This window comes from Moschus berezovskii, chromosome 5 (assembly GCF_049115385.1).
Source record: "Moschus berezovskii isolate FMDL1 chromosome 5, NW_MosBer_1.0, whole genome shotgun sequence".
Lineage (NCBI taxonomy): Eukaryota > Metazoa > Chordata > Mammalia > Artiodactyla > Moschidae > Moschus > Moschus berezovskii.
Window position 1 is genome coordinate 51,053,942 of NC_142464.1, and position 144,179 is coordinate 51,198,120.

Below are 144,179 nucleotides of genomic sequence, written 5' to 3' on the forward strand. Positions count from 1 at the left end.
AAATGAAATTGAATTCATATATCTGAATGATTAATATATTTCTTTCATTCAAGATCTTAGGGCTGGTATAAAAAAAGAAATCTATTACTTCAGTCTGACTCTTTAACTTGGCATGTTAGAGTGAAATAAAAATGTGTCCTGAATAAAATGAAAATGCATTGTTTTACATAAGATATAGCAATTTTGAGAAATACATTGATTTAATGTACTTAGGCCAGTGAAAAATCTGTTGGTTTAAGCTAACAGCCATTAGTTTCAATTAAAATATATCGATTTGGGTAAATGTTGGTTAGGATAAATGTTGCCTGACTCTGGGAAAAAAAAACAACAACACAACATTTACTTAAGCTTGCCTTGGAGCACAGGCAGAGAGAAAGAAGGAGGTGGCAGAACAGTTGTGGAGGAGCCAGGGAGGGGGTATGGGGGTCGGAAGTCAGATAGAATTCCTCCCTGTGCCTTTCTCCCTGGGGAGAGGGCTGACGGGGTGGCCAGTTAGGGGTCACTGTCCTTTGACTTTGTATCGTTTACAATCCATATGTTAGTAAAGTGGCATTGAAACAAAAATTTACTTAAATTAGAATGTTTCTACAGAAGACCCAATCAGGTCAATTCCATTAATTCATTTAAGAAGTGAAATCATTCAAAAGTGACAAAACATCTGGGTGTAGCTGGGAGACATTTCTCACATTTTGATCAATGGTTTTAATGCTTTCATTAGATTGAACAATATGACAAAGCTATTTTTGTGGTTATAAAAAGTTGAATATTGACAATTTCATATGGTTCAGCCCAGTAGATACTGCCTAAGGGTCATTAGAGAAAGAATATTGATACAGTAGCTTGCACTTTTTTTAAACTTTTTATTTTGTTTTGGGGTATAGCTGATTAACAATGTCACGATGGTTTCAGGTGAACAGCAAAGGGACTTGGCCGTCCATACACATGCATTTATTCTCCCCCGAACTCCCCTCCTATCCAGTTTGCCACATAACATGGAGCAGATTTCCACGTGCTGTACAGTAGGTCCTTGTTGGTTATTCATTTTAAATATAGCAATGTGTACATGTCCATCCCCAAATATGCATGATCTATCTATCTATTATCTATTTATCATATTTGCATTTACCATCCCAAGGATGTAAGGGTCTGGAACAGCAGAGATAATACTCAGTAAATATCTGAGAATGGAGGGCAGAAATGAAGACATGAAGATGTTAGATGACGATAGATCAGATTAGGATAAAGGAACAAAAATAATGAAGAATTTCAATTTATTTAACCATTTAAATGTTTGTCATTGGAAAATGAATGCACTTTTTTTCCTGTGTTTTTGATGACTGGAAGGAACCAGATGTCTTGACAATGAATACTGTGTAAAACATATATAAATTAAGCAAACGCATACAAGGAAGTCTCATTGTCAAGGAGGCAGAGATGTCAATGAGAATTGGAGAAAATGATGAAGACATCTGGGTAATGCAAAAGTAGGAAGTAGGTGGGTCGTAACTGTAAGGATCTATATGTGGAGTATCTGGACAGGCAAAGGTCATTCAGGGAAAGGAGTCATAATGTACTTAAAATATATGAAGTAAATTATTGCAAATAAAAAAGGAGAATATTTCAAAAGATGAATAGGAAAAGAAAAAATTAAAGGCAATATGTTAGTAAAATTAATTTCTTACCTCAATCTTCTGTTTCTGAAATGGGATGCAGTTACTGTTTCAGTTTATTTGTTTTCATCCTGTTTAATTGCAGAGACTATTTTACTTGGAAATCTTTCAAGCCTGCCAAAAAGGTGTTATCTTGACTGGTTGTAAATGTCAAAATGGTTCATCAGGCCCAAAGTTTATCGCCATAGTTACTAAGGAGCAACATCTCTCTCTGAACACTGATGAGACATAAGTTCTACTATTTTAGGTTCTGACTACCTATTCCTTGTTAAAAATAATTGTACAGTGGAATAGAAATTAGGAGATCTCACTTTTTATCACAGATTCTGTTGCTGATTTCTGGGCAACGTTTGATAAATCCCTTAAAGTCTCTAAAGTTTTTGATCTAAAAATTAGAGATAAACATAATTCTTTTGTTTTTTGACTATTATAAAAATAAAATGATGTTCAGTATTTAAGAGTATTAAGTAAATATAAAAATCACCACTGAGATCCCATGTTGAGCAGGTGATATGCAGGACAATTTCACATACCTTGTCTTATTTAATCCTAATGGTAGCCCTGTGATAGACATCACCTTCACGTTTAAAGAAACAAAGCTCACCTGTCAGAAACTGAGCAATTTGTCCAAATGGAAGATAGGCATTTAGCAAATATTTTATGAATCAATTGATGAATTATTCCCTAGTCCTCTTCTTTGACATTCCTCATATTTAATTATTTACATAAAGTAGAACCTTGCCAATATAATATAGTGTGTCTAGGGGGAAATCTATACTAAATAGAAAATGTCCAAATTATGAAACATTTGATGAGGATAAATTCACCAAGACTTCCTTCCAACTTTAGAGTTCTACTTATTTGATAAACTTTATGGGGTACATAGTCATAGGAAGAACATGGTACATACTGATATCAAATCTGGATTTTTATTATTTTAATTATCATCCAAGATTATTTGACATTTATTCATTCATTCAGCCAATCCACAAATGTTTGAGGGGTATTGTGTTAAGAAGTAGGAATTCAGTGGGGAACAAAACTAGGTAGTCCCCGACTTCAGAGGATTTTTAGAATAGTGAAAGAGATGGATATTACTCAAACTGTCATAAAGAAAAAAACAAACAAACTTGTGAACTTGCTATTGTGGTAAATTTAACTCTGCTGAAAGAGGACATAAAGGAAGGTTTAACTCAGTGAAAGAGAGAAGGGAAAACTTGAACTGTAATATGAGAAGTGATAAGAGAAAGGAAAGATGTCCAGCGCGGAAGGAACAGCATGAATAAAGATCTGCAGCAGGAGAGAAAGCTGCAGTGGTGAGAAAAAAGAACTTTACGCTTCCATGTTAGACGTTTAACATCGGTAGCCTGTCTTTTTCTTTCCCACAGAACCAATGAAGAGATGCAGAGGCAGCAGACAGATGGAGATCAGAAAGAGTAAGAGGTGGCACAAAACGATGGAGTGTTACTCACAGAGGAGTGCCCTTCACAAGGAAACAGATGAGCAGGGGATGAATAGTCCTCTGCACCCAAAATTGAAGGAAAGTGTTTTCAGGTAGAGAATGAAGATGGAAGCAGGGCTGGACTGCAAAGTCTTGCAGGTGACTTTAAAGAAAACTACCTTTATCTTAGGAGAAATAAGAAATTAGTGAAGGATTTAAGAGTATATGTTGTAAGTGACATTTTGAAAGTCAATTTCTAGCTATTGCAAGGGAAAAAATGATTGGAAAGAAGTTAGGAAATTATTGTGGAAATAAAGGATAAGAGAGGAGCTGAACTAGGATGACGATGATGGTAGTAGTGATGGAGAAACAGACAGGCATGAGAGCTGTTTAGTATATAAAATAGCCAGGATTTGTTAAAGGGTTTGAAATGGGGAGTAATGGGGATGTTGAAAATGATGTGTCATGGAAAATGATGGATGGTGGTTTGATTTAATAAAACTGAGAAAACTGAAAAAGAACCAAGGGAGGGAAGGGAAGATTATTTGGAGAGGGAAGATTGCAAGAAAATGTTTGAGTTTACCGAGTACTAGATGCCTTTGAAATTGGTCAATGTCATTTGCCTCCTTGTTAATATTTTAAAATTAATTCACACCCTTGATTTATCCCAGCCATATTGTTTATACTAGCTAATTACATGGCAATTTTTTTTCAAATCTATCTACCTGTCAAGTAATCATTATAAACTTCATAATAGTGGAATATAAATCAATGTAACTTTAGTGTGCTTATAACTAAACTGCTGCTCTATTTGGAGATTATTTTAGATTTTGAAAGTAGATTTTTTGCAGTTCTTACTTATATGTTTTGTTTCTGTGATATAATCACCACTCCTTCCCAGTAGCTCTTATGGAAATCTTGTTTGAAATAGCAAGGTGGAATTTGATGGCAGTCTTTCTTGAGTCTAAACAAAGGTAATTTCTTTTACACTATCATGCATGTGAGGATTCACCAGCAATGTGGGGAAGGTTTTACAAAGGCAGGGAATCATGTGCCATCAAGTTTTTTCAAGAAAAGAAGCTTAGAATGATTTGCATAGGATCACTGAGTTTAGAAGGAGCTGTGGTTTCCTTGCCTTCCAGTAAAGCCACAATAAAAACATCCCATTAAAGAAGAATGTGCCCTGTGTTTATGTAAGATTTGTAAGAAATCTCCTTTCTTTCCCTAGATTTTTCCCAAAGTTTATCCACTATTTGTCATCCCGAAAGTTTGTCTTTACTTCATATCTAATATCTAGTTGCTGATGGTGAAATTTAACTCTTTTTCTTTTCCTTCTCCTTCCATTTTTTTCCTGAATGACTAGTTTTATATAAGTAATTTTTTAAGTTCAAACCTATCAACTGTTATAAGGCAAACAGAGCTAAAGAATATTGCACTTTAAGCAGAATCTAGGAAAATTTTTCACTCATGGTAATAGTTTAAAATATTTTCATGGAATTTTGAGGGGAATATTCAAGTGCAAAGAAACATCAATTTTAAAGTAGTTTATGGAACTCAGACATAGGCAGCTCTTAATTATACCAGCTAATGGAGGAAAGTCTGTTTAGAGTTATGAAACCTTCAACCAGTAATTTCAATGTCTTCACTAAAATTTTATGAGGGCAACATCGAACTGATTTTCAAAGCTTTCCTTTTCTTTAGCCTCTGCCCTTCTTGTTAAGGAGTTTCTAAAAATCACATTGGCATAGTTAATATCAAGAAGAATAAAAGAAGGAAAGTGAAAGAAGAGAGAAGACTGTAGAAGGGACACAGCTTGTAAATCGAATTATATACAGAAATCAGTCTTCAGATCATAAAATCATGTCGGACTCTTCTGAAATCCCATGACTGCACCACTCCAGGCTTCCCTGTCCATCACTATCTCCCAGACTTTGCTCAAATTCATGTGCACTGAGTTGGTGATGCTACCTAACCATCTCATCCTCCACCACCTCCTCCTTCTGCCTTTGGTCTTTCAGAGTATCAGGGTCTTTCCCAGAGTCGGCTCTTTGCATCAGGTGGCCAAAGTATTGAAACTTCAGCTTCAGCATCCGTCCTTCTCATGAATATTCAGGGCTGATTTTCTTTAGGATTGGCTGGTTTGATCTCCTTGTAGTCCAAGAGACTCTTAAGATTCTCCTCCAGCACAATTTGTAAGCATCAGTTCTTCAGTGCTCAGCCTTCTTTATAGTCCAGCTCTCATATCCACACATGATTCCTGGAAAAACCATAACTTTGACTATACAGATTTTTGTTGGTAAAGTGACATCTTTGTTTTTTAATACACTGTCTAGGTTTGTAATAGCTTTCCTTCCAAGGAGTAAACACCTTTTAATTTCATGGCTGCAGTCACCATCCACAGTGATTTTGGAGCTCAAGAAAATAAAATCTGTCACTGCTTCCACTTTTTCCCCTTCTATTTGCCATGAAGTGATGGGACTGGATGCCATGATCTTAGTTTTCTGAATATTGAGTTTTAAGCCAGTTTTAATTTTTAAGCCAGTTTTTCACTCTCTTCTTTCACCCTCATCAAGAGGCTCTTTAGTTCCTCTTACTTTCTGCCATTAGAGTGGCATTGTCTGCATATCTGAGGTTGTTGATATTTCTCCGGGCAATCTTGATTCCTGCTTGGGATTCATCCAGCCTGACATTTTGCATGATTTACTTTGCATATATGTTAAACAAGCAGGGTGACAATATACAGCTTTTCCCAATTTTGAACCACTCTGTAGTTCCATGTAAAATTCTAACTGTTGTTTCTTGACCCATGAACAGGTTTCTTAGGAGGCAGGTAAGGTAGTCTGGTATTTCTATCTCTTTAAGAATTTTCCACGGTTTGTTGTGGTCCACACAGTCAAAGACTTTTGTGTAGTCAACGAATTTTTCTAGAAATCCTTGGTTTCTATATGATCCAATGAATGTTGGCAGTTTGATCTCTGGTTCCTCTGCCTTTTCTAAATCCAGCTTGTACATCTGGAAGTTCTCGGTTCACATAATGCTGAAGGCTAGCTTGAAAGATTTTAAGTATAACCTTACTAACATGTGATATGAGCTCAGGTGTGTGGTAGTTTGAATATTTTTGCACTGTCCTTCTTTGTGACTGGAATGAAAAACTGACCATTTTCAGTCCTGTGACCACCGCTAACTTTTTAAAATTTACTGATATATTGAGTACAGCACTTTTTTAAAATTTGTTTTTTAATTGGAAGATAATTGCTGTACAGAATTTTTTTTTTTTCTGTCAAACACCAACAAGAATCAGCCATAGGGGCACCCTCCCTGACAAGTCCCCTCCCTGCCAAGCTTCCTTCCTTTCTCCCTCCCCATCCCACCCTTCTAGAATGTCACAGAGAACCTGCTTGAATTCCCTGAGTCATACAGCAAATTCCCATTGTCTATCTGTTTTACATACAGTATTGTAAGTTTCCAGGTTACTCTCTCCATACATCTCATCCTCTCCCTCCTCCCCTCCTCCTGTGCCCATAAGTCTGTCCTCTATGTCTGTTTCTCCATTGGAGTGCGGCACTTTAACAGCGTCGTCTTTAATATTTTAAATAGCTCTGCTGGAATTCCATCACCTCCAGGTCTATTTATTAGCTCTATTGGCAAAATACTTAAATATACAATTTCATATTAAATACAAAATGTATTACAACATTATTCTCTATCACGTAGAAATTGATGTGAGAAGATACATTATATGGGCCTAATAATTCCCACCCAGTGGCCTGAAACTTGGGGGGAAAAAATAACATCTCAGCTGTGCTGTAAAGATAATTCTACATTGGATTTAAGTAATACTTCCTCTAAAGTCTTCTAGGGCTGGAAAATGTATGGTATTCCCATTGTTCTATTAGGATAAACACATTTTAGAAACACTTCAGCTCTGTTTTTGTTTTGTCAAAACAGCAAGAAAAAACAGTAACAAACAAAAACAGAAAGTGTGACTACAAGATTACTCAGGATGCAATTATTCTGATTGTTATTTCAAGGGCTATGATAAATTGTCTGCCATTATATGGAGACTCTATCGCTACATAGGCCGGGAGATTTGGTCTGTCTTAAAGACACACTTTACATTTGTAGTGAAAATCATTGCCAAGAAAACGATAATGAAACAGTACTATTTTACCCAACTGATACTGACTAATGTGCATCATACATCACATTTGAATCCCATTAAGACCCAAAACCCATGAAATCTAAGATTTCAAGCTTTAATAGCACAGAATCATGATTCTATTAAAAACAGAGTACACTATTTTCCCTTCAGTGTAGCAATTCTTTTTGAAACATCCAGGGGTAAAAACAGCTGAAGCTCCTGTTTGATAGTCCCACTGATGGAAAACTTACTACTTCACCAAGCTAATTGTTTCTCTTTAGTATTGCTATGTGTCAAACACTCTACTTCATATGCAATGCTAGTGTATCCTATCTGTTGGTCCTATTCCAGAATATAACTTTATTTTTATATCTCATTTTCAAATATCAGAAGACAGCTAGTCTAGTTCCTCCAATCATTTCCTAGAGAAATAAACACAGTTCTTTCCAGGATTTTATGTAAGACATGGTTTTCAGCTTCTTGGTCATTCAGATTTTTTCTGATCTAGACATGTGTTATTTGGTCATTGTCATTCGTGGTGGCCAAGATAATACCCTGGAAGTGACTATAATTACAGGCAATATTTTGAAACTGTGATCTCCCTTACATTTTGTTGTTCTGTCACTCAGTTGTATCTGACTCTTTGTGACCCCATGGACTGCAGCATGCCAGGCCTCCCTGTCCTTCACCATCTCCCAGAGCTTGCTCAAACCCATGTTCATTGAGTTGGTGATGTCATCCAACCATTTCATCCTCTGTTGTCCCCTTCTCCTCCTGCCTTCAGTCTTTCCCAGCATGAGTATCTTTTCTAGTGAGTTGGCTCTTTGCATCAGGTGGTGGAAGTATTGGAGCTTCAGTTTCAGTATAGGCCTTCCCAGGAATATTCAGGGTTGATTTCTTTTAGGATTGACTGGTTGGATCTCCTTGCAGTCCAAGGGACTCTAAAGAGTCTTCTTCAACACCTACTCAAAAGCATCAATTGTTTGGGGCTCAGCCTTCTTTATGGTCCAGCTCTCACATCCATACATGACTACTGGAAAAAACACAGCTTTGACTATACAGACCTTTTTCAGCAAAGTGATGTCTTTGATTTTTAATTCACTGTCTAGGTTTGTCATAGCTTTTCTTCCCAGGCACAAGCATTATATTAAAATGTCATTAATCACATAAAGTTGACACGACTGAGCAACTAACAAAATCTTCAGGTGGTTTTAAAATTAACACTATTCAAAACAGGATTATCTTTTATATTTTTATTTTTATAGTTCCTTTTTAAAATGATGTGAAATGTACATGCTTTAAAATATGTAGATACTAACTATGCAATTTTGCCAAGGTTGCACAGCTATTTAACCAATGCCCTCTCACAATATCAATATTTTCATCTATCAGAATGTATCTGGATATCTCTTTTGAAACAATTTCCTCTAGTCCTACTACAGGGACGGTCCCTGTTCTTACATATTTTTCTTTATCTTAGTTTTTCCTGTTCTTGAGCTTCAGATAAAGTAAGTTTGTCAAGTCTTATTTCTTTTGCTCAAAATTAAATCTGTGAGATACATCTATGATGATATTTGTATCAAAAGTTTGTTCCTTTTGATTGCCCAGCAATATTGCATTGTATGACTATATCACAGTTTGCCGGTCTTCCCCCTAGGTGATAGAATTTGGGTTGTTATAGTTTTCCACTATTGTGAATAAAGTTGCTACGAATTTTTGTATACAAGTGTTTGTGTAAACATACAGTTTCTTCTCTTGTAAGCGGCAATGCTCAGTAGTAGGAAAAGTGTTTGTTTAATATACAAGAATGACCAAACTATTCTCCAAAGCATTTGTACAAGTTTGCATTCCGCTATTATTTATGAGATTCCAGTTGATCCACATCCTCAGCAGCATTTGGTAGTGTAAATCTTTTTAAGATTAGCCACTGATTTGTTTGGAACAGTTCAGAGTTATGCTTGATGTCCACGTTTCATTCTCTTTCTCTCTTCAGTGAGAATATTTTTGAATTCTACTCTCTCACCAAATTTTAATTATAAAATATAGTGTTAGCAACAATAATCACCATGTAATCTATTATTAATAGATTCTCAGACTTCATTCATCATATATCTGAAAATTTATATCCTTTTACTAAAATTTCTCTATTCCCCTTTTTATCCCACAACCCCTGGCAACTATTTTTCTACTTTATTGTCTATTTCTGCAAATTTGATTTCTTAATTTTTTATTTATTTTTTATATTCCACTTATAGGTGATACTATGTTGTATTTGTCTTTCTCTCTCTGGCTTATTTCACTTAGCATAAATGAAATAATGACAGGTTTTTGTACTTTGTCACAAATGACAGGGTTTCCTTCTTTTTAAAGACTAAGTAGTAATACATTATATACATTACTTTTTTCTTCCACTGATGGACACAGATTATTTCCATATGTTGGTTATTGTGAAATTATGAATAATGAATGCTTCAATGAACCCAGGAGTACAGATGATGCTTTAAGATACTTATTTTGTTTGGATTCCCTGGTGGCTCAGATGGTGAAGAATCTGTCTGCAATGCAAGAGACCTGGGTTCAATCCCTGTGTCAGGAAGATCCCCTGGAGAAGGGAATGACAAACTATTCCAGTATTCTTGCCTGGAGAATTCCATGGACAGAGGAGACTGGTGAATTGCATGGGATTGCAAACAGTAAGACACAACTGAGTGACTAACACTTTCTCTTTCAGAGGTGGGATTGATAGATCATATGGCCATTCTATTTTTAATTTCTTGAGGAACTTCCATACTGTTTGACATAGTAGTTGTACCAGTTTACATCTCCACCAGCAGTATACAAGTGTTCCCATTTCTCCACATCCTTGTCAACACTTATTATCACATCCTAACAGGTGTGAAGAAGTGAAGTTGCTCAGTCATGTCTTACTCTTTGCGACCCCATGGACTGTAACCTACAAGGCTCCTCTGTCCATGGAATTTTCCAGGCAAGAGTACTGGAGTGGGTTACCATTTCCTTCTCCAGGGGATCTTTCTGACCCAGGGATCAAATCTGGGTCTCCCGCATTGCAGGCAGACACTTTACTGTCTGAGCCACCAGGGAAGCCCAACAGGTGTGAGGCCAGCTTAATTCTTTATAGTGCTCCTTTTGTTCTTAAGAGTGTTCCAGTTTGGACAGTGGATTATATGGTCAATCTGGTTAATCAGGGACTCTGGTATGACCTGTGCCCTCGTGGAGTGGTAAAAGGGTCATGACTGTAAGTGCCAGGAGCTATTTGAGGGCAGAAGAAATGTGGAAGGCCATATAATCCAGATATGCTACTGAGAGAAACAATTTCTGCAAACTTTCTCCAGTGAGAGTCACATGCTTTCCCCAGTGAGAGTTGGAAGCAGCTGAGCAAACTGCTAACCAATTTATGTCATTAAGAGTGATCACTATTAGAAATATAACTAGAATCAACAAATAGCGTCAGGTTGGAGATTCCTTAATAGCTAAAGCTCTTTGTGAGTTTCCAGCATGGCAAACATGTTATTAATGCTCCACAAAAAATTTCCAAAAGCTTAGTGGCTTGAAGTAACACATAATTATTATCTCACTGCTTCTGAGGGCAGGAGTCTAGGCATTATGTAACAGGATTTACTCCTTCAGGGTCTTACTAGGCTGCAAAGTGCCAGTAGACTGCCTTCTCATCTGAAGACTTAACTGGAGAATTCACTTCCACGTTCACTCAGGTTATTGGTAGAAATCATTTCCTTGTAGCTGTAGGACTTGCACTCTTTTATTGCTCCTATTGGCTGGCGGGCACTAGATCTAAGAGACTGCCCACTCTTCTCTGCCAGACCATTCTGTAGTCTTCTCTGTAGGCAGTTTACAACATGGCAGCTTGATTCTTTAAGGCCAGCAGGACAGCAAAAGCTATCAACTGGCAAGCTGAAGTATTATATAACATAATATTGGAGCGCTATCTCAACATCTTTGCCTTATTTTCCTGGTTATAAGTAAGTCACAGGTCCCATCTGCCCTCACACATGAATTACACAAAGACATGAATTTCAGGAGGTGGGAATCATGGGAACACCTTAGAGTTAGTTCTTTTCCATATTCCACAATATTATGTTAACAGGGATTAAAATTACTTTTTGTTGTTGTTGTTGTTATCTACACTTTTCTTAGAAGGAAAAAAGAACAGTTTTCAAGATGGAAAGCTAATTGGGATAGAGCTTTGAGCTTTGTATTATATTTTTAATTTTAACCAGTATCTGTATGACTATCTATCTATTTTAGATTTTTTCCATACTTAGTATCAATCTTATTCTTCCAAATGTCTTCTAATATTTCTTCTAGTAGGCCATGGTCAAATTGCATTAAGCTTTTCTTGATTATCTTAGTTCACAGGAATTTCTCTCTTCTCTTCAAATCAGATACATATGGTTTTGGATTCTGGCTATCACTGTCAATAGATTTTATGACCTAGGGAAGATTATTTAAACTTCCTGGATACAAGCTTTTTTATTGGCAAAGGGGAAATAGTATTATTTGTCTCACCTGCTTCTTGAGAAGTGAAAATGTGTACACTTAGTCGCTCAGTCATGTCCGACTCTTGCGTCCTCATAGATGGTAGCCTGCCAGGCTCCACTGTCCATGGGATTCTCCAGGCAAAAATACAGGAGTGGGTTGCCATTTCCTTCTCCAGGGGATCTTCCCAACCCAGGGATCGTGCCTAGGTGTCCTGCATTGCCGTCAGACTCTTCCAACCAAGCGACGAGGGAAGCCCAGTGGAAATGTAATTATACACAAATAAACTAGTCCACAGAAAATCCTTTTTGAATATGTTTCCTTTAGTCCCTTCCTTTTCTTGCCTTTCTTTACTCTCTATATCATTTTTAACACTAAATATACATTAGTTGGCATAGTTAATTTTGTTGCATGAATGTGTACACATATCTGGGAGATATATGTAATGATGATGCATTGCATTTTGTTGGGTTGATAATTTGAAGCTGATTTGCCAGCTAAAGTGATGGATTTATACAGGTCCATTCACATTCTCTTCCCAATCTCCAGAATAAGTTATAGCAAATCTATGAGATGGCTACTAGGTTACTCTTATCCAATATTTGATCACTTTATTATAGAATTCTTTTATAGTGCTTGTCCTTATTATTCTGGAAGTGAAAGTGTTAGTTGCTCAGTCATGTCTGATTCTTTGAGACCCCATATATTGTAGCCCACCAGACTCCTCTGTTCATGATATTTCCCAGGCAAAAATACTGGAATGGGTGGCCATGTCCTTCTGCAGGGGATCTTTCCAACCCAAGGATCGAATCCATGTCTCCTGTGTCTCTTGCACTGAGGTCAGATTCTTTACCTGCTGAGCCATCAGGGAGCCTATTATATTCCAAATGTAATTATTATTCTGGGTCTTGTTATATTCCAAATTTGGGGCCTCTTTCTCTCCCATGCTTCTTAATGGCGTTTTGAAACTCTCCAGGGAGAAAAATGTTCAGGGTCCTGGTTTATACTTTTAGGTAGCAGAAGGATTTTTTTTAATAATACCTGTCAGAAAAGTTTTAATTATGCAAGTTCCTCATTATATAACTCCAATGGGAAAGCTATATTCTTTAAGGGACACTCTGGTACTTCATTTTTAAGGTCCATTTCCCTAAAATTAATATGAAGTAGCATAACATATTCCCCCTCAAAGAATTACTTTCATGAATTTTCCCTGAGAGTGTTTTAAAAATTACATATCATTACATAAATAAAGGCATAGGTTTAACCTTGTGACTTTGTAATTTCAAATGAAATAAATAAGATATAGAGACCTACATTCTAATTCTGGTTTTACAACTATGCATCTGGTTAGTCAACTACTGAAATTTGTTTTTATAAAATTGTATTCACTCATATTTTATTGTAACTCTAAGTTTTCTTCTTCATTCTCAAGCTTGTATACGTGCTTATTTGAGAATAGGATAAGTCTGTTAAATTCACACCAGGAGTTTATACATATAAATTTGTGCTGGTCAGGAGGTATTGAAAGATGGAGAATTCCAACTAAGAGTAGTTAATTAGGAATCCCTTTTGAACAGAATTACTTCAAAGAGAATAGAGCGTCTCTTTGTTATCAACACCAAGAATACAAACCAGGACACCAAAATCAATTAACAAGAATTTCAGGACTGAGTCTAAAGAAAAAAAATGTAAGTTACTTTCTCAGAAGTAAAAAGAGGTGGGCATGAGGGAAGACCATAGTCTCTTTTGACATTAAGGTGCCAGGGGTTTGCATTTGAAGAGCAAAATTGTCTAGCAAAACCTGAGGACATCCAGTACCTGACTTCTAAATTCTTGAGCTACAGACACTCTTCCTGAATGCCTAGAACATTAGCGGATGGGAGATAGCCAGCATATGTCCGTCACTGTTCTCAGCAGTGAACGTGCACACGTCTGACAAGGCTGCTATCCAATCATTCAAGTGTAGCTAAAGGGGCTCATTTCTGACCTGCAGTCTGTTCCATACTGACTACAAATATAGTTTGTCTTCTGAAGTCAGCAGGGCCACCCATGGAGCCTGTCACTCAGCAATCAGCAGAGACACAATCACTTTGCCTTCAATGTTGCATCACATTTAAAATCAAATTTATGCTCTCTACTTCTGGGAAACTTATGATCCCCCTACTGTTCATTTCTAAATTTCAGAAGGGGATCCCTGTCTTCTTTGCTCTTTTTCTAATTGATAAGGACCAGTAGAATCTTCAAGACCACCAGCACTGGCCCCTAGGCAACCACTTTCTACAGTGTCCTTATTTCAGAACAAATGAAGAAAGATTCATAGCAAGTGACTTGCTCAAAGTCAAACATCAAAAGGTAGAGCTAAATGGTAACTCCAACTTCTAAGCTTCCAGTTTCAAGGGCTTTCTCTGACTCCATGCTACATCAGTGTGATCCATTGGGTGAGGTTCATTCTGATGTTTTTTTGTACGCATCCTACTATGATTGGCCCAATATGACCTTCCTAGCTCATTATTATCATTGACCCTTATTTGATGAACTTGATAAATGAGCAAAAAGTAAGGCAAATAATTATGGTTAGACATGTTGTTCGGAATTTACTCAAAGTAGTAATCTCATATTGTAAGGGTACTTTGTAGAATTAGAAAGCACATATATTGAACCATTTTGATATATACATTTTTTCCATTAAGGCAACTTTGTGAACTCAGAAAAATGATTGGACCTAAAGGCTGATGATGACTGAGGGATCAGATTCACCTTGTCATACAGAAATATCTATTTATACAAGTGTAAGTGTGAAATGTTTAATAGAACATCCTAGTTAACAGAGTGATGACTTAGATATACTATCTAAACTTGCTTGCTTGTTTTTGCTTTAAACTTTTAAAATGCACATATTTTTAAATATTATTCAAAGCCATTTCAAGTATAGGATTTCATTCAAATTCCCATTCCACTCTACAATCCAGTTATCAAAGGTTTAGGGTAATGCTGAAGTAACAACATTTTACATTGAACTGAAGTGTTGGACATTTAATTTAGTATACAGTTTACTTATTTCATGAAGAATTTTAATCTACTTATGACAGAAGTAAACTATAAGTAGAAAATCAAGCACACGCAAAAATTTAAAAGCACAGATCTATCAAGGCCAGGTTAGATGTTAATTGAATTTCGCATTTACCTCTCAGCTTCCAAGAAGCAAAAGCCAAAAAATTTAAAAAAGGGAGAGAGAAATCATGTGTGCATTATACAATATTTCCAAAATATCACTATCAAAAAGAATCAGGCAATATCAAAATGTTTTAGACTTCTGAAGACAAGGATACATAGAAAGACTCAACAAAAATGTATTGGAAATGGTTTACTCTTTCTTTAAGTAATTGAAAGGGTCTTTGGAGTATGCAACCTTAGCATGTTGTATTAAATATCTCCTGGATATCTGCAATATGGAAGCCACAGAATCCTTATGCCTACTTAACCAAAATATTGGCATTTTTGGAAGACTAGAATAGATAATTTCTAATGTCTTTTTTAGTTCTAATCATTGACTCTGATTCATATGGAAGATATGAGTGAGTAACATTTGTGAATCTCAGATTTAGATCTCTTTGTTCCAGGCCTCCAAACACGGGCAGACCTACCCTAGCAGGGATTCAGCCAATGAGGCATTGGTGGGTTTAGTGACCTCCCTGGATGGCTCTTGCCTTCTGATGTTGCACTCAGTAAAATCAGGGTCCTCCTACTTGGAGTTTCTTCATTTCTGGCAATTCCCAAAGCCCTTCCTCCCTAGGATGCTCTCCTTCATTGCTCCAGAAGGCAAGCTACTGGATAAGTGCTTCCCAGAGGGAGGGAAAAGTTATTTGGAAGAGGCTGGATTCTGTCAGATAAGTAAAAACTTTTATAAACACCTGGCTTGGAACTGAGAGAGAAGAATGTTTTCAAATCAAAGTGCTAAATTAAGAAGCTTAATTTTGGTACTTCAGCTGACTGAGTTGTTTATGGGAGGGTTTATACTAACAATTCCACAGAATCCACAGGGGATCAAGAGTGGAAACTGATAAGATAGCTTCAGCGGAAGGAAAGGACTGTCTCACTCCAGTAGCTCTGTCTTCAGAGAGCCTGTGAGGAGTGCTGAGTCCAGGTCTGTTTCGGTCCCATGCTGGTACACAGACAGCTACAGCATACTGCCTTTCTCCATACTGTGCTCTCCTTGGAGGGGCAGAGCCTATACCTGTGTCTCTTGACTTCTCCAATTTATCATTATAAATGCAATAGTGAAGAGAGAAATCTTTGTTGGGGGAAAGACATTGGTTTTGAACATAAAGGCATTAAACTGGGATTTATTCTGTGAATCTAATTTCAGATTCTAACAACTTGCGGAGGAAATTATTTGCTTACTCTGGAGCAGTTTTTCCCATCTGAAGATGGGAGTTAGAATTTTTCTGTGGTCTCCATCAAACTCTGTACTTCCAGAAGTTCCTTATTATATCATCTTAATGTTAAATATGTTTCAAGAATAGACCAGTATATGCATGTTCCGTTCCGTTCTGTTCCGTCGCTCAGTCGTGTCCGACTCTATGCAACCCCGTGGACTGTGGCTTCTGAAGTCCTAAAAATCAAATTTTGCACTAGACTTAATAATTTTATTTTGGAAATTTACACAAAATAAAAAGATATTTGCATAAGTATTTGTATGTCAGAATGTTTCTTTCAACGTTATTTAAGTGGTAAAAGTTGGGAACAAACTAACCTCACAATAAAGTGATTGAATGTATAAATTATTGTTTACCCATATGAAGGCCTAAGGAAAATCTATTTAAACTCAGATTGCTGAAAAAAATTTAATGACATAGAACATGTTCACAGTGAACTCCAAATAATAAAATCAGATTACAATCAGTAAGAAGGTATCTTAATTGTTTTTAAAGATAAAAATGAGTGTTAAAGATTTATGTATGATAAAGATTTAAGTGTGTGAGATGGAATAGAAAAAACCCAAAGAACTCTATTTCAAAATTTCAACTGTGTCATAATTTTCAATGTTTTTACAGTGACGGTTGATTCCTTTGGCAATTAGCAGTAAACATGAATTAATTTAATTTAAATGTTTCAGAAAAAAAAGAATGTGTACACCCTCCCTTTCTTCACTTTCCTACTTCCTAACAGGCTCAGAAACTTGAAAAAAAACTTCAAGTATTATGACAAATAATATGCTACCTCATAAGTTTCAAAACCTTGAGATCAACTCCATTTATTTTTTAAGTGAACCATAGACGTCAGGGTTAAAGATACTTCAGAAGCCTTCTGGTTTTCTCAATTCATGTTATTTGGTCTCAGGACAACTAACGGCTTGTCAACTGTTATAAAACAATGATCCAAGTAGTTACAAATATGTAGAACCTAAATTTTACAGACCTGAATCACAACAAGTATATAGCATAAACTCATCTGAAAGGAATGTAATAATGTAAATGAAGTGAAACCAATAAATGATCTAATATTCAGTTCAGTTCAGTCCAGTCTCTCAGTAGTGTCCGACTCTTTGCGACCCCATGAATCACAGCACGCCAGGCCTCCCTGTTCATCACCAACTCCCGGAGTTCACTCAAACTCATGTCTATCGAGTCGGTGATGCCATCCAGCCATCTCATTCTCTGTCATCCCCTTCTCCTCCTGTCCCCAATCCCTCCCAGCATCAGAGTCTTTTCCAGTGAGTCAACTCTTTGCATGAGGTGGCCAAAGTATTGGAGTTTCAGCTTTAGCATCAGTTCTTTCAATGAACACCCAGGACTGATCTCCTCTAGAATGGACTGGTTGGCTTAAAAGTCTGGGACTATTCTTATCAATGTCAAACAAAAATCCTCACGTGACTTTCTAATTACTAAGAGTACAAATAGAGTTCTTTGGCTTCACAACCCGTGGTGAATATGCAATGGTCCATTCCTCTAATTTTCTGCAGAAGCTTATCTGGATATCATGGTACCTAAAAAGCTTTCCTTTAAATCATTTAGCAATCTAACTAGAAACGTAGCTTTTCATTATTGAGTTTGAACAATTATATGCATTTAGCTCTATCTATAAACTCATGATACATTTACTGATCATGAGGTATTGTAGCTCAATGACCATGCCTTGACCATTTGTGACTCGTGTTTGTCCCTGGGACACAGTTCACATGGGGCACAATGTGGCTAACATCCAGAAGGATCACAAGAACCACCCAACTGCTTTGGCACCCCTTTAAGATCTGCTTAGAAGGAGTTCATGATTGCTGACCCTGACCCAATTGGAAACCCTGGCAATAATTTGTTTAATATTATAGTTAATATGATACCTGTTAGTAAGAAGAATTTTGTGGGATTGTAATCACCATGGTAGTCCATGTTAGGTAGACTCCTAATATCTTTGTTTTCATTTGCTCATTAGTTTCTAGGAAATTAATTCTGGGCTATCATCTTTCATAGTCAATGTTTTCTTATTAGAAATTAAAATTCAACATAACCTTAATTTATAATCTTAAATGTTAGGAGACAAGATGAGTTAAAAGGATAACATAGAATTAACAAATTTTAATGTATCTAAAGATTTCAGAAATGATAGGAGCCATTAGTCCTGATATTTTTCAACATGATTCCAAATGTAAAAGTTTTCAAGGGACTTGATGGAGGTGAGTTTGAGTGAACTCCGGGAGTTGGTGATGGACAGGTAGGCCTGACGTGCTGTGATTCATGAGGTCGCAAAGAGTCAAACATGACTGAGCGACTGAACTGAACTGAAATGAAATACTTCAAAATATATTTACTTATTATTGTGAATAGAAATATGTGTACTTTAATTAAATGTTATCTAGGCCAGCATCTTATACCAAAGATTGAGAACCTGAAACTTAGGAAGATGAAGGAACATTCCTAAGGTCGCAGTGGTACAATGGGACCCAATGTCTCATTTATAGACCTCAGTTCTATGTGTTTTCTTTTAGGTCAATCATACTTGCTCAAACTTGAAAGGTTTTGGCTCCTGGGGACTGGGGAAATGCAAAAACCTTTTTTGTTATTGTTGTTGCAATTTTTAGCACTCTTCACTGTATATATTTTTATACAATGTAAAGGCTACACTCTATTTACAGTTATTACAAAATATTGACTATAATCTCCATGTAGTAAAATATGTCCTTGTAGTCTATCTTAAGCCTGCGTGGAAAATCCCATGGATGGAGGAGCCTGGTAGGCTACAGTCCATGGGGTCGCGAAGAGTCGGACACGACTGAGTGACTTCACTTTCACTTTTCACTTTCATGCATTGGAGAAGGAAATGGTAGCCCACTCCAGTGTTCTTGCCTGGAGAATCCCAGAGACAGAGAAGCCGGATGGGCTGCCGTCTATGGGGTCGCACAGAGTCAGACACGACTGAAGCGACAGCAGCAGCAGCAGCCGTCTATCTAAAACCTGATAGTGTGTACCTCCCACTCTCCACCCCTATATTGCCCTCCCCTCCAACTGGTAATCACTAGTTTTTTCTGTCTATGTGTGAGTCTGCTTTTATTTTTGCAATGTTCACTTGCTTGTTGTATTTTCGGATTCCACATATAAGTGATATTATACAGTGTTTGTCGCTTCTCTGACTTATTTCACTTTGTATAATGCCCTTCAAATTCATCCACTTGGCTGCAAAGAATGAAAATTTCATTCTTTTTTATTAATGACTAGTGTTCCATTGTGTGGAATATATGTGTGTGTATGTATATATATAAACATCTTCTTTACCCATTCATTTGTTGATGTATACTTAGGTTGCTTCTGTGTCTTCCTAATTGTACATAAGGCTATTTGGAACATTGGGTGTTCATTATGTTTTTGAATAAGTGTTTTGGTTTTTCTCCCCTCAGATATATACACAGGATTGGAATTGTTAGGTCATATGGTAGTTCTGTTTTTAGGTTATTTTTTACCTCCATATTGTTTTTGACAGGGCTGCACCTATTTACATTTTCACCAACAGTATTATGAGGGTTCCCTTTTCTCCACAGTTAATATTTGCAAATCAATCAGTGTGATACATCACTTTAACAAACTGAGGAATAAAAACCATATAATCATCTCAATAGATGCAGAAAAGTTTTTTAAATAAAATTCAATATCCATTTATGATAGAAACTCTCCAGAAAGTGGGAATAAAGGAAATGTACCACAACTTAATAAAGGCCACATATGAAAAAACTTCAGCTAATATCATTCTCAACTGTGAAAAGCTGAAAGCATTTCCTCTTAAATCAGGAATAGGATAAGGATGCTCACACTCTGCTTTTATTCAACGTAGTTTTGGAAGTCCTAGTCACAGCAATTAGACAAGAAAAGGAAATAAAAAGAATCTAAGTTGGAAAGGAAGAAGTAAAACTGTCAGTATCTGCAGATAACATGATACTATATATAGAAAAATCCTAGATAGCACTAGAAAGTGACTAGAGCTCATTAATGAATTTGGTAAATTTTCAGGATACAAAATTAATGTACATACATTTGTTGCATTTCAGAAATAACAATGAACTTCAGAAAGAGAAATTAAGGAAACAGTCCCATTTCCATTTCCATTCCAAAAGGATAAAATACCTAGAAATAAGACGCTTACTCCTTGGAAGGAAAGTTATGACCAACCTAGATAGCATATTAAAAAGCAGAGACATTACTTTGCCAACAAAGGTCCGTCTAGTCAAGACAATGGTTTTTCCCGTGGTCATGTATGGATGTGAGAGTTGGACTGTGAAGAAAGCTGATCGCCGAAGGATTGTTGCTTTTGAACTGTGGTGCTGGAGAAGACTCTTGAGAGTCCCTTGGACCAACCAATCCATTCTAAAGGAGATCAATCCTGTGTGTTCATTGGAAGGACTGATGCTAAAGCTGAAACTCCAATATTTTGGTCACCTCATGTGACAAGTTGACTCACTGGAAAAGAGTCTGATGCTAGGAGGGATTGGGGGTGGGAGGAGACGGGGACGACAGAGAATGAGATGGCTGGATGGCATCACCGACTCGATGGACATGAGTTTGAGTGAACTCCGGGAGTTGGTGATGGACAGGGAGGCCTGGAGTGCTGTGATTCATGGGGTCGCAAAGAGTTGGACACGACTGAGCGACTGAACTGAACTGAAAGGAGGTAAAAGACTGTACTCCAAAAACGGTAAGATACTGATGAAAGAAATTGAAGGCAATATAATCAGATGGAAAAATATACAGGGTTCTTGAACTGGAAGAATTCTTATTGTTAAAATGACCATATTGCCCAAGGCAATCCACAGATTCAATGCAATATTTATTAAAATTCCAATAGAATTTTCACAGAACAAGAATAAATAGTTTTAAAATTTGTATAGAAACACAAAAGACTCTTAATAGCCAAAATAATCTTGAGAAAGAAGAACAGAGCTGGAGGAGTCATGATCTCTGACATCAGAATATGCTACGAAGTCTACGGCAATCAAAACATTATGGAATTGGCATAAAAACAAACACATAGATCAAAGGAACAGGATATGGAGCCCACAAATAAACCCACACACTTATGGGCAATTATTAATAATATATAAGAAAAGAATCAACATTTACAATGGAGAAAAAAGAGTCACCAAGTTCCTGATTTAGCTTTCCCTTTTAAATTATTTCAAAAGCAGAATAGAAGTGCTGGTGATGGAAATAATCTATCTGCATACTCTCTTTTGTTCTTCTGAATTCTCTCAACATACGTAAGAGTATCATGACTAGGCCTTGACAGAGGAAATATCTTTGGATATGGAGAGAGAGGCAGGTATGGAAAATAGATGTGGTCTGCTTTCCATCGTTCTGAAATGTCATTTTCAAGTTGCTCTGCCAAAGCGGGTAACTTTAGCAAAATCTCTCAAGAAATCTGAACAAGGTAAAGAAAATTTCCTGTGGAAGAGAATGGAGGAAGCACAAAATAAAATGAAAGAAGAAAGAATGTTAGGTAGGAATGGTCTCTCAATGATTGCAGAGAATAAAATAAGAGATTGTTCTTTTGATATAGTGGTCACATTTTTACAGTTTTGTTATAAGATTGTTTTCCCTTAAAGAAGTTGATTGATATAGGCACTCCCTTTCCCACTGAACTGAATCTACTTCTCCTTGATGGCTTAGGTCTTAGTCAAGCATATTTTATCAATATAAAGCCATGGAAAAAACACTAATTCACACTTCTCTAGATGTTAATTTTAAAATAATCATGGACTTTCTGATCATTTCTTCTAGATTTGAGACACAAAACAAGAGAGGAAAATGACATGAGCAACTGGAATGTGTCATTCTTGAGAGAGGAGCCATAAAAGGTGGTAGAGACACAGATGTGAATAATGAAACTTTTGTTGTATAGTTCAAAGAAAAAAGTTACCCATACAGTTAGTTTTCATTGACTTCTGAGCATTGTGGTAAACAATTTCTATGCATTATTTTACTTGATCATCAGAAAAATATTATGTGGTTGATACTGTTTTCACTCTTTTGGGGGGTGAAGGAACTAAGAGTAACAAAAGTTTTAAAGAACGTTCAGAGATATATGGCTTATGGCAGACATCAAGTTCAAATCTTTCTGATTCCACACTTCATGTCCTTAATAATTCTGCAATGCAGGAGTTTGTCGACAGTGGAAGAATGCAAAATGTACTGGCTGGTTTTTAAGAATTAATAAAGCTGTTGAACTTATCTCAAGTCTAAACAAGGTGATGCATAGTAGTAAATTAAAGTAGAAGAGAAGGAAACAAACAGTGATATCAAAACTGAGCTTTGAAGAATGAGAAGATCATCAGGCATTGAAAACAGGGTCAAAGGCATTTGCAAAGTTCTAAAATGACATGGTGTACTTGAAGAATGGTCAGTTGTGAATATGACATAATAAGGTGCATGCTGAGATCATGGTGAATGTGAGCTATGAATTTTTATTGCATTGTGACTTTGGATAAGTCAATAACCACTGGAAAAGTGAATCCTTTACTGGCTGAATTTCATGGTATTAATCCCACAAGGTCCTTTTGGAATATATTTATACATCGTTTTCTTTTTCCTATTCTGAAGAAGAAGACAATATCATATGCAATCCTCTCAGTTATCCTGGCTCTTATTATTCCATTTACGGATTGCTTTGTTTCTCTACTTTTTCACTATCTCTCTTCTCCAGTCAGGTAACCATTTTATTGCTCATTTGCACCTCCACTAGAGGGAAAAGATGTGATAGCCAAATCAGTCAACATTTTATTTGCTTGCAATTCTTGTAAAAAAGTTTAGTAAGGGAAAAACATTAAAAAGGTAATGAATACAAACAGATCTGAGGATGTTTTGTACGTTTCATTTCTCTGTACTTGGTTTCCTCCCGTTAACCTTGTACAATCACGAGTTCAATTTAATCATTTTACCTTAGACATTATATTATATTGTTTTCCCTCCCTTCTCAATTTCATTTTTCAGATAATGTTAACTGAAATGAATTAAATGTTATGTGGATTAAATACATATCACATCAAGTTATTGGCAAAACTTGTTAGAATCCAAATCTTCTAAATTCTTGATCAGTTCAGTTCAGTCACTCAGTTGTGTCCAGCTCTTTGTGACCCCATGGACTGCAGCATGCCAGGCTTCCCTGCCCATCACCAACTCCCAGAGCTTGCTCAAATTCATGTCCATTGAGTCATTGATGCCATCCAGTCATCCCATCCTCTGTCATCTTCTCATGCTTTCAATCTTTCCCGGCATCAGGGCCTTTTCCAATGAGTCAGTTCTTTGCATCAGGTGGCCAAAGTATTAGAGTTTGAGCTTTAGCAATGGTCTTTGCAATGAATATTCAGGACTGATTTCCTTTAGGATGGACTGGTTGGATCTCCTTGCAGTTCAAGTGATTCTCAAGAGTCTTCTCCAACACCACAGTTCAAAAACATCAATTCTTCGGTGCTCAGCTTTCTTTATGGTCCAATTGTCACAAGGCTTTGACTAGATAGACCTTTTTTGGCAAAGTAATGTCTCTGCTTTTTAATAAGCTGTCTGCTACTGCTAAGTCACTTCAGTCGTGTCCGACTCTGTGCAACCCCAGAGATGGCAGCCCACCAGGCTCCCCTGTCCCTGGGATCCTCCAGGCAAGAATACTGGAGTGGGTTGCCATTTCCTTCTCCAATGCATGAAAGTGAAAAGTGAAAGTGAAGTCACTCTGTCGTGTCTGACTCCTAGCAAACCAATGGACTGTAGCCCACCAGGCTCCCCTGTCCGTGGGACTTGCCAGGCAAGAGTACTGGAATGGGTTGCCACTGCCTTCTCTGAATAAGCTGTCTATGTTGGTCATAGTTTTTCTTCCAAGGAGTTCAGTTCAGTTCATTCACTCAGTTGTGTCCGACTCTCCACGACCCCATGAATCACAGCACGCCAGGCCTCCCTGTCCAACACCAACTCCCAGAGTTCACTCAAACTCATGTCCATCGAGTCGGTGATGGCATCCAGCCATCTCATTCTCGGTCATCCCCTTCTCCTCCCGCCCCCAACCTTTCCCAGCATCAGAGTCTTTTCTAGTGAGTCAACTTGTCGCATGAGGTGGCCAAAGTATTGCAGTTTCAGCTTCAGCATCAGTCCCTCCAATGAACACCCAGGATCGATCTCCTTTAGAATGGACTGGTTGGATCTCCTTGCGGTACAAGGGACTCTCAAGAGTCTTCTCCAACACCACAGTTCAAAAGCATCAATTCTTCAGCGATCAGCTTTCTTCACAGTCCAACTCTCACATCCATACATGACCACGGGAAAAACCATAGCCTTGACTAGATGGACCTTTGTTGGCAAAGTAATGTCTCTGCTTTTTAATATACTATCAAGGTTGGTCATAACTTTCCTTCCAAGGAGTAAGCGTCTTTTAATTTCATGGCTGCAGTCACCATCTACAGTGATTCTGGAGCCCCAAAAAATAAAGTCTGTCACTGTTTCCATTGTTTCCTCATCTATTTATTTGCCACAAAGTGATGGGATTGGATGCCATGAATTAGTTTTCTGAATGTTGAATTTTTTCTTGTTTTTTTTTTAAATTTATTTATTTTAATTGGAGGCTAATTATTTTACAGTATTGTGGTGGTTTTTGCAACACATTGACAAGAATCAGCCACTGGGGTACATGTGTCCCCCCCATCCCAAGCCCCCTCCCATCTCCTTTCCCATCCCATCCCTCTGGGTTGTCCCAGTGCACCGGCTTTGAGTGTCCTATTTCATGCATCGAACTTTGACTCGTCATCTATTTCACATGTGGTAATACACATGTTTCAATGCTATTCTCCCAAATCATCCCACCCTCACCTTCTCCCTGAGTCAAAAGTCTGTTCTTTATATCTGTGCCTCTTTTGCTGTCTTGATTATGGGGTCAGTGTTACCATCTTTCTAAATTCAATATTTATGCAATAATATACTGTATTGGTGTTTTTCTTTCTGACTTACTTCACTCTGTATAAGACTCCAGTTTCATCCAACTCATTAAAACTGACTCAAGTGCACTCTTTTTTATAGCTGAGTAATATTCCATTGTGTATCTGTACTACAACTTTCTTATTCATTCATCTGCTGATGGACATTTAGGTTGCTTCCATGTCCTAGCTATTGTAAACAGTGCTGAAATGAACATTGGGGTAAAATTCAGGGGTACAATTCTTTCAATTCTGGTTTTCTTGGTGTGCATGCGTAGCAGTGGGATTGCTGGGTTGTATGGAAGTTCTACGGAGAAGGCAATGGCAAGCCACTCCAGTACTCTTGCCTAGAAAATCCCATGGACGGAGGAGCCTGGTAGGCTGCAGTCCATGGGGTTGCTACGAGTCAGACATGACCGAGTGACTTCACTTTCACACATTGGAAAAGGAAATGGCAACCCACTCCAGTGTTCTTGCCTGGAGAATCCCAGGGACGGGGGAGCCTGGTGGGCTGCCGTCTATGGGGTCACACAGAGTCGGACACGACTGAAGTGACTTAGCAGCAGCAGCAGCAGCATGAAAGTTCTATTTCCAGTTTTTTAAGGAATCTCCACACTGTTCTCCATAGGGTCTGTACTAGTTTACATTCCCACCAACAGTGTAAGAGGGTTCCCTCTTCTCCACACCCTCTCCAGCATTTACTGTTTGTAGACTTTTTCATGGCAGCCATTCTGACCAGTGTGAGATGGTACCTCACTGTGGTTTTGACTTGCATTTCCCTGATAATGAGTGACATTGAACATATTTTCGTGTGTTTGATAGCAATCTGTATGTTTTCTTTGGAGAAATGTCTGTTTAGTTCTTTGGCCAATTTTTTGATTGGGTCATTTATTTTCTGGTATTGAGCTGCATGAGCTGCTTGTATATTTTGGAGATTAATTCTTTTTCAGTTGTTTCAGTTGTTATTATTTTCTCTCATTCTGAAGGCTGCCTTTTTTACCTTGCTTATAGTTTCCTTTATTGTGCAAAAGTTTTTAAGTTTAATTAGGTCCCATTTGTTTATTTTTGCCTTTATTTCCATTATTCTGGGAGGTGGATCATTAGAGGATCTTGCTGTTATTTATCATCAAGACAGTATGGTATTGGCACAAAAACAGAAATATAGATCAGTGTAACAAAATAAAAAGCCCAGAGATGAATCCATGCACCTATGGACACCTTGCCTATGACAAAGGAGGCAAAAATGTATAATGGAGAAAAGACAAACTCTTTAACAAGTGATGCTGGGAAAACTGGTCAACCACATGTAAAAGAATGAAACTAGAACACTTTCTAACACCATATACCAAAATAAACTCAAAATGTATTAAAGATCTAAGTGTAAGACCAGAAACTATAAAACTCCTGGAGGAAAACATAGGGAAAATACTCTCTGACATAAATAACAGCAAAGTTTTGAATGTTGAGTTTTAAGCCAACTTTTTCACTCTCTTCTTTCACTTTCATCAAGAGGCTCCTTAGTTTTTCTTCATTTTCTGCCATAAGGATGGTGTCAGTATCTGAGGTTATTGATATTTCTCCCAGGAATCTTGATTCTAGCTTGTGCTTCATCCAGCCTGGCATTTCACATGATGTATTCTACATATAAGTTGAATAAGCAGGGTGACAATATACAGCCTTAACATACTCCTTTCCCAATTTGGAATCAATCTGTTGTTCCATGTCCAGTTCTAATGTTGCTTTTTGACTTGCATACAGATTATTCAGGAGGCAGGTCAGGTGGTCTGGTATTCCCATCTCTTGAAGAATTTTCGACAGTTTGTTGTGATCCACACAGTCAAAGGTTTTGGCATAGTAAAAAAGCAGAAGTAAATATTTTTCTGGAACTGTATTGCTTTATCTATGATCCAACAGATGTTGGCAATTTGATCTCTTGCTCCTTTGCCTTTTATAAATCCAGCTTGAATATCTGGAAGTTCACGGCTCATGTACTGTTGAAACCTTGCTTGGAGACTTTTGGAGATTACTCTGCTAACGTGTGAGATGAGTGCAATTGTGCAGTAGTTTGAGCATTCCTTGGCATTGCCTTTCTTTGGGATTGTGATGAAAACTGAACTTTTCCAGTCCTGTGGCCACTGCTGAGTTTTCCAAATTTGCTGGCATATTGAGTGGGATACTTTAATAGCATCATCTTTTAGGATTTGAAATAGCTCAGCTGGAATTCCATCACCTCCACTACCTTTGTTCACAGTGCTGCTTCCTAAGGCCCATTTGACTTCACATCCCAGGATGTCTGGCTCTAGGTGAGTCATCACACTATCATGGTTTTCTGGGTCACGAAGATCTTTTTTGTATAATTCTTTTGTGTATTCTTGCCACTTCTTCTTCATATCTTCCGCTTCTGTTAGGTCCATACTCTTTCTGTCTTTTACTGTGCCCATCTTTGCATGAAATGTGCCCTTGGTATCTCCAATTTTCTTGAAGAGATCTCTAGTCTTTCCCATTCTATTGTTTCCCTCTATTTCTTTGCATTGATCACTGAGGAAGGTCTCCTTGCTATTCTTTGGAACTCTGCGTTCAGATAGGTATATCTTTCCTTTTCTCATTTGTGTTTAGCTTCTCTTCTTTTCTCAGCCATTTGTAAGGCCACCTCAGACAACCATTTTGCTTTTGCATTTCTTTTTCTTGGGGATGGTCTTGATCATTGCCTCCTGTACAATCTCACCAACCTCTGTCCATAGTTCTTCAGACACTCTGTTTATTAGATTTAATCCTATGGATCTATTTCTCACTTCCACTGTATAATCGTAAGGGATATGATTTATATCATACCTGAATGGTCTAGTGGTTTTCCCTACTTTCTTCAACTGAAGTCTGAATTTGGCAATAAGGAGTTCATGATTTGAGCCACAGTCACCTCCCAGTCTTCCACTGCAAAGAATATAATCAATCTGATTTTGGAGTTGATCATCTGGTATCCATGCTTCGAGTTGTCTCTTGTGTTGTTGGAAGAGGGTGCTTGCTATGACCAGTGCATTCTTTTGGCAAAACTCTGTTAGCCTTTGTCCTGCTATATTTTGCACTCCAAGGCCAAATTTGCCTGTTATTCCAGGTGTCTCCTGACTTCTTACTTTTGCATTCCAGTCCCCTATAATGAAAGGACTTATTTTTTGGGTATTAGTTCTAGAAGTTCTTATAGGTCTTCATAGAACCATTCAACCATTATTGGTTGAGGCATAGACTTGGATTACTGTGATATTCAATTGTTTGCCTTGGAAATGAACAGAGATCATTCTGTCATTTTTTAGATTGCACCCAAGTACAGCATTTTGAACTCTTTTGTTGACTATGAGGACTACTCCTTTTCTTCTAAGGGATTCTTGCCCACAATAGTAGATATAATGGTCATCTGAATTAAATTCTCCCGTTCCAGTCCAATTCCTTGATATTGAAGTTCTAAATTTGATCTACTATATTCTCTAAATCTGGTGGCTCAGATAGTAAAGAATCTATCTGTAATGCAGGAGACCTGGGTCCAGTCCTTGGGTCAGAAAGATTCTCTTGAGAAGGTAATGGCAACCCACTTTGTAAGATTTGTATTATCTTTCCTGGAGAATTCCATGGATAGAGGAGCCTGGCAGGTTACAGTCCATGGAGTCACAAAGAGTCGGACACAACTCAGTGACTAATACTCTCTTTTCACTTTCTATACTCTTTAAATGTTCTCCTAGATTAGGCACATAAATCTAATAAGAAATGACTATAGCTTCAAGATAATCACCTAATTCATCACCCAAACAATAGCCCTTTTGGCAGGGAAAAGAGGTACAAATAAAAATGAATCCAGGACAATAGTCATAAACCAGATTTAGTCCAGGCAATCTGGAGTGTATGGGTAATCTGTACTTCAATGAAATCAAAGGATACCCAAATATGTTGCCCAAATATGTAGATTAGACAGTCTCCAGAGCATAATACATGCTCACTTGATCCAGTTGGTATCACTCTATTCTGGTTAAAATTTTTTCAAAAATGGTAGGTGATATGTAAATTCATTTACTAAGCGAGTCCATGGATCATTGGCATTCTATTAGTGTTTTTAAAGGCTGGGGTAGTTGGTCTCTCATTCCCTGATACATAACCAAAACCTTCTACAAGTTCATCAGTGAATCAGGTACAGGTCCTGTCTTAGAGTCATTCACAAACTAACGAAGAAGGTAGATTAGTAAACAAATATTTACTGTGAAGAGGAATAAATGCCATCAGAGTAATAAACTATGGTTTGTGGAACACAAAGAATAGGTTGCTGCTGCTAAGCCACTTCAGCCGTGGCCGACTCTGTGCGACCCCAAAGACGGCAGCCTGCCAGGCTCCCCTGTCCCTGGGATTCTCCAGGCAAGAACACTGGAGTGGGTTGCCATTTCCTTCTCCAAAGCATGAAAGTGAAATGTGAAAGTGAAGTCACTCAGTCGTGTCTGACTCATAGCGACCCCACGGACTGCAGCCTACCAGGCTCCTCCATCCATGGGATTTTCCAGGCGAGAGTACCGGAGTGGGTTGCCAGTGCCTTCTCCAAAAGAATAGGTTAAAACCTTACTATTCCCTGGAAACTGTCCAAGACTACAATAATGAATCCTCTAGATGGAGGGGAGAAAAGTAAAACAAAAAGATAGCTATATTAAACAACCCTCTTAGGTACTTTAAGTGCAGGTTGCTTATCATATCCATTAGGTTGTGGCCAGGTTCTTTGAAGGATTGCGAATTCTGGACTTTATCCTACTGATAATAAGGAACCATCAGTGCTCTTGTTTTTTCTTTAAAGCAGCTAAGTGATACAAACACAAATATGTTTAAAAATTTAATTCTACTGATATTAATAAGGGCAGGTGCATCTATACAATGTCCTTCCCATGTTTACATGGATCTTTGGAAACGTGTAATAATGTGTTAAGTATTTAAGCATCTCAACTACACAAAAGCTTGGTTTTCATTTCTTTTAAAATACACCTCTAGCCTCTTTCCTTTCACTTTGGCTCCTCCTATCTTTCATGCTAAACAGATTGTTTTTTCAGAATCCCATGTCACAGTGCTTCCTTTTTAGGTTATCAGCATTCCTTCTCTCCTGTTTTTCCAGAAATTACATTTCGGATTTCTTTTCCTTTGGTTTCTTTTATTGACAAGATAAAGCCAAATATATTTTTCCTCCTCTTTTCTTTTGCTTGATTTCCATACATTCTGGTAGTCTTTGATCAGGAAGAGCAAGCTGTCTGCATTATTATTAAATTTGCTGAGTCATTTGTAATTTTCTTTGAATGCTAAGGGTTTCAGTACCATTAGAGATGAGGTCCAGTCTGGTTGGTTTTTGAATATAATTGAGCCAAATTACATATTCTAATTGTACATCCTAATTTTTAATGAAGCTGAAATGAGAAGGGGTCGTAAGGGTACATGTAGTTACAAAATCTTTCATGAGGTAATAGGGAAATAGTGATTAATATCTTTCAATATTGTATTTTCAAGGAGAAAAGCTATTTTAAAAAGAAACCAGAAGAAAAACATTAATTGAGAGAAATATGGGAAAATCCTAGCTTTAAAATGAACTAAATAACTAAAAGTCTTTTTTTCCCATAAATTATAGAATCATTGTTTGCTTTACAGAAATAGAATATATACATACATGTGACATTGTTGCATACAGTAACCTTCCTTATGCCTCGTTGAACTGACTTTACATTTTTAATGGGTGTGGCAGATTTAAGAAGCAGCTACAACATTTTTCAGCTCTTGCAATTAGGGATATATTTGTCCGTGTCTTGAATCTTGGCTTGGACACATAACTTGCTTTGACCAAAAGATATTTAAGAAACATGATAGAAGCCAAGCTTTCAATTCTCCTTCCTTCTTCTGAAACCCAGTTACTTTGTGAAGAAGCTGATGCAGCTTTCTAGGTTCTGCAAAAATATGACTTAGTTGCCCCTTTTGCACCCCTAACCCCAATCACCAGAAACCTGAGTTGGCCGTCTACAACCAAGATGTGGTGAACTCAACAGTTCATTTCAATTGTATGAGTAAATCCAGCAGAGGATTGGAAGAACTGCCCAACTTGATTTAGTCTAAATGCCAACCCACAGAACCCTAAGCTAATAATCAACTATTTCTGTCTTAAGCCACTAAGTTGGAGGGTGGCTTATAAACATCAAAAACTAATAGAATGGGTTAATGTGCCTCCAACTGTGATAGGCAGAATTCTTATTTCCCAAGATTCCAGCCCTATGCAGGCCCATTTGGAAATGGAAAGGGATATAACTCTTGTGATTAGACAAATATGAAGGGATATTGCAGATGCAACAAAGTTCTCTGATCATTCGTCTTTGAGTTAATCAATGGAAATTCTATCCTGGATGACCTAATAAACTGCATCCTTAAAAGTGGTCAACAGAACCTGAAGCAGAAGCAGATATACTTCTTTTGTCTTTGGGGAAAAAAAAATCTGCAATCTTGTAGGATGACTCCATGACAAGGAATAGTGGCCAGCTTTCAGAGATAAGAATAGACCCAGGTGACAGCAAGCAAGGAAATGGGAATCTGAGTTCTCCAGTTGAAAATTTCAGTAACCAAAAGTTTGAAAGAGGACCTTGAGCCACAGATGAGATCAAGGCCACAGTCTGTCCCTGAAATTTAATTGATGAGACCAAACAAAACTCCCAGATTCCTGGACTTCCGACTCATGGAAACTGTGAGATAATAATTTAAGTTAAATTTATGGTAATTTGCAATGCAGCAGGAAAAAACAAATATACCAATGTAGTCTTTGGACTTTTAAATATAATCAGAATTGTGACTTGCAGAGATGGTCTGCTTATAGGTTTCTTTGCCAGGTTGTAAATCTTAGTGAAAGAGTGAAGTGAGGTCCTTTGACTTGAAGAAAGCTATTTTCTCTTCCTCTAGGCTCACAGAAAATGCAGCCCCTTTCAATGTCATGTGAATATAAAGCAAAGAGGAAGATTTTATCTATAAGTGATGATCTCTTCAAAAGCTAATGTTCAGTTGGAGTCAGAGGATTAGATTATATGACCTCTTGAGGGAATTTCTTGCCCCCATAATGTTGTGGCTCAGAATAATGTCATCTTTTCTTGCGCTTAAAAGTGCTGAAAGGCACTCAAAATTATAAGTTAAAGTGCATGACTGATGGGCTTGTTAATGTTGAAAAGGAAATGGCTTGTTCTCTATTATAACACAAACAAAAGGAGCACAACTTCCACCAAGGAAAACAAAGACTAGAGGAAAACTGTCTACTGATAAAATAAATGGCATAACGAAGCCAGTGTAAGTCCCAGCTGGTTACAAACACAGATACAGACTAGCCAGATTTCCATGTGGCAGAATGGATGCAGAGCTCTCTCTGACAGAACAATGACAAGAGATTTCAGTGAATATGCATTGATTTAGCAGGGCTTCGGACAAATCCATCTTTACTGAGTGGCATATACAAGTTCCCTGTCATTAAGTACAAATCAAAGCATTTAAAATGCATGCGAGAAAAAATTTTCAATCCTGCAAGGCTTAGCACCATGCAGAGAGCACCATAGGGCATCAAATTTTTATAGTGTTATTCCTGTACCACTTGCCTGGATCCATCTGACTCTCCACACCCTAATTTGCACTTGATTCTTCTAACTTCTGACCTTTTGATATGTTCACCGTGGCACTTTTGTCGTTATAGCCTTTGCTTCCTTTCTTGAATATGATTTACATTTTCCCCTGAATATGGCGTTTTTGTCCCATAATGTATAATGCTGAGATTTTCAACTTTTTTAGGTGGCCATATTCTTCATTAAGAATGCTTCCATTGAGTTCACACTAGCTCCTCAAACAAGACTGAGACAAAACTCAGGCACTATCATATTGCATGCAAATGCCATTCTCTTTCTCACATAATCATTCTAATGCTTTGAAAACTTTTTAAGTTGTCTATATGGAGAATGTGGAGAAGGCAATGGCAAGCCACTCCAGTACTATTGCCTAGAAAATCCCATGGATGGAGGAGCCTGGTAGGCTGTAGTCCATGGGGTCGCTAGGGGTCGGACACGACTGAGCGACTTCACTTTCCCTTTTCACTTTCACACATTGGAGAAGGAAATGGCAACCCACTCCAGTGTTCTTGCCTGGAGAATCCCAGGGACGGGGGAGCCTGGTGGGCTTACGTCTATGGGGTCACACAGAGTCGGACACGACTGAAGTGACTTAGCAGCAGCAGCAGCAGCAGCAGCATATGGAGAATGAGGACTTTGAACTAGGACTAGTGGGAGGAGTAACTCATTCATTCAACAAATTTTACTTAAGCACCTACTGCATTTTTGGCATAATTTTAGGGTGTTTTAATATGTCAGTGAACAAAACAAAGATCACTTACATCTTAAATTATTAAGATGCAATATTTATAGGCATAATGATACTATAAAACTGGTATCAATAAAAATGGAAGATTGGAATCCATGAAAGAATTTAAGAGCAGAATTGAGGTTCTTATTAAGTATAATTGATTGGACTAGGAAACTTGTCTATGTTATCTGTCTCTTTGAATCCTTTCAGAAACCACTTGAAGTAGATATTATTATCCTCAAAGTCATACACACATTAAGTGATGAAATTTGAATGTGAACCCATGAATAAAGTGTTCATTATAGGGGATTTCCCTGAAACCATGAGTAAACAGTGTGATAGAAGTTAGAAAGCATAAAATTTCCAGGCAAGACCTAAAGTTAAAATTTTTCTCTGCTAGTTACTGGGAGTGTGACTGTTGTGGCCTTTTAGATAATGTCATCTGTTAACCATAATCTTCTGTGCCCTTAACAACATAGATTTGAGACAGTTATGCTTGTCTCTCCCAATAATTGGATTTCTAGTTAGTATAAACTTGAAAGAGCCTATTCACATAGCAGTCATAGAAACTTAAAGAGCTTCGGATGATTCATCTCAACTCTGAAATAAGGGGTTTATCCCCATTTTCTCACTCTCTGTCATTCCAATCTGTACCTTCTTTTTCAATGATTCCCAAATTTGTAGTGTGAGAATCACCTGAAATCCTTATTAAAACACAGAAGACTAGACACCACTCTTTGAGTTTCTGATTCAGTCTGTCTGGGGTGGGATCTTAGATTTACGTTTTTAACAAGTTCCCAGATAACGCCAATGCTTCTGATCTGCTGATAACTTTGTAAATGAATGTCCTATGCATTTATTTTCTCTTCTCACCTCATTCCATTCTATGTATCTTCTAACCCTTAGTTGGATATATGCAAGCAATCTTCTGTTTGATGGTTCCAATATGCATGAACTTCAGTTACCACGATTTAGTTAAAAAATAACATTCTCCAACAACATGGCTTAAAATTTTAATTATTATGTTATATAATTGTGAATAATTGCATAAAGTACTGACTTCAATGACTAGTTTTTCAGTCCACAAATCACCATATGAATAAAAGATGTGCATAATGACCAATCATGTCAATTCTTTGAAAGTCTGTTGGTTGTTCCCATGAGCATTGCTGGTTTACCTGCAGACAGCAAATCACGGAGTTGTTTTAACTTTTTGTCCTCTAGTAATAGAACAATGTGGCATTTTACAAAAATGAATAATCAAAAGAGAATTGGCAAACAAAGTTAAAAGTACAGCAAAGAAATGAAGTGATAACAGTGGAAGTGAAATTGCAATCAAACTTAAATGGAGTATAGAAGAAATTGCTGACTGTGGAATATAGACACTGTCACTATTTGAAAGACTCCAGATAAGAAGTCAGGGGAAATTAGTGAAGATGAAATTATCAACATACATGATGAAGATGATTATAATGAGAAAGAGGACCATATCCCATAAAAGTAGTGCCAGAGAAAACTTCACATTAAAGAACATCTCAAAGATATTTCATGACATTGAAAGCACAAAAGGTAAAATTTTGGAAGGTGATCCAAAATTAGAAAGGTATATGGCAGTTTGCCAAGGCATAGAAAAGATGTTCACTTCATATCTTAAATTATAGGACAAGAAGGAAAGCACTGTTCAAGCTATTCTTAATACAAAGAAATAAAACACTTTAATTCTCAGTCTTTCCAATGTTTAAAATTACAATGTACTAAATAAGAACTAGTTTATTATACCTTTTTTTTCCCATTCCTCTGTACATCTACAATAGACAGTAAGAATTTAAAATTTTTTGACAAAAATATTTTAAAGATTACAAAACAGCTATAATTTTCCATCGATTATTGTTTGCCTTGCAGGGTTTCAGTTTGCATTGCCCTTTTATGGTTCTGCTCTGTCGCAAATAGCAAATATCGAGAATCGTCTGTACTTGTTTCTCTCTTCCTTAGTACATAGAGATCTCTTTTTGGTTGTAGTGGATTAACTGGTAGTTATATTCACAACTTTACCAGAGTTCTGTCTTCACCTCTTAATCATATTCCTCAGGAATAGTTCCATATGGTTGGAATTTATTGCTGTAGTCTAACCAATGACCTGATATTGGTAACCTGCAATAATGAATTTCTTACTCATCTTTATACTTTTGCACTCATCCTACATGAAGTACACAATCTGGAGAGCACATTCCCCATTAAACCATTACTATATATTCATCTGACTTCCCTGATGGCTCGGATGGTACAGAATCTGTCTGCCAATGCAGTAGACACAAGAGACACGGGTTTGATTCCTGGGTTTGGAAGATAACCTAGCGAAGGAAATGGCAACCTGCTCCAGTATTCTTGCCTGGAAAGTTCCATGGACAGAGGAGCCTGGCGGGCTACAGTCCATGGGGTTGCAAAGAGTCAGACTCAACTGAGCACACATGTCCACACACACATATACACTCCTTACTTGTTGTATTAGTTAGCTAGAGCTTTTTGGAGGGAGGTGGGAGGGGGGTTAAAGATGGGGAACACATGTACACCTGGGGCAGATTCATGTCAATGCATGGCAAAACCAATACAATAACGTAAAGTAACTAGCCTCCAATTAAAATAAATAAATTTAAAAAAGAAATAAAAAATAAAAACAAACAAAAAACAAAGTACCACAGACTGAGTGGCTTAAATTTATTATCTCACATTTCTTTTAGCTTATGAGTACAAAAATCAAAATTTTGGCAGGACCGTACTCCATCTGAAAACTGTAGGGGAATCTTTTCTCATTTCTCTCTAGCATCTGGCGATTTGCTGGTAATATTTGACATTTCTTGGCTTGCAGTAGTATAACTCTAATCTCTGGCTTTGTTATCACATGGCGATCTCTCTGTTTGTCCCTGTATTCTCATGGTTGACTTCTTATAACAACACAAGTCATATTGGATTAGGGCCTCATATTATTCCAGCACGAATTTATCAACTAGTTATCTAAACTAATAATCTGCATTGACCCTATTTCCAAAAAAGGTCCCTTAACATTTATTTTTACTGTCAATGTGTCTTATGAACCAGCCATAGTTTAAATACTTAGTCCATGAGACCTATCCTCTCTTAGCGTCCATTGCCTCAATAGTATACTTGGGATAGTAATGCACAGTCACCAAGTAGTTACAAGGATTAATAAACATATTTGTAATGCATATGTCAAAAGTTCATGGCTCCTTAAACATCAATTCCTTCTGAATACATCCCCACCCAGCATTTATAAATTAACACTCACTGAGCACTTGACATTGAGTGTCTTATATTACTGATAAATGCCACTGACTATATTGGGTCACCTAATAAGATTGCCAAAACACCAAAATAATTATGGGTAATCTTATGATTTTGCATCTCCAAAAATCCTAGGAGATATGGTTGCACATGACAGGACCATTTAAAATAGTTTTATTGGTTCTTCCACCACTGAATAAAGTTAATTACATATGAATATACATTATGATCCTGGTTCCTGACTAGAGTAATGCAAAATCAAATTTCATAAGTGAAATTTAAAAAAGAAATAAAAACCAGTAGAACTACTGAATATACAACTCTTTTTCCTTTTTATTACAGGATAAGATGGGAATATGACTATTTCACTTTTTTCTGCAAAAAACTTTCTGTTCAGGTAAAAATATACATATTATTACAGTTTTGAAGGATGACAGGTACCTTATAAGTGAATGATTTTGGTGGAAGAGAGAATCTGATTTCAGATCTTTCTGATCATAAGTGTTTCAACACCATAGATTGTCTCAGTGGAGTTGTAGGATTATTTACTAAGAAGCCTTAAAAGTCTAGTGATAGAATAACTAGAAAAATATATAGAAGATATTAGTAAGACTGGATAAATTAATTCAAAATAGCTTTGAGTGTATATGAGCAATCAATATATGAAAAAAGTATCACTGAAACTTCAGAAGTGCTGTAGTTTCATGTGGACTGCTTTGAGATTTAAATATTCCAAGAGGGTTCAGGGATGCCCCTACACGTCCATGAATTCTGCATCCAGGAACCCTACCAGATTTGCAGAGTGATGGTCAGGGAAAAATTTCTTTGTATTCTGATACTGCAAGGAAATAGCAATCATTTTCATATATACCCAGAAAATTTTTATCCTTCTCAGTAAGATCTTTATTCAAAGGAAAACAGCCTCACTGAGGTTAGGCTGGGATTTCACCAGAGCCTAACTTACCTGAGGGAAGGGAAATACCCAGTAAGAGCCCCCTCTAAACTTGCTGTCTCACTCAAGAGTGGGAATGGAAAGCTCTTTTAAAGGTCACAGCCCAGGAACACAGGTTGACTAAGAGACTGAGAACTACTCATAGGGCTTTAGGGTACTTCACCTACCTCATCTTACCACCATATCAGTAGGGCTCCTGTGTAAGGGATTAAATGGCTAGAATTATACATTGAAAAGAGTTTCCCAGGTGGCACAGTGGTAAAGAATCTGCTTGCAGTGAAGGAGACCTGAGTTTGATCCCTGGGTTGGGAAGATACCCTGGGAATGGCAATCCACTTTGTAAAATGTGTATTATTCTTGCCTGAAGACTTCCATGGACAAAGGAGGCTGGTGGGAAAAAATCCGTGGGGTTGCAAAGTCCATAGGGTCAGACATGACTAAGCGACTAACACACACATATACATTGAAAGGCTTATTTAAGAAGACATCTCTAAGATAATACAGATATGAAAGAGAAAACAAAAATAAAAATGCTAGAGGAAATTATAGCATCTGATAACTACACATAAAGCCAACAGTAAATGCAGCCTAAATTTTAGTCACCAAAAAAAAAAAAAAAAATCCACCCTCAGTTCAGTTCAGTTCGGTGGCTCATTTGTGCCTGACTCTTTGTGACCCCATGGACTGCAGCATGCCAGGCTTCCCTGTCAATCACCAAGCCCTGGAGCTTGCTCAAACTCATGTCCATCAGGTCAGTGATGCCATCCAACCATCTCATCCTCTGTCATCCCCTTCTCTTCATGACTTCAATCTTTCCCAGCATGAGGGTCTTTTCCAGTGAGTCAGTTCTTTGCATCAGGTGGCCAAAGGATTGAAGTTTGAGCTTCAGCATCAGTCCTTCCAATGAATATTCAGGAATGATTTCCTTTAGGATGTACAGGTTGGATCTCCTTGCAGTCCAAGGGACTCTCAAGAGTCTTCTCCAATACCACAGTTCAAAAGCATCAGTTCTTCTGTGCTCAGCTTTCTTTATGGTCCAATTCTCATATCCATACATGACCACTGGAAAAACCATAGCTTTGACCTAGATGAACCTTTGCTGGCAAAGTAATGTCTCTGCTTTTTAATATTCTGTATAGGTTGCTCATAGCTTTTTTTCCAAGAAGCAAGCGGCTTTTAACTTCATGACTGCAATCACCATCTGCAGTGATGTTGGAGCCCAAGAAAATAAAGTCTCTCACAATATCCATTGTTTTCCAGTCTATTTGCATTGAGGTGATGGGACCAGATGCCATGATCTTCGTTTGTGGAATGTTGAGTTTTAAGCCAACTTTTTCACTCTCTTCTTTAACCTTCATCAAGAGGCTCTTTAGTTTTTTTTTTTTTTTTCACTTTCTGCCATAAGGATGGCGTCAGTATCTGAGGTTACTGTTATTTCTCCCATCAATCTTGATTCCAGCTTGTGCTTCATCTAGTCCAACATTTCTCGTGATGTACTCTGCATATAAGTTAAATAAGCAGGGTGACAATATACAACCTTGACGTACTCCTTTTCCTATTTGGAACCAGTCTGTTGTTCCATGTCCAGTTCTGGCTGTTGCTTCCTGACCTGCATACAGGTTTCTCAGGAGGCAGGTCAGGTGGTCTGGTATTCCCATCTCTCTCAAAATTTTTCACAGTTGTGATCCACACAGCGAAAGCTTTTGGCATAGTCAAAAAAGCAGAAGTAGATATTTTTCTGGACCTGTGTTGCTTTATCTAAGATCCAACAGATGTTGGCAATTTGATCTCTGGTCCCTTTGCCTTTTATAAATCCAGCTTGAACATCTGGAAGTTCATGTTTCATGTACTGTTGAATCCTTGCTTGGAGAATTTTGAACATTACTCTGTTAACATGTTAGATGAGTGCAGTTGTGTGGCAGTTTGAACATTTTTGGCATGGCCTTTCTTTGGGATCGAAATGAAAACTGAACTTTTCCAGTCCTGTGGCCACTGCTGAATTTTCCAAATTTGCTGGCATATTCAGTGGGATACTTTAATAGCATCATCTCTTAGGACTTGAAATAGCTTAACTGGAATTCCATCACCTCCACTACCTTTGTTCGTAATGATGCTTCCTAAGGCCCACTTGACTTCGCATTCCAGGATATCTGGCTCTAGGTGAATGACCACACCATCGTGGTTATCTGGGTCATGAAGATCTTTTTCGTATAGTTTTTTGTGTATTCTTGCCACCTCTTAATATCTTCTGCTTCTGTTAAGTCCATACTATTTCTGTCTTTTATTGTGCCCATCTTTGCATGAAATGTGCCCTTGGTATCTAATTTTCTTGAAGAGATCTCTAGTCTTTCTCATTTTATTGTTTTCTTCTCTTTCTTTGCATTGATCACTGAGGAAGGCTTTTTTAGCTCTCCTTGCTATTCTTTGGAACTCTGTGTTCAGATGGGTATATTTTTACTTTTCTCTGCCTTTAGCTTCTCTTCTTTTCTCAGCTATTTGTAAGCCCTCCTTAGACAGCCATTTTGCCTTTTTGCATTTCTTTTTCTTGGGGATGGTCTTGATCACTGCCTCCTGTACAATGGCATGAACCACTGTCCATAGTTCTTCAGGCACTCTGTCTATCAGATCTAATCCCTTGGATCAGTTTCTCTCTTCCACTGTATAATCGTAAGGGATTTGATTTAAATAATACCTGAATGGTCTAGTGGTTTTCCCTACTTTCTTCAATTTAAGTCTGAATTTGGCAATCAGGGGTTCATGATCTGAGCCAAAGCAATTTGATTTTGGAGTTGACCATCTGGTAATGTCCATGTGTAGCGTCATTGCTTGTGTTGTTGGAAGTGGGTGTTTGCTATGACCAGTGTATTCTCTTGGCAAAACTCTGTTAGCCTTTGCTCTGATTCATTTTGTCCTCCAAGACCAAACTTGCCTGTTACTCCAGGTGTTTCTTGACTTCCTACTTTTGCATTCCAGTTCCCTATGATGAAAAGGACATATTTTTTTAGAGTTAGTTCCAAAATTCCTTGTAGGTCATCATAAAACTTTTCAACTTCAGCTGCTTTGGCATTAGTGGTTGGGATATAGTCTTGGATTGCTGTGATATTGAATTGTTTGCTTTGGAACTGAACAGAGATCATTCTGTCATTTTTGAGGTTGCACCCAAGTACTGCATTTTGGACTCTTTTGTTGACTACGAGAGCTACTCCATTTCTTTTAAGGGATTTTTGCCCATAGTAGTAGATATAATGGTCTTCTGAATTAAACTGGCCCATTCCAGTCCATTTTAGTTCACTGATTCCAGAAAAGTCTATGTTCACTCTTGCCATCTCCTATTTGACCACTTCCTATATACCCTGATTCATGGACCTAACATTCCAGGTTCCTATGCAATATTGTTCTTTACAGCATAGGACTTTACTTCCCTCACCAGTCACACCCACAACTGGGTGTTATTTACACTTTGGCTCCATCTCTTCTTTGTTTTCTGGAGTTATTTCTCCACTCTTCTCCAGTAGTAAATTGGGCACCTACAGACTTGTGGAGTTTATCTTTCAGAGTCCTATCTTTTTGCCTTTTCATACTGTTCTTGGGATGCTCAAGGCAAGAATACTGAAGTGGTTTGCCATTCCCTTCTCCAGTGGACCACGTTTTGTCAGAACTCTCCACCGTGACCTGTACGTCTTGGGTGGCCCTACATGGCATGGCCCATAGTTTCACTGAGTTAGATAAGGCTGTGGTTCATGTGATCAGTTTGGTTAGTTTTCTGTGATTGTGGTTTTCATTCTGTCTGCCCCTGATGAATAAGGATAAGAGGCTTATGGAAGCTTTCTGATGGGAAAGACTAGTTGTGGGGAAATGGTCTTGTTCTGATGGGTGGGGCATGCAATATATGCTATGCAATGGTATAGCGGTAAAACAGAAATATGGAACCCTGGAAAAAACCTGAACGTTAGACAATAGACTTAGCAGCAGCAACAGACAATAGATAGCCAAATCACTTGTGATAAACCTATACTATAAAATACTCTGCAATTAGTAATGGCAACCCACTCCAGTGTTCTTGCCTGGAGAATCCCAGGGATGGGGGAGCCTGGTGGGCTTCCGTCTATGGGGTCACAAAGAGTCGGACACGACTGAAGTGACTTAGCAGCAGCAGCAGCAGCACCATTCCATATTTTTTTTTGACCTGGGTAGACATCAATAAGAGTTTTAAGTGAGAAAAGAAAGTTCCAATGTTATATATATGATCCTCGGGTTTGTAACTATAAACATTGACAACAATCATCCCTGTACATAAATGTGTGTAGATATTTCTGTATGAATATAGTGAAAGGAGTGGAGAACATACCACAGACTAATAACAATGCCCATTTCAGGGGAAAAAGAACCATGACCTACGTGTGAGTAGCGGTGGGTGGGTGACTGTCACATTTGTTAACATAGGTCTTCAGATGCTGAGTCCATTGCATGTCTTTCTGCCTCTCCCACCAGGACAAACCAAGCAAAAAGTACATTCTTACCTCAATCAATAATTTAAATTACCTATACCAATTGTTATCTAAGAGTCGAACCAAAAACTAACTACATTTTTTCTGATATGTGGTAAGAGACAGTACTTTATCTTTCTTCTGTTGATTGAGATGATTCTCAGAGAGTTTAGATATTGAAAATAACTTCATATTTGAAATATTTTATATTGAATAATATAAATATAAAACGTTTATTTTTCACTTAGGTAAACTTTTCTCTTTTACTTTTTCACTGTGTCTGTAGTAAGATGATTTTCAATTAAAAACAATGACCACACTGAAAACTCCCAAAAAGAACTAGAAGTAGTCAGAATACCTTGAATCTAGAGAACAAAGAGAAGAATGAAGACGGGTGAAGCCAAAGAGAAGGGTCCAGTGTGGACACTCCATCAGGTCTCTTAAAGACCTGGAACTTGAATGGCTATTTCCAAACTTGTTAATGGGGCTTCCCAGGTGGCGAATTAGTAAAGAATCCACCTGCATGCAGGAGATCCAAGACTTAGGTTTAATTCCTGAGTTGAAAAGATCCCCTGGAGAAGGGAATGGCAACCTACTCCAATATTCTTGCCTCGAAAATCACATGAACAGAGGAGCTGGTGGGCTACAGTCCAGGCAGAGTCAGACACGACTGAGTGATTGAGCAAACTTGTTAATGGACTAATCAAATATGCCTATATGAAGGATGTTTCTTGGCTGTCTTCTTTGAAGTCTAATAGGTTTGCTAACCAACAGACTTAGCTTTGACTTTTGCATCTTGTAGATGCTTGATATACTTTCACTGAATGGAGGATTTCATGCATAATCTCCTTTGTTTTATATTTAGAGCCTGCCACCTTCCAAAAGATTTCGACACAGTGCAGATAATAAAGTTATGGTAGTGTTTTTATTCTCTCAAAAACTCATAGATTTCTAAAATCAGAAGACTTGCAATGAATGAATTCCTTACTTTCCCCTAAATAATGCTTATGGATTTCTACTCATTGTGAGTTCTCTGAGCCTGGGGATGATGCTTAGTATTAATAGATCTTATTTAGTAACAAAGGAATAAATGAATGAATGTTTCACTGAAGGTGTAAAGTATAGAAGACTTGCATGTAATGGCAAGTATTAGATCAAGCACTGAGCAGCCTTGTAGTTGGGTACATGACATAATCTATTTCCAAAGGCCCTAGAAAAACAAATAGGAGAGATCGGATGTCCCACAGACACATAAAAAGACTCACTCTATCACATATTTACCATAAACTTAGGGCTGAGCATGATAAGCCCTGTATAAGAGGAATAATGTATACAGTGCCTAATGCAAGACATAATTTATTTTATTTTTCCTCAAATCAACCCAATTTGCAAAAGTTCAGATGCTTTTCCAAACCAAATCCAAACTCTAAAGCTTTGGGGGTTTCTTAGTCATTGCTTATATTACAGTTTTGAAAAATCACTGCAGGATGACTTAATTAATTGTCCTGTCTTTCAGTTTTCCATTGAAAGTAGATGAATGCCTATGGATCTCACAAATCAATGAGCCCTGGAACTTCCTACAGATAGATTAGCACATCTGTAGTTTAAAGCCAGTTTGCATTAGGAGGGAAAAGTATATTCCCATGAGGAATGTTTAAGGGATCTATTCATAAGCCAAGAAAACATGCTATTCTCAGCAAGGAAACGATGTATTTTGCTTCTGTTGCTATGATTAATTACACACCACAACTCTGAGAATGTTTTTAAAGGGCCATAGTCAATCTTTTAAGACCCACAAGTTGACCTGCATTAAACGCTGAGGAGGAACTGCACTCTAATTCTAAGCAGCTTTGGCTAACAAGCCTGTTGTGTGGGAAATTATGGATAATAATAAAAACACACAGCCTTTGTATAACACTTAGAGTCAGCAAAGTTGCCCCACCTTTTGTGACTGACGCCACTAATGAATCACAGTTAAAACAGTCCAACCTCTTTCCAGAGAGCCACACCAATTACCCTGCAGTGAAAATGAGAATGAAATGGGCTTCAGTAAAATTTCAGAGAGGCTCATATTCTTCCAGATTCCTCCTTCTAACCAATACATGCACAAATGTATTTTTTCTAAGAAAAAATACTCATTTTATGTCTCATATTGTCTTTTTTATCCTGATGTGATGTGTAAGGCCTTGTTTAATCAGTTATACTTTGCATCAATGACCAAAAAGAAAAAGGAAAAAAGCATAGTCTTTCAAAGCCAGGACCTACGTTCAATTTCTCTCTTTTCTCCTCTTACTATCTGACCCTTCTATCTTTCATTTTCCCTCCTCTGCTGAACTTTCCACTCCCAGGTAATGAATCAGAGCTTCCTCCAAGTGCCATGCCTTGTCCTGAAGCAACCTGACAATCTGTTGCACCAACTCTGCAGTCTTCACATTTTGCAAAATGAAGGTTCCTGGCCACATCTTCTCAGTGGAGTTTTCTCACTGTGACCTCCTACCTACTCTGTGTCACCTTATTTCATTTGTTCTTTATTATGCTGTACTTGCAAGAGTAGGAAGTGGGCCCTAAGTGCTGATTTTTCACTCCTCACCTCTGAACAACTTTCCCCTACCACACAAAGCTATGTTCTCCTACCTACGACTATATAAATAATAGTCAATTTGGTTTCGATTTCAGGCTGATGAACCCTGCCTTTACACGGTGACCCCTGGCAATCATAAGAAATGAAGCATGTGCTCTGCCCACCCATTTGTGGAGAAAGGTTGGAGATACCTATTCTGTCAGTTTTTTTCCCCATCTTTCAAGCTCTGTTGGCACTGGTGCCTTCCTAGCAATGACCTGGAATAGGACCTTGAAAAAATATAGAATCAATTCCCACTTGTCTGCTTCACAGACATCTGGATAAAGGGAAATTATTTGAAAACCCTGAAGTTTTAAGACCTACAACCTTACTACCTTAAAGGCTTAAGGATTCATTTCTGCTGCTTCAAATATACCATACTGGGGCAGTGTGGAGGCTGATAGAGAAGAAGGATTAGTAGCCTGAAGAAGTATCCTGTGCTGTGGAATGTCGAAGTATTTTACATTTCTATTACCTGATATCTTAGTACAAGATCCTCAACAGCTTTTGGTGCTCTATAGATTTCTGCTGTATAATTTAAGGTATGGGTATGGTCCTTGAATTTTTAGAATTTAGGATCAAAGACAAAAGCACAGATGCATACAAATGCATGAGATACTCAAATTATCTGGTCTAATCTTAACATGAGTCTGAGAGATTTAAAGAGTGCTAAATTGTGAAGAGAAAAATAGACACTGGCAAGGTTTCTATTAATAATTTCATTTCTTCTTGCCTCACTGACCTTGCAAGTCTATCTAGCATGTTCTTCCTTTTTCCTCTACTTATCCTTCAGGAATTATCTTTGCTCTTTCTTTGTCTTAGGATTCTTTCTGTTCATGTATTTGATTGACAAGTCCCCTTTTTCCGAAGGGGCACTTCTCAGTTGATACATTCATCCCTCAGTATTCCCTGGGAGTCGGTTCCAGAATATCCCCATGGATATCAAGATCCATTAAGTCTGTTATATAAAATGACTCAGTCAGTTGTCTATCTGTAGCCACAAGTCACACATCCATGTTTTCAACTTTCATCTGCATTTGCTTGGATTTTCTGGCTTGGGATGTGAGTGGGTATGTGCTAAGTCATTTCTGACTCTTTATAACCCCATAGACTGTAGACTGTCAGGCCCCTTTGTCCACGGAATTTTCCAGGCAAGAATACTGGAGTGGGTTGCCATTTTCTAATACTGAGGGTCAACTGTATTATGAGTGCCAACGTCTATGTTGATTTCAAGCTATAGACCTGAGAACCTTGAGGAAAGAAATTTTGTCTCATTCTTTCTTTTTCTTCTCTTTTATCCAGCATCACTGACTCTGTGGACATGAGTTTGGGTGTACTCCGGGAGTTGGTGATGGACAGGGGGGCCTGGCGTGCTGTGATTCATGGGGTCGCAGAGAGTCGGACACGACTGAGCGACTGAACTGAACTGAACTGAACTGAATCTTCCCATATGTTACATTAATGAGTATTAGTTGAAAGTGCATCATGAAGACATGTAATTAGAACACGATATAGTAAATATTTAAGACAAGCTCTATTAAGGGTTAGAAGTGGGAACTAGTGGAAATTAAATGGAAATGGAGATGGAAGAATGCCATTTTGTCAGTGTTGAAACAGAGGTGACATCCTTCACAGGATTGTCATTTTACTATTTACCATGTTAAAGAGTATAATTCCTTAGTACAAAGATGAAAGTAAGAAATTTTGTCAAACTTGCTTTCTAATTATAATAACTCAGAAAACTGAAACAAATAAAAGTTGTAAAATGAAGGGAAGCCAAGGAAAATGGGGGAAAAAAATCTGAAATTATTCTTCCATGGAAAGTGCGGAGAAAAAGTCCATTTGTTATACATTACTTTGTCAGTATTTTTTAATAAGTATTGGGAATGTAATTAGGCTGATGGGTTAAACACTCACCTTGGTAACAGGAGCACGGACAGGGCATAATATGCAGAAATTATACAACATATTTACCAAATGTAATGGGCTGATTCTATCACCATATTTGTAGACCATAACAAAATGTGTGCTTGACTAACAGGTATTTTACCTTAAAGTGCTTTTCTTAGTGTATTATAAACTTATTTTCTGACACTGGTTATTACTTATTTCTACAGCCTTTATTATAGGAGCAGTTAAAGAGTAACTTCCACTCTTAAAAAGGTTGATTTGTTTTGCTCCAGGAAGGAGTCTGGTGTAAAATGTTGAGACAAACTCTAGTTAAGGGCAGTTGCCAGGGAACGATAGGAATCATTCATTTCCTTTGCATGCTACCCATCCTTTTATTTGCTCATCTTACTTACACTGTAAGTAATTGGTTACAAAGTCAATATTCTCACTTGCCTTTCAGTACTCTTTAATTATTAATTTTAATCCCCTCAATTCAAGAGCTAGCCAATGGTAGGCACAATCATGGATATCTACAGAGAGTAAAACAGGACACAGTCTAGTGATTTCACCCATCCTTTTAGATTGGATAATTTCCTCTCATGCACTGAGAAGTTGGGCTAACTTATTTAATTGTTTGGTCATTGCTAAAACATTTACCTTATATGGATATTCATTATGTGCTTAGAGAAATTCTAGAGTTAATAGATGAAAAGACTTTTATTCTGCATGCTTTAATATATTTTAAAATATTTTGGTTATTGAGGTTTCTTGTACTTAATCCAGTCTTTTACTTTTTCTTTCATGGGAGAAAAAAAGGGCAGGTCTAAATGCAAATTAACATTACTGTTTAAATATCACAGACCATTTTCTCTGAGCCCAGTTACAATAACTAGTAATTATAAAAATTGCTTGCCTTCGGCTTCTGGCTAAGCCAGTGCTAAACTTGTCCTTTTATTAGATCTGTCAGACTGAGTTAATTATCTTTATGATAATAGATGTGCCTTACCTCCAACAAAACAAATACACTTATAATTAGCTTTTTAGTCAGAATTTTAATTTATTTATAAAGAATGTTTGTTTTCCTTCTTTTTTGCTTCTTCGAAGAAAGACAGGATAGAGAGTGGGGGTCTTTCTGTTTATCAGGTTACGAGTCTGCTTACTAGTTTTTAAAGGAAGAGAAAAAAAAGGACTCACTGTGTTTAATCACCAAATTCAGTATTCTGCAGCACATCACGCCCCTTCCATGTTACATCAATTCAACTCCAAGGCATTTTATTTTATGTCACATACACAAAAAGGGACTCTTTTTATCTGCCTTCTTAACAAAGTAGTTTTATGGAAGCTATTATATGGAAATACTAACAAGTATGAATTGAAAAGCTTCCTGTATCACAGCATAGCTGCCTTAAAAATCAAATCATCTTATACTGTCCCCATATTTTTATGGCTCTTGCTCCTCTTTCATCTATGCCCAGCATGTTTCAGAATATTACACAAATGCCTGCAATGAATTCTTAGAGGATATCTTTGCCAAAACAGAGTATAAAGGGAAAATATTCTTTGGTGTCACATCAAACAAAGCTGGGTTTTGTCCTTGGTTCTGCAACTCACAAACTGTGTGACTTGTACGAGTTGCTTAACCTCTCTGAGCCTTGGTTTCCTCATCAGTATAATGAAAATAATGCCTAATTTAGTAGAGGATGTTGGAGGAATTAACGAGAATGTATGTAGCAATCTCAGCAGGGTGCCTGGCAGAGTTTACAAGCTCAGTAAGGAGTGGTTGCATTATTGGTATTAGAGTCACAGAGGAGTGATGTCTAAAGAATGTGAAATTAATATTACAAACTAAATATCATTTCCTAAGTTTTCTTTTATATGGAGATATGTTTTCTGCTGGATTGTAAAAACAGACATCCTGGATTATCTAGAAATTCACACTAACGCAAATTAAATAATGAAAACATACTGCAAAGAAACAATTTCCTACACTTGCCATGAAATCAGCCTATTCTATGCTGGAAATGGACCACCTTCTCTCTCAGCCTTATTACAGCAGAACACAACTCATTTCTTTTTCTTTCTGTAAACTTACCAACTCACTCATTTCACTTTGAAATTTTCCATTGGTGGAAAGTTTCCCTCCAGCTACTTTTGATCTGCCAAATACAGAGATCTTTGTTAGGATAGCAAAGATCTTTATTCACTCAATGTGGGTCCCAAAGATTCCACGTCATATTTATCCAGGGTAATACTCATTCTATTTGCAAGCCATTAGTAGTGAGTGATCATTACCCTGATTGCTGGCCAGAAGAGTGATCCCAGGTGATAAGCCAGCGCTTTGACCTTGTTGCCAGGTACTTGCACATTGACAAGAAAGTATGGGTGGGATGTAAGAGAAACAGGCAGAGGGCAGTAGAGAGGCTCCTAAATTTTCTTAAACCAAGCACCGGTGTCTCCGTGCCAATTGTGGACAGTAGCCTGCCAGGCCCCTCTGTCCATGGAATTCTCCAGACAAGAATATAGGTCCTACTCCAGGAATCTTCCAGACCCAGGGCTCAAACCCACCTCTCTTACTTCTCCTGCTTTGGCAGGTGGATTCTGTACCACTAGCACCACCTGGGAAGCCCCTGAGCCCAGCATGCTGGTACCTAATCCTGGACTGATTTGTTTCTACAGCTGCTTTAGGAGTTTGGGTAGCAAGGAGCCAGATGTGCTAATTCAGAGACCAGAAAAGGTCTATGATATCAGATATCCAAGATTTTTGCACCCATGTCCTTCCACCATCTATATCATATTCTCATGAAACTAGTTGACAGTTTTTCTTGTAACTCAGAACCATAGAAACCATTCTCAAATTATTCAGTTTCATTCCATCATGAAATTGGGCTTCCTCAATGGCTCAGTGGATAAAGAATATGCCTGCAATGCAGGAGACGCAAGAGTCATGGGTTTGATCCTTGGGTTGGGAGAATCCCCTGGAGGAGAAAATGGCAATCCACTCCAGTATTCTTGCTGGAAATTCCCATGGACAGAGAGGCCTGGTGGATTACAGTCCAGTTTGTCTCAAAGGCAAAGAGTCAGACATGACTGAGCATACACTGGACTGGATCATGAAATTATATGGATTTTTTTCTTAAAATCAAAGGTCTCTTTTATTTCTTATTTTCCCTAAATAGGAGCATAGGTCTTTATTCCCAGGTCCTTTACTTGGTGTTGACATTGTGACATTTGGGGGAACATTTCTATAATCCGTACTTTAGCCCTAAGCGCCTAGAACTGTTCATTCATTTATTCAACAGACTTTTTTTTTGGTCAAATCAGTGTGCTGGTTACAGGGTGTATAGCAGTAAAAGGTTACACACTTTCTGTGTTCTCTCTCTGTATCCCTAACCTTGCCTGTTTTTGAAAAGGATGAACTGTGACATAAAGACCATTCAGTAGCAACAACAACAGCGTGGTGGATGCACACTTGACAATAATCCTGAAAAAGAATATTTGGGTTTTAGATAATGACATTAGAAGAAAATTTTATCAGACAGGTGCTGATTGGATTGGATGATTGGATTTTGGGCTCTTTTCAGTAACTTCAGCATTTTTTAATTTATATTGTTTTAACTTATAAAACAATATAAATATTTTAGCAGCAAAGAAAACAAAGATAGGTGCTTAGTAAAGATGCCTACATTTTATATTATCATGAAAATGTATACATATATCATCTACTCAATTCAAAGCATACCAATTAGGATGCGACTATATATCAGGCACTTTTAGTCACTGGGTATTATCAGTGAACAAGGAATTAGTGAACAAAGCTGCTGTATTATCTCATAGCCATTTATTATATCTGTATATAAGATGGTATAATACAAAAAAAGTGAAAGTGAAAAGTGAAAGTGAAAGTTGCTCAGTTGTGTCAGACTATTTGCGACTCCATGGACCATACAGTCCCTGGAATTCTCCAGGCCAGAATACTGGAGTGGGTAGCCTTTCCCTTCTCCAGGGGATCTTCCCAACCCAGGGATTGAACCCAGATCTTGTTCATTGCAGGTGGATTCTTTATCAGCTGAGCCACAAGGGAAGTCTGAGAATACTGGAGTATACAGATAAAGCCCTCTCAAACTGGACCAACTTGTTAGATTAATCAGCCTCTCCATTCCTCTTTTAAAACATACATACCACTGCCCTCAATACACTGAGTGCTTACAATTGGCTGATAAAAAACCAATTGTGTGTATTTCTAAAATTTTTTGTGTGTGCTTCTTGTGCTTTTTAGTATAATTATGTGAGTTAATTAAATTAGTAAACCAATTACACATGAGTGTAAAAAAGAACTGCAGATTCTATAAAGCTAATTGAAATGCTTTAAAGACTTGAGGAGGATGAGTCACTAAAATACACTTGGCGTTGAAATCACCATGTGTACAATAAATGCTTATGTACCATCACGTGTATCTGGTGATGGGGGTGCCCTCTGGATACCTATGATGGCTAGGTCTATGGACTACTGAGGTCTGGAAGATAGAGTGTAGATCTTAGGGAGCTTGAAATATGGAAGGCTTCTTCAAGTAATTTTGATGAATATTCTAAAAAATGAAAAGTAATAATTCACATTCTCAGTTTCACAAGAAATTAAAAATGTCTTCATTTATCCCTCATGAATTAATTCATGAATTAAATATTTTGGTGAAAAGAATTTTTTAATAGCTGCTAGTAAGACTAAGTAGAGGAAATGCAGTTGAATGTAAAAAGGCCAATCTTGCCTTTCTTTTCTTTCTTTTGTGTAAATCATTTGGGGCTTTTCTTTGCTACTGCTGTGCTCCAAAGAGCCAATCTGATCTCCAAGTCATTATTACCTTTTTTGCCTGCATGGCAGGGCTACATACAAATAGAACTTGTAGTGTAATTCTACACTTGTATTAACACTCATTCCTCTCCACTTTATTTAAAAGTAATGGTGCAGAGAGGTCCAAAAATAATATTAGACTCTAGTAGCTTGCTGGCAAGACCATTCATTTCTTTGTGTCCTGCATTTCCTTAGCTGTCAGTCCCATGGCCTTAAACAGAGACTCAAGCTCTGGCAGCTAGTTCCACTACTGAAGCATTTTAGAGATTTATTAGATAGAGGTGGGGGATGGCCTTCCACATACTTTTAACAAGTCCCATCTCCTGATGTCTACAGTTTCTTTCTCAAAGCTCGGTCTGGCGTCCTCTCTTTGTCTCCTTTACATTTTCTGGCTACTGCTTTTTCCTGTTATGTCATTTCCTGAAGGGCACTGTTGAGGTACTTTACAAATTTGTGGGACAACTTGCTCATCTTCTGGAGACCTCATTAACAGAAGCTGTGTTCCAGACAGTGGTAGGGAGAAAACTGTCTTTCCCTTTTAATTCCAGGTATACTTTGTTATGTTGGTATCCATTCAGAGCTCTTTGTGCCCCTAGGAAAATTCAAAATTGATACCAACCCTTTTGGTTTACAGTTTTAGTACCTGCCTCTCCACAAATTTCTGAGAGGAGTGTGATAAGATGAACATGAGACACATTTAAGTAAAATCCATGCACCACATATTACTTCCTTGTAGAAAATGCCTCCTATCTGAGTAATGATTATCTACTTCACTCTTTTTCCATGGGCTAATCATAACATGGACCTACAAAGTCTAACACAGTAGAGAAATGCTTGAGCTAGGCTGGGAGGAGGCACTAGCAAAGAAAAAAATCCCTCTCTCTATTTAAAGGGAGTATCCTTCGATTTGAGCCAATTGTCATGCTAGGATGTGAGCCAAATATAATCAGATCTAAATTTTTTGGTAAAGCTCAAATCCAGACTTTTATGTGTACTTGCTTGATTTTTGAATCTTGGCAACCAATTCAAAAACTATTAAAAGTCCTGGCCAAGCACAATGCATCTCCATTTGGTTCCTAAGTACCTAGTAAATGATGTTTGACTTAGATAATTATTTCTTAAGTATTTCCACCCCAAATCCCTTAGTTAGAGAATCATGAAAGTTTTCTCCTGGGAGTCTATGAAGTGATCTCTAATTTTTCTATTTGGGTACAGTTGATTTACAATTTTGCTTTAATTTCTGCTGTACAACAACACAAATCAAACATACGTATACATATATCCCCTCTCTCTTGAGCCTCCTTTCCACTCCTTCATCCCACTTGTCTAGGTCACCACAGAACACCTGACTGAGCTCCCTGTGCTATACAGTGTGTTCCCACCAGCTATCTATTTTATACATGGAAGTGTATATATGTCAATCCATTCTCCTGATTCATCCCACCTCCTTTTCCCCAACCATGTACATATGTCTGTTCTCTACATCTGTGGCTCCACTCCTGCTCTGCAGTAGGTTCATCTGTACCATTTTTCTAGCTTCCACATGTATGCACTAGTAAAACGATACCTCAGGACTCTATAGTTTATCTCATGACCTCACACATACACCCTATAAGGGTCTTTACTCAGTTTTCTTTTAGGAGGCTCTTTACTCCTCTATAAACTAGATTTTTTCAACTAGTCAACATAACCACTCAGAAAAACATGTCCATGCCCAAGGTCTTACATTAGTAAGATTAGCTTAGGGTCAAGCTAGAAGTTAATACATTCAATAAATACGTCTAAAACAACTTTTTGGGCAAATAACAAAATTTAGTTTACAAATCTATTCCTTAAGGATTCTTTGACCTGGTAGAATATGTAACGGCTTCCCTGGTGGCTCCGTGGTAAAGTATCTGTCTACCAATGCAGGGGACATGGGTTTGATCCCTGGTCAGGAAGATTCCCCAGAAGAGAAAATGGCAACCCATTACAGTATCCTTGCCTGGGAAATCTCATGGACATAGGAGCCTGGCAAGGTACAGTCCATAGGGTTCCAAAAAAAGTAGGACACAGCTAAGTGACTAAACAACAATAGCAAGATTATTTAAGGAGGGTATGGCTAAAAAAGAGGGAAATTAAACTATCACATGCCTATTATGCAACCGGTACTTTGTCATTTCATTTAATTCTAGAAACTGTCTTATAAAATAGGTAAGATGAAGCCCATTTGAAAGATGAGAAAGCTAAGTGCTAAGAATATTCAACTAGTATCAGACAATATAATTGGAAGCCCAAACTTCCAGGGTTCAAAATCTGCCACTTAAATGTTAAGTACACATGTATCTGGGCTTCCCTGGTGACTCAGATGGTGAAGAATCCGCCTGCAATCCTGGAGACCTGGGTTCGATCCCTGGGTTGGGAAGATCCCCTGGAGAAGGGAAAGGCTACCCACTCCAGTATTCTTGCCTGGACAATTCCATGGACAGAGGAGATTGGAGAGCTACTGTCCATGGGGTCACAAAGAATTAAACACAACTGAGTGACTGAGGCTAATCCTTGACTGTGACTCCTTGACCCCAGAGCTGAAGTTTGTGTGCCTTAGAAACAACATACGTATCTAATCCGATGTCCTTAGGTATTTCTATATATCTATCGATACATAGATATAGATTAATACGGATATAGATAGTAAAGATATATATGCATAAATATAGATAAACATGTGTCTTAAATATGCCTATTATAAGTATTGTTATTATATAATAATACACACACACCTATAGAATATATATCTGTATAGCTGTCTATCTGTATATCTATCATGTATCAATTTGCTTTGATATGATGCAAAAAGGAATAATTACAACTTGAATAAATCACAAGAGAACACTTTCTTTTCCTTCTTTGTCTCCCTTCCTTCCTTTATTCCTATTTGGGGTTGGGGATTTTTGAGAAAGTACATTCACTAAATATATGTAGCTTGATGATCAGGGGTAGCAATATTTACTTCAAATAAAACTTTTGAATTTGTTGCAGTAAACTGTGACTTTACAAAATTCAGGTTTTAAAGCATTTTTATCAAATTCCAATTCCATGCTCTGCAGGACTACTTCAGCACTCACATTAACTTCCCATTATCAGCTTGCGAGTCCTTAAAATGAAAGTATCCATATTTTTGGTCAACTTAGAGAATGTCTTCATATCTGGGTTTGTTTCCACATAGTGATAAATGTGTAGTCAAAGTGTTATTGCAAGTATCAGGTTTTCTAAAAGCAATGATAATACTTGATGCGTTCTGAGTTCAATGAATTAGGTTTAGAGATTTTGATTTATGTTATTGTGGCTTTTTTTCTATTTCCAGTGAGAAAGACATTTCCAACAGATGTTTTGCTAACTTTCTATGTGCCTCTCATGTACAAATAGCTCCTATAAACTAACCAGGTAACAAAGTAGATGCTGAAAGTATATTCAGTTCAGTTCAGTTGTTCAGTCGTGTCCGACTCTTTGTGACCCCATGAATCACAGCACGCCAGGCCTCCCTGTCCATCACCCACTCCCGGAGTTCACTCAAACTCATGTCCATCGAGTCGGTGATGCCATCCAGCCATCTCATTCTCTGTCATCCCCTTCTCCTCCCGCCCCCAATCCTTCCCAGATCAGAGTCTTTTCCAGTGAGTCAACTCACCGCATAAGGTGGCCAAAGTATTGGAGTTTCAGCTTTAGCATCAGTCCCTCCAATGAACACCCAGGACTGATCTCTTTTAGAATGGACTGGTTGGATCTCCTTGCAGTCCAAGGGACTCTCAAGAGTCTTCTCCAGCACAACAGTTCAAAAGCAGAAATTCCCCAACAAATATTACAGTTATCCTTTTGGTTCCCATGTCTTTCTCTAAGTCTCAGTGTAGTTTAGATTTTAGGAAATCTTTGGTCATCCTGGGCTCTTGCATAAAGTTTCCAGCCCACTTTTGTTTACTAGGAGAATATCATTCATTTGTGTCTTTGCATCTGTTGCAGAGAGTCGGACAAGACTGAGCGACTGAACTGAACTGAACTGAAGAGAAGATATGCTCAGACTACCGCACAATTGCACTCATCTCACAAGCTAGTAAAGTCATGCTCAAAATTCTCCAAGCCAGGCTTCAGCAATATGTGAACCGTGAACTTCCAGATGTTCAAGCAGGTTTTAGAAAAGGCAGAGGAACCATAGATCAAACTGCCAACATCCGCTTGATCATGGAGAAAGCAAGAGAGTTCCAGAAAAACATCTATTTCTGCTTCATTGACTATGCCAAAGCCTTCGACTGTGTGGATCACAATAAACTGTGGAACATTCTGAAAGAGATAGGAATACCAGACCACCTGACCTGCCTCTTGAGAAACCTGTATGCATGTGAGGAAGCAACAGTGAGAACTGGACATGGAACAACAGACTGGTTCCAAATAGGAAAAGGAGTACGTCAAGGTTGTATATTGTCACCCTGCTTATTTAACTTCTATGCAGAGTACATCATGAGGAACGCTGGGCTGGAAGAAGCACAAGCTGGAATCAAGATTGCCGGGAGAATTATCAATAACCTCAGATATGCAGATGACACCACCGTTATGGCAGAAAGTGAAGAGGAACTCAAAAGCCTCTTGAGGAAAGTGAAAGAGGAGAGTGAAAAGGTTGGCTTGAAGGTCAACATTCAGAAAACAAAGATCATGGCATCTGGTCCCATCACTTCAAGGGAAATAGACGGGGAAACAGTGGAAACAGTGTCAGACTTTATTTTTTGGGGCTCCAAAATCACTGTGGATGCTGATTGCAGCCAGGAAATTAAAAGACGCTTACTCCTTGGAAGGAAAGTTATGACCAACCTAGATAGCATATTAAAAAGCAGAGACATTACTTTGCCAACAAAGGTCCGTCTAGTCAAGGTTATGGTTTTTCCCGTGGTCATGTATGGATGTGAGAGTTGGACTGTGAAGAAAGCTGATCGCCGAAGAATTGATGCTTTTGAACTGTGGTGCTGGAGAAGACCCTTGAGAGTCCCTTATACTGCAAGGAGATCCAACCAGTCCATTCTAAAGGAGATCAATCCTGGGTGTTCATTGGAAGGACTGATGCTAAAGCTGAAACTGCAATACTATGGCCACCTCATGCGTCGAGTTGACTCACTGGAAGAGAGTCTGATGCTAGGAAGAATTGGGGGTGGAAGGAGATGGGGACGACAGAGACTGAGATGGCTGGATGGCATCACCGACTCTATGGACATGAGTTTGAGTGAACTCCGGGAGTTGGTGATGGACAGGGAGGCCTGGCGTGCTGTTATTCATGGGGTTGCAAAGAGTCAGACACGACTGAACGACTGAACTGAACTAACTAAGAGAATATAGAACATGACCTAGGAAGAATCCTTTAAAATCTGATTTCAGAGATTACAGGGTTTAAGACTCATCATTTGTCCCTCCCTCCATATCACAAAAATAGAGACTAGACACAAGGATCACTAGCAAAATGTGACAAGATATTATGAAGAGAGTTCCAGAAAAACATCTATTTCTGCTTCATCGACTATGCCAAAGCCTTTGACTGTTTGGATCACAATAAACTGTGGAACATTCTGAAAGAGATGGGAATACCAGACCACCTGACCTGCCTCTTGAGAAACCTGTATGCAGGTCAGGAAGCAACAGTGAGAACTGGACATGGAACAACAGACTGGTTCCAAATAGGAAAAGGAGTACGTCAAGGTTGTATACTGTCACCCTGCTTATTTAACTTCTATGCAGAGTACATCATGAGGAACACTGGGCTGGAAGAAGCACAAGCTGGAATCAAGATTACTGGGAGAAACATCAATAACCTCAGATATGCAGATGACACCCCCCTTATGGCAGAAAATGAAGAGGAACTCAAAAGCCTCTTGAGGAAAGTGAAAGAGGAGAGTGAAAAGTTTGGCTTGAAGGTCAACATTCAGAAAACAAAGATCATGGCATCTGGTCCCATCACTTCATGGGAAATAGATGGGAAAACAGTGGAAACAGTGTCAGACTTTGTTTTTTTGGGCTCCAAAATCACTGCAGATGCTGATTGCAGCCATGAAATTAAAAGACGCTTACTCCTTGGAAGGAAAGTTATGACCAACCTTGATAGTATATTAAAAAGCAGAGACATTACTTTGCCAACCAAGGTCCGTCTAGTCAAGGCTATGGTTTTTCCCGTGGTCATGTATGGATGTGAGAGTTGGACTGTGAAGAAAGCTGATCGCCGAAGAATTGATGCTTTTGAGCTGTGGTGCTGGAGAAGACTCTTGAGAGTCCCTTGGACTGCAAGGAGATCCAACCAGTCCATTCTAAAGGAGATCAATCCTGGGTGTTCATTGGAAGGACTGATGCTGAAGCTGAAACTCCAATACTTTGGCCACCTCATGCAAAGAGTTGACTCACTGGAAAAGAGTCTGATGCTGGGAGGGATTGGGGGTGGGAAGAGACAGGGACGACAGAGAATGAGGTGGCTGGATGGCATCACTGACTCGATGGACATGAGTTTGAGTGAACTCTGGGGGTTGGTGATGGACAGGGAGGCCTGGCGGCTGTGATTCATGGGGTCGCAAAGAGTTGGACACGACTGAGTGACTGAACTGAACTGAATGGCTAATCAGGTGCCCAACTGTCTTCCAACTATAGGGCTTCTGACAAAGTGTTTTGGAGAATGTAGCTTAAAGCTAAAACCTAATGAAAACTTTTCATTTTCATTTCAAAATAAGGCCTGTGAGGAGAGCTGGGTCAGCAAAACAACTCTGATGATACAAAACCAGCCTTCTGAAGGAGCTTAGTCTTGCCACACACATGACTACCCGAGAATGAGAAAGAAAGGAGGAAGGCAGGTCTCCCTTAGAGCACTTATCTCAGGGAAACAGAGAGGAGAGAGGGAAAGATCATGGCCCAGAAGTGTAAGCAGTGCAAAGAGAGCAAAAGCCCCTGCCCAGCATGAGCGGTGATCTGTGCCCTCACAGTGACCTTGCTCATGAGGAAAAGTGTAGTCTTACCAACGTTGGGTTCACATTAATCTAAGTTAGCCATTGCCCTCTGTGGGGGAAGTGAGAATAAGAGTGATGTGACTGACGTGTGATGTGAAGAGTTATAGGATGACATGCACACTGCCACACATGTGTTTGTGTATTGCTGTAGGATCCTTTCTTAGAAAGCCTTAGAACCCTTTGTTTTCATCAAGGATGAGGAAAATTAGGAGGAAAAAGGTGATGGAAGAGAATGAGGTCACTCAGTTCCTGTGACTTTTAAAGGTTTATTCTATGTGCAGGATACTGGGGCTGGGACAGATGGATTGATAAATATTCCTCAAGGTTCCATTGACTCAGTTCAGTTCAGTTCAGTCGCTCAGTCGTGTCCGACTCTTTGCGACCCCATGAACCACAGCATGCCAGGCCTCCCTGTCCATCACCAACTCCCGGAGTTCACTCAAACTCATTGGGGGTGGGAGGAGACGGGGACGACAGAGAATGAGATGGCTGGATGGCATTACCGACTCGATGGACATGAGTTTGAGTGAACTCCATTGACTAAATGTACCTAAATCCAGGGTTTCACAAGGCTTTACCTTCATGGATTAGTTCCTGATGCCTTTATCCCCACCTGCTGTTCAGTCTCCCTTGTCCTTCTCCAGCTCTACTTTGGCCCCTGCTGTCTCAAGGCTGTGAAACATAGAACTTGAAATTGAGGACTCCCTATTGTCAGTGACTGATGAGTTGGGAAGGATTTGGGGAAAGGGAAAGTCCCAAATTCTGCCACAGGGAGAGCCATTCTCTGAGGAGAACTTAATCATTTGCTTATTCAACCAACATTTATCAAGTAGAGTGTAGTGATACTCAGGGGTCTGCAGATGCCAGTTTGTGAAATGCTGCAATAAAAGTTAAGGGCTGTCATTTTAGTTGTTCCCCTGATATCAATGTTGTTGAAAACAGACTCAAATATGAGTCTTTGAAACATTGTACCAGTACCTAGTTATAAGGCGATCATCAAGGATACGTTCTTATTTATATTTAATATCATCATTGACACAAAAAATTTACAGAGATCACGTGGACCTAGAAAAATTTGTCTCACGAATCTCAAAGACTTTACTCTGCAGTTTAGAAATGCTAGCATAGAGGGAAAATAAATCGTTTTGAGATTAAAATAGACCAGAATTTTAATCCTGGCTCTGGAATTTATGTTTTATTTTAGTCAGATTAGATGACTTGACATATTTATATATAAAAATGAGGATAACATTGCCTATATAATGGAGTTTTTAGGAGGAAGACAGAGTATGATGTATATATGTCACACAGTATTTTACACATAGTGACTCCTTATCACTATAGATTCTTTTTCTTCCATTATCCCCCTTCATTCCCATTTTGTGTAAGGAGGCATCTGAGGAGATGCAGTGATGAATTAACTAGTATACACAAGAAGATCTCAGACTGGTGAGACAATAGACATTTAAATGTGCTTATAATACATTGTGATATATATCATACTAGAATATATTTCAAAAATAGATGAGATATAGAGGATGATTTTTTCCTGATGCACCTAAAAGAAACTGAAAATTGTTTCCCAAGGAGCATATTCCTGGTGAATATTCAGTTAATGATAATAGTGATGATGATGATGTTGATGATGATGATAAAAATGAAGTTTATGATTATGTTGACAATAATGATGGAGATAGTTTACATTTATTGCATATTTGCTGCGTTGTAGGAACTCAATTTGCATATATTACTTGATCCTCACAACACTCTCATGAGGGAGAAATATAATTTCTGTATTGTAGAAAATCACAAGGTGACACAGGTAGCATGGGGAAAAGCTGGGACTTGACCCAGTTCTGTCTGATTAAAAAACTCAAATCCTTAACCACTATAACGCATGCTCTTTCCATGAATTAATTACTGAATGGTAATTAGGTTCTATTTGAACTGTAGTTCATTTGAATTTAAATAGGCTTCTGTGGGTATATTGAGCACCTTTCCCAACTCTATCCCTCTTACCAATTCCTTGGATTTAGCACCCGGAATGGGAATGGGATTTGCGGAAATAACACTCCAAAACTCAGTACATGTCCTTCAAGAGGTGAACACTTAACCAGAGATCCTAAATATGGAACACATGGCACACCCAGAGTGAGGGAGAGTATTACCTGCTCTGGGCACAGTGAGTGGTTCATGGATGGACAAGCATATGACTCAACTCAAGAAGCAAACCCCATTAGAACCAATCCCAGTGGTTTCCTCTGAGATAATAAACAGGAGTCATTCCTGTTATCTTAGAATGGAACCTGAGAGATTACAAAATTGGAGATACTGCAGCTGTATTACTACCACAAAGAGACTAAAAATGAAGCCAGTAGATTGGAGAAAGCAAGAACCAGCAAAGAGATCAAATCTCCAGAACATCATCTCCAGCTTGAAATTTCAGTTTATCTGAACCAATGTATTTTATGCTTATTTCTCTCACAGCTGGAGGACTCCTGAATGGTGAAGTAGGCTTGCCTTGATGTCTAGTAAAAATATTTTTAATTATTTTTATGTTATATATAAGATATATATTTTTTATATTGTATGTGGCTATATGTGCATGCATAATATTATGACAACCATTTTGTAATATAGGCTGAAGTGGTTGCACATTATCAAGGCCATTATAACATCATCTCCATCTCCATTTTTACATCCCAGAGATAATCACGTACTTAAATTTTATGTTTAAACTAGACCGTTTTTTAATAATAATAAAATGCTACAATACTTTTAGAAATGTACCTTTTATTATGGATTATATGATAGTCTACATAATTTATTTTCACAGTTCTATAGTATTCCATTGTATGAATAGATCACAATTTATTTACCATTCCATTGTTAGTGACCTGGAATGCGTCTAGGTATGGGCTATTTACAATGGGCTTTATCAATGTTCTTGAACATGGCCTCTGGTGCAAATGAGTAAGAATTTTCCCATATATACCTAGAGGAAGCATTTTAGGACTATAAAATACACACATCTTCAACATTACTAAAAATATCAAGTTTTTTTTTTCCAGAAAATACTGACTGTGGTAGTATTGCTTCCACCAAGAGTATGTGAGATTACCCATTACTTTATATCTTGCATACCTGGTGAATTGTCAAAATTTAAAAATTTTTGTACAGTCTGTACATTGGAGAAGGAAATGGCAACCCACTCCAATATTCTTGCCTGGAGAATCCTGTGGACAGAGGAACCTGGAGGGCTACAGTAGATGGGGTTGCAAAGAGTCCGACACAGCTGAAGCAACTTATGATGCTCAGTCTGTAAAATGATACCTATTGAATTTTTATTATTTCTCTAATTATGTATCTTCTAATATATTTATTTACCCTGCCTATTTCATTTTTTTGTTGTTGTCTTTGTTCATACATCTTATCCATTTTTCTATTGGACTGTCTTTTAATTATCAATTTATAGGTTTTTTATTACACTCTAGTCCTTTGTACTTGCATGCATGCATAATCAGTCACTTCAGTCATGTCCAGCTCTTTGGGACCCTATGACTGTAGCCTGACAGGCTCCTCTGTCCATGGGGATTCTCTAAGCAAGAATACTGAAGTGGGTTGCCATGCCCTCCTCCAGGGGATCTTTCTGATTCAGGGATGGAACCAGCTGGCTCATGAATCTTCAGCCAATTTATGATTTATCTTTGACCTCTTAATGTTGTTGTTGCACAGTCAATAAATTGTGTCTGACTCTCTGTGACCCCATGAACTGCAGCACACCAGGCTCCTCTGTTCTTCACTATCTCAAGGAATTTGCTCAAATTCATGTCCGTTGAGTCAGTGATGCTATCTAACCATCGCATCCTCTGCCACTCCTTTTTCCATTGCCGTCAATCTTTCCCATCATTACAGTCTTTTCTTGTGAGTCAGTTCTTCACATCAGATTGTCAAAACATCAGAGCTTCAGCTTCACCATCAGTCTTAACAATGAATATTCAGGGTTGATTTCCTTTAGGACCAAATGGTTTGGTCTCCTTACAGTCCAAGGGGCTGTCAAGAGTCTGCTCCAGCACCATAATTCGAAAGCTTTAATTCTTTGGTGCTCAGCCTTCTTTATGTTTCAACTCTCACATCTGCACATGACTATTAGAAAAACCATAGCTTTGACTATATGAACTTTTATGGGCAAAGTGATGTCTCTACTTTTTAATACACTGTGTGGGTTTGTCGTAGCTTTTCTTCCACAGAACAAACATCTTTTAATTTAATGGCTGCATTCACCATCTGCAGTGCTGCCGCTGCTGCTGCTGCTAAGTCTCTTCAGTCGTGTCCGACTCTGTGCGACCCCATAGATGTTAGCCAAACAGGCTCCCCCATCCCTGGGATTTTCCAGGCAAGAACACAGGAGTGGGTTGCCATTTCCTTCTCCAATGCATGAAAGTGAAAAGTGAAAGTGAAGTCGCTCAGTCGTGTCCGACTCTTAGCAACCCCATGGACTGCAGCCCACCAGGCTCCTCCGTCCATGGGATTTTCCAGGCAAGAGTACTGGAGTGGTTTGCCATTGCCTTCTCCAATATATATATATATATATAAGTCCCCTCAATTGATTCTTCTTCAAAATATCCTCTAATGTTGGACCTTTTTTATCCACAACAATTTTATAATCAGCATATTTAGTTCATGTAAAAAATTCTTGAAAATTTTACTAAAGTTAGATAACATTTATACATTAATTTGGAAAGAGTTAACATTTTAAAAATGTTGGGATGTATATTCATGAATATGGTATACCTCTCCATTATTTAAGTCTTTGTATCTAATAGTAAATTCTGAAATTTTCCCACATAAGGGTCATTTTATCATTTACTAATTTTATTCCATTGGGCTTCCCTGGTGGCTCAGAGGTTAAAACGTCTGCCTCCAATGCAGGAGACCCGGGTTCAATCCCTGGGTCGGGAAGATCCCCTGGAGAAGGAAACGGTAACCCACTCCAGTATTCTTGCCTGGAGAATCCCATGGACGGAGAAGCCTGGTAGGCTACAGTCCACGGGGTCGCATAGAGTCGGACACGACTGAGTGACGGAACGGAGCATCTATTTTTATCATGGTAAAATTACATTTTTATCTCTTGTGTCATAGAAATGAAGTGTAGATTTTCATACTTAGCCTTGTATCTAGCAACTATGATAAAATATCTTCAATTTTAAGAAATTGCTAGTGTTTTCACGTTTGTTTTCTGTGTAATCTTATTAACTGTGAATTATAATATTATTGTCTATTATCTTTAAACCCCTAAACTACTTTTTTTTCAATGTCTTATGACTATGAGCTCAGCAAATGATGAAAAGGAGAGTAAATAATGTAAAGAACAATTACCTCCTCATTCTCACCTGTTTCTGAGTTTGAAGGGAATAAATTTACTCATATCATTATATATGATTGCACTGTAGTTTTCGGTTAGACAATCATCATCTTTTAAGATGTGGCTTGTTAAAACTTTTTATCATGGATGTGGATTAACTTCTACCTACTATAATTTATGGCTCTATTTCCATGTTAATATAGCTTTTTCTCATCTTTGATATACTAATAGGATGAATTATATTAAGAACTTTCCTAAAATTAAATGATCCTAGCATTCCTGTTGGAGAAGGAAATGAATACTGATGGATTATTTTGTCAATGTACATTTTTGAGATTTTTGTAGGTGTAACCATGTTTAATATCAGCCTATAATATTCCTCTACAGTGCTACCTCTTGTCTGTCTTGTTTTAATATAAAGGTAATGCTGGCTTCATAAAATTTAATGAATTATTTCCTTGCCTCTTCTGTTTTTATTAAAAAAAAAAACTCGAATGATTCTGGAATCAACTATTTTTGGAATGTTTAACTGAACTTGCTTATAAAATTTTGGAGATTTTGTTTATTCTCTAACAGAGAATTTTAATTACTGATGCATTTTTAAAATGGTAGTAGAATAATTATTTCTTCTACCCTCCACAGAGTTTGGTGAGTTCTACTTTGCTAGGAAATTGTAAATTTAATTCAAATTTGTTGTCATGACTTTTAATTGTACATTCTTTTTGTCTCTTAAATCTTGAGTGTGTTATTTAAGCTATATTCCCTTTTAACATTCCAGCAATGGTTTATTCAGTTTTTTCTCTCCTTTTCTGATCAATTGTTAAGCAAGTTTGCCTACTTTATCAGCCTTTTCAAATAATGTAAATTAGCTTTATAAATTCTCATTATTTTATTGCTTATATTTATTAGATTCATTTATTTTAATATTTGCTGAGTTTATTGTAGTGCTCCTCATCCAATTTCTAATAAACATTTAGCTCTTTCCAGTATAAACATTTGAGTTAATATCTTTAAATGTAGCCTTCAATTATTGATGTGTAGCATTTTAATTATCAATCAATTCTTAGAATTTTTGCATTTCCATTTTTATATTTTTTCTGACCCATGAGTTATTTGGGAATGTGTAGCTTTCAATTTCCAATTTTATTATCACTTTAAAGTTAAATTTTGTTATTAATTTCTCACCTAATTGCACTGTGGTCTTAGAATATGCTCTGAATGATAATGACTCTGAGGTTTGCTGAGACATACATAATTCATGGCCCAGTAACTAGACAAACACCCTTACTGGGTGTTGGGAGCTGAGTTGTTTATATATTTAGCTGATCAAATTGTACAAATTCTTTGTAATTTTTTCCCTAAATTTATTGAGATATACTTAGTATAAAAAATTACACATATTTAATGTATACATATTGATTTTGGACATATGCATACTCTCACAATACCATCACCAAAATCAAGGTATTAAGCATATTCATCACCTCAAAAAGATTTATTGTGTCTCCTTCCTTTTTGTTTTAAAACTATTTTTAATGGCAGTTTTAGGATCACAACAAAATTGAGAGGAAGATATAGAGATATGCTGTATCCCATATGCTCCGCGACATCACATATCCATAGCCTTTTCCATTATCAACATCCCCACCAGAGTGATACATTTATTACAATTGATAAAGTTATGGTTACATATCATAGTCACTCAAAATTTATAATTTACATCATGTTTTATTCTATGGGTTTGGAATAATGTGTAATGACATATATCCATCATAAGGTGTCATAGAGTATTTTCGCTGCTCTTAAAATCCTGCCAGAGCTTCCCTGTTGGCTCAGCTGGTAAAGAATCCACCTGCAATGCAGGAGACCTGGGTTTGATCCCTGGGTTGGGAAGATCTCCTGAAGAAGGGAATGGCTACCCACTCCAGGATTCTGGCCTGGAGAGTTCCATGGACTGTATAGTCCATGTGGTCACAAAGAGTTGGACATGACTAAGTGGCTTCCACTTTCACTTTAAATTCCTCTGCACTCCACCTATTTATCCCTCACTCCTGGAAACCACTGATATTTTTACTTTTCCATAGTTTTGCCTTTTTTAGAATGTCAAATATTTGGAATTACAAAAGCATAAAGTCTTTTCAAATTAGCTTTTCTCATTTAGTAATATGTATTTATGGTTCCATTTAAGCATGTCTTTTCATGGCTTGATAGCTCATATCTTTTCAGCACTGAATAATATTCCATTGTCTGGATATACTACAGATTATTTATTCATTTTCCTACTGAAAAATGGGCTTCCCCAGTGGCTCAGCAGTAAAGAACCCACCTGCAATGCAGGAGACATAGGAGATGCAAGTTCATCCCTGGGTCAAGAAGATCCCCTGGAGGAGGGCATGGCAACCCACTGCAGTATTCTTGCCTGAAGAATACCATGGACAGAGGAACCTGGTGGGCTACAGTCCATGGAGTTGCAAAGAGTTGGACTCGGCTGAAGTGACACTGAAGGACATCGTGGTTATTTTAAAAATTCTGGCAGTTTTGAATAAAGCTGTTATAAAATGGGCTTGCCTGGTGACTCAGACAGTAAAGAATCTGACTGCAGTCTTGGTTGCTTTCAAAATTTTGATAGTTTTGAATAAAGCTGCTATAAACTCCCAAGCACAAGCACAAGTTTTTGTGTTCATGCAAGTTAAAATTAAAAGACGCTTACTCCTTGGAAGGAAAGTTATGACCAACCTTGATAGTATATTAAAAAGCAGAGACATTACTTTGCCAACAAAGGTCCGTCTAGTCAAGGCTATGGTTTTTCCCGTGGTCATGTATGGATGTGAGAGTTGGACTGTGAAGAAAGCTGATCGCCGAAGAATTGATGCTTTTGAACTGTGGTGTTGGATAAGACCCTTGAGAGTCCCTTGGACTGCAAGGAGATCCGGAGATCAATCCTGGGTGTTCATTGGAAGGACTGATGCTAAAGCTGAAACTGCAATACTTTGGCAACCTCATGCTAAGAGTTGACTCACTGGAAAAGACTCTGATGCTGGGAAGGATTGGGGGCTGGAGGAGAAGGGGACGACCGAGAATGAGATGGCTGGATGGCATCACCGACTCTGTGGACATGAGTTTGAGTGAATTCCAGGAGTTGGTGATGGACAGGGAGGCCTGGCGTGCTGTGATTCATGGGGTTGTGGAGAGTCGAGCACGACTGAGTGACTGATCTGACCTGAACTGAAGTTTTTAACTCCTTTAGGTAAGTATCAAAACGTTAATTGCTGAATTTTATGGTAAGAGCATGTCTAGTTTTATAAGAAACTGTCAATCTGTCTTACTCAGGGGCTGTACCAGTTTGCATTATCACCAGTGACAAATGAGAGTTCCTGTCCCACATCCACACCAGCATTTAGTCTTGCCAGTGTTCTGGATTTTGGCCATTCTAATACTTGTGTAGTAATATCTCATTGTGGTTTTAATTTGCATTTTCCTGATGGCATAAGATGTAGAGCATCTTTTCATAGGCTTATTTGCCATCTATATATCTTTTTTGGTGAAGTGTTTGTTAAGGGGTTTGCCCCATTTTTTTAAAAAATGTTATTTGTTCTCTTATTGTTGCATTCTATTTCCTTTGTGTGTGTGTATGTGAATGTTAAGAATTCATAACATGAGACTGAGAAAGTCAATTTCTAGGTAGGTTGATAAAAAGTCCAGGGTCCCTGAGGAGGAGTGAGGGGTCTGGAATTCTCAAGGAGGATTTATCAAAAAAGGATAGATGCTTTTCTTCTACATTTCTTCAGTTCAGTTCAGTCGCTCAGTCATGTCCGACTCTTTGCGACCCCATGAATCACAGCACGCCAGGCCTCCCTGTCCATCACCAACTCCCAGAGTTCACACAAACTCATGTCCATCGAGTCAGTGATGCCATCCAGCCGTCTCATTCTCTGTCATTGCCTTCTCCTCCTGCCCCCAATCCCTCCCAGCATCAGAGTCTTTTCCAGTGAGTCAAGTCTTTCATGAGGTGGCCAAAGTATTGGAGTTTCAGCTTTAGCATCAGTCCTTCCAATGAACACCCAGGACTGATCTCCTTTAGCATGGACTGGTTGGATCTCCTTGCAGTCCAAGGGACTCTCAAGAATCTTCTCCAAGACGACAGTTCAAAAGCATCAATTCTTCGGCGATCAGCTTTCTTCACAGTCCAACTCTCACATCCATACATGACCACTGGAAAAACCATAGCTACATTCCTTAGTCTTTAGTCATATAAAATGTTGGGTTTTTTTTTCTTCTTTTTCTTTAAGCCCAGAGTTGATGATTACACAACAAAACAGCTCAGCTTACATTCTGTACTAAGGATTCTGTAGCAACAATGTGTCCTGCTTGAAGGCACCTTCCCCCTTCTTGAGAAACTTCAGACTAATCCTGTTATCTTAAAATGTATATTATGGGAGTAAGTCTGGTAAGATCTTTACAACCTTGAAGCATTCTTTTGATTTATTTTAATAACCAATTTTAAAAGTATATAGCTCCCTTGCTAAGACTAGTGAGGGGGCACTCTCCCTCCCCTTTGTGATGTCTGCGTCAGGAGCTTTCTCCGGCCCATTTTCACTGTAATAAAACTCTGCTACACAAAAGCTCTTGAGTGATCTATCCTGGCCCCTGGTCCAGAAACTAAATCTCCGGAGATCACGAATCTGACACCGTTTACCCTAAGCTATCAAGATCTAGCCTCTTAAAATTTTTAAATGCACAATACCATATTGCTATATACAGGAACGATGTGGCACAGCAGATCTCTAGAACATATTCATTTTGCATAACCTTAACTTTACAGCCACTGAACTTCACTGATTTGTCCACTCGGTTTAACAATGGCTGAATAAATGAATATTAAACTCTCTTGCTATGATGATACTTTCTTAATTTGCCCTTTCCTTTTTAAAACTCTATTTATTTGTGTATTATGAAACTATAGCATAAGGTTTTTATGTCTCGAGTTGTCATATAGTTTTTTAATTAAAACATTTTATTCTTATGGAGAGATACTCTCAGTTCAGTTCAATTGCTCAGTCGTGTCCGACTCTTTGTGACCCCATGGACTGTAGCACGCCAGGCCTCCCTGTCCATCAGCAACTCTTGGGGTTTACTCAGCCTCATGTCCATTGAGTCAGTGATGCCATCCAACCATCTCATCCTCTGTCATCCCCTTCTCCTCCCGCCTTCAATCTTTCCCAGCATCAGGGTATTTTCAAATGAGCATAAGGTTTTTATGTCTCAAATTGTCATATAGTTTTTTAAGCTAAAGCAATTTATTCTTATGGAGAGATACTCTATTTCTGCCAAAACCTTCTGTAATGTCTACTTTTCTGTATATCAATATAGTTACACTTTCTATATTAGGTTAGTAAATGCCTGGAAACTTTTAGATAATGTTTCACTTAACATTTCTGTTTTATTTTGATTTGAGTGTATCCTCTATAAGCAGTATATAACTGAATACTTTTTTATTTTTATTTCTGTTGTTCAGTCGCTCAGTCGTGTCTGACTCTCTGCGATCCCGTGGACTGTGTCTCAGGCTTCCCTGTCTTTTACCATTTCCCTGAGTTTGCACAGACTCATGTCCATTGAGTCAGTGATGCCATCCAATCATTCTCATCCTCTGTAGGCTTCTTCTCCTCCTTCCCTCAGTCTTGAGTGATTATTTTAGTGGTGGTCTAGTGGTAGTTCATGGGGTCACAAGGAGTCAGACAGGATTTAGTGACTGAACAACAAGTGATAGTAAACTCTATTTTTAATGTTGTTATTTTGCTTGTAATGAAGTTCGGTTTAAGTTGGCAATTCTTTACTCTCAGCATTTTAAAGTTATTATTGCAAATTTATTGTATTATATCCTAGATGCTATTTCTACTCTGAGAAAATATAATTATCACGTCTTTGAGGCAGTCATTTTTCTGTATATGTTTAATATTTTAACCTATATTCCAAATAAAGGACAAAAATGGTAGGGACCTAACAGAACCAGAAGATATTAAGAAGAGGTGGCAAGAATACACAGAAGAACTATACAAAAACGATCTTCAAAAACCATTAATCATGATGGTGTGATCACTCACCTAGAGCCAGACATCCTGGAATGTGAAGTCAAATGGGCCTTAGGAAACATAACTACGAACAAAGCTAGTAGAGGTGAAGGAATTCCAATTGAACTATTTCAAATCCTAAAAGATGATTATGTGAAAGTGCTGCACTCAATATGCCAGCAAATTTGGAAAACTCAGCAGTGGCCACACAACTGGAAAAAGTCAGTGTTCATTCCAATCCCAAAGAAAGGCAACGCCAAAGAATGATCAAACTATTGCACAATTACACTCATCTCACACGCAAGTAAATTGATGCTTAAAATTTTCCAAGTGAGGCTTCAGCAATATGTGAACCGTGAATTTCCAGATGTTCAAGCAGGTTTTAGAAAAGGCAGAGGAACCAGAGATCAAACTGCCAACATCCGCTGGATCATGGAGAAAGCAAGAGAGTTCCAGAAAAACATCTATTTCTGCTTTATTGACTATGCCAAAGCCTTTGACTCTGTGGATCACAATAAACTGTGGAAAATTCTGAAAGAGATGGGAATACCAGACCACCTGACCTGCCTCTTGAGAAACCTGTATGCAGGTCAGGAAGCTACAGTTAGAACTGGACATGGAACAACAGACTGGTTCCAAACAGGAAAAGGAGTACGTCAAGGCTGTATATTTTCACCTTGCTTATTTAACTTATATGCAGAGTACATCATGAGGAATGCTGGGCTGGAAGAAGCACAAGCTGGAATCAAGATTGCCAGGAGAAATATCAATAACCTTAGATAGGCAGATGACACCACCCTTATGGCAGAAAGTGAAGAAGAACTAAAGAGCCTCTTGATAAAAGAGAAAGAGGAGAGTGAAAAAGTTGCCTTAAAGCTCAACATTCAGAAAACTAAGATCATGGCCTCTGGTCCCACCACTTCATGGCAAATAGATGGGGAAACAGTGGAAACAGTGACTGACTTTATTTTTTGAGCTCCAAAATCACTGCAGATGGTGATTGGAGCCATGAAATTAAAAGACGTTTACTCCTTGGAAGGAAAGTTATGACCAACCTAGACAGCATATTAAAAAGCAGAGACATTACTTTGTTAACAAAGGTCTGTCTAGTCAAGGCTATGGTTTTTCCAGTAGTCTTGTATGGATGTGAGAGTTGGACTGTGAAGAAAGCTGAGTGCCGAAGAACTGATGCTTTTGAACTGTGGTGTTGGAGAAGACTCCTGAGAGTCCCTTGGACTGCAAGGAGATCCAACCAGTCCATCCAAAAGAGATCAGCCCTGGGTGTTCATTGAAAGGACTGATGTTGAAGCTGAAACTCCAATACTTTGGCCACCTGATGCGAAGAGCTGACTCATTTAAAGACCCTGATGCTGGGAAAGATTGAGGGCAGGAGCAGAAGAGGATGACAGAGGATGAGATTGTTGGATGGCGTCACCGATTCAGTGGACATGGGTTTGGGTGATGGACAGCGAGGCCTGGTGTGCTGCGGTTCATGGGGTCTCAAAGAGTCGGTTACGACTGAGCTACTGAACTGAACTGAACATGTCAAAAATTCATGGAGAGTAATTGAGGGTGAAATTTTAAAAATTCATCCTGATTTGAATTCACTATATTTCCTAAGATCTTGTTTGATGTCATCTTTTCAGAGAAGTTTGAAGGTATTATGACTTTAACTACTGCAACTCTATCGCCTGTATTATGTCCATCTGGAAATTTGTTTAGATTTGTAATAGACACTATCATTCTGGTCTCTGTATCACTTAATCTCCCTTGTGATGTTAACTTGTACTGAGAAGAAGTTTTAAAGCATAATTTTATGAGCATATTTAGGTTTTAGTAGCTGTAGAATTTGAGGATACCTGGAATTTCTTAATGCTGATCAAGGAAGCTGACACCAGGTTTCAATTTTTTCTTTGGCTGTGACATTTTAGCATTAAGTATAAATAATTAAGGGGCTTCCCTGGTGTCTCAGCAGTAAAGAATCTGCCTGCAAAGCAAGAGTTGTTCAGTTGCTATCATGTCCAACTCTTTGCGACACCATGAACTACAGATCTCCAGGCTTCCCTGTCCTTCACTACCTCCCTGAGTTTTCTCAAACTCATGTCCCTTGAGTCAGTGATGCCATCCAACCATCTCATCTTCTGTTCCCCCTTATCCTCTTGCCCTTAATCTTTCCCAGGAGGGCATGGCAACCTACTCCAGTATCCTTATCTGCAGAATCTCATTGACTGAGGAGCCTGGCGGGCAACAGTCCATAGAGTGACAAGAGTCAGACATGACTGAAGTGACTAAGCATGCATGCATATCTGCATAAACAATTAAATAATATACAAAGTATTCTAGTTATTACGGGATTAAGAAGTCTGTCTCCACTTGCTCACCACTGCCATCTCACATGTAGTTGGAGGAAGTTAACAGAGATTGCTAAAGTAGAACAATAGATCTATGAGTAATGTTCCTAAGTTGCTAAAATTTATATTACAAAGGCACACGTGAAAAATACCCCATTTATCTGTTGGACTACCTATCTTGGTTTGTGAATATCATGGACATGGACCTCCAGCGTATCTTATTGTTGACTTGAATATTTCAGTAGTGTTAGCCTAATGGACGTTAGCAAATGTAGTCTGCAAGTTTAAAGGGGAAAACCAATTCCATTTTGAGAAGAGATACATTACAGAGTATCTGGAAAATGAAACAGAAAAAGTATTTTTCAGAGGATTGAGCTACTTTAAAAAGCATATGGATATCCGCTTCCTGCAATGTCAATAGCTTTCCATCTCAATGAAACAACAACATGGATATCAAGATTTACCTGCATTTTATACCCATCAAATCAATATAAAAAGATGAGGGCAGAATTTCTGCTGCTTCTGTGGAATGAGAATGAACCATGTTTTACAGTAATGCCGATAAGATGAGCAAAAGAGCAAATGCTGAGAGTTTTTATTTAGGAGCTCTATCCTAAATGGGGTATGCATAAGATATCAAGTATTGAGACGTGCTGCAGTTGTAGGAAAATCTTGTTTATATAAAACATAAAAAGAGTCTTTTACTCCCAAGGATACTGGCTATTCCATACATCCCACACAGTCAAGAGTAGTCCCAACCGATTAGCATAGATTTTAAATAGCAAAAATAAAGGCAATATCATTTAGGAAACTACTTAAATATCTGAATTTATTTTAAAACTCACTTAGTGAGCATCAAGATATAAGAGATGAATGATCAAAATGTAAGAAATATGGTGGCCTTCTTCAAGATAAGATTGGCTTTACAACCCCAGGGAAAATGTTCAAGAGAGTACTTGGTCTTTACTACCTCTCGTCTTTTAGAGCCCTCATCTTCGTTTTTCTTTTTTTTTTTGGATTCTTGGATTTTAACACTGCCTAATGTTGCTCTTTGATTGCTGAAATTGATTCTGCTCCCCAGCATGGCTCATGTTCCCTCATCTCACTTGTTTTTTATAATGTATGTTTCTCAATTTGAGAAATAACTTGGTGATTTGGCTAAAGCAATAGGTCATTCAGAAACTTGCAATCAAGATGAATTCTCTCAAGAGAAATTAAATAATGTAGGAAATGTATTATGAGAATTTTAAAAATCATATCATTTTTTCTGATGAACCACAATAATAGGAAGAATAAGAAAACAAGTTATAGAAAAATTAAATACAATATGTATCATATGTATTTGTATAAAACATGCACACATGCATACATGCTAAGTTGGATCAGTCATGTCTGATTCTGTGCGATCCTGTAGACTATAACCCACCAGGGTCCTTTCTCCATGGGATTCTCCACAAGAATACTAGAGTGGATTGCCATGCCCTCCAAGGGATCTTCTCAACCCAGGGAGCAAATCTACATCTCTTCTGTCTAATGCATTGGCAGGCAGGTTCTTTACCACTAGCGCCACCTGGGAAGCCCTGAATAAAATATATAAATCAATAAATCAGCATAAATATATATATATACATATGCATATATATGTGTGTGTGTATATTTGCTGATTAAATGGTCTTAGATGACTGAGTTATGAATGGCCTTAACTAATAGATGCTAGGTCTGTTTGTCTTCATCTTTACTGTTTCTGGAATTCAAGTCTAAAAGTTCTTTGTCATGCATTGCATTCATTCTTTCTTTTTCAAGTTGAAGTATAATTGATTTACAGTGCTAGGTCAGGCGCACAGCAAAGTGATTCAGCTTTATATAAATATTTATATATATATATATACCTTTTTAGATTCTTTTCTATTGTAACTGTTACAAGATACTGAATATAAACCCCTGTGTTACACAGCAGGTCTTTGTTGTTTATCTATTTTATATATAGTAGTGTGTACCTGTTCATGACAAACTCCTAAAATAACCTTTCTTTTAATCTTTATGTCATTTTCACCTAACTGTTCCTCATCCTCCTGAGAATTTTGAGTCACTGGCCATATACATTGCTGTTAGCATCTCTATTTTGAGTCAGTGAGGCCCCTCCTTGCCTCTTCTTTAAGACCTCTTCCTTGATATTTCGTGGCAAGTGTCTATCCTGGATTGACTTGAAGTAAAATAGAAAACCAAACTGACAAATGAAACATCAACTGGAAAACATAGACATTCACAGAGTATCATCAAATCCTATCAGCAAAGCATAGCTTCACACTGTCCCTCTCACAGTGTTAGTTTGTTTGGATGTTTAGCATTATCTCAACCATCATCTTTCATTTTCATTTTCTTGCTTGTTTACATCTGTGAAATCCTCCTAGAATGGAAGCTCCATGAGAGCTGGACCTTTTTTATTTTTCTCCTTCTGAAATACACATGTCAATTATAGGGCCCATCAGAGGCCACATGACTAAAGATCTGTGTTGAATGCATGAATGTCTGGGGGAAGATGTATATGGGCCAGGAATGCATTTTCAATAATTCCATGAAATACGGAAGACTTGGCAGTAATACTGAACTGTGCTGCCAACAGAAGATCTTAAGGACTCTTCTGATCAGTTTAAGCAATTTTATTTTGAAATTAGTGAATGTACATTTTAAAAGGTGCTGATATTTCTGTCACCTTTCTCCAAAAATGTGTGTATAATTGAGCAGAAAAGGAAAAGTATCTAGCTATATTTCTTCTAGTGATTTCAAGTTCTGTGTATAGATATGCTTTAAGGAAATCATAAACATAATAGAATAATTTCTCTGCTCTTTTAAATCATGTTTGAACAATTGGCACTCAGGTTGAGTTTTTAAGTAAAGAGAGAGTAAAGTAGGAAAAAATAAGTAAAAAGCAGAAAGTAGGTACATGACCATAGACACACACGTGATCTTCCCATAATCTGCATTTTCCACCAGGTTTTCTTGCAATATTTAATTTTGGAACTGTACATGCCATGCTGCTTTAAATGATGATGATAACACTAGTAATAATCATAATAGCATCAGAGTATAAACATTACATTTTATATATGCAAATTTATATTAGGCATTTCACATCCATTTAATAGGAAAAGTAATAGATTTGAGGAAGTTTACCACCATCACATCTTATAATCTCAACTTTAGGGCTCCACCTGCCATAGGATTTCTATTTTCAAACCTTCTTTTTTTCTTCCTGTGCAACACAGCTTGCAGAATCAGTTCCCCAACCAGGGTTCAAACCTGGTTTTCTCACAATGGAAGAGAGGAATCCAAACCACTGGACCACCAGAAAATTCTCTATTTTAAAACTGACTCAATGGAGGTGAGTTTGAGTGAACTCCGGGAGTTGGTGATGGACAGGGAAGCCTGGCGTACTGTGATTCATGGGGTCGCAAAGAGTCGGACACGACTGAGACTGAACTGAAGTGAACAGAAAAAAATACCCAACACATTATCTTTTTTTATATCACCTATTTGTTACATGTTATTTTACATAATGGGAATTTCCAATATGTATTAAACAGTAAAAACATCTTTGTTTTGAAATTATGGGGGGGGGGGAGGCTATGTATCTTTAGAGTGTATCTTTGACTACCTCCTCTCTGCTCTCTTTAAATAATCTCATTTGCTCTCATTATCCCACTACGCTTTACTGGTTGATGACTTCCCAATCTTTATCTTCAATTTGGACCTTCCTCTCAATCTCAGGTCAATACAGCAAATCCAGCTAAACTACTGCAGATGTCTTAAAGTCATTAACCTCCCCCAGAAATTCACCTCTATTCTGATTCTAGATGTTCAATCAAAAAATTTTAACTCTCTTTTAATACAAATCTCATTAGTTTCATTGGCAAACTATAAAAATAAATTCATAGTTAACCTCGGAAAGTTAAGAGAGGTGTCATTAGCACAATAGAATGGTAAGCATTTCTGGAGTTTGACACTGAAACCCAAGCAGATATAAAGCCTCTGTAACTTCATCAGGTATCAGGGAGTATTTATAAAGCAAAGGATTTATCTGGAAGAATGCAAGGATAATGAGAAGAGATCTAAAAGGGACAGAATCAGAAAGAAGGGTCTGGATATTTCACCTGGGAATTATTTCAAAGACAAATTTTGCATCAGTTCCCCAATCATACAGCATCTGACTCCAAAATTTCTCAGAAAAAGAAATCCCAAAGTAATTGTACAGACCTAAAAAGTAAGCAAGTGATAAAGGCAGACAGAAATGATAAGAAACTTCCCTACTAAGAGAAGGAATCACTCACCTGTCAGGAAATTCAACCTATCTTATTTGAGGAAATGAAAATTTTGTTTTCAGAGCTAATAAGGTACTTCTGGCTGAATAAACTCACCAAGTGCTAGGGGAAAGAAAAAGAGGAAATTCTAAAACTAACTAAATAAATAAAGATGAACACAGATTATCTAAATGGGCAATGAGAATCCAGTGGCAACATCAACAAAGAGAGCTTGAAGCAAGAAGCATTGTCCCAGCATTCTAGGGAAAGAGTGCTTGGAATCTTGTTTCCTGTCCTCAGCCAGAACAGCAGTTAAGTGTTAGGACCAGATAAAGACATTATCGTTATGTAAGAAAGGAACAGGTTCCACTCACACAGTTTTTCTTAATGAATTATTTGAGTATGTATTCTTACAAAACCAAAAATAAATCCAAGAGAAAAGATGTGGACTTTATAAATATTATGGAATGAAACATCTATAAATTATATGATTCAGTTCAGTTCAGTTCAGTTCAGTTCAGTTCAGTCGCTCAGTCGTGTCCGACTCTCCGCGACCCCATGAATCACAGCACGCCAGGCCTCCCTGTCCATCACCAACTCCCGGAGTACACTCAAACTCATGTCCACAGAGTCGGTGATGCCATCCAGCCATCTCATTCTCCGTTGTCCCCTTCTCCTCCCGCCCCCAACCTTTCCCAGCATCAGAGTCTTTTCCAGTGAGTCAACTCGTCGCAGGAGGTGGCCAAAGTATTGCAGTTTCAGCTTTAGCATCAGTCCCTCCAATGAACATCCAGGATTGATCTCCTTTAGAATGGACTGGTTGGATCTCCTTGCAGTATAAGGGACTCTCAAGAGTCTTCTCCAACACCACAGTTCAAAAGCATCGATTCTTCGGCAATCAGCTTTCTTCACAGTCCAACTCTCACATCCATACATGACCACGGGAAAAACCATTGCCTTGACTAGACGGACCTTGGTTGGCAAAGTAATGTCTCTGCTTATGATTAAGTAATTATTAATACACTAATTGTGAATTGTAATATAGCAATTAAAGGATGGTTTGTAAAAATATGGAGACAACACAAAATTATAACAAAATGAAATAAAAACCTAGATGACTTTAACAACATGAAATGGCCTTGGGCATAGGAAAGAGATAAAAGCTAGCTAAGAATTTTGTCTTGGTTTGTGGGAGAAATTGAGATATTTTAAGCACCATGAATGTGTATATTAGTTTCCTAGTGCTGCTATAATAAGTGAAGTGAAAGTCGCTCATTTGTGTCTGACTCTTTGTGACCCTTTGGACTATACAGTCCATGGAATTCTCTAGACCAGAATACTGAAGTGGGTAGCCTTTGCCTTCTCCAGGGGATCATCTCAATCCAGGGATCGAATCTAGGTCTCCCACATTGCGGATGGTTTCTTTACCAGCTGAGCCACAAGGGAAGCCCAAGAATACTGGAGTGGGTAGACTATCCCTTCTCCAAAGGATCTTCCTGACCCAGGAATTGAACCTCTGCTATAATAATTTATCACAAACTGGATGACATAAAACAACAGACATTCATTCTCTCACAGTTCTCCAAAACCAAGGTGTTAGAAGTGTTGGTTCCTTTTGGAGGCTCTGAGGAAGAAATACAGTCCATGCCTCTCTACTAGCTTTTTTTGTGAAAGCCAGCAATTCTAGGTGTTCCTGGCTTGTAGATGTGTCATTTCCATCTCTACCTTCATTCTTCGTCTCTGTGTGTATTTCATGGTCTCTTATAAAAACACCCATAACTGGCTTTAGAGAACATCCTAACCCAGAATGATATCACCTTTAGATTATTGTGCAAATTATATATACCAAGACCCCTTTTCCAAATAAAGTTATATTCACATGTAGACATGTCTTTTGGGAGGTCACATTTCAATTTCTACAATGTGTCAACATTTACTGAAAAAAAAAATTTAAATTGCTTAAAATATATCAAGCACTATGAGCTTGATATGTATAAACTGATGTAACCTTTCCAATAAACCTGTGAATAACATGCTATTATATCTACTGATAAGGGAACTAAGGCACAGAGAGTTAATTTGCCACAAATCACAGAGGTAGTTAAATGCTAGAGCAAGGATTAGAATCTTTCAATTTGACTCTAGAATTTATACTCCTAATTACTATTTTCATTAAATTTAAATCCCACAAATTTCATACTGTAAGAGAAGTGGAATGTATAGTATACAAGGAACTAGAAGAAATTAAACTGCAAATAATAGAACTTCATTGATTATATAAAAGGTGGGAATATCAGAAGGAGATCTCTTTAAAAAAAAAGAGCATGAAGAAGTCAAAATAAGCTTGTTGATATCAATTCAAGTAAAATAGACAAATGTTAAGAAGAACAAAAAATATTAAATTCCTACAACATGCTGTTCAAGAGATTGTTAAGTCAAATGATATAAATGTGGGATGTAAAGTGATGCAAAGGTCCATACAGTCAAACCTATGGTTTTTCCAGTAGTTATGTATGGATGTGAAAGTTGGAACATAAAGAAGGCTGAGTGCCAAAGAGTTGATGCTTTCAAACTGTGGTGCTGGAGAAGACTCTTGAGAGTCCCTTGGACAGCAAGGAGATCAACCAGTCAATCCTATTGGAAATCAACCCTTAATATTCATGGGAAGGACTGATGCTGAAGATGAAGCTCCAATACTTTGGCCACATGATGCAAAGAGCTGAGCATTGGAAAAGACCCTGATGCTAGGAAAGGCTGAGGGAAGGAGAAGGGGGCGACGGAGAATGAGATGGTTGGATGACATCATTGACTTAATGGACAGGAGTTTGAGCAAACTCAGGGAGATGGTGATGGACAGGGAAGCCTGGCATGCTGCAGTCCATGGGGTCACAAACGGTCAGACACAATGGAGCAACTGCACAATAACAACAAACAGTTGTAATGTTCTTTAAAGATTTGCCAGAGAACATTTTTGAAATATACATCAGACTGTGTCATGCCCATGTTCAGAGCTTTACAATAACTTCTTGCTATCTTTTGAATAAAATATTAACTCCCTCAATGGCATAAAATGTCACAAATCATCTGGTTGGTCCCTGACTAACTTTACATCTCATATCCTCCTCTTTTAATTCTACTCACACTCTGTATTCTGAGTCTACTGAGTTTTTTTGTTTTGTTTTGTTTTTTTAACCCAAACTTGTCTGTACACTCTCCTTCTCTCTGCCTAAGATACTCTTCCTATGTTACAACCTTGAAGTGATTTCTTTTCATCACTCAAATCTAAGGTCACAGCATTTTTTCAGCGATATCTTCCCCATAGAACCTAAAGTAAACCATCATTATGCTCTAGCACTTTGCCTTAACTATTTCTACTCCAATTATTTCAACTACTTGATCTTACTTGTTTGTTAAAGTCATTTACAATCACAAATTCATCCACTTTATAGCTGCTGCTGCTAAATCACTTCAGTCGTGTCCGACTCTGTGCGACCCCATAGACGGCAGCCCACCGGACTCCCTTGTCCCTGGGATTCTCCAGGCATCAACACTGGAGTGGGTTGCTATTTCCTTCTCCAATTCGTGAAAGTGAAAAGTGAAAATGAAGTCGCTCAGTCGTGTCTGACTCTTCGCGACCCCATGGACTGCAGCCCACCAGGCTCCTCCGCCCATGAGATTTTCCGGGCAAGAGTACTGGAGTGGGTTGCCATTGCCTTCTCCGACTTTACAGCATAATTCCCTATTAAATGAATCCTCCTTTAGTGACACTGTAATAATATGTGCTTCCAAGGATCCAAGAAGTCTTATACACTATGAAACCTAAGGCCAGTCTTAGAAGGTGAAGGAGCGTCAGCTTCAAGTTAGGTGAATAGTGGTAATTTGTGGTTATGTGTGTGTCTGCTCTGTCACTCGGTCAGGTCTGACTCTTTGTGATCCCATGGACTGTAGCCTGCAGGGTTCCTCTCTCCACGGAATTTTCCGGGCAAGAATACTGTAGCAGGTTGTCATTTCCTACTCCAGGGAATCTTCCAGACCCAGGGATTGAAACCACATCTTTCGTGTGTCTTGCCTTGGCAGGCAGATTCTTTACCACCCTGCCACCTGGGAAGCCCAATTTGTGGTTTTATATTTAAGCAATTTAAATATACATATTATGACTATGTAGAGCAGTGATTGAGGGGTTGTTCAGTCTCTTTCAGTTATATCATTAAAAAAACACCAGTGTTATTATTCTGTATGTCATCTATTGACTCATTAGGTCTACTCTACATCTTTCTCCCTTTTGCTTGATGCCTGGGGACAAACCAGTTCTTATTCTCTGGTTTCCATTGGGAAGGCGGAGAAATGTCAAAAGTACGTATTTTACTCTTCCCCTGCAATTATTGCTTGTCTGCCATGTACCAAGACTTAGAAGCCACAAAAACACTGCAGTGAACCAGTAGATAAAAACCATTGGCCTTGTAAAGCTTACATCTTAGTTGGGAATGACAGTGAATAAAATAAATCTGCAAAATTAATGAAATATAGCAATAATAATTATAAACAGTAAAGCAGGAAGGATAGCAATGTTGGAGAACTTTGAAATTTAAAGTGGAATGGCCATAGGTTCTGTAGGACCTGAAGGGCCACTGTAAAGACTGTGGCTTTGGCTTCTACTTTCCCGGTGGCTCAGATGGTAAAAGTGTCTGCCTACAATGCAGGAGACCTAGGTTCGATCCCTGGGTTGGGAAGATCCCCTGGAGAAGGAAATGGCAACCCACTCTAGTATTTTTGCCTGAAAAATCCCATGGATGGAGGAGCCTGGCAGGCTACAGCCCACAGCGTTGCAAAGAGTCAGACATGACTGAAGTGACTGAGCATGCACACATTCAAACTGCAGAACTGAGAATAGGCCCTAAAGTCAAGATTTGAAACAGGTAGAGCTGCTGTGAGGATGAGTGTGTGAGAAAGAAAACAAGATATGAAAAAACTGGGAGGAAAGTCAGTTATAGGGAGGATGGCAGGAAGATTAGGATTTATCATAGGCTTTATTAAGATTGAAATGATTCATAGAGATTTACTCTTCACTTTTTTTCCATGTGAAGGGACTTCTCTATCAACACACAGCAGTAAGTTATTTAACAGATGACTTTGGTAAAAGCAAGTGGACATGCTCGACTTAGTCATCACTTTCATTCTCCTATTTTGGGAACCACTTTACTTGTAGGAAAAAAAGGTGCCTTCTCTAATTCTCTGTAATCTAAGTTTGAAAAAGTCAAGCCCCCAATGAAAGTGTCTATGTCTGTTCAACAGCTACATTTGATTAAATGAGCAAACTTTAATCTTTGGTGAAGCATTAGTAAGTCTTATTTGCTGCAGTTTGATAGGTACTTTCTCTAAATCCCTTTACATAGAATGAAATTGATGTTTTGAACTCCATATGATTGTCCCCATGGCAATCTGTCAACCCGTTCGAAACTTGGGGGTGTGAGAAAAATGGCATTATTCTTTTTCTTCAACCAAAAGATTTTTAAAAATGAATATGGAGTGAATTTTATACTAAAGATTATTATTAACAGGCAACCTTCACATCCAAGTCTTCTCAATTTTGAAGATAAAATTGAATTTGACCTTTAACTAAAGATCAATTCCAGTGGGTAACCAATTTGGACTGATTCCACTGGAGATCACCTAAGAGTATTCTGGCATTGCAAATGGCCATTAAAAGCCATCAGTGCTATAATTCTTTTGGAAACAGATAGTTATGTGAGAGTCATATGATAGTTATTGCTTTATGATTTAGATATTATTTAATGAATAGTTGGAAATATCTATCAAATCTAACTTGACAAAAGAGGACAGAGAGGATCTCCATCTTAGCCAAGACTACTTGGTAAAAATGCTGTAATTTCCAAAATCATACCCTTCAAACTGACAATAGTGGCATATTATACATTTTTTAAACATCTTTCACTTAAAATTATCAAAACACTGCAGTACCTGACTTCAGTCTTATGTGTTAACTAGAGTCACAGCTATAAATCATTAAGACTACTCAATACCATCATCAGAGGTCATTCTAGGTGAGGGGTTTTAACCTGTTCGTGGCATGGACATTTTAGCAGTCTTTTAAAACTGTCTAAGAATAATAGTTTTACATGTATAGGAGCCCAAGATAAGAACCTTCATTTATATGGCACTTTTTCAAGTGTACCTAATTTCTCATGCTTAAATGATATACCTCTTTGCAGGTGTGTAAACATTTTTCAACAGGAATAGCATTATTTTATTAGTTACTAACCAACCATCGTCTTACCACATTTTTACTTTGTCTATGTTGCTCACAAACTAGTACAAAAATTACATTGGTTGAAAATATCTCATGGCTGATGTAAATAAACAACTTGTTGATTAATTGGATTATTTTTTGTTTTAGGGATCCAAGTCCCTATAAAGTAATATTACTGGTAATTTACAATTCAGGGAACACATAATTGCTTTTATGTTTTTTATTAAATCTGTGTACATTTACATTTATTATTTGTTTAATTCATGCTTCTTGAGTACATGATCATACTCATGAGCACAGATACTCTTCAAGATGCTAGGGATTCAATTCTGAATAAGACAAAGTTAAAGAAAGTGACTCAGAAGTTAAAGCATCTGCCTCCAATGCGGGAGACCCGGGTTCGATCCCTGGGTTGGGAAGATCCCCTGGAGAAGGAAACGGTAACCCACTCCAGTATTCTTGCCTGGAGAATCCCATGGATGGAGAAGCCTGGTAGGCTATAGTCCACGGGGTTGCAAAGAGTCGGACACGACTGAGGGACAGAACGGAACGGAAAGAAAGTACAGGGAAGAAAGCAAAACAATGGAAGAAGCATCAAAGAAAGGAAGCAAAGAGGAAGGGAAGAGAAATAAATAAAATGTTAAATAAGGCATAATGAGAAAATAGAACATAACAGGAGCTGAAAGTGAGGTAGGAGGTGAGAAAAGGACCCTGAGGAAATTGCATTTGAACAAAGAAGTTAATACAGCAACCTCATATATGGATTAATGATTTAAAAACTATGTTTGAACAAAGCATGATCATGTTTATAGGCAAGATCAAGCATTCTTCTTTAGACCACCCCCCCCACCCCCGCAAAAAAAGAAGCTCACTGTGTGAAGCAACATTGAAGACACTTATTGCTGAGTCAGTCTGGCAAATTGAACCAGTGACTGCCCCTCTTTCAGTCTACATTTAAAGAAGAGGCAGTGGGGGGAAAAATAGGCAGACTCCCCAGAAGCATTTGACTTGAATGTCTGTCCATGGTTTCAGCCACGATCAAAGGACCTATAGTGCCTTTATTTTGTTTTCTGTTCCTCCTAGCTACATTTGCTCCAAAAAGTCAGCTTCTGCATCAGGTGGTAAGGACCATACTCCCTCTGGAATCTATAGAGAAGACTCCTTCCTGGTCTGTTCTAACGTCTGGTGATTATAAGCAGTCCTTGGCATTCCTTGGCATGCAGCTAACAGCACTTCTACTTTTGCTCAGTTCACACATGGCATTCTGCCTGCATGTGTCTGTGTCTTCACATTTTCTTTTTTACAAGGACAAGAGCCATGTTGAATTAAAGGTCCATTCTATAACAATATGACCTTATCTTAACTAATGACATCTATAATGATCCTATTTTAAATAAGATCACATTCTTTTTTTTTTTCACTGTTGTCCAGTTTTATTATTTTTTAATCTTTCCAACACATGAACTATAATTCATTTTGAGATTTTTTTCAGTGCATTTCACAGCAGAAATGGACAAGGAAATCATTAAAATGGTTGTACATAAACCAATTATTTTCTTACAATTTACAATTTGTTGAAAAAATTATTTTGCTGTTTTCATCCTATTAACCCCCTTCAATAAAACACAATTTATCAGCGCACAAAGCTTAAACGTCTTATGTTGATGCAACAGATACAGCCACCTACAATGGCTGATGAATAATAGGTATATGTTACACACACTGATTGGAAGACCACATCAGGAAAAACAGAGTAAGGCACCACTCTTGAAAAATTAAGGTAGCTTGCAGTAAAACAAGTGCTGAGTACCATAAGTAGGTGCTCAATAAATACTTGAATGAATGACGAAAGCCATAATTAGCACTATTCTTGTGTCAGTAATTCTTTAACCTCAGTAAAATACTTTGAAAGAAAAAGATTTGTACCTGAATACAACTTCCTGATACCTTTTTTCCTGGTATCTTTTTTATTTCATACTTTCTTCAGCATTTGAGTTTCCTTGAAAACAAAACCATACCATACATGCACTTAGTCACATATTCAAATTCTGAATTACTGACAAATAGGAATAGTTGTTTTAAATTTTGAGTGAATGGAGGTAAAATAAAGCATACTTATCCAGAGGGATAGCATATAATACTGGATATTAAGCTACAAATGAAAAAAAGGTAAGGAAAACACATTCTAAGGTACTAGAGGTTAGGACTTCAACATTCACTTTGGGGAGAACACAATTCAAATGTCAACTGTCATTTCTGGAGTTCACACAAAAATTTGAATTACTAGAAGTACAACAGAGTACAAAGAATATAGGCTAGGGATTTAGATAGCTAATTACTTACCTTTGGACTTACCATTTGTTATGTTAATTTTAGGAAAGTTGCTAAAATGTCTAGACTCTGTTTTCTGATCAATAGAATGGTGATATCATCTACTTTGCAGAACTGTTGTAAAGACAGAGATAATGTAAATAAAATTAGAATAACTAGAAACTCAAATTCCCATTTAGTTGATTCTTATGAATATTTTTGATACTTGAAAATTAATATAAGACTAAACAGAAAGGTATTACAATTTGTCATACTTAGGAAAAATAGCAGTCCTGAATCAAAATTGTATGTAGGTTAAAGTGAAAAATAAATGTATTTTTCTGTTTCAAGTTCAGAACTCCAAATTAAGATGTAACCTTGATACATTTCTAGAGCAAATTGAATTGAATAAAACCCATTAATGACATGAACAGTTCAGGAACCACTAGGAAAAAGTGTCCTAGTGGTTGACCTGAAAGATAATAGCCACTATAGTTGCTGAAGAGAGATCACTATTTCCCAAGGAATTACTTATCTTGAAGTAAAGCCGTGGCCTGTAATTAATACTCTACAACAGGCTGACCACCCAATATAAATTATGTCTATCTTGGAAGTCTAACATAGCAGCTTGGTCTTTCCTTTATAGCATCTATCTCAATTTATAATTATATATGTAAGTCTGTGTTTACCTGTCCTTTTGTTTTCCACATTAGATCTCAAATGTCTAGAGAATAAAGACTATGTCTTTAGCCCCTATCACAGTGACTGTCACACATAAAGGGCTCGATAAATATCAGTTTAATGATTAAATGAATTTGCGAGTATACAGATGAAAAAACATTATTACTCTCTCCAGACATTTTGACATATTTGTCTTCAGCAAAGACAATACAATAAATTGTACATTTGTTTACATATCCATAATATAGTGGTAGTGGGGAAAAAAAAATCCATGAAGTATTCCTGGCAAAGTACTTTAAAATTTCCAGTGACAACATATTGTGTATATCAGTGGTATCTGTTACTTTTTATCATTCTTCCTTTTGTATCCAAAGAAAGGTAGACATAAGACCTTTGGAGATGGAATATTGAAAAGCAGAAAAGCAAAGCAAACTAACAACAAAAGTAGGAAATAGGAGAAGAAAATGAAAATGAGCAATAAAAAGTCAAATAAGATACAGGTAAAAGTGAGAGGCAAATTGGACCAAAATCTGCAAAAAAAGAAAAATCTGATAATTATTAAGAATTTATAAAAGGGACAACATTAGTATATAAATAAGCTAGCTTAAAAAATTTAACATTCCACATTTCCACAATTTGGCACAAAGTAACTAAGATCATGGAATTTGGTCCCATCACTTCATGGGAAATAGATGGGGAAACAGGGTCAGACTTTATTTGGGGGGGCTCCAAAATCACTGTGGATGCTGATTGCAGCCATGAAATTAAAAGATGCTTACTCCTTGGAAGGAAAGTTATGACCAACCTAGATAGCATATTAAAAAGCAGAGACATTACTTTGCCAACAAAGGTCCGTCTAGTCAAGGCTATGGTTTTTCCTGTGGTCATGTATGGATGTGAGAGTTGTACTGTGAAGAAAGCTGATCGCTGAAGAATTGATGCTTTTGAACTGTGGTGCTGGATAAGACTCTTGCAAGTCCCTTGGACTGCAAGGAGATCCAACCAGTCCATTCTAAAGATCAGTCCTGGGTGTTCATTGGAAGGACTGATGCTAAAGCTGAAACTCCAATACTCTGGCCACCTCATGCGAAGAGTTGACTCATTGAAAAAGACCCTGATGCTGGGAGGGAATGGGGGCAGGAGGAGAAGGGGATGGCAGAGGATGAGATAGCTGGATGGCATCACCGACTCGATGGACATGAGTTTGAGTGAACTCCGGGAATTGGTGATGGACAGGGAGGCCTGGCATGCTGTGATTCATGGGGTCACAAAGAGTCGGACACGACTGAGTGACTGAACTGAATTGAACTGAATATGTTCTAACATTATGCTCTATTGTTTAGCTTGTTGGTTAATACCTACAGTGAATTTCTGTCTTGTAGTACTTGATTCTGCACTCCTCTGTGTCTAGAACCCCTTCAGCTGCCTGTCACTACGCTTCTCATTGTATTCATCTTTCAAGATCCCAATGAGACACCAATTAATCCATTACAACATATCCATTTTATGTGTTAGAGAAGTTGAGACTCAGGGGTAAAGAGATAATAGAAGTTTACACATTTCGTGATAGGACTAGAACACAAAGAGAGTGTTCTTTCCACAGTATTACAAGCCCGAGGATTTGTAGCATCCTTCGCTCCAAGGTTTGAAATAGTATACATTATTCATCAACTGAGCCATATCATGTCTACCTGGGTCAACATAAGGAACAGGAAATCTTAGTAAGAATAAACACTGTGATGTCGTCTGCTGTATCTTCCCAAATATGCAGATTGAAGTGAATGGAAGAAAATTTCAAAGCCATAGAGTGGCTCAACATAAAAATGCCCCCAAATTGTATAATATGTGGTAATATCATATCAAAGGATACATTTGCAGGGTATGCAAGCATATTGGATGAGCAAATTCCTATTCAACCATGAAATGATTTGCAACACAGTAAGAAAAGCATAACATTAAGGAGATGATTTCCTTTTTCCCTTTAATACTGAACATAACTTTCATTAATTTTAATATGTGACTTTCAAGGGCAAATATTCCTGAGGGCATCTGAGAGAGACTCAACAGTGTTTTTAATCTAGAAAAGTAGTATAGTTACACAATATACAATCGACTTATTGGTTATTAAAACATTTCATTCAAGTTTGACATTTATAGGATTTGGTTGGTGTTTTTCTTCATTTACTTCATTTGAAGATCTTAATGACTATAAACCATAGGAACTTATTTAGGAAGTATCTCTCAGGCCTACAAGGGCAAAACGCTCATCATTTTATGATGTTGCCTAAGACACATCCATCTACTCACTTATTCACTAGTTTGTTTCATAAGCATTTATTGACATCCATTATTGGGTACTTTAGAAAATAAGTTATAATGGCTGTCTTCAAGGAGAGCAAAGCAACTGTGGAAAAACATGTAAAACTATTAATGTGATAATAAAATTTCCATGAGAAAATTGTGAATGAAGTGCAGAGAATGAAGTTAAGGGTAGAAAAGACAAAATTAAATCTTCAAGGAAAGGTCACTCTATGGAGGAGTCTCAGGAGAGAACACTGAAGAGGCTATAGGGCAAAGGCTTGGAGATTTGGCACTGGATGGATCCTGGCAGTGTGGTAAAACCTGGCCTATGATGTGAATTAAAAGAAAAACAGCACTTAAAGATAAGTGAAACTCAGTGATTAAAAACATAAGATAAGTAAATATATGTTCAGGTAAGTGTAAATGTCAGGTAAGCAGGGATCAGAATATTAATAAGACAAAAATAGTCATTTTAAGGAAATAAAGTCACAATAATATAAATATCTCCTGGCAAATAAACATGGCTTAAAATGTATACAAGTTGAAATGTTATATTGTGTGTTAGCCCTTCAGTCGTGTTTGACTCTTCTCGACCCCATGGGAATGTAGTGCACCAGACTCCTCTGTCCATGGGATTTCCCAGGCAAAAATACTAGAGTGAGTTGCCATTCCCTTTTGCAGGGGATCTTCCTGATCCAGGGATCAAAACCGGGTCCCATGCATTGCAGGCAAATTCTTTACCATCTGAACCATCAGGGAAGCCCAAATGTTATATTAGTGGAAATGAATAGCACAATTATGTATGTTTGACAAACCTAGTTAATCAGGATATGAGAGTCATGAATTTATAATATGTATTATATACTACATACTATTTTGTTTTCTGCTGATTAGTTATGCTCAAGAATTTAATATCTATTAAAATATATCATTTCATTATATTATATCAAATAATATAATTGTTATTTTCTTATATATAATGTATATATATATCCCAAATATTCTATGTGTGTGTGTGCTCAGTCACCTAGTCATGTCTAGCTCTTTTCAACCCTACAGGCTCATCTGTTCATTAGATTTTCTCAGCAAGAATACTGGAGCAGGTTGTCATTTCCTCCTCCAAGGGATCTTCCTGACTCAGAGATTGAACCTCCGTCTCCTGCATCTTCTGTATTTCAGGTAGATTTTTCACTGCTGAGCCACTGGGTAAGCCCAAGCTTTCTATACTACAAAGAAAAATACCTTTCTGGGCATCACAGATATTTTACAAAAACTGTGAATATAATAGGTATGTGTGTGCTTAGTTGCTCATTTGTGTCCAACTCTTTGCGACCCCATAGACTATAGCTTGCCAGGTCCCTCTGTCCTTGAGGAGTCTACAGGCAAGAATATTGGAGTGGGTAGCTGTTGCCTTCTCCAGGGGATCTTCCTGATCCAGGGATCGAACCTGGGTCTCCTTCATTGCAGGCAGATTCTTTACCATCTGAGCCACCAGGGAAGCATATAATAGGCCACTCCCCCAAAAAATCCCTCAAGAAATTTAAAAAGAGATTTGTTTATGGGATATATTATCTTGGTTATAATGCAATGGAGTTAAATATTAATAAGAAAAGTATATGTTTAAAAATACTTAGAAGATAAAAATATCATAAATAACTCAGAGTTCAAAGCAGAAATTAAATTTGCCATAACCACTGTATAGGGTACAATGCAAATGAGAGTGTGGTCTATTACACTAATGGAATGCAGACAAATTACTACCTGGATGAAAATTTATAAACTTAAATGAACATATATTATGCAAGAAATAATGGAAATGAAAGAACTGAACGATTACTCAAGAATTCATGGCAAAGTAAAACAAAAAAATCGGTAAAGCAGAAAGGAATTAATAAATAAGAAATACTAACAGAAGGAAATGAGGTAGAAAATCAAAAAGTATCAGAATCAAAAAGAAATATAAAGATGAAAAATAATAGCCAAACCTGGCAAATTTAACTGAAAGAAAGAAGATGAAAGGGAAGTAAGTCGTAAATATGAAGCATTAAGAATAAAAGAATTATATTAAAATCACAGACAATATTAATTTTGATGTAAAAATTACTATAAATTAAAAATTTGAAAATATGTTATATAATGTAAAAATATATATTGATTGTCAAAGGTAACTTAAGACATAAAAATCGAAAGAGACAAATAGCAAATATGAAACTATTAAAAAAAATGTCTGTTAAAAATGGTGCCAGGGAAAGGCAATTCAAATGATTTCATGGGAAAATTCTGTACAGATCATTTAGAATGAAATCATTTGAATTGCCTTTCCCTGGCACCATTTTTAACAGAAAATTCTCCAAGCCAGGCTTCAGCAGTATGTAAACCGTGAACTCCCAGATGTTGAAGCAGGTTTTAGAAAAGGCAGAGGCACCAGAGATCAAATTGCCAACATCCGCTGGATCATGGAGAAAGCAAGAGAGTTCCAGAAAAACATCTATTTCTGCTTCATTGACTATGCCAAAGCCTTTGACTGTGTAGATCACAAGAAACTGTGGAACATTCTGAAAGAGATGGGAATCCCAGACCACCTGACCTGCCTCTTGAGAAACCTGTATGCAGGTCAGGAAGCAACAATCAGAACTGTACATGGAACAACAGACTGGTTCCAAATAGGAAAAGGTGTATGTCAAGGTTGTATATTGTCACCTTGCTTATTTAACTTATATGCAGAGTACATCATGAGGAACGCTGGGGTGGAAGAAGCACAAGCTGGAATCAAGATTGCCGGGAGAAATATCAATAACCTCAGATATTCAGATGACACTACCCTTATGGCAGAAAGTGAAGAGGAACTCAAAAGCCTCTTGATGAAAGTGAAAGAAGAGAGTGAAAAGGTTGGCTTGAAGCTCAACATTCAGAAAACGAAGATCATGGCATCTGGTCCCATCACTTCATGGGAAATAGATGGAAAAACAGTGGAAACCGTGTCAGACTTTAGTTTTTTGGGCTCCAAAGTCACTGCAGATGCTGATTGCAGCCATGAAATTAAAAGACGCTTGCTCCTTGGAAGGAAAGTTATGACCAACCTTGATAGTATATTAAAAAGCAGAGACATTACTTTGCCAACCAAGGACCGTCTAGTCAAGGCAATGGTTTTTCCCGTGGTCATGTATGGATGTGAGAGTTGGACTGTGAAGAAAGCTGATCGCCGAAGAATCGATGCTTTTGAACTGTGGTGTTGGAGAAGACTTTTGAGAGTCCCTTATACTGCAAGGAGATCCAAACAGTCCATTCTAAAGGAGATCATTGATCTATATTTCTGTCTTTATGCCAGTACCATACTGTCTTGATGACTGTGGCTTTGTAGTAGAGCCTGAAGTCCGGCAGGTTAATTCCTCCAGTTCCATTTTTCTTCAAGATTGCTTTGGCTATTCGAGGTTTTTTGTATTTCCATATAAATTGTGAGATTGTTTGTTCTAGTTCTGTGAAAAATATCTTTGGTAGCTTGATAGGGATTGCATTTAATGTATAAATTATTTTGGGTAGTATACTCATTTTTACAATATTTATTCTTCCAATCCATGAACATGGTATATTTCTCCATCTATTAGTGTCCTCTTTGATTGCTTTCAGTAGTGTTTTATAGTTTTCTATGTACAAGTCTTTTGTTTCCTTAGGTAGATATATTCCTAAGTATTTAATTCTTTTCGTTGCCACAGTGAATGGAATAGTTTCCTTAATTTCTCTTTCTATTTTCTCATTATTAGTGTATAGGAATGCAAGGGATTTCTGTGTGTTGGTTTTATATCCTGCAACGTTACTGTAATCATTGATTAGCTCTAGTAGTTTTCTGGTAGAGTCTCTAGGGTTTTCTGTGTAGAGGATCATGTCATCAGCAAACAGTGAAAGTTTTACTTCTTCTTTTCCAATTTGGATTCCTTTTATGTCTTTTTCTGCTCTGATTGCTGTAGCCAAAACTTCCAGAACTATGTTGAATAGTAGTGGTGAGAGTGGGCACCCTTGTCTTGTTCCTGACTTTAGGGGAAATGCTTTCAGTTTTTCACCATTGAGGATAATGTTTGCTGTGGGTTTGTCATATATAGCTTTTATTATGTTGAGGTATGTCCCTTCTATTCCCATTTCACACCAGTCAGAATGGCTGCTATCCAAAAGTCTACATGCGATAAATGCTGGAGAGGATGTGGAGAGAAAGGAACCCTCTTACACTGCTGGTGGGAATGCAAACTAGTACAGCCACTATGGAGAACAGTGTGGAGATTCCTCAAAAAACTGGAAATAGAACTGCCATATGATCCAGCAATCGCACTCCTGGGCATACACACCGAGGAAACCAGAATTGAAAGAGACACGTGTACTCCAATGTTCATTGCAGCACTGTTTATAATAGCCAGGACATGGAAGCAACCTAGATGTCCATCTGCAGACGAATGGATAAGAAAGCTTTGGTACATATACACAATGGAGTATTATTCAGCCATTAAAAAGAATACATTTGAAACAGTTCTAATGAGGTGGATGAAACTGGAGCCTATTATACAGATTGAAGTAAGCCAGAAAGAAAAACACCAATACAGTATCAGTTCAGTTCAGTTCAGTCGCTCAGTCGTGTCCGACTCTCCGCGACCCCATGAATCACAGCACGCCAGGCCTCCCTGTCCATCACCAACTCCCGGAGTTCACTCAAACTCATGTCCACAGAGTCGGTGATGCCATCCAGCCATCTCATTCTCCGTCGTCCCCTTCTCCTCCCGCCCCCAACCTTTCCCAGCATCAGAGTCTTTTCCAGTGAGTCAACTCGTCGCATGAGGTGGCCAAAGTATTGCAGTTTCAGCTTTAGCATCAGTCCCTCCAATGAACATCCAGGATTGATCTCCTTTAGAATGGACTGGTTGGATCTCCTTGCAGTATAAGGGACTCTCAAGAGTCTTCTCCAACACCACAGTTCAAAAGCATCGATTCTTCGGCGATCAGCCTTCTTCACAGTCCAACTCTCACATCCATACATGACCACGGGAAAAACCATTGCCTTGACTAGACGGACCTTGGTTGGCAAAGTAATGTCTCTGCTTTTTAATATACTATCAAGGTTGGTCATAACTTTCCTTCCAAGGAGCAAGCGTCTTTTAATTTCATGGCTGCAATCAGCATCTGCAGTGATTTTGGAGCCCAAAAATACAAAGTCTGACACTGTTTCCACTGTTTTTCCATCTATTTCCCATGAAGTGATGGGACCAGATGCCATGATCTTTGTTTTCTGAATGTTGAGCTTCAAGCCAACCTTTTCACTCTCCTCTTTCACTTTCATCAAGAGGCTTTTGAGTTCCTCTTCACTTTCTGCCATAAGGGTAGTGTCATCTGCATATCTGAGGTTATTGATATTTCTCCCAGCAATCTTGACTCCAGCTTGTGCTTCTTCCAGCCCAGCGTTCCTCATGATGTACTCTGCATATAAGTTAAATAAGCAAGGTGACAATATACAACCTTGACGTACACCTTTTCCTATTTGGAACCAGTCTGTTGTTCCATGTCCAGTTCTAACTGTTGCTTCCTGACCTGCATACAGGTTTCTCAAGAGGCAGGTCAGGTGGTCTGGGATTCCCATCTCTTTCAGAATGTTCCACAGTTTATTGTGATCCACACAGTCAAAGGCTTTGGCATAGTCAATGAAGCAGAAATAGATGTTTTTCTGAAACTCTCTTGCTTTCTCCATGATCCAGCGGATGTTGGCAATTTGATCTCTGGTGCCTCTGCCTTTTCTAAAACCTGCTTGAACATCTGGGAGTTCACGGTTTACATATTGTTGAAGCCTGGCTTGGAGAATTTTGAGCATGACTTTGCTAGCGTGTGAGGTGAGGGCAATTGTCCGGTAGTTTGAGCATTCTTTGGCATTGCCTTTCTTTGGGATTGGAATGAAGACTGACCTCTTCCAGTCCTGTGGCCACTGCTGAGTTTTCCAAATCTGCTGACATATTGAGTGCAGCACTTTCACAGCATCATCTTTCAAGACTTGTAATAGCTCAACTGGAATTCCATCACCTCCACTAGCTTTGTTAGTAGTGATGCTTTCTAAGGCCCACTTGACTTCACATTCCAAGATGTCTGGCTCTAGGTCAGTGATCACGTTATCGTGACTATCTTGGTCGTGAAGATCTTTTTTGTACAGTTCTTCTGTGTATTCTTGCCACCTCTTCTTAATATCTTCTGCTTCTGTTAGGTCCATACCATTTCTGTCCTTTATCGAGCCCATCTTTGCATGAAATGTCCCCTTGGAATCTCTAATTTTCTTGAAGAGGTCTCTTGTTTTTCCTATTCTGTTGTTTTCCTCTATTTCTTTGCATTGATCACTGAGGAAGTCTTTCTTATCTCTCCTTGCTATTCTTTGGAACTCTGCATTCAAATGCTTATATCTTTCCTTTTCTCCTTTGCTTTTCGCTTCTCTTCTTTTCACAGCTATTTGTAAGGCCTCCTCAGACAGCCATTTCGCTCTTTTGCATTTCTTTTCCATGGGGATGGTCTTGGTCCCTGTCTCCTGTACAATGTCACGAACCTCCGTCCAGAGTTCATCAGGCACTCCAATACAGTATACTAACACATATATATGGAATTTAGAAAGATGCAAATGATAACCCTGTATACGAGACAGCAAAAGAGACACAGATGTATAGAACAGTCTTTGGGACTCTATGGGAGAGGGTGAGAGTGGGATGATTCGGGAGAATGGCATTGAAACACGTATGTTGTCATATGTGAAACGAATCACTAGTTCAGGGTCAATGCATGTTATAGGATGCTCGGGGCTGGCGAGAGAAAAAAAAAAAATAAATAAAGGAGATCAATCCTGGATGTTCATTGGAGGGACTGATGCTAAAGCTGAAACTCCAATACTTTGGCCACCTCATGCGACGAGTTGACTCACTGGAAAAGACTCTGATGCTGGGAAAGGTTGGGGGTGGGAGGAGAAGGGGACAACGGAGAATGAGATGGCTGGATGGCATCACCGACTCTGTGGACATGAGTTTGAGTGTACTCCGGGAGTTGGTGATGGACAGGGAGGCCTGGCGTGCTGTGATTCATGGGGTCGCGGAGAGTCGGACACGACTGAGCGACTGAACTGAACTGAATGTTATTTAGACTGTTTTAAAACATAGAAAATAATTTATGAAGTGAACAGAAGGACATAAAGAAACTTCAATTTGCATACAAAAGTGTACTCTATTGCCACAGTTTTAGAATTGTAGATTTGAAGACCTTTAAGAAAACACTATCATTTGTGCCTAGTATCATACTAAAACAGCAATGCTAGATATGGGTCCAAAAATTTCAAGAGCAATTGCTTATCATTTATTAAATATATACATATATCATCAGTTGTTCATGTGAATATTTTGATAGTTGCCCAAAATATATTTCACAAAATTAACTGTTTGTTTCTCATAAACATTTGAGAAACCACTTCCTTATACATTAAAGAAAATCTGTATCAACGATATTTTATTTAATAGCAAGACAACATAAAGAAAATGGAGGCATGAATATTGATGAATATAAAACAACATAATTGTTATGTATAGACGATATAGGGGCTTCTCAAGGGGCACTAGTAGTAAAGAACCTGCCTGATCAATGCAGGAGACTTGAGAGATGTAAATTACATCCCTGGGTTGGGAAGATCCCCTGGAGGAGGGCATGGCAACCCAGTATCACGCCTGGAGAATCCTCAGAGGAGCCTGGCAGGTTACAGTCCATAGGGTCGGAAAGAGTCGGACAGAACTGAAGTGACTAAGCACACACTCACGCAGATGATATAACTAAGCAATAGAATCAAATGAAAAATAACTACAATAAATTGAATTCCTTTTAGAATTGTTAAAATGTTAATACTTCAGTGGTAAGGTACATATGTGTCTTATTTGTGGTTTCAATGTGAATGCTCACACAGCATTTAAATCTGTCCAATTATCTACCTCTCCAAGATATTCTCATCTCTTCAATTTCTTGCCTTTCATCTTAATAACTAGTCTTTATTTACTTCTTTTTCCTATTAATCCTTCATCTTTATTTAAAATAGCTATTCCACAACCTCAGCCTTTTTTCCTGATCTTATTCTTTGTACCTGATTTAACAACAACTTGGCCCTTCTGAGAGGATTCCACTGTTTGAAGTGGATTTAAAACAACTGCTGTTTTTACACTGTTGCAGAACACCTCAAGTATAGATTCAGAGTCCAGCTACCTCCAACATGCTTCTGATGCTTGTGGCTTCATCTCCGTAAGTAAAAAGCAGCAACACTGAAAAACAAGAATAAACTCCCCTGTTCTGACATGCATGCTATTCGGCTAAATCATTCTAAGCTCCTCTTCCTTGCTATCATCCATAAATATATGGGTTAACCCTCTTAATCAACTAAAGACTACGGCTCTTAGTTCACACTTTTCCTTTCCAAGGAAATCCTACCATGATCCAGGGTGACTTCTAGGCCAGAAAAAGGACACAGCCAATACTAGCCAAAAGCCACAATGCGGGTGCCATTTGGACTTTGTCCCCATCCGGGCAAGCCTTATCTCTGAAATAATGATGCCAGTGACTTCACTCTCTCCCTATCTTCCCATTCCTCCGGTTCCAGATCTCTGCTCTCCCTACATCACTTCTCCCCCACTAGATGGTAGAGGCACATTCACATCAACCTGGGAACTTGAAGAAAATGTCCTATAGGTTTTTGTCTTATCAAAGATCAACTATTTCCTAACTGCTGGGCTTTGGATTTATGCTCTGATATTTTACAAAAGCAACTGAAGTGCTGTGCAGGCAGATGAGGAACCACTGCCCTGGGTTACTTACGCCTCTGCTTACATTTGTATCTTGACAGCGTTTCTTATCCAGCTTGGATTCCAAGTGTAATCACGTCAAATTGGTCTTTGGTCAGTAACATCAATCCATTCTTCTGTGATCCTTTCTACTGTTTGCAAAGTTAAGTCCTTAACTACTGCTCTGATCTTCTAAGTACTGCTAGAGGAAAAACATAGTCTTGCACACTGGAATTGTCACTAATTTGGAGTCATTGATATAAAATGGCTCATAGCTGTCCTGCAGTCCTACTGCGTCCATAATAAGCTCATTTTTTCTTTTCTCTAGGTAACAAGTCAAACCATTTGCTTCAGATCTCTAACCCTATCACCTCACCCATTTTTCACAGGTGTCCTTAAATGACAACTTCACAGTAAGAACAGAATTCTCTTCATGGAAACTCCCTGAACTTTCAGCTCCACAGCCTTAAACCTTCATGCTTCTGTTCAAGATTACCTGTTTCCTTCTATTGCAATGTAAGCAATGCTCCTCGCACTAAGATTCACCTTTCAGCTTATTGGTTGAATTCCTTTAGCTCCTTCTGAAAGGCTTTACTTTGTTACTCATCCATAGATAATTGGCCTAATGGACCAGTCAAAGCCTGGATTTGAACTATGACTTCTCCTTAATTGACTGAGTAACCATGAGCATTTGACCTCACCTCTTCATGCTCACAATTTCACTGTAAAATGAAAAATAGAAATATTCCTCTTGCATAGAGTAGTGGTGAGAATTGCAAATGTTAATAAACATCTTTGAAGAGCAAGTACAATGGAAGTGGGTGACAAATTATCCCCTTGCTCCTGTATGTTTAATTTCTACCGCTATATTTAATTCCTCTAATCAGCATTTACCACACTCTTTGGGGAAAAAAAATAATTCATCTCCGTGTTCTCCTTCAGTAACCAATGTATTTTTCTCTTCCCATTCACAACGAAGCATATCAGAAAAGTCTGCATTCTATCTCCACTTCTGCTTCTCCTTTCACTCCACGACCTTCTGAAATCTGGATTCAACGGCCCCCACTGTGCTGAACCTGCTCTTGTCAATGTCAGCAATGATGGCCTTGTAGTTAAATCCAATAAATAATTTCCAGGCCTTATCTACCTGAACACTTGGCAGAGTTTGACACTATTGACTGCTCTTTCTTTCTTGAAATGCCCTCTCCCTATGACTTATCTGTTGCCGAGCTCTCCTTGTCTGCCTTATACTTCCTTGACCGTTTCATTTTCCTCTTTTGTGAGTTTCCTTTCTCCTTGGCCTACCCTTTAATTATTGGCAATCTTCAGACTTCTGCCCTAAACCGTATTACCTTCCTATTTTAAATAATCCCTATGGCTAATATTTTCTTCTTCTAGGGCATCAATTTCCATCTATAATATGATGGATCCCAATCTATAAATCTCCATCTCAGATGAAAAATGTGAGGAAATGTGTTTAAGAACACAAATTCTAGAGACAGTAGACCTATGTTCAAGGTTTGCATTCTTATTCTGCCAGTTACTAGATATGTGGTGGGAAATTACTTGTCTGTGTCTCAGTAAGTTATTTGTAAAATAAAGATGAGAATAATGTGTTTTATGCATGAATGAAGAAAACATGTATATATTGCTTAAGAGAATCAGTGAGATATAGAAAATACTTAAAAACATTTTACCTATTACTGATTGCCTCTTCCTATAAACCTTCCTATAAGCCTGTAAAACAACTGGCTATCTGACACTATTATTTGATTGCCTCCAAAAGCTTCTACTGCAATGTCTGATTATATTTTCCCAAGCCTCCTTCACTTCATGTGTTTTCTAAATTACTGAGTGGCATAGTTACCCAATAAGAACTTTTTTTCCCAACACCATCCACTTATTTAATATCTTTAAAGGTTCAGTGTACGTATGTCACTATTTCATTTCTAATATTGTCTATTTTTTCTCTCTTTTGGTATGATCAGTCCTCCCAGAGATTTATATACGTGTTCAGTTCAGTTCAGTTCAGTCGCTCAGTCATGTCCTACTCTTTGCGACCCCATGAATCACAGCACGCCAGGCCTCCCTGTCCATCACCAACTCCCAGAGTTCACTCAAACTACCTTCAAATAACCAACTTTTGTATATTTCTAAAATAATTTTATAATTATTTTGCATTTCTAATTCTGTTCTTTGGTTTATTATGTCCTTTCTTTTAAACTAACGATTTTGTTCTATCATTTTTGTTTGATCTATTAATATCTGGCTTTTCTTTTTTAGTGAATAAGCACTCCATAAATTTCTTTCTAAAGGTTTGAATATACAGTTTTTGTTATTATTTAGAAAAAAATTTTTTTAATAATACACAAGCTATTCAGAAGTGGGTATGCTGCTAATGTCTGTGAGCTCTTAATAGATTTGTGGTCAGAGCATATGGTCTTTTTATCTTGCTATCTTTTGAAATGTGTTGAAAACTACATTAGATCTAGGATATAATTTTTGTAATTGTCTAAGATGTTTGAGAAAAATTCATAAATTCTCTTATTTTTGGATCCAGTTTCCATCTGCATTTTATACAGATAAATCCATTAACCAGATTTATAATTTAGTTCAACTTTTCTGCATTTTTACTGATTATCTTTTCCAATTTAATCTGTCAAGACTTGAGACTAGTGTGTCAAATTTGCCACAGTGTGAAGAATTTGTTAACTTTTCTCATTAGCTTTATCAACATTTTATTTACTTATTTTGAGATAGTTTTATAGAATCATACAATATATAATTATTAGAGAATCCTGGTATATTTACCCTTGTATCATCAATTTATCATTAAATTAGGGACAGTATGTTTAACAATGTTTTTGATCTTAAGATATATTTTTTAAACTAAAATAGTTATGTCAGCTTTATTGTTTAGTATTTTTGTATATATTTTCTCTCATTTTACTTTTTAGTCTTTCTGTATCTTTAATTCTTAGCCATGTCTCTATAAATAGCATATAATTGCACATTAAAATTCATTTTTATAATTCCTGTCTCTTGATGGGTATAATACATATATTTATTTCTGTGATTAAGCTATACTGAGCCTTTTTCTTTCATTTCACTTCTTAATTCATATTTTTCTTTTTATTGTGCTTATTACCTTAAAATTTGAGTTAATATTTTTCCTTATTCCATATTTTCTTTTTCTACAGATCCTTAAAATGTTATCATTCCCATTTAATTTTAGTAAGCCCAAAGTTAATCAATATCTAATTCTCTTTGATAACAATTTAAGAACCAAGAGTTCTTTAAATATGATCATTTTCCTCCTGACTTACATAATGTGCATGTGCTATGTTTCCTTATGGCTTTTCTTCTTCCCTAAATGCATTCTATAGAGTTTTCTGTAGTTATTTACTTATTTTTTGTGGAAACATCTCAGTTTTATTCACCTTTACACTGTTTTATTTCATGCTTTTGTTCAAAGGTTTATTTTGCTGCTTATACTACTCTAAGTCAGCAATTATTTTCCTCAGCACTTTGAAGAGATCTTGCAACTAATCTCTGACACCCAACAATGCTCTAATTATTCATGTCAGTCATCTGCTGTTTCTCTTTGGGTGCTTTTTAACTATTTAAATTATTTTAAGTTTTAGGATTATAGAAAGATGATACCTACTTCTTAAGTTGAAGATATTCTAATGCAGGCCTCCCTATAATAAGGAATAAAAGATGTGCCACTTTTCAACTTTTATTTATTTTATACAGGAGACAATGTTCAGAGGAACATGGGTCTGGAGTCAGAAGTCAGGGATTTTTCCCTCAAGATGATAAAGAATCTGCATGCAATACGGAAGACCCAGGTTTGATCCCTAGGTCAGGAAAAGCCCCTGGAGAAGGGAATGGCTACCCACTCCAGTATTCTTGCCTGGAGAATTCCATGGACAGAGGAGCCTGGTGGGCTACAAGTCCAAGGAGTCATAAAGAGTCAGAAATGACTCAGCGACTAACACTGTGTCACTTCTAGCTACACAACCTTGAACAAATCACAAAACCTCCTCAAGAGGGTTGAATGAAGCAGCAAGTAGAAAATGAGCTCAGTGCTTAGTTCAGAGAAGTGCCCAAAAGATTATGCCAAGTCAAGAAAAGTATATGTCTGTGAGCTGTAACTTGCATTGCTATTTGTTGCCTGTGCATGAGCTCAAGGTTCAGAGAAGCAGTTCATAAAGTTAAATAAATTAATCATCAAAATAGCAACATTATTAAACAATGACCATGTCTCTTAGACTGTTAAAGGTTTCTCTCTGTCTTTATTCTTCTGCAGTTTCATTGCAATCTTTTTAACTTTCGATTTCTTTGTATTTGTCATTTATATTCATCATTTCCTGGACTTGGGGATCTATGTTTTTGTCAAAATTTTAAAAATTTATTTTTGCTTTAAATATTGTTCCTCTTCTTTCCATCTTATATTGAGTTATATGTATATTGATATTTCTCATATTACCCTTTATATCTTGCAGACATACATTCATATTTTCCATGTTTTTGTTCTCTGTTTCCTATTAACTACCTTTGGACATATATTCTACTTCATTAATTCTCTCTTCAGCTGTAACTCTTCTGCTATTAATATAGTCAATTGAAATTTTTACTCCGAACACTACATGTTTAGGTTTAAAACTGTCTTTTGGACTCTGTGGGAGAGGGCGAGGGTGGGATGATTTGGGAGAATGGCATTGAAACATGTATATTATCGTATGTGAAATGAATCACCAGTCCAAGTTCGATGCATGATACAGGATGCTCAGGGCTGGTGTACTGGGATGAACCAGAGGGATGGGATGGGGAGGGAGGTGGGAGGGGGGTTCAAGATGGAGAACATATGTACACCCATGGCTGATTCATGTCAATGTATGGCAAAACCAATACAATAATGTAAAGTAACTGGCCTCCAATTAAAATAAATAAATTAAAAAAAATGTTATTTGTTGACTTCTAATAAACTTTAAATTGAAGACCTTTAAGACTCCAGTTTTTATCTCATTATATCTCAAGCAAATGTACTTCTCTATTCCGTGTCTAAAATTTCCATTAACTGGAGGAATATTTGGTTTAATTCCTTGTTCTTTTTCCTTCTTGTTGATGCTCAGACCTGAGGGATTGCTGTCTTCTGTTGAATTATGTTTGTTGTTTGAATTTAATGAGTTACAGCTCTATGAACATAGGTTTGGGAAGTTTTTGTGTTCATAGTCAATGGACTCTAGAAACCTGGAAGCATTTCAGTCCTTCCAGAGTACTTTGGCTCAACACTGGACACTCAAACTCTCTGTTAGCCTCTTACAGTTTTTTGATGGTTTTAGTGCTACTGCTGATTGCCCATGAGCTCACAGTCACTGACCTTACAGCAGTTCTGGTTTCTCCCTGGCTTTTCAGCCTTACCTCAGTACTAAGTTGGGCTTAGGAGACCCCAGTTCAATTCCTGGGTTGGGAAGATCCTCTGGAGAAGGGATAGGCTACCCACTCCAGTATTCTTGGGCTTCCCTTGTGGCTCAGCTGGTAAAGAAACCATCTGCAATGTGGGAGATCTGGGTTTGATCCCTGGATTGAGTCGATCCCCTGGAGAAGGGAAAGGCTACCCACTCCAGTATTCTGGCCTGGAGAATTCCATGGACTAAATATATAGTCCGTGGGGTCGCAAAGAGTCGGACATGACAGAGTGACTTTCACTTCACTGTACTAAGTTAGTCCAAGGTTTATATATATGTAGTTTTTATATATATAGTTTATATATATATATCGTTCTTTGGTTGTAGCTTTCTTCCTTCTTTTGTTCTTTCCTCCACCTTCTCTTTCTTCCTTTTTTTTCAATAAAAGGAAATGGAGAATTTAGGAATTGTATCTACCTCTTTTAAAACTGGTGATGCTTCAAATAATATGCTTATTATGGGCTTTATTGTTTTGCTGCCCATTTTGACTCTTTCAATTGACTACATAATCATATCAACTCATCTTCCAAACAAACAAACAAAAGATCAAAAGCCAAAATCCTTTAAATCTACCACATCTCCCTACACCCACAGCCAATATTCTTGTTAAGATTACCACCATCTCATTCCCAGAGTGCTGGAACAGTCCCCTAACTTTCTTCCTCTCCCCAATCAGTTTTACATCCAAATCATTTTCTCCTATGTACTCAGAACACTTACAAAAGTGCAAGTCTAAATTTATGTTTGCTACTTAAAACCATCCAACAGCCCCTGTTTCTTTCAGATGAAATGTCAAAGTCCTTCATCATGGTTTTCTCCAAAGGCTCCTCCATTAAATGACCATTGTTTACACTCCGATCATCTCTCATTGCCACCCCGACTCCACATGTCACGTTCTACAGACAGTATATCTTGTTTACTTGTGTCATACAATTTCTTCCCTCTTGACACCTGAGCAAACCACTTCCTCCTCCTGACACCCTCCCTCCTCACAGATCCCTATTTGTATTTCAACCTTTCATTGCTAAATAGTTCTACTGAGTAGATTATTCACTCTCTATGGCTCAGTTTAAATAAAACTTCTTTTAGTGAATCTCCAAACTCCCATCTAGATTAGGCATCCCTTCTGGGTGCTTCCATGGAGTTCCATATTTATTATAGCACTTAGCAAACTTCGTTGTAATTTCTCTATACTCGTTTGCATTCTCAATTAGACTATACACCCCATGAGAACAAGTACTGTCTATTTTGTTTATTCTTGTGTCCCAGATTCCAAGACAAATGTCTTGCCTTTGAATGTTCAATAAATATTTATTGAATGAATGAAAACAAGTAAGGACAGTCTTATAAATAGTAAGAGAAGAGTTCTGGAAGGGAGTAAAAATGAAAATTTCAGCCCTAGGACAAAGTCTGTAATTCTTTTTCAGTTTATCAACTATAAACCTCAATAGAGATTTCTTAAGTAAATGCCTCTCATATAATAATGGCTCAATATTTTTATTAAATAGATAAATAAAATAGTCACTAGTTACAATTTATGATAGTCTTGAAATAAATGTTACAATACAAATGAAATGATAAAAGCCCTTGCTTATTTGATATATTGACCTAATTTTTTCCTTACCATTTAAATACAACATAATCATCATTATTTTATCTTAGGTCCATTTTCACACAAATTATCCTAATTGGTATTTGAATCCTCATATTTTCAGTTTGTCACAGAGTCCAGCTTAACCACAGTTTCCCACATTCTACTCCACCTGCTATCTTTATCCATTTTGTCCTGTCAGAGGCACATCAAGCAGGCTCAGAATGTAATCACATCAAAATCGATTTTCATGGCTGAGAGAAAAATAATGGAAATTTCTCTAATGTAGTAAATGTATGTGTTCCTTTTGGTTAACCAAAATAGACTATACATCAGACCTGTCAAAATTAAGTTTTCTTGATTCAGTGCTCTTCCACCAACTTGTATACAAATTATAGAAGCATGCTGTGGAGCACCATGATGCAATCTTCCTGCTCTCTGGTCTGCTCCTCTTGCATTTCTCTCTCAAATAAACAATCTCACCAATTTATCAAGTTACCAGCCAGTCTGAATACTCAGGCAACCTGCTGTATGTTAGAATACCATAAACCTACCATTGTTTAGATGAATGAACACTCCCATTAGGAGATGTTCCCAAACAGTAGCAATGGTAATATTTGGATGGGTGCACAACCAAAGTCAAATACTATCTTTATGAACTTTTTCCAGATCATAATTGGTTTTTTTTCCTTTCTATAATCATTTGACCCAAGGAATCACATGATTTAATATTAGTGTTTAACTCCCTGAAGCTATTCAAATGATAAACTATATTCAAATTATAAGCTCCCAATGAAGTGTTCATACTACACATATTTTATTATGTTCTTGTAAAGCAGATGTATTTTGAAAACACGTAGAATTCCTCTTTTTTGGTTTCTGGATAAATGTGATCACAGTTGCATGATGATATTAGGAAGGAATTTTAACCTGAATGATCCAGATTAACTACATTTCTTGATATACACCAGCCCCAACTAAATTTTAACTACTAGAATAAGTACTAAAAGATATCTTATAATCATTGGCAATGCTTTCACTATGAGGAATGAAAAAGAGGATCAGTATATTCAAAAACTGCCCATGATATATTTATGAAAGTTGCTGACCAGTAAGTCAATATTTTATTAGCACCCAGAAGCCATTCATAACCAGCAAGAAGTCAACCAAAAACTAATTCAAGTTCAGTATCCCTAATGTATTACAGTAAAATTCTGGTATTTTCTTTCTTTTGCCTAAGAGTTGTAAGAATGAATGTACATGGAAATGTATACCTTATTGAAAATACCTAAATGTATTCCAAAAAACTTTAGGCAGTATGGATATTCCCATAAAAAAATAAAGTTTTCCTACTATCCATCCTCTTAAAATCAAGGTTATTTCTTAATTCAGTTTTCTTTAATCAAAATTTATTCTTTTTAGACTCAGATGTAAACAAAATCAGTTCTAAGTATTTGGTAGTGATGAATAGTAATGAGAAATTGTCTGGTAACAGAAACATGCTTAAAGTCAGATTGTTGTTTTAAACTCCTGGGATATTTTTAACAAGGTATCATGGAGATATACAAGAGTAGCCAGCGGTAGTGTTCTTTTTTTAACATTGGAATTAAAGTGAAAGTCAGTCGTGTCCAGCTCTTTGCGACCCCATGGACTATACAATCTATGACTGCAGTGGGTAGCCTTTCCCTTCTCCAGGGGATCTTCCCAACCCAGGGATCAAACCCAGGTCTCCCGCAATGCAGGTGGATTTTTTACCAGCTGAACCACAAGGGAAGCCCAAGAATACTGGAGTGGGTAGTCTATCCCTTCTCCAGCAAATCTTCCCAACGCAGGAATCGAACTGGGGTCTCCAGCATTGCAGGTGGAATTTTTACCAACAGAGTTATGAGGAAAGATCCCCTTTCTTAAAATACAATTTTAGTAATTTTTAATAATTTGATTTTGTAATACATTGCATTCACTAGGACTTGTCTTTTTTTAATAGAAGGTAATATGGCATAGCTGAGAAGGCAATGGCAAGCCACTCCAGTACTCTTGCCTAGAAAATCCCATGGACAGAGGAACCTGGTGGGCTACAGTCCATGGGGTCGCTACTAGTGGGACATGACTGAGCGACTTCACTTTCACGCATTGGAGAAGGAAATGGCAACCCACTCCAGTGTTCTTGCCTGGAGAATCCCAGGGACGGCGGAGCCTAGTGGGCTGCCATCTATGGGGTCGCACAGAGTGGACACGACTGAAGTGACTTAGCAGCAGCAGCAGCAATATGGCATAGAAGAAAAAACATGGGACTTGGAATTAAGAATTCTGTTTATCAGATTACACTTCCCAAATCCTGGTCATTAAACAACTCTTAGCAGTGAACAAACCCCTTCAGTTCTTCCATTTAAATCTTTACAAAAGCCAAATTTCTGAAGCTTTAATTCTACCTATAGCTAACACAATATTCCTTACAGATGTTTACACGTTTAAAAACTTTCAATTTGTTGTTGCCATTCCTTAAAATCTCTTTGAGGCATTCAGGATTTTAAACTTCTAAGGGCAGAACTTTTTTGAATATATAGTAATTAACTGTTGACTGAAGTGTAATCTAAACTGGGTTTGGTCACGTTCTCCTTCAAAAAAATGGATGAAAATGCTGTACAAAGGACAATCTAACCAGGGTGATGAGAAATCCATTCATACCCCTTAATAGACTTTCAATTCTAGACAGTCCCGCTTCTGGGTGGCAAGTCTTGATGTGATGCACATTAGCATAATCGATAGGGAAATTGATCCAGTACAAAGATGAGAAGGAAGAACTGACAGTGGAGGATTTCTTTCTTGACACACGGATTTGAAAACCATAATTCCTGGCTAGTATTTAACTGTAGGAATTTCTTTACCTGCCTGAGCTTTCATAATGAAAAATATCCCTCACAATCTGCAAATTTTTTCTAACTCAGCAGGAGTATAAATTAATACTTAACTGCTGCTATAATTTAATTTATTAGATTGTAGATACTTTCATGGTTGTAAGGCTATATATTTCAACCCAAGTGTTCCAAGTCCTACAGGAAAACTCTGGTAGTGCCTGGTTGACTACTGTGTGAGTTCAATACATGAGCATTATAAAATAGATCATTGCTGTGTTTAATGCACTTAAGTTGTTCAATGAATGTTCACTCATTCATTTTTATTTATTGAATATTCACTTTGTCAAACAGGGTTTATGTGATCTTATCTAAATTTCATATTAATTTTGCAATGATAAGAGTTGATAAGAGTTCTGATATTTTGCTACCTGGGTTTACTACATTAATTTGGACAAATTGCTCAGTGTTTCCCTTCCTTCTTCACTTTTCCCATATGTAAGATGGAAATAATAAGAGCGTGAAAATTCACAGGAGTTTTGTGATGATTAAATGAAATAATATATTCAAATATTTAGCATAGCAAAGTGTTCCACATGGTAACTGCTCTTATTGTCTTCATTTTACTGAGGCCATAGAAGACAAACACCTTGCTTGTGGGCAAACAGGTAATAAGCAGAGAAGTGGAAATTTAGACTGTATTTCTCTAAATTCCAGGTATTTACTTTTACCTTTTTAAAATTAATTTTATCAGTGTGATACCTATGCATTATTTTTAAAAGATAGGTAATACTATAAGACAAGACAAATGCTAAAACCATCAACCTTTTCCTTTTCCTCTTCACTCCTAATTCTAATAACATACAAATACTTTTGTTTCTTAATTTACTAAGTTAAGGCACTATTATCTTCCTGTTATGAAACATGGAGACTTATCACCCAAATGTCCCAGCTATCTACTTTACATTTTTTCATTCAAATTATATCAAATTTGTTCAGATAAAGCAATTTTTAATATCTACATTATGCTTACTAAGTAGTTATTTTTCACCCTGAGCCAAGTCAAGCACTATATTTTAAATATCTTTCCTATTCCATCTTTTGTTTTTTTTTCAGACTTTAATAATTTTCTTGAATTGATTTTCCCTGTCTATGTCCCTAACATTATCTTCACAAAAGTCTTCAAAAATATCAAACCACTTTCAAATTCTCTGTTTTACATAGACAAACACATTAGATTTTGTTTCTCTATTTCCCTGGAGACACTGTTACTAAAGGTTCCCATGTTCTGCTCCCATTCCATTCTCACCTCTTGTCTGAGACTAGCCTCTTGCTCTTAGCCTGGGACTGCCTTTCTTATCTCTTGATAATGAATCTACTCTTTCCTGAATTTTGGGTCTTCTTTCTTGCTTACCTCTTTGTTTGGATGAAAGATACTCTGAGATGCTAGAAAAGTGGCCTTTAAAATGACCTGTATAAATACATTGGCATACCCATCCAAAATGTTTTTCTCTCCCCTCATCTGCGATTAACATTTGGCTGAGTATAGGATTCTTTGTAGAAGTGTTGAATTAAAAAATTCAAGATTTTAAAAATATTATTCCATTGTTATTTAGTTGCTGCTGCTGCTGCTGCTGCTGCTAAGTCACTTCAGTCATGTCTGACTCTGTGCGACCCAACAGACGGAAGCCCACCAGGTTCCCCCATCCCTGGGATTCTCCAGGCAAGAACAGTGGAGTGGGTTGCCATTTCCTTCTCCAATGCATGAAAGGGAAAAGTGAAAGTGAAGTCACTCAGTCGTGTCCGACTCTTAATGACCTCATAGATTGCAGCCTACCAGGCTCCTCCATCAGTTACGTAGGTCTAAAAGGAAGGTTCTGTGTGGTATGGGCTCCCTGCACTGATCTCACTTCCAACTCGTACCTTCACTATGAAGTTCTCTATTTCTAAACTTTCAGGCCGACCCTGGGCTGGGACAAAACACTGGGCTGCTTTCCCTTGCTGCTCCCACAGCAGGCAAGTACATGGGTCAGCCCATTCCACTGCCGGGCAGCAGACTCCCAAAGCCATGGGGCCTATGCCCATTCTGAGGAGTGGGGGCCACAAGTTTAGAAAGAAGCACTTTGTCCTGCCTGTGGATGCAGACAGCGAGCTCACTCACCTCAACCTGCCCGGCCCCGTGCCCAGCCACCCCGCTGCTCTGGAGGATGAAAACAACAGGACCTCATGGTCAGACAGGCGTTCTCTAGACTGCTGCACAAGATAAGTACACAACACTAAGCTGACAGGCACGGGGTGGCCTGAGAGGATGCTCCCAGAGGTGGGTCCAGAGTCAGGCTCTGAAGCTTGCACCACGGGAGGTGGGGAGGCCAAGACTGCAGCCAAACTTCAGATCTGGAGGTTCTGAAGAGATGCAGGGAACAAACAGGAGTGACCTTGGAGTCTCAATTTCTCTGGACACAATATCCTCTTATGCTCCCTTTTCAGTCACATTTCACCAAGACTCTAACTTGCCAGCTGAAGTGCCAAGTGCTGCTGGGCCCTGGGCAGAGTCCTTCCTGTTCCACCCTCACAGGCCCTGGATCCACATTCGACCAGCTGCCTCCTGCTCAGGCCTGACCTCTAGTTTTGCTTAAATTGTTAATTTTGCCATTCTGATTCTCTATGCTTTACATATGATCTTCTTTTTTTTCCCTCAGTGGGAGTGTTTGGATCTTAATTTATTTTAGTTTCATTAATTTTATGATGATATGTCTTAGTGTGGGCATTTTTAAAATTTATTTTTCTTTATCATCATTGTTCTGTGCACCAGTGGGTCTTTAATTCTGAATAGTTTTCTTAAATTATTTCTTGGACAGTTTCGTCTTTTAAATATTTCTTCTTTTTTTTTCCCTAGAATTTATATTAGCCATATGATGAAACTTCTGGATAATCATTTATTATAATTTTTCTTATCTACTTTTAAAAAATGTTGGCCTTTTGATTCTACTTTCTTAAAGATTTCTGTTGAGGTCAAAGGGTATGTGAAAAGATGCTCAATGACACTGATAATCAGGAAAATGCAAATCAAAATCACAATAAAATATCACCTTACACCTGTGAGCATGTTTCTTTTTCTTTTTTTTTTTAAGACTGTATTGGTGAAATTGGAAGAGTACAAAATGATATAGCCACTATGGAAAACAATATCATAATATTAAAAACAGAACTACAATATGATCTGGAAATTCCACTTGGGTATTTATCCAAAATAACTGAAGTTATGATCTCAAAGAGGTATTAGCACTGCCAGGTTTATTGCAGTGTCATTCATAGTAATCATGTGTAGAAACAGCCCACATTCTCAGTTACTCAGGCATGTCTGACTATTTGCGACCCCATGGGCTGTAGCCCACTTGCAACACTGTCCATGGATTTTCTGGGCAAGAATACTAGAGTGGTTTGCCATTTCCTACTCCAGGTAAAGGGTGAATGGCTAAGGAAAGTGTGTTATATACACACACTGCACTACTACTCAGTCTTACAAGAGAAGAAAATCCTGTGATATGTGACATGGATACCCTTGAGGACATTGTGACATGTAAAGTAAGCGAATCTCAGGGCAAACAGTTCATGAGTCCACTGACATGAGCAATCGCTATCTAAAACAGTCAAACTCAGAGTTAAATAATGCATTGCAGTTTGCAGGAGCTGAGGGAGAGAGAAATTGGGAGTTGCTAATTAACATGTAAAAAATTCAGTTATAAAAGATTAATAAGTTTTAGGGACCTGCTGTACAACATTATACCTATAGATAACAATACAGTATTTTACATTTAAAAATCAATTAACAGAGTAAGATCTTAAGTTAACTGTCTTTATTATAATTTTTTGTTTAAAAAGAGATTTCTTTCAAATTTTTAGTGTAAGTTATTCTTTCAAGTCATTTATTGTTCTCTAATTATTTTCTTTTTATGTTATTGTGTTCTTATTTCAGAAATGAAATATCTTCTCTTACCTCTCCAAGATTAAAAGTGAAAACTGAAAGTGAAAGTCCCTCAGTCGCATCCAACTCTTTGTGACCCCAGGGACTATACAGTCCATGGAATTCTCTAGACCAGAAAACCCAAGTGGGTAGCCTTTCCCTTCTCCAGGGGATCTTCCCGACCCAGGAATCAAACCGGGGTCTCCTGCATTGCAGGTGGATTATTTGCCAACTGAGCTCTGAGGGAAGCCCTCCAAGATTAAAGACACGGGGTAAGTTGATTGCTTATTTTAAGATCTATTTTGTTCACTGTTTGCCTCTGTTTATGAAAACTTCTCTCTACTATTTGCTTCTATCTCATTTCATGTTGAGGTTTTATTTTTTTTTCATATATATCTAATAATTCCTGGCTACCCACTTGCATTTAAAATTAAAGCACTGAAGAGATGACTGAACTGCATGACAAGGCTTCACTGTGGAGTGACTGCTTTGGGATGATAACACTCTTTGCTGCACATTCTCTAGGCCTAACCATCTTTGTGGTCATCCTCATGGCCCCAGAGAAAAGTCTTCCAATTCATTGCCTATACAAGATAGTGGAAGGGAAAGGATGAAGAACAAGCCTCCATTCCAAAGTTCTTGGAGCTGACAAGGAGGAGGATGAGGATTTTATTGTTCAGTATGTAGACTTTTCTTAATATCTTTGTTTTCAGTATTGTGCTTCTCATCTGCAAGATCTTGAAAATCTTGGCTTAATTTCTTCAATTTGGAAAGTTTTCTCCTATCAGAAGTGAAAGAGACATTTACCTAGCTATACAGGATGAGGAAATTATCCAGTGAATTTAACTGCTTCTTCTTCAAATGTTCAACCTACTATAAATCTTAAGAAGACCTTCCAAGAAGGCCCATGCCTCAAATACCTGAAACTTGCAAGGATCTGAAACATGAACTAGTTTGCTTCTCATTTAATATCTCCTCAACTGTATATCACTATCATGTTTATTTGTTCTAAGATAATTTTTAAAATTATTCTCATGTTTCTGAATGGGGAGACCTGTATTACTGTTATTTGCACTGTGGAAGAATAAATTTTCCAAAAATAGCTGCAACAATATCTTCCACCCCACGTATCCTTGTCTCACTGTGACATTGTCTTTCTTCCATGAAGACACAGAATGCACGTCTTTTCCCATGGAATCTGGTTAAAACTTTATATGGCTACCTCAAAGAATAGCATGGGATGAAAGTGGGGCTGTGTAACTTGAAGAGAGCTTGTAACGAGCAATAGGGCACTTCCCAGCTATCTCTCTTGGGATGTTTTCTCTCCTAACTCAGCTACCATGCTCTAAGGAAGCCCAGGCTACATGAATAATTGTATATAAGTGTCTTGGCCAGTAGACCCCATTGAAAGTCCCGGAGGATAGTGAGTAGTAATCATTATCCATGTGAGTGGAGAAACTTTTGAGCTGATTCCACCCCCAGCTACCACCACAATTGAATGATCCTGATTCATCAAGGCCCAGTCACCCCCAGAACTGTGAGAGATAATAATAAAATAATTATTGTTAATTTGTTACTTGGATAACAGATAACTGGATGTTTACAAGCATACATTTATAATTATATTTGTGAGTGATTTTTTCCCTTATGAAACAAACTAATGGTTCATCTTACAATAAATGGCAACTTCAGTTGAGAAAATATATCTGTATTCTGCTTTCTCAGTCTTGTTAACTCTTCACTCCTCTTCTGCAGCCTATGCTCCAAAAATTTGTTGTCCTCTCTCTTTTACTGGAGATTCTCCAGGTGATTTTATATTCTTACGTCATTCTCATGTGAGATTTCTGGAAGGAATGGTGACAAGCGTGTGTTCAGTCTGCTATATATAATTGAACTCATCATTCTGGATATAAGGTTCTAACTTTATAGATGTAGTTTTGACACCAATGGTTACCTAATGACAGCATTTTATCTTTTCTGTATTATTATTCAAGTTTCTTTTTTTTTTTTTACTTTAGTGAAAGTTAGTGCTAACGAACAAAGTTGGTGCTTTTTAACTAATGAAATTCCTCTGCATAGATGATAAAAATACAACTCCCAAAATGGACAAATAATAAAAATATAAACAAAAATGGACCACAATTAGGTATGGAATGGCAGTAAACAAGACTGCATAAATTTCTGATCCTCAGTTTCCATAAGTATGAAATAGTAATATCTATTTTAACAGAAATTATAAATGACAATTTAATGAGATAATAGCTGTGAAACTTCTTATTGTACTATAGTACCTAAAAGGTTGGCTTGAAGCTCAACATTCAGAAAACAAAGATCATGGCATCTGGTCCCATCACTTCATGGGAAATAGATGGGGAAAAAGTGGAAACAGTGTCAGACTTTATTTTGGGGGGCTCCAAAATCACTGTGGATGCTGATTGCAGCCAGGAAATTAAAAGATGCTTACTCCTTGGAAGGAAAGTTATGACCGACCTAGACAGCATATTAAAAAGCAGAGAAATTACTTTGCCAACAAAGGTCCGTCTAGTCAAGGCTATGATTTTTCCAGTGGTCATGTATGGGTTGGTCATGTGAGAGCTGGACTGTGAAGAAAGTTGATCGCTGAAGAATTGATGCTTTTGAACTGTGGTGCTGGAAAAGACTCTTGAGAGTCCCTTGGACTGCAAGGAGATCCAACCAGTCCATTCTAAAGGAGATCGATCCTGGGTGTTCATTGGAAGGACTGATGCTAAAGCTGAAACTCCAATACTTTGGCCACCTCATGCGAAGAGTTGACTCACTGGAAAAGACTCTGATGCTGGGAGGGATTGGGGGCAGGAGGAGAAGGGGACGACAGAGAATGAGATGACTCGATGGCATCACCGACTCGATGGACATGAGTTTGAGTGAACTCCGGGAGTTGGTGATGGACAGGGAGGCCTGGTGTGCTGTGATTCATGGAGTCGCAAACAGTAGGAAACGACTGAGTGACTGAAATGAACTGAACTGAACTGAACCTAATACATAGTATATAATGTATCCATGATAAATATTGGCTCAATATGGATGCATTTACTATAATTTCTTTCATTATTTTAATGAAACAGTTATAAATTAAATTTTAAAAAGCATAAAGTATCCCTGAACTATTCATAATGCTATTTTTCATAACATTCTGATACTAGTTTCTGATTATGAATGCATGTAAACATAGGATTGCTTAATGTATTCCCAGCATCTATTTCCTTTTCTTCTTATAACAGAAGCTCTATTTCTCTTATTAGCTACAGTTGTGGTAATCTGACCAAAACATGGCTTAGCCTTCCCATTGGCAAGAGGTAGATAAATGGTTTAAGCTGCTGCTGCTGCTAAGTCACTTCAGTCGTGTCCGACTCTGTGTGACACCATAGACGGAAGCCCACCAGGCTCCCCCGTCCCTGGGATTCTCCAGGCAAGAACACTGGAGTGGGTTGCCATTTCCTTCTGCAATGTGTGAAAGTGAAAAGTGAAAGTGAAGTCGCTCAGTCGTGTCCGACCCTTAGCGACCCCATGGACTGCAGCCTACCAGGCTCCTCCATCCATGGGATTTTCTAGGCAAGAGTACTGCAGTGGCTTGCCATTGCCTTCTCCGTGGTTTAAGCTAGACCATAACTAAATTCTCTTCCAGGAATTTGAATATTAATCTGAGCAACATAGAGATTTTAAATGGTTAGATTTCACTCATATCAAGGAGAGCACTTTGAAGAAACTGTCCATTAATTCTCGTTACCTAGATTCCTGGAACTGTCTTGTCTGCCCTTGCTGATACGTGTTTCTTCCACTTTTCCTTTAAATCACTGAGCAATTCTATCTCCTTAATAAATTTCTGTTTTTGCTAAAATTATCCAAAATTGATTCCTGTTGCATGCCCCTGAAGAATACCAATTAATATACTGATATTCAGAGAATCCGTTTCTAACAAAAAGAGCACAGTTGAAGGTAGACTCAACATGATACAAATGAGGACAGTTTAGCAAGCTTTTTAGTTTTCATAACTGTTCCATAAAATATCTCATTTTTCTCAGAATAGGTATTTCTTGTATATATAAAGCCAAGTTTATTCACTTTCCGCTTCATTGAAATTTCAACAAATGCAAGGATACATAAGGATATATTTGCAAATATATGAAAGCAAGTTCTAAAATAAAGTAAAATTAAATAGTCATAACTGAAAGCAAGATCTGTTTCAAATATGTAAGAAAATCAAAACTGCCTTCACTGGACAGGTAGACATATTAAACACTCTGATGTAAAAATTGGGTTGGAAAATTTACTGTAATACAGTAAATCAACTTACAATGTTAAATTCACACATCATTTGGAGCTTTTCTCTTTCTGCAAGCATTTACTTGGCATGGTAGTAAACTGAAGTCTTTTATGAGCTGTTGCTTAAATAAAACACAAGGGAGGCATTCATATGATGGGCCTCTGAACACTTTGCCAAATTTTAATTATCCATAAACAAAGACCAGAAACCCAGAAAAAAATCTATTAGTGTTGCCATGCCTTCTTAAAGCTCTTCCTTTGATTATTTCTATTGCTACTCAGAGTCACATTATTACCAGCTGATGGGTGGCACAGATGGCTCAGAGCAGAGAGGTTTGTTTCTGTCATGGGCTGCACTATTTCTTCATGCTTTTTCTTAAAGAGTTTTGGTGGGTTTCAATTTCGTTTATTTCGTGGGTAATTGTTTCACTGCTTTTGTTGTTGTTTTTACTTAATTAGTCAGAAGATGGTTATGTGAATAGGGCACTTGACTGGCCCCTGTTGAACTCATGGTAACTGGAGATGGCTCTGTGTATTTCCCCCCTGCAGACTGTTTGATCAATGCCCTGGATCATTTGACTTTTACTATGTGACAAGAAGCCTTTTGTCTGAGCACGTGTGTAGTTTTGGCTTTCTAAGGCTTTCTCAACTTTGGTCTGCTTTCCCCTCTTCCCTCCTCCCTTTCCTTTTCCCCTTCTCTTTATCTCTCCATACGCATACACATGTATTTTCATCATTCAGGGCCAATTTGCTCATTACTATGTAAGAGAGAAATTCAATACAGAGTAAAACTCTTAGCCTCAAACTCTCCTACTTGACTGCTTTCCAGCGTCTACACATGCTGTTTGTTTGTTTGTGCTATATGTTTGTTTGCTTTCTCATTATCTTTAGGAGTTCCTCTGCACTGCTACAATCTTTAGCTTGTTTGGGAATTTGACTGTAGAAAATCGTAACATAAGCTTCAGGCCTCTCCTACATTCGTGAATCCACAGATTGCATTAGGAAGACTTCAGTGACTCTATCTTTGCCCCATTCATTTGATCTTTGATAGAAAGTTTCCACTATTAGCTGGCAATTCAGACTGATTTCTCTCCCTATAGATTTTCAACTCTTTTACACTTTAAGAATCAATTTTCGGCCCCAGGATTATTTTATGTCACCTTCCTGAAAGTTTCATTTAATATACTCTGCTTTTTAAATTTTATGTATATTCAAAAGTTCATAGGCAATGAATCTGTAGAACATGTGCATATACAGTATCTCCATGTAGCTTCTACCATTTCCTTTATATGTGAGTGTCAGAATTATATTTCAGAGTAAGGATCAAAGAGGCTTTAGGAGAATGGTATTTCATTAACTCACCTTCTGGCATTTTAACTGTTATCATCTGTACAGTTTAGTTTTATTACAACAGACATTATTATGATAACTTTTCCTACTTTATCTTTGCAATTTATTGGAGCAGTTAATTTCTCAAAAAGTAACAGCATTTTTTTCTCATTAGAAATTCCTTCATGGCCTCTTTAATACATGTTCCTTGCTATTTAGACGAACTGCTGATAAGTGATTTTGACTTGTATCCTCAGTAATGTGAGATGTTTAACAGAAACTTGGCAAACCACTTAGAGGCTGAAGCCGTTTCTTAAAACTGGCCCCTACTGATTAATTTCTGTCCCATTACTGACACCACTGGTGAACAAGTTCCCATATTAGCAACAGTCATGCAAATAAACCTATAAACTTCCTAAGGACAAAGCTTTTACTTTGCTTAATTAACATTTTTTTTCCCTAAGATTTTTGTTTCTCCTTTTGATTTGTAAATCAAGAATTTGACAATATTGAGATTTAAGGACTGACTCTGTTAGCTTAAAGGAAATAGAAACATCAGTTACCCAACAGATATGTGCTCCACAGAATACCAAACTAGGTAGCTCATCATCCAGGTTATTGTCTTTGATCAAATGAACCAGCAAAAGTTAATTGTCCTTTCTCTTTGTCACACTAAAATTAGTCCATCTGTTCAAATTTTATCCCTAACCTCTCTTTTGTATCTATTTTATATTTTCAGGTGTTTTCCTCTTTTGGACTTTGATTTCCTTGTGTTTATGTCTCCAATTGTTGTCTCCTCACCCAACTTTCGCACAATAAAGGAGAAGAATTTACATCCAAAAACATGACCCAGTTACGACAGCCTTTAGAAAGTCTTCAGTTCAGTCATTCAGTTGTGTCCGACTCTTTGTGACCCCAAGGACTACAGCACGCCAGCTTCCCTGTCCATCACCAACTCCCGGAGCTTACTCAAACTCATGACACTGAGTTGGTGATGCCATCCAACTATCTCATCCTCTGTTGTCCCCTTCTCCTCCTGCTTTCAATCTTTCCAAGCATCAGGGTCTTTTCAAATGAGTCAGCTCTTGGCATCAGGTGCCCAAAGTACTGGAGTTTCAGCTTCAGCATTAGTCCTTCTAATGAATATTCAGGACTGATCTCCTTTAGGATGGACTGGTTGAATCTCCTCACAGTCCAAGGGACTCCCAAGAGTCTTCTCCAACGCCACAGTTCAAACACATCAATTCTTTAGTGCTCAGCTTTCTTTATAGTCCAACTCTCACATCCATGCATGACTACTGGAAAAACCATAGCTTTGACTAGATGGACCTTTGTCAGCAAAGTAATGTCTAGTAAGTGCTAAATGGGAAGCAAGAAACACTCAAGAATGATATTAGTAGGGCAGTTACTCACAAAAAGAGAGAAAATGCTGACTGTGATGAGGGAATAAAGAGCCATTTTAACCACCCTAACATGAAAGCTATTTGTAAATATAACCCTTCAGATCTCTGTCATGTTTCTCTTTCCATAGGAAATATTTCTCTTAAAACCCATGAAGTGGTCCACACTAGGAACTCAACAATTGCAGATACTACCTCCTGAGTTTAGCAACAGTTCTGACTAGTGAATATTGTTTTTTAAGTCCAGTTGCTAAGTCAGTTTTAACTAACTATATGATATTAAGATCAACAACTCCAACATTTATGGATGTCTGTAAATGCTTGCTCAGTCATGTCAGTCATGTCTGACTCTTTGCCACCCTGTGGACTGTAGCCCACCAGGCTCCTCTGTCCATGGAATTCTCCAGGCTACTGGAGTGTGTTGCCATGCCCTCCTCCAGGGCATCTTCCTGACCCAGGGATGGAACTTGGATCTCTTATGTCTCCTGCATTGTCAGGTGGGTTCTTTACCACTAGCCCCACCTGGGAAGCCTGAATGGATGTTTACCATACATTAACAGATATATGGTATTAAGGGTGTTTTACACACACTATTTTATTTATTTCCTTATGCAGTCCGTTAAGGTAATTATTGTCCCTATCTTACAGTCAAGAGAACTAAGATGAATAAATTTTTCAAGACTGTAGAGATATTGAGCCACCTCCTGCTCTTTGGATTTAGGTCTTTTCTATTCTGCTCTACCTAAGTACTTTAATATGGTAGTTGCGCTTCCTCTACTCTCCTTGTTAACATGTCATAATCCACCAAAATTGTACTCAATGTTTTCCAATTTGGGTAAAATAATAGTAAAATGTAGATACCCTATCCTATTAAGGTTATTTATTGTTACTTCAATAAAGTCCATTTTAGGCTGCCACCCATATTTATAATACAACATTTGCATATTATTAGTAGCATTATTCAGAGAAGGCAACGGCACCCCACTCTAGTACTCTTGCCTGGAAAATCCCATGGACAGAGGAGCCTGGTGGGCTGCAGTCCATGGGGTCACTAAGAGTTGGACACGACTGAGCGACTTCACTTTCACTTTTCACTTTCATGCATTGGAGAAGGAAATGGCAACCCACTCCAGTGTTCTTGCCTGGAGAATCCCAGGGATGGGGGAGCCTGGTGGGCTGCCGTCTATGGTGTCACAGAGTCTGACACGACTGAAGCGACTTAGCAGCAGCGGCGGCAGTAGCATCATACATTAAAAAAAAACAACAACTAAGTATGTCTAAAGGCTTGGTAATTGAGTAAGTTTTATATCTATTGCCATGCTATTCTCAAGACACTGGGTGATAAAAAAGACCCACAGAGTCCTGCTTTAAGCAGTTGATACTAAGAATCCAATGTAGAGACACAGAAGAGCCTGAAGTAAGTCATCAGCTGAGCACTGGTGAGTTTCATGGGCTTTCTCTGAAAGAGATACATTTCAAGAATGCTTCTTGAATATTAAGTAGGAAAACGAACCTGGTCTTTGGGAAGGCCTGAAACAACACCCAAAACTGAGTTTTCATGACTCCAAAAAAAAATTTCAGAGAGACTTTGAATGGAAAATGTAGAAAATCAGAATGGTTGAAGAGGCAATCAAAGAATCACCCCATTTATGCAAGGCACTGCAAAAGGGGTCCTACAGGTTCAAAAAGAACAAATGATTGATTGGAAGCATGGAAGACAAAAGCAATCTGGATAGCATTATTCTGAATTGCTGATGAAAGAGCTATAGACAGTCTACTGACATCCAAAGCCAGAGTATTTCTAAGTGGTTTCTGTGCTGTTGCTCCCTGAGTCTTGGGAGGAAGAATAAAGCATGGATAAGGCTCTGATTCCACATATCAAGTCACAGGGCAGTTGGACAAATCTTTTTGGTTTCATAAATTTCTGAAGGTCAGAGCTAGGAGAGGATTTGTTCAATCCAACTTCATTTAGCAGATAATGAAACTAAGCTTCAAGCCAAAAAGTGACTTGACTCAAACTACAGAGGATGTATGGTTCAACACTGAACGCATTACTATTTGTTGGTGATGGACAGGCAGGCCTGATGTGCTGTGATTCATGGGGTCGCAAAGAGTTGGACACGACTGAGCGACTGAACTGAGCTGAACTGAATGGAAACCTCCGTAGCAAAGAATTCCTAAAACATACTGACTTGATTAACAACCCAGACTACGGAGGTCATAAATTCATCCAGGGACTCTTCCAAAGCTAATCTCATCAACACATTGTCTAAATAGTGAGAAGTGACAATGTGAAACTTTGCCTGAACCCCATGAGTCTGGAAGGTTAAGAATTCTTCCTACCTTCCTGTGTTCTAGAGAAATGGCCAGTGCAAAGAACTACTTTTCCCAGTATGACATAAGTAAGATTCGTGGATGCCCCCCTGTTTACCTATGATTAGTGCATTTGTGTGTGCGTGCTCAGTCACTCTTTGCAACCCCATGGACTGGAGCCCGCCCAGCTCTCCTGTCTGTGGAATTTTCCTGGCAAAAATACTGGAGTGGGTTGTCATTTCCTCCTCTACGGGATCTTCCCCACCCAGGGATGGAACCCATGTCTCCTGCATCTCCCTGCACTGGCAGGAGAATTCTTTACCACTGAGCTACCTGGGAAGCCCCCAACCTATGATTAGACAGATTCTAAATTTCTCATTTTTGCCTCATAAATAATTAGCTGAATTGCTTATTGACAGGGATCAGCTGGAACAAAATGTTTGCAATTCAACCTTCGGTTAAATTTCTCTCCTCCCCAAGGTCCCTGAAGTTTGGCCCACCCTTAACCTGAACCAGTACACAGCCTCCTCCTGAGAACAGGATGATCTAATATTAAATCATGCAACTTGCAACCCACATTCGTTCCCTCCTCTCTATAAAATAAACGCTTTCTTTGCTTAATCTTAGACACACTTGCTGTTTTTATGGCCCCATTCTCCCCATTGTACTAGTCCTCTCCTACATCACATTCCCCCTCCAGAGAGAGTTTTACTGAGTAGGTCCAGATTTATTTTTATTTGGCAGAAGGAAGGCAAAAAATGGAAGGCTCAAAAATGCGAACATTACCTTTTAATCACACCCTATCAACAACTGGATTTAAATCTTAGTTCTGCCATGCTTTAGCTCTGTGATCTATGACAAATTGTACCTTCTTTCACATCAGTTTTCTCATTTACAATAATTAGGAATGCAGAATCTGCCTCATAGGATTGGGGAAATACCTAAAAATAAGGAAATTCAGGTCAAGGGCTTAGCTGTTATTTCCAAACAATAATTACTCATAAATGATAATTTACCATATACTAATCCCATGGACGGAGGAGCCTGGTAGGCTGCAGTCCATGGGATCGCTAAGAGTCGGACACGACTGAGCAACTTCACTTTCACTTTTCACTTTCGTGCATTGGAGAAGGAAATGGCAACCCACTCCAGTGTTCTTGCCTGGAGAATCCCAGGGACGGGGGAGCCTGGTGGGCTGCCGTTTATGGGGTCGCACAGAGTCGGACACGACTGAAGCGACTTAGCAGCAGCAGCAGCAGCAGAACAATGTCCGGTATTTTTATATCTATTATAAAATTCTAGCAATAAAATCATAACAATATTGCAAAACTGTTATTATTATCTTTTTACACAGAAGGCATCTGAAACTCACTAAGCTTAAGGAATTTTCCCCAGATCGTACAGAGTAGTAGGATATCTGGGATCTAAGCTTTAGCTTATTTCCATCTTTTTCATCTCCTTCATGTCACATCATGCAATTTCCTAACTTCTAGGGTACATTCCACAATTAACATCCCCGATTTTAAAGGGAAAAAACATCCTTTGTATTATTGAATCACTTTTCTGCAATGAAAAATAAAGATATACTTCCTCAATAATGCATAAGAAAGTAAGAAAAATCTCACTTATTTTTCTCAAACTAAGTTATTGAGAAACACAAGACTATGTAGACTATTCTATTGAAGTTTTTGAATCTGTTATGCCTGGTCAAATGACTAATGTCTACAGCATAAAGTAGTCAACAAAGATATGCTGAGTTTGCTGAATGGAAAGAAAAAAACATGGCAGTATTTTTGGGAAACTGACAATCAAATCTGACCACTGAATAAAGGAGTTAGAAGTGATGTTAATCCCTTTGTGCGCAAAATAATATTTCTGTTTTGCTCTTGGATTAATGTTTATTGTGGACAGTCTCTAAAATATCTAATCTATTTTTATTCCCCTCAATTTCATTTAACTTGAGGAAAAGGAACAACGTATTAAAATAGTTTAATGGGGAATTTGGGGCTGGGTTTTTTTTTTATGAGTTTAAATAGAAAACTCAGGAATCAGTACTTTTGGAGACTTAAAAAAATCAAGCTTCAACTAATGTAGGATAGAGAACCATTTCAAACTCTAAATATCCTTTTTTATTCTGTCTTTAGGATCATGGTAAAGTGTGGCATTACAACAGTAAACCTAAACTGGTAAGCATTCCTAATTAACTATGCATGCTTGATCTGTACTAGACTGTAGGATTCATGAGGACAGGAGAAATTTCTCATTCAGGTTTCCCTCTCTCCAACCATCCATCCATTCATCCATCCATCATCTATCCATCCATCCAACAAACATTTACCAAAACCCTATTGAATCTGTGCCATTTCCTGAATGGAACACAGGGATGAGGACACAGTTTCTCCCTTAAAAATGTCACAGTATACTTGAAGATATTCATATACACAACTCACAGTGATAGACTCAAATTGTAGTAAATGTTATAAGGGGGTAGGAAAAAATGAAGATAAATGTTTAAAGACAGTGGTGACTCATTATGACTAAAAATGAGATGAGTTACGTGCTTAGTACAGTGAATTTCATGGTGCTGACAAACAAGAAGGACTTACTGAAAAACTGAGGAAATGAAAGATCACTAACAGACACATTGGTCACGGTGCGGATTTCAGGCTTCACTGAATCATTCATACTCAGTATTTTTTTAAAAGTCAGGCCATACGATTTCCAGGTCCAAGAAGAGAGCCAGTTCAATTCATCAGAATTTGCTTTCATGAGGTTCTTGTTCATAATGCTTGATTGGTTCTCTTGGAAGTTGACTGATGGTCAGACCCTCTCTGCAGGATGAAATGGCCAAGAGCCTTGTACACAAATCTGAGGTTGTTAAGAATCTATGTGACTGGAAAGCAAATAACTCTGCATCAAATTCTCAAAATACAATTTCCACTCTGAGTCTTTCCATGTGTGTAGATTTATTGACTAACCCTCCGACCCAATAAACCTGCACACATATACACACATGCCACAATTTGAAGTCACTTTCTATAGAATATTTTTCCTATGATTGCAGTGATAGAGAAGGTATTCCTTCTAGGTGCTACCCTACTTTCTTATATGTCTTATGTGACACTTTCATGCTTTATGGCACTGCTTTCTGTTTAATTTTTTTGATTATAATTTTTATGAAAGGAGAAAATGAGTCTTATTTATCATATATCCCCATCACCTAGTGTAGGTGCTGGCAGATGATAACAAGACAATAATTATTCATCAAAGGAGTAACAAAACATTGGCTAAAGTAGTTTAATGTTTTGATAGACTATTTCCAAAGGAGAACACTGACTATATTTAAGTGAACAAAACTACCTACTGAATGTCAAATAAAGTTTAAACTCCTTAGATTGTCAGTGAAAGTCTTCTATAATCTAGTCTGTATCAACATTATTGCTCATTCATATGTCAAAAATTCCAGCAACACTGGCATTCTGAACGTACTCTCTGCTTGAAGGCATGACATATCAGTATCTCTAAGTTTCTCATATTTGTGTGTTGAAACTTTATCCTCCTTCCATACCCAACTGAACTGCTTTCTATAAGGATACTTCTCTGATCTTTCTTTTCTCTAACTCAGTCTCCAGCTCTAAGAATTATTTTTTTCCTAGCTACCCATAACTTTCAACACACTTGTGTTACAGAGTTTACAACAAACCACCATGAATTATATTTGGATTTTTGATGCACATTACATCCCCTTTTCAAACTGTGAGTTCCTGGAGGGCAAGGGTTATATCTTATTCATCCTTATAATCACCACAATGAAAGATGAATATAATTTTATCAGTATACAAACAAACAAAGAAATTTCCAAGGAGATAAAATTCATGATACCTTTTGATTCATTTACCAAGAGGTCATAAATAAGTATACACTGAAATATTTTAATCCATCGTTAGTTTCTTTTTATGTCTCCATGTGTATCAATAGATTTTACTTCTTTAAGTCAACTCTAAAAGTATAGTTAATAAAACAAAGTCACAGGGTTTTTAAGAAAATCTAAAGAGATGATGCATATATTTAACAAATGTCTGGCCTATGGCAAGTGGTAATTAAATATTATTTATACTCAGTAATATATTTACTCCTTATTTCCGTATTATCATCATTAACTATACTATGAATGTTTGGGTTGATATTTCAAATACAATTTGAGCATGCTCACTTTGGATTTTCAATCCTTTCTTTTTGTGTTAGTATTTTCAAAGACTTGTATGTTGCATGAAGTTATTACCACCAAAGCCAGGGCCTCATGTCTTACTAGCAGAACTGTATGATTCTTAACTCTGTATTACTTGGGAGATGTATGCTTCACTGAAGGGCCATTGATTTTCAGCTAAAGTGAAATACTCTCATTTAATGCTTTCTTAAGAGAAATATAGCAGAGGTTGAAGAGGGTTGGCTTTAGATAAATCTATTATTAATTTTACTTGGCAAAATTGAGATTTATATATTGAAATTTAAATTCAGAGGTCCCTCCCAACTGCTAAATCAGTGTTGTTCTAAAATTGTCTTTTTTCCCTATGAAAGGGAAAGGCTGTTTCATCTAGATTTCTAAATTTCTTGCTTTACTCAAACTGTTCTTAGTGTTTATTCTGAAGATATACTAACTCTTTGTTCAGCATAATGGGTATAATCTCAGTTTTTTATCTGTGTAATTTTTTCTGAACAATCTTAAGGAGTTTATATCATCTTAAAAAAAACTCTATCCTAGCCCTCCCTCCATGGTAAAAGAAAACACAGGCTAAACCAGACATATAAATGCATTCATAGTCCACCTTGAATGGGCCCCATTAATTTAGTTTTTCCATAACTAAATGCTAGCCTTAACTCTGTTGACTCACTTTGGAGGCTTCTAACACTAATTGTGGAGAAGGCAATGGCACGCCACTCTGGTACTCTTGCCTGGAAAATCCCATGGGCGGAGGAGCCTGGTAGGCTGCATTCCATGGGGTTGCGAAGAGTCGGACACGACTGAGTGACTTCACTTTCACTTTTCATTTTCCTGCATTGGAGAAGGAAATGGCAACCCATTCCAGTGTTCTTGCCTGGAGAATCCCAGGGACAGGGGAGCCTGGTGGGCTGCCGTCTATGGGTCGCAAAGAGTCGGAGACGACTGAAGCGACTCAGCAGCAGCAGCAGCAGCAACACTAATTGTGGCATCCTTTGTTTTTTAACAGGCTTCAGTCCAACATAACCCCTTTAAACCAAGAGGAGATGGCTTTAATAGCATCCTCCTCCCCTCTACTCAAACCTTAGTAACTTGAAAAAAAAACTTTACCTTGTTTCTGTTCACTGGTTTACACAATAAGGAATGTAATACCATAAAGCTGGATTTTTCATTGTTAAGTTCTTTCTAAATAATAGGAGCAAAAAAAAACAAAACACAACAATTTCAGTAGAATGTGATATATTTTGTCCATGTGTGCATAGCTTAAAGGCAGCAGAAAGAATTCAGTTCAGACTATTCTCTCTGTTTCAACCCTCCAAAAAATTTCCCTTGGGCTAAATCAAGCATAGAAAAATTCTGCCTAAATGCATTTTTTAAAGGAAAAGTCATAATCAATTGAAAAAAAAGGCAACTGATAATGAAAATGGTTTTCTCAAGCAAAGCGATAACATTTGCTGCTGTGCATTCTATAAAAAGCCTTTAGATTCCTATAACAGGGACAGTGGTATTGCTTTGCTTCCTGCTGCTGATTATAATTTTAAAGATGGAAAATCTAGATGTTCTATTTTGTCCTATGAAGCAATCCTTGACTCTGTGGTCAGTCTGGTTTCATATTTCTCTATCAGGGACCAAAAATTTTCCTAGGAAGGAACAAGAAAATTTACACTGTTCATTTCTTCAGATATTAGCATGCAACTTCTAGTCTTGGTTCTGGGATACAGTAACTCAAAAATTCTGGCTAATTGGAAGTTGGATAAGTAAGTAGACAGTTGAAATATCCTGCAGTTAGAGTTCCAATTGATATTATACCCACCATTATAAAGACATGAAGAAATGGAATTTCAATCTTGCAGAGACTTCTAAATGATAGAAGTCTCGACAACAGATATTCATTGTCTTCCTAGAATTCCTAGGATGATCAGACTAGACAATTCTCTTTAGGGTCAAAAAGAAAAAGAAAAAGTTGTCTACAGAGTCAGCAGGCTACTTGCTTTGTGTGCCTCAATAAATTTGGATCTAAAGGTAATTTCTAATGGTGTTTCCAAAATATTTTGAGCCAAAGTGGCGTCACTGAGCATTAGGATTTAGTGGTTAAAGGTTGGTAGCATAGCATAGAGATGGAGGGCATATTTTGACTGAGGGCATGTTTTTGAAATCAGATATTTTGGTTCGATCTTGTTCAATCCAGTCTAGCAGTTACTTAGGCCTGCTACTTAACCTCTGTACAAGACTCAACTTCCTCATTTATGAAATGGAGATGATGTGAGCTATTTTAAACAATTGTAAAGATTGAAAAAAAGTGTGAAGCTTTACAGAGCATCTGATAAGAGTAAGTAGTACCCCACTCCAGGACTCTTGCCTGGAAAAGCCCAGGGGCGGAGGAGCCTGGTAGGCTGCAGTCCATGCGGTCACGAAGAGTCGGACAAGACTGAGTGACTTCACTTTCACTTTTCACGTTCATGCATTGGAGAAGGAAATGGCAATCCACTCCAGTGTTCTTGCCTGGAGAACCCCAGGGATGGGGGAGCCTGGTGGGCTGCCATCTATGGGGTCGCACAGAGTCGGACACGACTGAAGCGACTTAGCAGCAGCAGCAGCAGCTCATATATGACTAATATTACTCTGATAGCAATATATACCCATGGTACTTTAGAGTTTACAAGGAGCATTCAAAAATTGCTTTCATTTAATTTTTTGCACAACCGATTTAAGTCCTTAATTATTCCTACATTAAAGATGAGGAACCTGGAGTTCAAAGGTTAGTGGTCAACAGCAGACCACAACCTAGATAGCAGACAAGAGGAAACTAAGTTCTATTTTTTGATGGCTATATTAAGCCCTGTTCTCTTAGGATATAAATCTGAGCCTGTGTGGATGATGATTAAAAGGAGAAAAAAAGGTTCATGTTAGAGATTACCCTTGTATTTCCTAGCCATTGTTCTTTTCATTAACAAAGTTGCAGCCTGACTCACAGCAAAAGGTAGTCATGGACCTTTTAAAAGTAAGTCTTAATATTAAGGCAACAGCTTTCAGAAAACCAGTTATTTAAAATTCTTTGTAAATACGTCCAGGGTATGTAATAGCTTACCTCATCTATGTTCTTTCTTCTTCATTCATTCTCAATGGACAAAATTTCTAATTCCTTCAGTCTCTCCTGACACATTGTACTTGGCAGGTAATTTGTAATAAGATTTAATTTTGAAAATGAACATTTGTCATTTGGGACCGTCATTTAGATACTTTAAAAACACCAAACCCGCTGTGCAAACATCTGGAAAACTTGATGATAAAGGGATTGTATGTTGTAGTCAACAAATCTACCAAGTAAATGAGCTTTCATGTGAAGACTGGGGGACCAGGGGCAAGGAGGCTCTAAGAGTTTAGACTACAGTTTCTTTAGTGATATACACAAATAATCAGAGAAGTAACATAAGGAAAATTTATGATTTTAGTTTTAGAATGTGATAATCTATTCTTTAAATAACATCACAGGACTTAAAAATTTCTTGTTCACCTTCTCTGATAAGTTCCATTTTTAAAAGGGCTAAAACCTTTCATAATATTTTCAGGATATTTTCAAGGGAGATTCTAGACTTGAAATATGCAAGTATCAGAGACTTGTTTTCATAGTAATAGAAAGAGGTCAGAAACAGCACTGCAGGGCATTCTGGGACCTACCTCGAAGTGGGAGATAGGTGGGCTCCAGAATCTTAAAGGAGTATGTCTAATACATACTAAAGATAAGCTATTAGATATACCTGAACTATGACTGCTCTTAAGTAATGGAGAGGAACAGCCATTAACACATAATCTGAAAATTGCAATGTGTAACTGCTTTTGCAGAGACAATTAAGTACTAGTTACTTAACTAAATACCAAGAAAGCACTGTAGACAGAGTATGCAACAGCTGAGTAGAATTACAGTCTTCACTGAGAAACTAGCATTCTGGCTTGTTTAAGGATGCAGTGGAGTTTGCCTGGTGAAGGGCTTTTCTGGGGAGGTGAAGAGCATATGCAAAAATGAAAGGCATTATTTGAGGAATGGCGAGATTTCTCTGGACATGACACCAGTGGGATTTCTGTCTCCAGTAGTTCCTCAGTGCTGAACAAACCTAAGTCAGAATTTTAGGGAGTCAGTGACTCAGGGGGATTTCTCTATTAGTTCTTCTCATTGTGTGTGTGTGTGTGTGTATGACATGAGCTATGGAGAGAAAAATAACCTTGATTTTTAGGTTGTCTGATGGAAACTGTGAATGAAAAGTATATTTTATTTTCCAAGATGATTCTCATTGATTTGCCATGTCTTCCTAGAGCACTTTGTTGAGAAATATTCTCATCTTTTCTGATGTCAACAGAAGTAAATGCCAGGATCAGTTAGTAATGACTGCCATGGCATGATAATGACAATCAGACCAGGTTTTCCCCACACATAGTTTAAATTTTCCAGGGCATCTCCAAATAGTTTTTAAGAAAACAACCAACAAATAGACAATTTAGCAATAAACATCTCACACTACACCCTTCAACGATCAAGGGTTTTTCCAAACTTAAGGTATGAAACTGAGACAGAAAACCATACTTCTTACTCCAGGGAGTGACTTGATGCCAAAAGGTTATGTAACCACCACTAATGTGCTTACATGGGAAGATATTGTTGCCAATTATATTTCTATTCTGACTATGTTACTCAGGTCTTAAGATGATGTCACTCTGTGTGTATGTGTGTGTGTGTATCTTATGACATGAGACCTGAAGAGAAAAGGGAAATATCCTATTTCAATAGAAGCTTTGGCATTCACATGCCACTTACCTGAATCATTTAAAAATGATTCAGTCAAACATACACAGTGAAATGTATTTTGTCAATGCCATGGTTATTCTCAAAATCTTATAAAAGCTGTTCTGGGCTCATGAAGGCTGAATTAAAAGAAATTCACTTGTGGTAGCTTTAAACCGCATAGGATGACTCATCATACCGGTTATATCCACTTGCACTGAAGTTTGTCTTCAGTAACTATCGTGTTAAGTGCTTTCCATAAGTAGCGTTCATGCAAATCTATTTTTTTTTCTTGATCATTAAGGCACTTTAACACAAAGAGGTAAAACTCTACCTTGTAACCACATCCTGGGTTTGTTTCTCTATAGGAAGATTGCTTTGTGCCTAAAAGCTATACAGGATATTTAAAGACTTGAGCAAATGATTAAAATTACCCACAATTTTTTTTTTTAAGACAACCCAAGTCCTATGCTTTATCTGTCATTCAGCTTTTCCAGATGCTAAAGGAAAGGGCTGAGACCTAGTGGAAATCTTGTCATGTGACCTCACCTACTTCTCTAATCTCCTTTTTAAAGGATCCTATGACCATCATTTACATTGAACTTCTGTACTTAGGACTGCTAGTAGAGAAATGCACTTTTGTTGAGAGTTTAATTTCTGTTACAGGTAAGAAAACAAAGATTTTGCCAGACATCAGACTGTTTTCTAAAGTGTTTCATTGCCGACATTTTCTAAATAAGGAAAGAAATCCAGAAAGCAAGACAATCCTTGAAATGTTAGTACAATATAAAAGTTCCCTTAAGAAAATGAGCAACTTGGTTCTCAGGTTCTTTGGGAATCTGGAGAGGGAGGATAAAGGGAGGAGGGAGGTGGGAGGGGGGTTCAGGAAGGGGAACTTATGTAAACCCGGGGCGAATTCATGTCAATATATGGCAAAACCAATCAATATAATATTGTAAAATAATTTGCCTCCAATAAAAAATAAATTAATTACTTAAAAAAAAATAAAATATCCATTTGATTCTAAAAAAAAAAAAAGAATTTAATGGCATCTATATCAATGATCACAGAAAACTAGTCGATCGGATCACATGGACCACAGCCCTGTCTAACTCAATGAAACTAAGCCATGCCCAAGACAGGCGGGTCATGGTGGAGAGGACTGAAAGAATGTGGTCCACTGGAGAAGGGAATGGCAAACCACTTCAGTATACCTGCCTTGAGAATGCCATGAACACTATCAAAAGGCAAAATGATAGGATACTGAATGAGGAATTCCCCAGGTCGGTAGGTGCCCAGTATGCTACTGGGGATCAGTGGAGAAATAACTCCAGAAAGAATGAAGGGATGGAGCCAAAGCAAAATCAATACCCAGTTGTGGAAGTGACTGGTGATAGAAGCAAGGTCCGATGCTGTAAAGAGCAATATTGCATAGGAACCTGGAATGTTAGGTCCATGAATCAAGGCAAGTTGGAAGTGGTCAAACAGGAGATGGCAAGAGTGAACGTTGACATTCTAGGAATCAGTGAACTAAAATGGACTGGAATGGGTGAATTTAACTCAGATGACCATTATATCTATTACTGTGGGCAGGAATCCCTTAGAAGAAATGGAGTAGCCATCATGGTCAACAAAAGAGCCCGAAATGCAGTACTTGGATGCAATCTTAAAAATGACAGAATGATTTCTGTTCGTTTCCAAGGCAAACCATTCAATATCACAGTAATCCAAGCCTATGCTCCAACTAGTAATGCTGAAGAAGCCAAAGTTGAACAGTTCTATGAAGACCTACAAAACCTTTTAGAACTAACACCCAAAAAAGATGTCCTTTTCATCATAGGGGACTGGAATGCAAAAGTAGGAAGTCAAGAAACACCTGGAGTAACAGGCAAATTTGGCCTGGGAGCATGGAATGAAGCAGGGCAAAGGCTAATAGAGTTTGGCAAAGAAAACACACTGGTCATAGCAAACACCCTCTTCCAACAACACAAGAGAAGACTCTACACATGGCCATCACCAGATGGTCAACACTGAAATCAGATTGATTATATTCTTTGCAGCCAAAGATGGAGAAGCTCTATACAGTTAGCAAAAACAAGACCAGGAGCTGACTGTGGCTCAGATCATGAACACCTTATTGCCAAATTCAGACTTAAATTGAAGAAAGTAGGGAAAACCACTAGACCATTCAGATATGACCTAAATCAAATCCCTTATGATTATACAGTAGAAGTGAGAAATAGATTTAAGGGACTAGGTATGATAGATAGAATACCTGATGAACTCTGGACGAAGGTTCGTGACATTGTACAGGAGACAGGGACCAAGAACATCCCCATGGAAAAGAAATGCAAAAAAGCAAAATGGCTGTCTGAGGAGGCCTTACAAATAGCTGTGAAAAGAAGAGAAGCGAAAAGCAAAGGAGAAAAGGAAAGATATAAGCAACTGAATGCAGAGTTCCAAAGAATAGCAAGGAGAGATAAGAAAGCCTTCCTCAGTGATCAATGCAAAGAAATAGAGGAAAACAACAGAACAGGAAAAACAAGAGATCTCTTCAAGAAAATTAGAGATATCAAGGGAACATTTCATGCAAAGATGGGCTCGATAAAGGACAGAAATGGTATGGACCTAACAGAAGCAGAAGATATTAAGAAGAGGTGGCAAAAATACACAGAAGAACTGTACAAAAAAGATCTTCACCACCAAGATAATCACGATGGTGTGATCACTGACCTAGAGCCAAACATCTTGGAATGTGATGTCAAGTGGTCCTTAGAAAGCATCACTATGAACAACGCTAGTGGAGGTGATGGAATTCCAGTTGAGCTATTTCAAATCCTGAAAGATGATGCTGTGAAAGTGTTGCACTCAATATGCCAGCAAATTTGGAAAACTCAGCAATGGCCACAGGACTGGAAAAGGTCAGTCTTCATTCCAATCCCAAAGAAAGGGAAACCCAGAGAATGCTCAAACTACCGTACAATTGTACTCATCTCACACGCTAGTAAAGTCATGCTCAAAATTCTCCAAGCCAGGCTTCAGCAATATGTGAACTGTGAACTCACAGATGTTCAAGCAGGTTTTAGAAAAGGCAGAGGCACCAGAGATCAAATTGCCAACATCCGCTGGATCATGGAGAAAGCAAAAGAGTTCCAGAAAAACGTCTATTTCTGCTCCATTGACTATGCCAAAGCCTTTGACTGTGTGGATCACAATAAACTGTGGAAAATTCTGAAAGAGATGGGAATCCCAGACCACCTGACCTGCCTCTTGAGAAACCTGTATGCAGGTGAGGAAGCAACAGTTAGAACTGGACATGGAACAATAGACTGGTTCCAAATAGGAAAATGAGTATATCAAGGTTGCGTATTGTCACCCTGTTTATTTAACTTCTATGCAGAGTACATCATGAGGAACACTGGGCTGGAAGAAGCAGAAGCTGGAATCAAGACTGCCGAGAATATCAATAACCTCAGACATGCAGATGACACCACCCTTATGGCAGAAAGTGAAGAGGAACTCAAAAGCCTCTTGATGAAAGTGATGTAGAGTAAAAAGGTTGGCTTGAAGCTCAACATTCAGAAAATGAAGATCATGGCATCTGGTCCCATCACTTCATGGGAAATAGATGGGAAAACAGTGGAAACAGTGTCAGACTTTATTTTGGGGGGCTCCAAAATCACTGCAGATGCTGATTGCAGCCATGAAATTAAAAGACACTTTCTCCTTTGAAGGAAATTTATAACCAACCTAGATAGTATATTAAAAAGCAGAGACATTACTTTGCCAACCAAGGTCCGTCTAGTCAAGGCTATGGTTTTTCCCGTGGTCATGTATGGATGTGAGAGTTGGACTGTGAAGAAAGCTGATCGCCGTAGAATTGATGCTTTTGAACTGTGGTGTTGGAGAAGACTCTTGAGAGTCCCTTGGACTGCAAGGCGATCCAACCAGTCCATTCTAAAGGAGATCAATCCTGTGTGTTCATTGGAGGGACGGATGCTAAAGCTGAAACTCCAATACTTTGTCCACCTCATGCGAAGAGTTGACTCACTGGAAAAGACTCTGATGCTGGGAGGGATTAGGGGTGGGAGGAGACGGGAACGACAGAGAATGAGATGGCTGGATGGCATCACCGACTTAATGGACATGAGTTTGAGTGAACTCCGTGAGTTGGTGATGGACGGGTAGGCCTGGCATGCTGTGATTCATGGGGTCACAAAGAGTTGGACACGACTGAGTGACTGAACTGAACTGAACTGATACCAATGATATCTAGAGGGGATTAAAAGGAAAATAGAAGCAACTGAATTCTACCAGCATTTACGCAGTATTTATAAGCAATGCACCACATAGGCTCCATTGGCATGAGATTGAGTTAGCCCACATCTCAGGCTTCATGTAGCCCAGTTGCTAGTGAGAACAATTTATGCCCTACTGACTGTAACAGAAGTGCAGTCTCAGGGTATGAAAGGATTGAAGGGCAGTTCAGAGTAGGATGACATGGACAGAACAGAATGTTTTTCTCATGTCTCATCCTTTTCAAGTCTATTTTGACAACATAAATATAGACATATGCAATGTAGGGAAATAAGTAGGGACATTGGAAGGAGTGTGTCATCATATCATTTCCTGTCTGTATGATCTTGAGTTGGAAAATGGTTAGACAATGCATATTAACCAGAGGGTGTTTTCTATGTCTCCTGGAAATACAGTTTTTTGTCCTAAGACTATAGGAGATATCAGAATGTAGTTGAAAATTTGGGCCGTATTTTGTCTTAGAAATATATCTTGTTAAATTATATGATCTGTTATCATTTTCTTTGCTTTTATTTTGGTAGGGATTGTGAATCTCCTTATTTTCTCTAACCTTGTTTGTAATTAATTTATTTCATTGGATTGCAAAACTAATGCATACTTTTCTTGAGATGTTCCCAAAAGAAAAGTTCAAAGAAGGAAATTAATCTATAAACTTACCATTCCACTACCCAGACTTAGTCACTGTTACTTTTTTGAAGCATCTTCCAGAATTTTTGCATAACTTAATTTGTGTTTATAAAATCTATCATATCATTGTGATGTGTTATACAGCCTTATTTCAATTTATTGGTGGAGGTGTTCATGCTTATAATTTATTTAACCAATACTATATGGTTGACTATTGTAGTTTTTTACATTTCTTCCCTAATATAATTCTTCATAAAAAAAAAAAAGCTGAAATAAGCATTGACAGTCAAGATGAGGAGCTAATTTGATACATTCTATAGAAAAGATCACAAACAAACTTCATAAAATCTTCAACTAACAGCAGTATATTTGAAATCAAGATCCATATCCTACATTTTGTATTCTTGGCAATGAAAACTTACAAACCAGGTAGCCATGGAGTAGCTGGTTTAAATTACCTAGAAATATCAGAAAGAGAATTATAGAATATGAAATGAACTACTTAGCATGCACACAGTTAAGACTTGTTAAGAATTCATATGCCCCCATGCTGAAAATATGTCAATGATTTTACTTTAAATTAGAATAAAATCTATTTGTCTTAATAGGGGCAATAATAGTAATATTGCTAATAATAATTGTGGTGTTGGAACAGTTATTAAGTGCTTTTTATGTGTAAAGCATTGCGCTTTATATGCATTAACTCATTACCTATTAGAACCTATCCTCAGATAACAGCAATAAAAACCACAACTCAAAGAATATACGTATCTTGCTTTAGGTCACACAGGTGGTCAGGGGGTGGGGATGCTAGGATCTCTCTGCATCCAGATCTTTTGTCTTTTAGGTTTCACTTCAAATATTGCCACCCTCTATCATAAACACTTTTTTATTATAGGACTCTGGTTTATTTTTCTCAGAGCACTTTCCACTAATGCTGCTATTTTCCTCCTAATTTGTTTGCTTATTGCTTATTTGCTTAACTAAAAGGCATGAATTTTTACCTATTATGCTTATTACTGGATCCTCATCTGATAACTAGCTGGTGATTTATAAATACCTTGTTGAGAGAAAAAACACATGGAGTAAAGGGCATGGGGTCTGCCCTCAAAATACCAAGCCTAGTCAATTCTAACAGAGACACCAAAGTTGTAATGGGTAAATGGGTAATTTTGAGACACCTAAGAATTATAGTTCTTGGGATGCAAAGGTGAAACAAGTCCACATCCACTCTCAGGTGCTTAGTAAAGAACTCAGACAGAGACTGTGATTAGGCAGGGCCTTAAACATATAAATTGCTTGGAAAAGTCTCTTTAACTTTGTCCCAGTCATTTAATCCCAGCCCTGGTGATTTAAGAAATGAAAGAGAGCCTCTTTAAAAGGACAGCTAGGAAACCCCATAGCCTTGATAAAAATGCATCAAATGAGATGCTAACGCCCCACATTGATCACCTCAGAAAGCCTGAGTGAAGATGTTTATCCTAATCCTCCAATCCAGACACTTTCTGAGATATGGTCAGGAGGGCTAATTATTCCAATATATAAAAACGGAAATGCTCTCAACCCCAACAGCCAGAGAGATCTACATTAGCGGCAACAGCACAGCAGTGAACCCAAAGCTGCATCCTTGGTGAAAGAATAAAGCAATGTTGGACCAGTGACAGCTACATCCATAAAAACCAAATTGGATTCCTCCCTTGAAAATGAGCCACGGACTTCATCTCTCCCCCAATTGCTGCATATTAACAAACATGTAAAAAAAAAAAAAATCCAACCAGGAGAAGAGATTTTCCTTGCTTTATTAGACTTTAAAATCGCCCTGGACTCAATCTGGCATCAGAAGTGAATCCACAACTGCTACAAAGGGAATGGATGAGAAAACAAATGACGTATTTAAGTTTCCATATCAATTCATCAACTGAAGGATGGAAATAAGCACAAAGGGATGTCTTCAAGCAGGAAAGTGACACAAGGACTCACATTTCATAGCTTAATAGGTACTAGGATGAGTTACTTCCAGGGCTGGAGCTGTGCCCAAGCTCAGGCCTGTGATAAACCAGAGACATCACACTGGGCTGGATTTCTTTGCAGCATTTAGATCATTCAAGTGGAGACTAAAAGAAAGAGGTTAGTCACACATTAGTGACTGAGCTCTCCAGATCCATATGCATAGCAATTCTTAGGTATTTTATTGATGGTGTTCTGATAGAGTGATGGTTAATAACAATACACACTATGGAAAGCAACGTGCCTGGATGGTCATTCAAATATGAATGACAAAGAATAAAAGATTACAATGGACTTAAATTCCAAATTTTTTTCCTGTTACCAGAAACATATCACATCATTCTAACTTTGAAAGAGCATATAATCTTTTAGAAAAGAAGAATGTAGATTTAGAATCTTTTCTTAATAATCTTCTTAACAAACCAATCCTTGGTATTTCAGTGGAATGCCACCAATGACTTTCTCCAAACTGAGAATATCCTTGGAGCATATAAAAATACCCAATTCACTTGACTTTCATGGACGCAATAACACTGACATGTATTAGCTTAAATTCAAAGTTACCTAGACCCTGGAAGGAATCACCATAAAATGAACCATGATGTCACTGGTGTGCCAGAATTTGAGTCACAGGTTGGGGGGAGGGATACTAGGGAATTTCGGACTGACATGTACACACTGCTATATTTAAAATAGATAACCAACAAGGACCTACTGTGTAGCAGAACTAAACTCTGCTCAATACTATATAACAATGTAAATGGGAAAAATTTTTGAAAACTAATAGATATATGCACATGGAAATGCAAGTCACTTTGCTATACACCTGAAACTAATACAACATTGCTATTATTCATTTATTTTTAATCCATGCCAAATGGCATGTAGGATCTTAGTTCCCCAACCAGGGATTAAAATCTGAGCACCCTTCAGGGTAATCACTGAGCCTCAACCACTGGACTGTCAGGGAAGTCCCCTAAAACAACATTGTTAATCAACTATGCTAAGTCACTTTAGTCGTGTCCGACTCTGTGTGACCCCATAGACGGAAGCCCACCAGGCTCCCCCGTCCCTGGGATTCTCCAGGCAAGAACACTGGAGTGGGTTGCCATTTCCTTCTCCAATGTGTGAAAGTGGAAAGTGAAAGTGAAGTCACTCAGTCATGTCTGACCCTTAGCGACCCCACGGACTGCAGCCTACCAGGCTCCTCCATCCATGGGATTTTCTAGGCAATAGTACTGGAGTGGCTTGCCATTGCCTTCTCCGGTTAATCAACTATACAACAATATAAAAAGTTAAAAAAAGAAAAGGAACATTCTTTAGCTACATTAAACTTAAGACTTCCCAAGTGGCACTGGTGGTAAAGAACCCACCTGCCAAAGTAGGTTAGATGTAAGAGATGAGGGTTCAATTCCTGGGAAGGAAGGATTCCCTGGAGGAGGGCAGGGCAACCCCCTTCAGTATTTTTGCCTGGAGAATCCCATGAACAGAGGAGCCTGGTGGGCCACAGTCTATAGGGTCACAGAGTCAGACACGACTGAAGCGACAGCATTCATGCATGCACGCACCTTATCCTTCCTGGATAAATGTGTTCATGAAGATAATTTTATTCCAACATAGCTCTGATTGGCTTGTAATGAGCACTTATATTCCAACATAGACTCCTTCACTTCTGTGTACTTCGTACATCTAAGAGGAAGCACTCCAGAAGCAACAGGAATTCAATTGAAAAAGTTATTGAGCTCCTGCTATCTGCCAGGTATTGCAAAGAATAAGTAGGCCAGGTTTTGCAAAGAATAAGTGGAAGTAGTGTTCTAGCAGTGGAAATCCTGGAATTAAATAAGCAAATAAGAATTTTTCACAGTAATAGGTACTCAGCTGAGACAAAGAATACACAGCATGTCAGGGAAGGACATTAAGATCTGAATTACCCAGTGGATTGAGCCATCTTCAAAGCAAGGATAAGAGCATTTAAGGTTAAAGAAAGAACAAACACAAAGGCCAAAATGAGGGATAAACTTTGGCTTCTTATAGAAAAGAAAAAAGTCCAGTAAAAGAAGGGGGAAAATGGTGTGAGAAAAAGTTAAGGATTTAGACAGGGATCATTCAGGGTTTTGTTAATCAGAGCAAGGGGACAGAATGGTACTCCAAACAAGAGAAACCACTGGAGAATTTTCCCTAGAGAAATTACATAATATGACTCATAGTTTTCAAGAATCACTGGCTTTTTAGGTCAAGACTACATACACATGGGTGCAGATATAGAAGGTAACCAATTGCAGTGGTCCAAAGGAGAGATAATAGAGGCTTGGACTAGGGTGAAATGGTGGAGTTCATGATAAAGAGTCATATCTAGGACATATTCTAGAAGTAAAATACGGGAATTACTAATGACTTCATATTGTCTTGAATGATAAATTTTACATGTGATAAATTAGTTCAACTTTTAAAAACGTATCTAAATTGGAATAGCAGATATATATATATATATATATGAACAAAAACATCACTCTTAAGGTAAAATAAAAAACAACTGGTAAACCAAATAGGGAATTTTTAGATGTCGGTTAATATGAAGATACATAGATAAGTTGTGGGCAAAATATACAGTTATTATTACTGATGTGAATTTATATTTACTGACATGAAAGTATGTCTGTTGCATGTTGTTAGATGAACAATTTGGTTAAATAACAGTATATGTTCTGTTAAAACAAAGTTAAATACATATACGTATGCATGCAGTATGTGCATAGAAAAACATGGAAAGAAATACACAAAACTAATTATACTGATTCTTTTGTATGAGTGCATGTTACATTTATCATTTTAAAATATCAGCAGTAAATATATTTCCATTGGAGGAAAATGGGTATTGACTACCTAAATTAGCACCTTCAGTATCCATAGCTTTGTTTAAACTATTTGTGTAAACTTTTGAATATCCGAGTGTCAGTTCTTTGTCAGGTTAGGTTTTCTTAACTGCCATGTGTCTGCTAAGTAATTAATAATTTATCAGTTTACACCAGTGCCCTCATGAGTCAGCTTTAAATACAAAGTACCTTCTGACAAGACTCTTTAAGGATATTTAATAGTAGAAAGTGAGCTCTAAATTTTTATCTCTTTGGTATGACATCTTATATTTTCATCAATGGAGTTTTTTCATAAAACAGGAGACCCAAAGATTGTAATCTGTCGATTTTTGAACTTTTTCCAGCAGCTTAAACCATAATCAAGTTTGATTTTCCAAAATGGTCAAATCATGTTAAAAGATAGAACTATACAGAAATAGAGGATTATAAATGTTAGTTATTTAAAATAAAAAATTAAAATTCTTGATTCTTTATGTAAGTTACTGTGGTAATTATTCACTATAACAAATCATTTTCTTAGATGCCTCTCATTTATTCGTTAACACATACTCTTCTTATGTTCCCATCATCTTCTCACCCTCTCTTTACTATTTCCTGCTTTCTTTCCTTCTTTATTGTGTTCAATCTTTCATTTATTTATTCACTTGATAAATAGTTACAGAATTCTATAAATATATTAGACATTGCTATATTCCAATGATATGAAAGACTGCTGCTGCTGCTGCTAAGTCTCTTCAGTCGTGTCTGACTCTGTGCGACCCCATAGACAGCAGCCCACCAGGCTCCTCCATCCACAGGATTCTCTAGGCAAGAATTCTGGAGTGGGTTGCCATTTCCTTCTCCAGATATGAAATGAGTATGACAGAAAATGATTTTTCAAGGGACCTGCTACTGCTCAGTCACTTCAGTCGTGTCCCACTCTGCGCGACCCCATAGATGGAAGCCCTCCAGGCTCCCCTGTCCCTGGGATTCTCCAGGCAAGAACACCGGAGTGGGTTGCCATTTCCTTCTCCAATGTGTGAAAGTGAAAGTGAACTCGCTCAGTCGTGTCCGATCCTTAGCAACCCCACTGACTGCAGCCTACCACGCTCCTCCATCCATGGGATTTTCTAGGCAAGAGTACTGGAGTGGCTTGCCATTGCCTTCTCCATTCAAGGGACCTAGAGACTGTCTAATGGGAAAGACAGAAACATAAAAATATAAAAACAACTATAGCTATAGAGTGATTTTTAATGTAGAAAAACTGAGTTTTAGAAGATAAAAAAGAAATTTTTCTTTTTCATTGAATGAAACATTCTTTAAATTGTATAGTGCCTTACAATTTTCAGAAGTTTCACTCACATAATTTTATATAATCCCTAATAATCCTTTTTACCTCCTACGCCTTTATTGCTTCTCTCCTCTTCCCTCTCCCCACTGGCAACTACTACTAGTTTATTCTCTACATTTATGAGTCTACTTCTTTTATGTTTTATTCAATAGTTCATTGTATTTTTTAGATTCCACACATAAGTAATAGCATACGGTATTTGTCTTTATCTGACTTATTTCACTTAGCATCAGTTCAGTTCAGTTCAGTCGCTCATTCGTGTCCGACTCTCCGCGACCCCATGAATCACAGCACGCCAGGCCTCCCTGTCCATCACCAAATCCCGGAGTACACTCAAACTCATGTTCACAGAGTCGGTGATGCCATCCAGCCATCTCATTCTCTGTCGTCCCCTTCTCCTCCCGCCCCCAACCTTTCCCAGCATCAGAGTCTTTTCCAGTGAGTCAACTCGTCGCATGAGGTGGCCAAAGTATTGCAGTTTCAGCTTTAGCATCAGTCCCTCCAATGAACACCCAGGATTGATCTCCTTTAGAATGGACTGGTTGGATCTCCTTGCAGTAAAATCCATCCACGTTGCTACAAATGGCATATTTCATGCATTTTTATGGCTGAGTGTGTAAATATATACGTATATACATATATCACATCTATTTCATCCGTTCATCTGTTGATAGATACATGGGTTGCTTCCATACTATGGCAATTATAAATAATGCTACTATGAACATTGTGGTGCATGTATCTTTTCTAACTAGTGTTTTTGTTTTTTTCAGATATATACTCAGGAGTGAAATTGCTGGGTCATGTGTTAGTTCTATTTTTGAGAAACCTCTATATTGTTTTCCATAGTGGCTGCACAAATTTACACTCCTAGAAACAGTATTCAAGGGTTCTCTTTTCTCCACCTCCTTGCTAACATTTGTTATTTGTGTTCTTTTTGATGATAAACATTCTGATAGGTGTGAGGTGATATCTCATTGTGGCTTTGATTTGTGTTTCCCTGATGATTGATATTCAGCATCTTTTCATGTGCCTGTTGGCCATCTGCATTTCCCCTTTGGAGAAATATATATTCAATTCTCTTGCTCATTTTTAAATCATGCCATGTTTTGATGTTGAGTTGTATGAGCTAGTTATATATGTTGAGTATTAATCTCTGGCCAGTCATAGCATTTCCAAATATCTTCTCCCATTCGGTAGGTTATTTGCTCATTTTGTTAATGGTTTCCTTTGCTGTGCAAAAGATTTTAAGTTTAATTAGGTTCCTTTTGCTTATTTTTGCATTCGTTTCCTTTGCTTTACAAGATGGGTGGAGAATAATATCCCTTTGTGGACCTATATCTTAGGTCTTCAAAAGTATGAACAGTATGCTTTGGGTTAGGAAAAGTTGGTACATAAATTTGAGAAGCTCCTTCAGGATGTAGCCTCTTAATGTCTGAAAAGTTGAGTGGACATCACCAAGGCACAGCATGGGCCAAGAGTAGGAGAGAAAGGAGTTGTTTATGTAGAGTAGGAGAGCAAGTAAAGGTAGAGTACTGAGAAATAAGACTGGACCCCTAAGAGGTTTATTGCATCCAGGACACCTGAAGCAAAGTGACAAAAGATTGGTGGGATACCCAGATGGTGCTAATGGTAAAGAACTTGCCTGCCAATGCAGGAAAGGTAAGGGGTGCAGGCTTGATCCCTGGGTCAGGAAGATCCCCTGGAGAAGGAAATGGCAATCCACTCCAGTATTCTTGCCTGGAGAATCCCATGAACAGAGAAGCCTGTCAGACTACAGTCCATAGAGTCACAAAGAGTTGGACATGACTGAAGCAACTTACCATGTATGCACAATGGAATAAAATTAAAGAGAAACGAATGTGAAACGAATCTGACGTGGTCGGGGGTTCCCCACCTCAACACTCTGTGGATTTAAGAGGCCGTTCCTTCCGGAAGTGTATAAATTATCCTGGGATAGAACCTGCACGCTGAATTTACTAATTAAGAAATGAGAAACCAGAACTATAAAGGTGGCATAGAAATACAAGAAACTATTCTTAAGTAATCTTTTAAAACTTTGAACAGAGTTACAGATTTTATCATTTGTTATAAACTGGTATATATAATTTAACCAGAACCATAAGAAAATCAGTATTGTGTGAATTCTGAAGCACTTTCAACATGTTGTAGGAATGTGGACTTTCTTGAGTTTTACACATTCATAAATGAATGGTCTGTATCTCGTGCCTTTGTTGGCTTTCTGTGAGCTGTAGTTTCTGGGAAGTGAGCAGCTCTCATTCCTGTAACTCTTGTAACCCAGTCATTCGTGTGCCTCCTTCATGTGGATTCAGTGCGGCTGTGGTGCTGTTATCCTTCTGATAGGAACTCTAACTCGGTGTAAAGCCCCAAAGTTCTGTTACCTATTTTTATTTTATATTGTACTATATTTTATTTACAGTGTTGTGTTTGTTTCAGGTGTATAGCAAAGTGATAGTCATATATATATATATGAATTAATAAAAGCAGTTCCCATCTTTTGATGGGGTGCTCATGGTTTATAACATAAATGGCATTACTTTGAGAGAGGGATGACAGGTATGGCATTAGGTTTTTTTTCCTTTTTGCAGCTTGAGGCAGTTGTAAAATAACTTAATGCAGCTTTTTACAACTGTGTATTCTATAGTATTTTTTCATTTGGTGAAATTTTAACTGTTAATGTTTTTGGCATTGTGCTTTGTACCATTTATTAAATAAAATTTTTTTTAAAAAAAGAGAGTGTTGAAAATCATTCCCAAGCCTAGACATAGTTTCTCTGAAACAGAAGGATCTTGGTGTCTTCTCACAGGTCCTTCTGCCCCACGTCAAGATGCTCCAAACTAATTAATATTTCTGCTGCTCTCATAACTGGAGAGTGATATGATATCACATTAGTGGTTTGAAACTAGCCATGGGAAATTATTTACACCATAGAAATCAACAAGTGTTACAAATCAGCATCCCACCCTTCCTCAAAGACCCAGTTGTTAAACATTGATTCTCATTCTACTGTATTAAATCATAATTATTTAATATATTGTGATTTTAAAGTATGAACTTTTATACATGTGGTACATAGGTCTCTATTTATACTCTACAAATGTTGAAAGTGAAAGTGAAGTTGCTGAGTCGTGTCCGACTCTTTGCGACCCCGTGGACTGTAGCCCACCAGGCTCCTCCGTCCATGGGATTCTCCAGGCAAGAATACTGGAGTGGGTTGCCATTTCCTTCTCCAGGGGATCTTCCCGACTCAGGGATCAAACCCCTATCTCCCGCATTGCAGGCAGATGCTTTAACCTCTGAGCCACCAGGGAAGCCTTAGGAGGTCTCTATTTATTCCTACAAATGTAAGGAAAGCCTGTGTTGTTGCATAGCTGCTTAAATTAAAGGATATGTATGGTTGTCTCTCATTAGATAAAAAGGGTGAACATTCTGTCTTGGTACTATATAGGAGTCACAAATAACTATAATAATTCTCATGCTTCATTTCTTCTATATCTATGTAATAGTGATAGGATGAATAATCACATTTTGTGTTTATGGCTTTAGACTACTCATCCTTTTGAGAAATGAATAAGAAGGTGCCCTTTTGAATTCTCTAGAACTCAGAGGTAACTAGGGCCATATGGAGAATTTTATGGCATG